Here is a 144,179-nt window from a genome sequence, read left to right as displayed (position 1 = left end):
CAGACGCACGCTTGTCGCTGCTGCTTTAAGGATGCAGGTGCGGCTACAGCCCACACAATTCACATAGACAGAAAAAAAAAGAACAATATTTTAATTGTTTCTGTAGCACACTTTGAGGGTGTCACCACCCTTTAACAGACAGACGCACGCTTGTCGCTGCTGCTTTGAGGATGCAAGTGTGGCTACATCGCACACAAGTCACAAACACATAAAAAAAATAGTTTTTTATTTTTTGGAACACTTTGAGAGTTACACCACCCTTTAACAGACAGACGCACGCTTGTCGCTGCTGCTTTAAGGATGCAGGTGCGGCTACAGCCCACACATTTCACAAAGACCGAAAAAAAAAGAACAATATTTTAATTGTTTGTGTAGAACACTTTGAGGGTGTCACCACCCTTTAACAGACAGACGCACGCTTGTCGCTGCTGCTTTAAGGATGCAGGTGCGGCTACAGCCCACACATTTCACAAAGACCAAAAAAAAAAGAACAATATTTTAATTGTTTGTGTAGCACACTTTGAGGGTGTCACCACCCTTTAACAGACAGACGCACGCTTGTCGCTGCTGCTTTGAGGATGCAGGTGGAATCTAGACGGGATTTGGAACCGAGGACACACTACCTCCATCAATTGTCTAAATCCCACTGCACTAATGTCGGATACCGGACGCACGTCTAACACCAACATAGCAGTCAAGGCCTCAGTTATACGTTTTGCTTCAGGATGACTGCTGTCGTACTTCATCCTCATCGCTAGGGACTGTTGGAGGGTCAATTGTTTAGTAAAAGTAGTGATGTTCCTACTTCCTCTCTGGGATGATGAACAACTCCCAGCAGCAGCAACAGCACTAGGAGGAAGAGGTTCTTGATCTTTCCCTATTTTATTTTTATCGGAGAAAGTTTGGTCCTCCATTTATGTTATATTGATATATATACGTGCGGCTAAAGCGCACACAAACACAGAAAATATTATTTTATTTTTGCTGGAGAGTAGTGCACTTTGTGGGTTACACCACCCTTTAAGAAATGAGCCAGCCGGCTCTTTACTTATGGGACACAGGCGCACGCTTGGCGCTGCTCCTTTGTTGATGCACGTGCAGCCACAGTGCACACAATTCACAAACACAGAAAATAATTTTTTTTTTGGTTTGGACTGGAGTGTACTTTCGGGGGTTACAGCACCCTTAACGGTCAAGCCAGCCGGCCCTTTACTTATGACACAGGCGCACGCTTGGCACTACTTTGTTGATGCACGTGCGGCTACTGCGCACACAATTCACAAACACAGAAAATAATTTTTTTTTAGGTTTGGACTGGAGTGTACTTTCGGGGGTTACAGCACCCTTAACGGTCAAGCCAGCCGGCCCTTTACTTATGACACAGGCGCACGCTTGGCACTACTTTGTTGATGCACGTGCGGCTACTGCGCACACAATTCACAAACACAGAAAATAATTTTTTTTTTGGTTTGGACTGGAGTGTACTTTCGGGGGTTACAGCACCCTTAACGGTCAAGCCAGCCGGCCCTTTACTTATGACACAGGCGCACGCTTGGCACTACTTTGTTGATGCACGTGCGGCTACTGCGCACACAATTCACAAACACAGAAAATAATTTTTTTTTTGGTTTGGACTGGAGTGTACTTTCGGGGGTTACAGCACCCTTAACGGTCAAGCCAGCCGGCCCTTTACTTATGACACAGGCGCACGCTTGGCACTACTTTGTTGATGCACGTGCGGCTACTGCGCACACAATTCACAAACACAGAAAATAATTTTTTTTTTGGTTTGGACTGGAGTGTACTTTCGGGGGTTACAGCACCCTTAACGGTCAAGCCAGCCGGCCCTTTACTTATGACACAGGCGCACGCTTGGCACTACTTTGTTGATGCACGTGCGGCTACTGCGCACACAATTCACAAACACAGAAAATAATTTTTTTTTTGGTTTGGACTGGAGTGTACTTTCGGGGGTTACAGCACCCTTAACGGTCAAGCCAGCCGGCCCTTTACTTATGACACAGGCGCACGCTTGGCACTACTTTGTTGATGCACGTGCGGCTACTGCGCACACAATTCACAAACACAGAAAATATATTATTTTTTTAGCACTTGGGGGGAGCACCCCTGATGGACAGAGCACCCCCTGGACAACACTACAGCACCCCTTTAGGACTGGGACACTGCACAGGACTTTGGAGTGGACACAGCCCCTATGGAGAACTGACTGCACAACACAGTCCAGCCAGCCCCTATGGACTTTGAAGTAGTGGACACAGCCCCTATTAACAACAGCAGCACAGCACAACACAGCCAGCCCCTATGGACTTTGAAGTAGTGGACAACAGCAGCACTACACTACACAACACTACACAGCACTAACTCCCACCCTCCCTCTTCACTGTCCACAGCCGAGTGAGAAAATGGCGCCGACGCGGGTACCTTATATAGGATCCAAAACCCGCGAGACTCGGAAGGCGGGATGATGACGTTTTGCCTCGATGTCAGATCCGAGTCAGGCGGGAAAAGTCGAGCCTGACTCGGATCGGACTCGGATCGGGGGGGCTCGGGGGGGTTCGGATTTCAGAAATCCGAACCCGCTCACCCCTATTTCAGATCCGAGTCAGGTGGGAAAAGTCGAGCCTGACTCGGATCGGACTCGGATCGGGGGGGCTCGGGGGGGTTCGGATTTCAGAAATCCGAACCCGCTCACCCCTAATTATTATTATTATTATTATTATTATTATTATTATTATTATTATTACCAGTTATTTATGTTCCACATACATATTCTGCAGCGCTTTACAGAGAATGTTTGCCCAATCACATCAGTCCCTGCCCCAGTGAAGCTTACAATCTACAGGACATTCCCTACGACATGAACACACACCATCACACATTGGTTAATTTTTGTCAGGAGCCAATTAAGCTATCAGTATATATTTGGACTGTGGGAGGAAACCGGAGTACCCGGAGGAAACCCACGCAAGCAGGGGGAGAATATACAAACTACACACATTTACCTACTCTGCCTAGTGCATTCTGCTGCTGTTCCAGACTTCAGTTACCTGATCTGCCTAATGCAGTGGTTCTCAAACTTGGTCCTCAGGACCCCACACAGCTCACATTTTCCAGGTCACCTAGCAGATGCACAGGTATACTCATTATTCACTGACACATTTTAAGAGATCCACAAGTGGGGCTAATTATTTAACTTGTAATTTTGTGAGGAGACATGGAAACCATGCACTGTTTGGGGTCCTGAGGACCGAATTTGAGAACCTGTGACCTAATGCATTCTGCTGCTGTTCCAGACTCCAGTTACCTGATCTACCTAGTGCATTCTGATGCTGTTCCAGACTCCAGTTACCTGATCTGCCTAGTGCATTCTGCTGCTGTTCCAGACTCCGGTTACCTGCTCTGCCTAGTGCATTCTGCTGTTGTTCCAGACTCCAGTTACCTGATCTGCCTAGTGCATTCTGCTGCTGATCCAGGCTCCAGTTTCTTACTCTGCCTAGTGCATTTTTCTGCTGTTCCAGATTTCAGTTACCTGCATTGCCTTGTGAATTCAGATTCTGCTCCAGACTCCAATTACCTGCTCTGCCTAGTGTATTCTGCTGCTTTTCAGACTCCAGTTACCTGCTTTACATAGTACATTCTGCTGCTGTTCCAGACTCCAGTTACCTATTTATGCATACACTCCCGAAAGTTGCGGGAGGCTCCTGTTTTTTTGGGTAACCTCCGTACTCCCGGTAGTGTAGACACTTCTCCCGCATCCCGGCCACTTCCTAGTGAAGTGGGCAGAATGAGGAGAAACTTGCCTGAAATCCACAGCCCGCCACTAGGGGGCGGGACTTAATGATGCATTTCTAGTATAATTGTCCAATTTGGCCCCGCCCTCTATTAAAATATGTGCAATTCACTGGAGTTTCACTGCAAGGGGGTGAGGCCTAATGACGCAAATGGTCTGGTCCCGCCCCCATCACTGTCTGCCTGCTGCCTCTCCCCAGGCTCCTCCCAGGGATGGCAGATGAAAAGTCGGCATGTATGCAGTTACCTGATCTGCCTAGTGCATTCTACTACTGTTCCAGACTCCAGTTACCAGACTCCTCCAGTTACCTGCTCTGTCTAGTGCATTCTGCTGCTGTTCCAGACTCCTCCAGTTACCTGTTTTGTGTAGTGCATTCTGCTGCTGTTCCAGACTCCAGTTACCAGACTCCTCCAGTTACCTGCTCTGTCTAGTGCATTCTGCTGCTGTTCCAGACTCCAGTTACCTGATCTACCTAGTGCATTCTGCTGCTGTTCCAGACTCCAGTTACCTGATCTGCCTAGTGCATTCTGCTGCTGTTCCAGACTCTGGTTACCTGCTCTGCCTAGTGCATTCTCCTGTTGTTCCAGACTCCAGTTACCTGATCTGCCTAGTGCATTCTGCTGCTGTTCCAGACTCCAGGTATCTTCACTACCTAGTGAACTATGCTTCTGCTCCAGACTCCAGTTACCTGCTCTGCCTAGTGCATTCTGCTGCTATTCCAGGCTCCAGTTACATGCTTTACATTCTGCTGCTGCTTCAAACTCCAGCTATCTGCAATTGCCAAGTGCATTCTGGTGATGTTCCAGGCTCGAGTTACCTGCTCTGCCTAGCGCATTCTGCTGCTGTTCCAGACTCCAGTTATCTGCACTACCTAGTGAATTATGCTTCTGCTCCAAACTCCAGTTACCTGCTCTGTCTAGTGCATTCTGCTTCTGCTCCAAACTGCAGTTACCTGCTCTGTCTAGTGCATTCTGCTGCTGTTCCAGATTCCAGTTACCTGATCTGCCTAGTGAATTCTGCTTCTGCTCCAAACTGCAGTTACCTGCTCTGTCTAGTGCATTCTGCTGCTGTTCCAGACTCCAGTTACCTGATCTGCCTAGTGCATTCTGCTGATGTTCCAAACTCCAGTTATCTGCTTTACCTAGTGCATTCTGCTGCTGTTCCAGACTCCAGGTATCTTCACTACCTAGTGAACTATGCTTCTGCTCCAGACTCCAGTTACCTGCTCTGCCTAGTGCATTCTGCTGCTATTCCAGGCTCCAGTTACATGCTTTACATTCTGCTGCTGCTTCAAACTCCAGCTATCTGCATTTGCAAAGTGCAGTCTGGTGCTGTTCCAGGCTCGAGTTACCTGCTCTGCCTAGTGCATTCTGCTGCTGTTCCAGACTCCAGTTATCTGCACTACCTAGTGAATTATGCTTCTGCTCCAGACTCCACTTACCTGCTCTGTCTAGTGCATTCTGCTGCTGTTCCAGACTCCAGTTACCTGCTCTGCCTAGTGAATTCTGCTTCTGCTCCAGACTCCAGTTACCTGCTTTACATTCTGCTGCTGCTTCAAACTCCAGCTATCTGCATTTGCCAAGTGCATTCTGTTGTTGTTCCAGTCTCTTATTCTCTGCATTTACCTAGTGTCTTCTGCAGCGATCTCAGTGCCTGGTTCAGAGATGGACGCAATGCAGATGTTTATGTAGTTGAGTGATTATCAGTGTACTGCTAATGCATATGAGTTGCACTGCACATGCATCAAGTTTCATTCCCGATCTCACTCGCAGTGAACACAAAGTGATTGACAGGCAGGGACCTTGGTCACCAAATGTGGGCGGCAACGGAGGGTGGCAATAAAAATGCAGATGTGTCACGACCATTTTCAGGGCAGGTCTCAGCCTGCGACTTAGATCCCGTGTATGGTTCCGGTGATTCTGCATGACCATAGGATTACTAAGAAGTCTGATAATTGACTTATCTGCAACCGATGTTGCATCTTTGTATGCAGTCGGGTGGATTAGCCAAATTGCTGGTGTGCATCTCAATGCAAATCCAAGTGGCTGCAACATTTACGTATTTTCGCAAAGCCGCTGTGTACAATTTTGCAGCTGCAGTGGTATTAGTGTACATCTCTAAATAAGACCCTCAGTCACCAGTCACCTGTGTCCCATACACATTTTGCACCTGACACAGTCTGCATCCATTCCAGCCATTCACTACCAGGTGTTAGGATCTGTGGGCCTAATTGAGACCCGCTCGCGAGCGCAGGACGCTCGCAAGCGGGTCGATGGTGCCCTAATGCGCATGCACACGACGGAGGGAGCTCCGTCGTGCGCATGCTCGAGACCCACATAGCGACAGCCAAGCTGTCGCTATGGGTCTCCCACCAAAGGGGGCGTGCTGACGATGGTGACTGACAGCACGCCCCCTCTGGTGGGCGTGCCAGAGGCGTGGCTGCCATGGGAATGCCTTCCATCTGGAGCCGGCCCCACTGACATCACTAGTGATGTCAGTGGGAGTGCTTTTGGCTCTGATAGAGCCAAAAGCACTCCTGGGCTTGCAGTCACCGAGACCCTACCGCAGGGTCTCGTCGCAAGCCCGATGGTCGCGATGGTCTTGACCATCGCGACCATCATCATGGACGCTCGTTATAGTTGTGGGTGGTAACCCACAGCTATGTGAGCGTCCAAGAGGCCGCTCCATTTTTAGGTAGGAGGGCCCTGATTCAGAGCGAGCGCTCTGGTCAGAGCGTCCGGCTCTGAATCAGGCCCTGTGTTTGTTGTGGACCCAGGGTGGAAACAGGAGCAAACACCGGAACAGATTTAAACTGAGAAGTGGGTTTTTTAATGGATAAACTTGAAGACATGTAGACTGATAATATAAAGTCCAGGTTATAGATGGGGAGGTGATGACTTGAAACTGAAGTGAAGCAAGAGTGGGTAATGTCCAGGTAGTGACAGAAATAATGAAAGGTATTTGTAATCCAAATGGTTACTGAGAGGCTGCAGACAGGATATCAGGTTACAAATTGATACTGGTGAGATGAAATCCAGACAGGTTATGGAGTAGTTGAATAACTGATGAGTAGCACTGAGATGGCTCAATGTAGAAACTGGATAGCTGCAGAAAGCTAGGTAACTGGAGACAGTGTAGGAACAGGGTTAACTGCACACTCAGGTCTTTAGGCAGGGAGAGGGTTAATGGAAGGTGCAGGGTGGTTCCAACAGGAGTCTGGGAGCAGGCAAAGCAATGCAGGCTGCTTGGAAGCTGGGATCCAGCAGGAGCACAGGTAAACAGACAGGTTTACTGGAGCACAGGAAAACAGACAGGTTACAGGAGCACAGAAACTCTCTCTCACAGCATGCGCTGTGAAACACGCTGCACTGGCAACTATGGGAAGCTCTGGACTCCCTTAAGTACCCAGTGCAGAATCGTGATAGGTCAGAGAGAGCATGTGACACGCCAGGACTGGAGAAGCTAAGTCACATGACTAGAGGCAAGATGGCAGCGCCCATACCAGAGTGGAATGGAAACACCACCAGGCCTACCCCGGCCAGAATGAAGCAGCACCCGCGGAATACCTCGCACAGCCAATGCCCGCTGCCAGACACCAGCCCCTCCACCAGAAGGACCACGCCACAGCACCGTCACAGGTAATACCCGTCGTCCCCTATGCCAGGAAACCCTGGTCGTGACACCAGGGATGTTCTGCACTTCACATCTATACCAGTTCTTAGCATTCTGCAAGCTGCCAAAAGTACTAGAGGCACACCATTGTGCTCCTGGCACTTCCTACAGTATAACTATGACTTGCTTCCAGTGGTGCATAGCACTTTGGCATCTACACCTATTGCCGGCTGCAACAAATACTACAAGCACTGAATTGTGCTCCCGGCATTTCATCCATATTGCTACTGTGACACCAGTCTCTATGAGAAGTAGCTTAATCAAGGTGCCAAGTTTCATCCACTCTTCTGCTGCTGACCAAGCTAACCCTACGGGTCCCCGTCCAAATCTACAAAGTCCCAGTGACCTGACATAAATCAGGTTTATTCACCAGTGATTGAATGTGAATGAGTTCTTTTGGGTTTTCTACTTGGCCGTTCTTTGCTTTGCCACTATACCATTATTCTGTTATCGTGTCAATAAAATATCACAATTTTCATGGCCCCCCTTGTCTGTGGCTATTAATGCTATATAGTGCTTAAAATTTATAAAAGAAAGGGTTGATTGATAGGGTCATGATGAGTCATTGGCCTTTAGGGTATTTATTTTTGTTCTTGCACGCAACCTATCCACCTCTCCCAACATAAAACCTGCTACTGTACTTCTAATTCTGTTTTATTGTGCATGCACAGTAAAAGGAGACAAAATCTGAAGCCCACAGTTGTTCTTACATCTGTTTCTAACTCACAGCAAAGACACAACCATGCTGGGGTCCTGCACCTCAATGTTACTGTGTGCTGCCATGTATTATAATGGGCCTAAGTCACATTCAATCCACACGTACTGCTGATGCTCACGTAGTTGAGCGATTTTTGCAACTGCGCATGCAAGAAAACTGCAGAAAACCCCTATGATGCATGCATTACACAGACAGTACACACACAAGTGCTGATGTGATCGGGCTGACAGTAACAGAAAGGTGGCAGAAAAATGTTGGGTGTTCCTGGATAGTGACTGGGTGGTGGCTAGTAATCCCTGCAAAAATAGGCCATTCAGTGGGCGTATTATGGGAGTGTTGTGGGCCGTGACAAATCAAGTGGTTGCGTTACCAGGCACGTGATCGCTCACATAGCAGGCCATACTTAGAAGGTGCAAGTTTTGATGGTGAGACCGATAGTGGCATATAAGGACGCATCAATCTGTATTACAGCATTCATGGGTGCTAAAAGAGGGTGTCTTAGATATTGCACATTCGGCCACACGGATGTACACAATGGAAGGAGTTCATGGGCCATTTGCATAAACTTACTGAAGCAATATCGCTGCTGTGTGCGATATTGCGTATGACTCAGAAACGGGTCCTTTGGACCTGATTCAGAGGTGCATACTAACTGCATGTAATGCTGATGTTCACATAGTTGAGTGACTATTTGCTACTGCGAATGCGCAAAATAACCTGGACACTCCTATAACACAAGCTTTACCCTGTGTGTACGCACAAATGCTCTGTTCTGTACGGGACTGCTGGTATCAAGCACTGGCAAAGGGAAAACCATGGTCATTTTTGGGTGGTGACTGGGAGGTGGCCTGAAGAGAAAGCAAAAAAATCCATCCCATAATCAGGGCCACCATCAGGGGGGAACGGTCGGGACTAGAGTCAAGGTCCGAACAGAAAGGGGGCCCGGCCAGCAGCGCAGTGGATAAGCGTCGGGGACATTTTAAAGCGGCACCTGCCGTGAACCAATCGTAGCTTGTGGACTGGTAGCCAATCAGGAGTGGCCAAAGTGGCGGCTCCTGTTTGGCTGCCTTTCCGCAAGCTCAGAATAACTCGCAGCCGACACCAAATTCAAATAAAATGCAGCTGCCTGCTCTCCCACCCTCACCCAGCTCTCCCACTCTCCCACCTTCACCCTGCTTTCCCACTTTTACCTTGCTCTCACATCCACACCTTGCTCTAACATCCACAGCCTCTCCCCGCTCTCCCACCCTCACCTCTATATTATAGATTAACATGTTAACACCCTCCCCCACAGCCCAAACATTGATATATTTTTTAATTGGTTTAAGCACCAATTGATGCCCTACCTCTGCTATAGCACCACCCACATCCACAGCAATGCCCACTACCACACCCATTTAAGAAACGCTGGTCTATAGTGAATGCAGGGCTGGAGAGATTATCTTCCATTTCCTCCTTTATAGGTAGGTTGTACCTTCCTTCCCTCCTTTGGCTAAAGCAGAGGTTCCCAAATGCGGTCCTCAAGGTTCCCCAACAGTTCAGGTTTCAGAGATATCCATGGTTGAGCACATGTGACTTAATTAGTAGCTCAGTCAATTTGATTTAACCACCTGTGCTCAACCATGGATATGTCTAAAACTTGAATTGTTGGGGAGCCTTGAGGACCGATGGCCAGACATAAGCAGTAGGTAAATCCAAGAAGTATAGTAATATACTATATTGACATTTTTCTGCAGGACAGCAACTTATTGGATACACATTTCTGGCATGAGCTTCTTGATATATTTCTACAAAGTACATTTTTATATCGTTGCAACCAATGTCGGTAGTAGATGTCATTTAATGGGACAAAAATCACGAAAAAATAATAAATATGCACCAACATGTCTTTCCAAACCAACTCTTGTGGGAATGAGTTTCATAATTTTACTACTCTCACTACAGTATAAAGATCATTTTTACAGCTGGACATCAAATTCATTTTCTTCCAGCTTTCCCTCTGCACTTGCTGATCAGATTTGCTGCAGTAGTTTTTCCATGAGCTATGAATGTATTTATATACACTGATCATGTCTGTTACATATCAATGATATTAAATCAAGCTTTGACATATTTCCCTCATAACAGAGATCTTCCATACATCTTCTTAATTTAGTTGCCTTTATGTACTTGATTCAATTTGTGATATACTGTTTGCAAATGTAATTAAGAACCTAATTAACCTTCTTTAGCTCTCACATAGAAATTGATGATAGTTTTTTTTAACCCTTTCAGTGGCACTACTGAAGGTATAACATGTATTTTACATGTTATATGTTGGTAATTCAGATTGTTGGACAGCTGAACGCAGGTTAGCTGTAATTACATCCAAATGTAAATGAGCCCCAAAGCAGTTCGTAAGATCTACTTGTCGATGAAAACTGATACTTTTCAGAAAATTCATGTAGCCATAGGGATCATTGTGCCTTATAGCAATGCTGGGAAATTATACTAATGATCCCAATTGAATGTATATATCTCAGTTTTTTTTGTAGAACAGCTTTAGAATGCTACAGGTGTGGTTCATATGTTAGTAAGGGAAAGATCATCAGGGTCATATACAACAATGCTGGACTGCTCTAGTTGCCTCAAATTACTATATGACTAGCATGGCTGAATTTGACTACTGAACCTGCTAATATTTCACCTGCAACAGTGACTTCAGCATAGAACGCTGAGGGAAAACATCAGCAGATGAGGCGTTTTATGAGAGGAGGGGCCTGTGTGCAATCTCTATGCACTCCCCTTGTGCAGGCGCATGTGCAGTGTAGACAGAGGCTCCTGCATCTCCTCCTGTGTGCATATCTATGGGAAAATGACCATTTTAGCAGTGATTTCTTTGCTGTGCTTATGAATATATCTGCTAAAATTTAGCTTTTACCATTTCCTTGGAAATTATCCACAACTATAAGTATATTCAAAGGATGCACGGTGTGCTGTGTGGGCACCCCACGACTCAGGCTTCCATGTGCACTGAACACCCTGCACCTATTATAGATACGCCAGTGATCATAAGTAAAGCACCACAATGGGCATAAGTGTAAGCCCTATGATCGTGATATCTGTGCAATAACTAGAGGGGCACGGTAAACAGGTAAGCAACTGCAGATCAGTTGACTGCAAACCACAGATTGTGGTGCATGACCGCTGTTTTATAAAAAATAGACTGACCAGTACATCACAGATCAAGATATGATAGGTGGCAGTGCATATTAAGAGGTCAGTGGTGAAAAGAGCATGTTCAATAGCAAAGAGCATGGTGATGCAAACAGCATGGTCAGTAGCCTTCTGAGTAGTGGAGGATGGTGATATGATCAGATGAATCTAAATTCACCATGTTCTACACAAACACAGATGCGGTGCCAACATAAAGAACTCTACAGACTGGGTACAGTCTTCCATCTGTGGCTCCTTATGGTACTGAGTGATCACTTTTAACAAGTAACATTTTTCTCTATTTCTTTCCTAGTGGTATGTCTTGCAAGAGGCCAATACCACCTTCCACAGTAAAAGCAACCACATAGTTTCAACCAAACCAAATCAAGCATTTACAGGATATTGGGAAGTTGAATGATTATCTCGTGGAAGAATAGTAGTGTGAATGACAAGGCCTATAGAGACCTACCATAAGTGGACAAATGAGATGGTCCAAAACACTATTACATTGTGAATTTATATTGGTGTTTCCTGTAGGAGTCATGAAAAAGGGCTGTTTTATCCAAATAACCATTCAATTACTTGTTGAGAGGAGAGTGCACTCTGCGCTGTCTCTACCTGTACCCTGTTCCCTAGATGAATGTGCCACAGCATGGACTCTGACCTGTGCATGCACAGCCTGCATTCCATCTCTATCATCCATTGAGACTGAAAGTGCCCTGAGCGTCTCTATAACTCAGACTGCCTATACGTGGCACTATACCACCACTGCTGGGTAGTATATCCATATACTGTAACTTCAACTGTCACAACTGATTAGACTGAGTATCTGTTAACCCTGCATGTACCCTATGTGCTCTTGGCTACATCTGTATATGCCTGCTGTATACATCTGTTATATACCTGCATCAATCATGTGTTATTCTACAAACCCTTCTGGGAGTTAATAAATCCATAAACCTGGTTAAGTTATTTTCAGTGTGGACTGATCTCCATTGCACACCACTAATACCTATCAACACCATGGTTCTGGCAATAGGGTATGGGCCCAGGCACCAATGTGTGAAGAATAACGACAGCAGAAGAAAGCAACTGCAGCAACATGGAAAAAAAAAGGAGCTGTATGATAAAATGTACAGTGCAGGGGCTAGCAAGAGCTTCACCAAGTTTACAGTCTCAGAGAAGCATGCTACATGGAAATTTGCAATGGATATGCAGTAAATCAGGAAAAACTGTGGAAGATTACTAGTGGTCCTAGGGAGCACCCCAACCCAGATGATGTAGATAAAGCTATGAGGACCACAGGCTTAGCTGTAGAGCAGCATGTGTATTCCATCATTCACGGGAGGTGACAGCACATGAAATGTGGATGGCTTTGCGGACATCTCATGAAAACAAGAGCTTAATGTGAAGAATCAAACCACATTCCACAGCTAGTGATTTTGTGACTTAGAGGCATCCTTGCTGCCTGATCCCCCCAAATCTGATCATAGCAGCATAAAATGTTACATATGAGAACATACAGTAGGTCTCATAATGTGACAAGTGAATGTTGTAGCCACCTGGCGACCGTCATCAACTACTGATTCCTCTACAAGCTCCTCTGCCACTTCTTGGCCTACTTCCCACTCTCTGTCTTCACAATCTCACTACCATAACCCTGTCTTCTTTTTCTTTCCATAGCCACCACCCAATATATAAAAAAATTCCCCCAAACTATTTGCAGTACTAATCACACTCAACTCACAAACAAGTAGCACAGACAGGACTTAAAGCACAAAACAACTTTCAGAAATTGCTGAGTAACAAGTACCTTCAGATCTCCAATACAGTTATCTCCTCTCCTTTGACTTTTCTTCTCTGGCACTTGTCTTAATATAATGCGAAAGTGGAGAAGTTTATATAAACAATTTAAGGTCATAATCCCACAGGTTTAAGGCATTTTTAAAGACATACAAATTTTGGACTGAAAATTATCCATGTGGTTTGAGGTAATCTGCCACACATTGAATGCAGTTTCCGTTTTCAGCCTCCAAACTGCTGTTTGCAAATCTATTGGTTTGACTCTGAAATCCGCATGTGATATGTAGCTGTTTGCAAAGTTAAAAATTATGGTTGTGAAGGTGTAGATTCTGCAGAGTTACATAGACACACACCAGCGGATGGCTCGCACTATGAACAGCCCAGTTACTTAACTAGTGGTGTTGGTTTATTGATGTATAGTAGGTACAACCATACTCACTGTTATGCCATGTATCCACTAGGTGATTACAATGAGTGATTGAATGATAACGACATCGTTATCGTTCAATCGCTCATTTATCGTTCACAAATCGGGCATGAAAATGTTGAAAACATCCAGCAATGCATGCTCCCGCTGGTCGTTTTCTACATCAATCATCGCCTGAACATGCTAGTCAATCTACCGATAACGACAGATTGGGCAAGTTCGGGGATGAGGGAGGGTGCCTGCATTGAACAACATATCATTCAGTGTAGGCACTACAGGGGATGAGGAACGACTGTAGGATTACAATGTTGTAATTGTACTGTTGTTCCACTATCTGCTAGTGGATGTGCACCTTTACATTTACACTGGTACTAGAGAAAAGCTTGAACGGAGCGGGATTCTATACATCTCACCAGCCGGTGAGTGTACAGTATGCTGCAAATGGGTAGCGGTGCAGGGATGCTGGACCAACTTTATAAAGCATGTATTAACCAGGTTCTCTATAAAAGCTAACTAGGAGACGTCTGTCTCCCACCATGTCACTCTTACACAGTAAAGATAAGATGATCAGTAGTGAGCTTGGCAGCTGACTTAGCACAGGACATAAAGCCTCCCTGGAGGGACAGGAATACTGAAGTCTGCACAGTAGCTCACTCCTCTTTCAACAAATACTAAACCACTGCTTAGGAAACGTCCTTCTACAGTACATCTCAAACTTTGTGGATAATATTTTTCTACTTATGGTTCAATGTAAACTTTGCACCTAAATACATGTATAATGTTAGTAAATGATCCCATGTAGCACATGTTTAGTCTTTGTCTATGGAACTTAATAGAACACAGGTTAACCTGGCTAATTTTGTCCAAAATGTAGCTTTTCATCAAGGATGTCACTGTAACACTTCCAGTTAGTTCTGATTTGAAATTCTCTGGAAATGTGTTCAGATTTATCAAACTTGCTGACAAGAGCAAGGATTGTGATATGAAAAATGTAAGTGGAGCTTTTTTATGCTCCATGGTGGATGCAGTTCACAATCACAACCTCTGTGAAATTTTACTGTACTTGTATCTAACTCATCTTGTGATGTCACATGCAGTTCTGATTTGTTGTCTGGCAAACAGAATTAATCATAGAGGAGAAGATTGTGATTTGTTGCCGTTTTCTGCAGCCTCAGTGTTTGTAACCAGCAATAGTAGGGTTTCTTGTCAATTATGTTGTACTCAGCTGAGTTATGAGATTCTTGATTGTGTTCCTTGTATTTCAGTAAAGGGTAAATCTGGGTGCACACTTTATGATTATCAACTGATAATTGTATGATTGGCCAGGTGAATGTTTAGTGGGCATGCATGAGAGTGGCAGGAGTGTTAGTCTGTCGAAGCCGGATGGTTGGCTGAGACCTAAATTGTAAAAATAATATTTGCACGACGCCATCTGGCGTAGTCAGTATAATATTATAGTGCACGGCGCTATTTTAGCGTTGTGTACATCTGCCGTGTTACTGCACACTGTTAAAGTCTTTACATAATCATGATATTTAAAGACTTTATATATACAGTGCTGACAGACAAGTCTTGTGGACATGTCTGGGACTAGTAATTGGAATACACAAAGATACTGTGAGTGTTTACTTCACATACAGATACAGTATGTCTGTGGCAATTGAAGTATAACACAGACACTGATATGCTCATAGGGAGTGTTTTGAATGTGGATTTAGAAACAATTGTCAGACGTGTACCTATCGTTAGCAATTGTAGGCCTTGTGTCCCATGCTGATGTGGTTAAGAAGAACTGACAATTGTATTCTGAATAAACATAGGAAAGCCTTTTGTTAAAGTTATCAGACTTCTTGCCAAAGCTTGCTCCACCTGTGAACAGGACAAACTCCATTGTCTGTCATTTTTTTAGTTCAGACAGAAGTAATATTACTGTTTGAAGCTATGAATATGTATATATATATATATATATATATATATATATTAATATATATACAGTCAGGTGCATAAATATTGGGACATTGACCGAATTTTCATATTTTGGCCTCTATTCACCACCACAATGGCTTTGGAATGAAACAAACAAGATGTGCTTTAACTGCAGACTTTCAGACTTAATTTGAGGGTAATTACATCCAAATCAGGTGAACGGTGTAGGAATTACAACGGTTTCTATATGTGCCTCCCACTTTTTAAGGGGCCAAATGTAATGGGACAAACTAAACAATCCTAAATCTAACTTTCACTTTTTAATACTTTGTTGCAAATCCTTTGCAGGCAATTACAGCCTGAAGTCTGGAATGCATAGACATCACCAGACGCTGGGTTTAATCCCTGGTGATGCTCTGCCAGGCCACTACTGCAAATGTCTTCAGTTCCTGCTTGTTCTTGGGACATTTTCCCTTCAGTTTTGTCTTCATCAAGTGAAATGCATGCTCAATCGGATTCAGGTCAGGGGATTGACTTGGCCATTGCATAACATTCCACTTTTTAGCCTTAAAAAACTCTTTGGTTGCTTTTGCAGTATGCTTTGGGTCATTGTCCATCTGCACTGTGAAGCGCCGTCCAATGAGTTCTGAAGCATTTGACTGAATATGAGCATATAATATTGGCCAAAACACTTCAGAATTCATTCTGCTGCTTTTGTCAGCAGTCACATCATCAATAAATACAAGGGAACCAGTTTCATTGGCAGCCATACATTCCCACACCATGACACTACCACCACCATGCTTCGCTGATGAGGTGGTATGTTTTGGATCATTAGCAGTTCCTTTCCTTCTCCATTCTCTTCTCTTCCCATCACTCTGGTACAAGTTGATCTTTGTCTCATCTGTCCATAGGATGTTGTTCCAGTACTGTAATGGCTTTTTTAGATGTTGTTTGGCAAGCTCTAATCTGGTCTTCCTGTTTTTGTGGCTCATCAATTGTTTACATCTTGTGGTGAACCCTCTATATTCACTCTTGTGAAGTCTTCTCTTGATTGTTGACTTTGACACATATACACCTACCTCCTGGAGAGTGTTCTTGATTTGGCAACTGTTGTGAAGGGGTTTTTCTTCACAGGGGAAATAATTCTTCTGTCATCTACCACAGTTGTTTTCCGTGGTCTTCCGGGTCTTTTGGTGTTGCTGAGCTCTCCGGGGCATTCTTTCTTTTTAAGAATGTTCCAAACAGTTGATTTGGCCACACCTAATGTTTTTGCTATCTCTCTGATGGGTTTGTTTTGATTTTTCAGCCTAATGATGGCTTGCTTCATTGATAGTGACAGCTCTTTGGATCTCATATTGAGAGTCGACAGCAACTGATTCCAAATGCAAATGTCACACCTAGAATCAACTCCAGACCTTTTACCTGCTTAATTGATAATGAAATAACGAGGGAATAGCCCACACCTGTCCTTGAAATAGCTTTTGAGTTGATAGTCCCATTACTTTTGGCCCCTTAAAAAGTGGGAGGCACATATAGAGGTGTAATTCCTACACCGTTCACCTGATTTGGATGTAATTACCCTCAAATTAAATCTGAAAGTCTGCAGTTAAAGAACATCTTGTAGGACTTCCGGTTCCGGCTGCATGGAGAGGTGAAATGCTCTGTGCTGCTCCCTCCCACCGCCGGCTATATACAGCAGTAAAAACCGTTTATTTGGTCTCCAATACAGGACACATTCTCATCCATATATTATTGGGAAGTCCCTCCTCAGTATGGATCGCTTTGTAACCAAACATCCACAGAATAAAGCCCCGCAGCAACATCAGCAGAAACGCCGCACGGAAAACAGCATGGCGCATGATGCAGAGTCACAAGGAGCTACACCGGCTAGTAAAAAGCGGCAGCAGATCATGCCAACGCTGACTTACCACAACCATGCCGCGATCCACACGCTCCTGTCTCCTATGGTGAGGTGGTGGAGGCAATCCAATCTACTATGGCACCATTACTAAAACGTGCAGTGTCAGACATCACCACTCAACTACAACACCTGACACACAGAGTCGCTGACACTGAAAACCGTATAGGATCAATCTGCCATGATCTAGCTGATGCCCAATACGTTATCCAGAAATTGAAGAAAGATAATTTCCAGCTATGGTACAAGGTTGATGACCTTGAGAATAGGTCTCGCAGAAACAATACAAGGTTAGTGGGCCTTCCTGAAAACATCAAGGGTCCCTCCCTATATCTATTTTTGCGCACCACATTGCCATCATTATTGGGAATAGAGGAGGAATGTCGTGACCTAATAATAGAACGTGCCCATAGAGTCGGTCCAACCCCAAAACCTAATGATAGCCATCCACGTGTGACGCTTTTTCGTTGTATGAATTATCAACATAAGCTGGCATTCTAGACTGCATCCCGTAAAATTAAATCCATCATTTGGGAAGGAAAAAGACTCTATCTATTCCAAGATTTCTCTGTGGAGTTAACAAGAGCTAGAAAAGCCTTTTCTCCAATCTGCTCTTTCCTTGTTAAGAAACAAAGAAAATTCGCATTAATATATCCTGCCAGGCCCCGCATATTCCGCGGAGATACACATGTGGATTTCACCAATCCGGAGGACGCGCAAACTTATCTAAGAGAAGAAGAACAGTTTGGCACGGCAGATATCACTGACCCCGCTCCTTCACCTTCACATTGAGTTGAGTTTGGACTCACATTTAATATGGCTAACCTATATCGTGACAGCTGGAACGAGTGATGTGACGACAACCTGTTAACTAGTGGAAGTTCCTGTCGGGATTACGTGGGCTCTGTATATACCGTATATACTTAAAGTATATTCAAGATTTACATACTAACTGTTGTCCTAATGACACACTTCTCTAATGCTTACATATTAATATAACATGTTTCTTGTTGGAGTTTAGACCCCTTATATGTAAATTCATAGCTTTTTATAGCTATTATTGTATTACCTGTCCATTTATTATGCCGGAATGGGTTGGGAGCAATATCCGGATGAGATTTAATATGTGTAATTTAATAAGTATGATTACATTATTACACCAGAAGTTAGATTTCGTTAAAAAGTTTTGGCTCTCGCCATTATCGAGAGCTTTATATGTTTTAGGATGTCTACCCCACCCTCTATTCTTTTATTTGTTCAGTGTATGTCGTAACCTTCCTCCCCCATTGTTCCTTTATCTTCACCCCATCACCTATCACATGATGTTTGCAAAGGGTTATTTCATTGCTGATATTCTCCATACTATCTATAATTAATGTCTCAATTAACAGTCGGTACTTTGAATATAGGAGGTATAAATTCTCCTTGTAAATCCTCGGAAACCAACAAACTTCAAATGTTAGGCTGGTCTATATTAGCAGCTGCTCCTTTCAATTCAAAGGCAAGAGGTGTAATCATATTAGCTAAAAGGTCTCTCCAGATAACAGTATCTTTTATAGACGCAGATCCAGAAGGCAGATACGTTATAGTTAAGGTATCCTATCAAAATACTTCATATATCCTGTGTAATGTATACGCCCCAAACATCTACTCCAAGTTGTTTATGCAAACGCTCATATGCAAATTGATCTTGTTTGTAGCTCTCCCCTTAATTGCTTGTGGAGACTTTAAATTAGTATCGTCTCACGTTTTAGATAGATCTCAGAACACTTCTCGAAATAACAGTTCACTCAAACTTGGTATACCCTGGTTCTCTTCTAGGTTAAATTTGATTGATATTTGGAGAGCATTGCATCCCATTGATAAAGAATTCACATGTCACTCATTAGTTTACAACTCCTTTTCTAGGATCGATTATATATTTATATCAAATTTGCTTTTTCCTAGAATTTCTGGTTCTGTAATAGAACCAATTGCTTTGTCAGACCATGCTATGGTATGGACTACTATTCATATAGATATTTAGAAGGGTTCCTATCCCACCTGGAGATTTCTCTCGCACCTAGCCCATTCTACTAAGTTTAAAACACGATTAGAATTAATATGGGATGAGTTTAAAAATAATAACAATTCCCATGCCATCACTGATCCCCCTCTCTTTTGGCAAACCGCCAAAACGGTGATACGTGGAGCTATAATCTCCTATGTAGCATCGATTCACAAGAAATATACTTCCTCCTACATTATCAGACAAAATGCCCTCTCGGAAGCGTTTCAAACTTTTAAATCTCACCCATCATCTGCAAATAAAAGTAATTATCTGTTGGAAAAAACATCCTTTGATGAATTTTTACAGAGTATGGGAGATCGTTACCTCTTTTTTGTTAATCATAAATTCCATAAATTTGGGAACAAATCGGGTCGCCTCTTGACGAACCTTCTGAAAGGGACGCGAGCTCCAATGTTAGTTAAACCTCTTAAAAAAATAGATGGCACATTCACTACTTCAAATGCCCAAATTACTTCTATGATGCGTGACTACTATGAAAATTTATATTCATGTAAGCCCAACTCCCCTAGTGTAGACAATATTTCTATGACACAGACTCATGAAAGACAATTTTAGCAAAATATTTCATATCCGCAGCTCTCCCCTGAGGCTGCCAATACACTCATAACCCCAGTTTCTTCAGCTGAAGTTATCAAAACGATAAAAAATCTAAAAATTGCCAAGGCCCCAGGCCCTGACGGATTAGGAGGAGAGTTTTATAAAATTCTCTTAGTTAAAATAAGTGACACCCTGGTCTCAGTGTATAACCATATCATTATGTCTAAATCTCTTCCAATGTACTACAATATGGCAACCATAAAAGTCTTACCCAAACCGGGACGTGATTTGGCCTTACCAGGGTCGTATAGACCCATTTCACTCTTGAATTTAGATTATAAAATTTTAACAAAAATTCTTTCAGAAAGGCTTAAAATCCTGTTACCCTCCATAATTCATGTAGATCAATCAGGCTTTATAAGCGGTCGCCACTCAGTAACAAATGTTAGAAAGGTTTTGGGAATAATGCAATACATTCAACAATCTAAAAATTCCGATACTAACCTCATTTTATCACTAGACGCCGAAAAGGCATTTGATTTAGTTCTATGGCCACATTTACATCATACTTTAAATAATTTCGGTTTTCCACAACACTTTATAGACATAATCCAAACATTATATCATGGAGCTCAATCACATATAGTTTGTAACGGGTACAAATCCACCCCTTTTTCTATCCAAAAAGGCACCAGGCAAGGATGCCCATTATCACCCCTATTATTCGCTATAGCAATAGAACCCCTTGCAATCGCTATTCGATCCGACCCTTTAATAGCAGGAATAGAGGTGGGGAATTCCATGCAGAAGGTCGCTCTCTTTGCAGACGACATGCTGCTGTTCGTGTCAAAACCATTAACAACTATACCTGCAATTATGCACCTACTGAACTCATTTGGTATTATTTCTGGATTCAAAATAAATATAGATAAATCAGAGATATTACCTCTTACAGGTTCAATTGAAACTTTGAAACAATTACCAATACTACATCAATTTAAATTCAGTACTTCAAAAATTAAATACTTGGGAATCCAGATCCCCTCAGGATTATCTCAACTATATAAACTAAATTATACAGAAGTAATTTCCAAGGTATCACTTTTACTAGATAGCTGGAAACTCCTCCCTTTATCTTTACTAGGCAGAGCTGCGATAATTAAAAATATAATTTTTCCTTAAACATTCTACCTAATGCAGATGCTCCCTATCGCCCTTTCCAAATCAGATATATCTCATATACAAAGAATGATTTCTAAATTCTTATGGCAGGGTAAATGACCCAGAATTGCGATATCTAAATTAAAGCTATCTAGACAATATGGTGGAATGGGAATCCCTGATTTCTCAGCATACTCATTATCAATTTTTTCCCGATATATAAGTGATTGGCTATTAGAATGTAACACATTTATCGATTTATCACTAGATCTTGCTCTATTTAACCCATATTCTCCAGGTGCACTTCTTCATAATCGACCTGGTAATATTCCGACTCTGATCCTAAACAATATAATATTTAGAGACACATACTATGCATGGATATCAATAAATAAGAAACTAGGCAGAAATAATTTAAATACCCCTCTAATTCCCCTCTGGGGAAATCCTGCCTTCCCCCCCTCTATGTCTGACAACAAGTTTAAAATTTGGTCCAAAAAAGGTCTCAGCAATATCTCCAAAGTTTTTGACCCGGGTGGAATGGTGATGCCCTTTTCCAGTTTATAAACCACATACGATATTCCCAATCGGGATTTTTTTATTTATTTACAATTAAGACATTATATTCAAACTCTCCCTCAAGCTCTTCCTTCTCAAGTACTAACTGACCATTTATTATTGATACTGAAACGTATATCTGGATCTTCGTATAAGATAAAAATGCTATATCCCACTCTGACAAACCTCTCTTCAGCACCCCTAGGAAACAAAACAAGCGCCCTTTGGTGTAGGGAAACCACATTTGCTCCTACTTCAGAGGATCTTTTTCTTTATTATGACAGATCTTTACGTATTCTCCAATCCTCTTATTTACAAGAGGTTCATATTAAAGTAATACATAGAGCTTATGTGGCTCCTGCACAGAGAAAACATATGATCATTACTGACTCGGGCCAATGTACGAAATGTCATATGTGCAATGCTGGTTTCTTACATTGTTTCTGGGCCTGTTATAAGATTAGAAAATTTTGGATAAAGGTGACATCTTATATCAATTCATGTTTCAAATTAAACTTAAAGCTAGGCCAATTAGCCTGTCTATGTCTAAACTTTAGAAATTGGGAGCTGGGGGTGGGGGGGAGGAGATTGATTCCACTTCTCAAAATTTTCCTCACCATAGCTAAAAAAGTAATTCTGAAACACTGGATATCGCCTTCTTCCCCTTCGCTTGCCGAGGTCCAACAAAAAATTATTCAAATCTTATATTTCGATAGACGATCAGCTATCCCGGATATTGGAGTAAAAAAGTTCTACAACAAATGGAGCTTATATATAGACTCATTACCTCAAAAGACGCAAGATCATATATTTAATATATTTCACTCAACTGATTGGTTCATACATAGGAAAATTCTACTAGAAACGTAGTCATATACTATGTAAAAAAAAAAAAACACTTTCAAATATCATTATTCCTTTAATAACTAACTGCTATTTTAATGCTCATTTGTTATGTCTAGGGTAGTTTTATAAAAGCTCTATTTGCAAGCAAATCCAAAGCAATAATATTGTTAATTTTCTCTCCTATGTCCCTCTTCCCGTCATGTTTCTTGTCGTATACTGTAGTGTTTCCCTCTTTTATTTTTATTTTTACATATAATAAGATTTATATAGATCTGTATTGATTGCTCAAGATATTTTGATATGATATCTTCTTGTAAAGATCTAATTTTCGTATTTTCTGTATTGAAAGTTAACATTATAAGTTTTATTGAAATTGAGAAATTGTAAAAGAAAGTTGTTATTATTAATATCTGTAACAATGTATATCTCGATATGTACAATACAATACGTAACTTTTTATTGTAATGCTTTCAACAATATTAATGCAATAAAAAGTATTTCCCCCCCCAAAAAAAGAACATCTTGTTTGTTTCCCAATATTTATGCACCTGACTGTATATATATATATATATATATATATATATATATGTATATGTATATGTATATTTGTGTATATATACACTTAAACGATCACATGGGTATCCACAATGCGTGCACACACACATATATATATATATACAGTTGCAATTGTAAATAGAAATGCATACAGTGCACCTTTTACACTGCATGAAGACACACAATGCATACTTACATATAATCATAAATATACACGCACTCATAAAAGGTTCCTGACATTATGGTTTATATTAAAGTTATTAATTAACAGGGCCGGATTATAGGCAGGGCGACAGGGGCGGTCGTCCTGGGGCCCCCACACACTGTCCCCTACCTCCGGCCACTACTTCTATTGAAAACCGGATTACAGCATTTAGCTGTCTCCGGTGCGGTACTCCTCGGCAGCTCAGCTGTTTCCTTTCAGCAGCCGCCGAGGAGCTTCATTACAGTCACAGTCTCGTGAGATTAGGATGCAAAATCTCGCGAGACTGTGCCTGATCGGACCAGAGCCCAAGCAAGCAAGGAAGCAGCTACCCAGGGGCCAGCAGTGTGTGACAGCGTGAGGCAGAGCTGCTGAGTGGGACTCCAAGGTGTCATGTTACACTGCCTCTGCCGTGGAGCAGAAGAGGAGAGAGCCTGTGTACAAGTAGGTAAGTGTGTGTGTGTGTGTATACTGTATACTGTATGCATGTAGGTAATTGTGTGTGTGTGTGTATACTGTATGCATGTAGGTAATTGTGTGTGTGTGTACTGTATGCATGTAGGTAATTGTGTGTGTATACTGTATGCATGTAGGTAATTGTGTGTGTGTATACTGTATGCATGTAGGTAATTGTGTGTGTGTATACTGTATGCATGTAAGTAATTGTGTGTGTATACTGTTTACTGTATGCATGTAGGCAATTGTGTGTGTGTGTGTGTGTGTGTATACTGTCTGCATGTAGGTAATTGTGTGTGTATGCTTTATGCATGTAGGTAATTGTGTGTGTGTATACTGTATGCATGTAGGTAATTGTGTGTGTGTGTATACTGTATGCATGTAGGTAATTGTGTGTGTGTGTGTGTGTATACTGTATGCATGTAGGTAATTGTGTGCGTGTGTGTATACTGTATACATGTAGGTAATTGTGTGTGTGTGTGTGTACTGTATGCATGTAGGTAATTGTGTGTATACTGTATGCAGATAGGTAATTGTGTATGTGTGTATACTGTATGCATGTACTGTGTATATATATATATGTATATATTAATAATATATATATATAAATAAAATATATGACTTATAGCAAACTATTGCTGTGCTTTCATTTGTTGGTTGTGGAGTGTTGCTGAGTGCCGTCCTTTGCCCTGGTCTTGTGTGTGCGTGTGTGTGTGTGTGTGTATATATATATATATATATATATATATATATTGTGATAGGATCACTGGTAAAGTGGTCTGTGACAGGGACATTTATCCCAGATTCCTGTCTTATGTGTTTTAAATCCCCAGGAGAAAGTCTGCAGTGTAGCAGGCTTGAGTCTCGGCTTTTTGAAAAGCCGGTTTGGGACCTGGGGGTTGTGGGTGAGAGGAGAGGGAGGGCTCCACCCACGGCCACTCCAGGTTTTGATTCTCGCAACCTGGTAACAGGCTTGTTAGGATTTCCACCTGAGAGTGGCCAATATAAACCTAGTGTGTTTAGGGCTGAGTGTCTCACCTGGGAGAGCAGACAGGGAGTTTGCTCAGAGACACTGGAAAACCCTATTTGTAAGTACTGTGCTGTGCTTTGTTGCTGGTGAGGGCATTAGGCCCTGCCAGGTTCTGGTAGTGAGGGAACTACCTGTGAAGTTAGTGCCCCGACAGGGCTATGATTTATGTTTATGTTTTCTTTATATTTCTGACATTGTACAATAAAGACTGGCACCGACCAGCTTGTACTTGCATCCAGACTGGTGTGCTGCTTCCCTGCTGCTGTGTGTGTGTGTAAGGAAGGAGTCCCCTACCCAGGAGAGGGACCTCCTATTCTGACTGTGTCACAATATGGTGGAGAACGCGGGCACCCACACACTGAAGTTGCAGCGAGAGGAAAACTTTCCATTTAAAAATTAAAGGGACAGATGCCCAATTTGTGTCCTTGGAGTCCCATAGAGGAGGCGTCAGCCAATGCTCAGACAGGCAAGGTTCAGCTTCCAACCTACACCCCAGAACAAAATGGAGGAAATTATTAAGGCCTTGCTCCAAGCTACAGGAGCTCAGCAGGAGATGAACAAACTTCAGCAGAAGACGAACCAACTTCAGCTGGAATCTACCAGGGCTCAGCAGGAATCTACCTTGGCTCAGCAGGAATCTACCAGGGCTCAGCAGGAATCCACCAGGGTGCAACTGTTGGCCTTGGAGACAGCCCAGAGGCAACAACAGGTCACCATCAAGGAAACCCGCCAGGCCTTAGCGGAAAACAGCCAGGCCATAAGAGAGGTGGTACAGCACCTGGTCGTCCGGCCCAGAGATGTTACTACTGGTCCTCCCACCACCACTCACTCCGTACGAGCCAGTCACTTCCTCCAAAAGATGACTTCGGGCGATGATGTGGAGGCCTATCTCGCCGCATTTGAAAGAACGGCCGAAAGGGAGAGTTGGCCCCAGGAGCAGTGGGCAAGTCTGGTGGCACCTTTTTTGTCTGGGGAGCCACAAAAGGCCTATTTTGACTTATGCCTGGCTGATGCCAAGGACTATAAAAAACTAAAACAGGAGATCCTAACTCGCTTGGGAGTCACCACCCTTGTTCGTGCCCAACGGGTCCACTGCTGGGAGTTCCATATGGACAAGCCTCCACATTCACAGATGCATGACCTCGTCAATCTGTCCTCAAAATGGCTACAGCCCGAGACGCTGATGGGAACACTGATCGTGGAAAGGGTCGTGATGGACCGGTACCTGCGATCGTTACCCGCGACTCTGCGCAAGTGGGTGAGCCATGCAGACCCTAAGTCCACGGACCAGTTGGTCGAGCTGGTGGAGAGGTACGTGGCGGCTGAGGAGCTGAGGAGTATGCCCCAGCAAGCCCCGATGGCGCACCGGCGAACTCCCACAGACACCGGTAAGACTGTTCCAGGGGAGAAGGGTGCTGGGCGGTGGGATGTACCTAAGACTGAGGGTGTAGAACCTGGAGACAGGCCTGCCAGGCCAGGAAGGTTCTTGCCCCGTAAACAACTAGACATTAATATGATTCAGTGTTCCGGTGTGGTGACTTCGGGCATATTTCCGCTAATTGTTCACTTACAACTGAACCTATGCAATGTGATACTGCTCATGTCTACCGCAGGGGGTCTTTCTTTGCACAGACAGCCTGTACGGCTGACCGGCAGGCTGAGACTGATAAGCACATGTGTGTACTCACTGTAGGTGGCAACCGAGTAAAGGCACTGTTAGACTCTGGTAGCTTGGTGACACTTATAAAAGCTGAGCTGGTGAACCCCTTGAGGCATACAGGGAAAACTGTTGGTGTGACCTGCATACATGGGGATACTCGATATTATGTTACTGCTGAGGTGAACATCGAGACACCATGTGGTTCTGCTATAGTTTCTGTGGGTTTGGTGTATGGTCTGATGTACGATGCAATATTGGGGAGAGACTTTGCTCACTTCTGGAAGTTGTGGGAAAGCCGCTTTGTTCCAGAAGTGAACAACCCCGATCCATTTGAGAAGGTTGTCAATGTAGTGGAGGAGGGAGTTTCTTCTGAGTCAGAGTTATTCCCTTTTTCTACTATGACTGGCGAACTAGAGAATGTGGAGCGTGACGATGGCCCGCCAACTGATGTGCCTCCCATTGAGGTGGGAAGTGTTGTTGGGTCAGTTGATCGTCTGCCTGATTTAGAGGTCAGAAGAGAGGTCTTTGCCGTGGAGCAGTTGAAAGACCCTACTTTGGTTAAAGCCAGGGAGAATGTAAAAGTAGTTGATGGTAAACCCGTAGACCCTGATAGTCCTTTGTCCTATCCCCACATGGCAATGTGTCAGGGTTTGTTATATCAGGTGACTAAGAAGGGGGAAGATATTGGGGAACAACTAATAGTTCCCAAAGCCTACAGAAGAACAGTGTTGGATCTGGCCCATGGTCATATAACGGCAGGCCATCTAGGGATAGAGAAAATCACTGAGCGAATAATGCAGAGGTTTTTCTGGCCCGGGCTTCATAAAGAGGTATCTGACTTTTGCACATCCTGCCCTGAGTGTCTGTATCATGCTCCCAGACCACGTTTTAAGGGTCCACTAGTTCCATTGCCTATTATAGAGGTGCCGATAGTGAGAGAGCACCTGAAACAGGCTCAACAGGCACAGCAGAGGGTATACAACCACAATGCTCGGTTATGCAGCTTTGCTCCTGGGGACAGAGTGTTAGTGTTGGTTCCCACTGTGGAAAATAAACTTTTGGCTAAATGGCAAGGCCCCTTTGAAATCTTAGAAAGAGTGGGACAGGTCAATTACAAAGTTTACCAGCCGGGGAAAAGAAAGCCGGAACAGATATACCATAAAAATCTGTTAAAGCCCTGGAAAGATAGAACGGTACTGTCGGCCGACCGAGCCCCTCCAGTAAATCTAAAGCCCTATAGGTTACCAGTAGCACAAAGAGAATCGGTGTCGAAAGAAATTAAAAATATGCTAGGGTTAGGGGTTATTGAAGAATCACATAGTGAATGGTCAAGTCCCATTGGGTTGATTCCAAAGCCCGACGGGAGTGTGCGTTTCTGCAATGACTTCCGAAAGGTGAACAGTGTTTCAAAATTCGATGCCTACCCGATACCACAGTGGAGAAGGAGGCGTTGGCCATAAAGTGGGCGTTAGAGGCTCTCAGGTACTACTTGGTTGGAAGAAAGTTCAAATTGACCACTGACCATGCCCCTTTGAAGTGGATGTCCGAAAATAAGGACAGTAATGCGAGAATTACGAGATGGTTCTTGGCGTTACAAACTTTTAAATTTTCAGTGGAACACAGGCCAGGGGGCCTGTTGTCTAAAGCAGACGCGTTGTCACGTGTTCATTGTTTGGGGGCTTCAGTTGTTCCGCCCCATAGGTCGAAACAAAGGGGGGGGATATGTGATAGGATCACTGGTAAAGTGGTCTGTGACAGGGACATTTATCCCAGATTCCTGTCTTATGTGTTTTAAATCCCCAGGAGAAAGACTGCAGTGTAGCAGGCTTGAGTCTCGGCTTTTTGAAAAGCCGGTTTGGGACCTGGGGGTTGTGGGTGAGAGGAGAGGGAGGGCTCCACCCACGGCCACTCCAGGTTTTGGTTCTCACAGCCTGGTAACAGGCTTGTTAGGGTTTCCACCTGAGAGTGGCCAATATAAGCCTAGTGTGTTTAGGGCTGAGTGTCTCACCTGGGAGAGCAGACAGGGAGTTTGCTCAGAGACACTGGAAAACCCTATTTGTAAGTACTGTGCTGTGCTTTGTTGCTGGTGAGGGCATTAGGCCCTGCCAGGTTCTGGTAGTGAGGGAACTACCTGTGAAGTTAGTGCCCCGACAGGGCTAGGATTTATGTTTATGTTTTCTTTATATTTCTGACATTGTACAATAAAGACTGGCGCCGACCAGCTTGTACTTGCATCCAGACTGGTGTGCTGCTTCCCTGCTGCTGTGTGTGTGTGTGTAAGGAAGGAGTCCCCTACCCAGGAGAGGGACCTCCTAATCTGACTGTGTCACAATATATATATACATACACATACACAGTACATTATGCTTTTTGTTAACATCCGCAAAATATCACTTCGATAATTTTATTGATAGGGGCCCCACCAAGTTTGTTGCCCAGGGGCCCCCACAGACCTTGATCCGGCCCTGTTAATTATTATGTAAAATGTATGTATTTGATATCTAAGGTTTAGTACATGATAAGCAGACCATGTTTGGTACCATTCTAAACCACTGTCTATTCGCAGGTTCCATCGCCAAGGAGATCGCAACATGCATCTGCAAGTTATGGATTATAGAGAATTAGGTGTTAGAATGTACTTTGTATGTAGTGTCTATTGATTAGTTAAAACACACACAAAGAGCCATTGGAGGGCTGAACTACCATTGTACAAACTGACCTATGACAGAAGAACCAAGAAGAAGAACCAATAGGATTTTGCCACCTTGTTTCTATTGTATTGCCCACTCTCTGTACTGTATATATTCAGGCGCTCTATTTCCAGTAGTTAGTCATCATATTCTTTCTTTTGACGGAGGCTTCACCTTTGATGCCAGAAATCTGGATCCAGAGCGCCTGCGTATGTATCGACTGTACCTTGTTTATGTATAATCTTTTGCGCTAATTGTATTTAGATCACAGCATGTAACTAAATGCTTTTTATGTGAATAATAACTTTTTGTGCTTTGGAACCACACTCAAAGTCTGGAAAGCAATTATTTCTTGTGCTACTTACAACACTAAATAGCAATTATTTCTTGTGCTACTTACAACGCTAAATAGCAACATAAGCCAATAAACGACTTCAAACACTCCTGCAAACAGTCATATTGGAAGGTCGCATCTTATGAGCTGCACACCCGATGGGACCAATCCTGTCCAAGAGATCAAAGGAAAGTAGACACTGAGCAAGAAATAGCTTAATGTGAACAGGTGCGCACCAATTTGATAAACGCTTCATTAAATTAGAGCGCTTATCGGAAAAGCAGCACATAGTGTGTACGTAGCTTAACTTCCAGCAAGTATCTCAGTAACGGAAATCTCTTGCTACGCTACAAGCTCACTTCTTTAAGGTCTATTGAGAAGGAAACCCAAATGGCCAAATATGGCTGAAATACAGTATGAAAGAGGAGATGTAGGGCTTGATTCACAGTTGTACACTATGCTGATGTTTTTGCAAATGGAGCAATTCCCTACATCATCTTTCATGGACAAACATCATCTTCATGGACTTTTGTCATTTTGCCTCTTTCTGAGATCCAAAATTTGGTGGGAAAGATTAGAATTTTTTGGGAAATTCTGAACCGATACAATCTCTCACATCTCTACTCAGGAGTCCGATATCGAAGGATCTCTGGCCAAGCTGACTATTTGTATGAGAAGAAACAGCACCGGCGTCATTTTAAATATGACGTTGGTCGCGAGCCAATCACAGCTCGCAGACTGCCTGATTGGCTCCAGATTGGCTGCCGGTCCATGAGCTGTGATTGGCTTGCAGCTGGCAACTTATGGAATGCTGCCTGCGCGCTGTTTCTTCTCCCTGGCTGCCAGTAAATTAATGATTGATCCCCACCGCTGACATCCGGGCCCTCCCCTCTCTCCGGGCCCGGGACTAGAGGCCTGGCAGTCCCCCCCTGATGGCGGTCCTGAGCAAGTCACACATGCCGAGTGGAACTACCCAGAACCATCCCCACTCACTTTGTCCTTCCTTTCCCAACAGCTGCTTTGAAAAACAGGAGAACAAACCATGCACTCAGTCTCCCTCATGGCATCTATGGAAAACCCTACTCGCGTGTTCTATCTGACGTGAGCTAAAGAATGACGTGGACTTAGGGCCTGATTCAGACTTGGGAATAGAGAGAGATATCTCTCTCAACTGTGAACCTGAACACACCATATTGCAATGCAAGGGGTGTAAATACATGCTGCTTTCGCATGTAGCCCACAAATACTGCACAGCTTTATTATTACTCTACAATTTAGATGTCAGTTTGGAAACACTCCTCCCAAATCTCTCTGCACATTTTATATCTGCCCCACCTGCAGTGCAGCATGGTTTCACCAAGATGATCAGTTGAGAGAGATATCTCACTCTATTCCCAACTCTGAATCAGGCCCTTAAACATTACTTTTTTTGCCTCTATATGGGGCAGTCACATTGGCAGCACTCCTAGTCATCCACAGGGTCGGCCCTAGCCAATTTGATGCCCTAGGCAATATTTTGGCTGGTGCCCCCTAGCCAGGGCCGCCAAGAGCCAAGGCGGGCCCCAGTAATAGGGGGCATGGCCTAATCTCTGGAGGCGTGGCCACGCCCATTTGGCGTAAAAAAATGTATAAAAAAGATTTGCAGCGCCGTGAAGCCCCCTCAGCCAGGGGGGGCGCGATCAGTGTGATCGCTCCCCCGCACAGGCATAGGAGACTGCTGTGGCTGCTGCTCAGCAGCCACGAGCAGTCTCCAACAGCAGCTCAGCACACGCTGTGTGCTGGGCTGCTGTGAGGGAGGGGGGGCGGCGTCGGACCCGGGCCCCCTGCGGGCCACTCAGGAAGCCCGGGCCCGGGTAATCTGTACCCGCTCCCCCCCCCTCTCGGTGCCCCTGCCCCTAGCAGATAATCCCCCTATCAGATAATCCCCCTACCAGATAATCCCACCATTAATCTTAGTGTTTTTACTCAGACGCCAAAAATAACACATTGTTTATAAATAATTTTTTATTGTTAAAGGAACATGTGCTAAATGCGCAAAATATAGTATAAATATAAAGGAACCAAACATCAATATAAATACTACAGAACTAAACAATATAAATAAAACAGGAGCGCAACAGTGTCAGCACAACAAAACTAAACTGAAAGATAGCAGGAATACCCCTATATATTGGGGATTGAGGGGCATGAATTAAACTGAATGTGAGGACTGAAATTTACCCTGAAGAGGAGGACATATTATCTCATAACTAAAGAACTTTCATATGTGCGGAATAACAACGCAGGGCCTGATTCAGAGCCAGACGCTCTGACAGAGCGCTCGCTCTGAATCAGGGCCAGCCTTCTTGTTTTTTATAGCGGCCTCCTGGCCACTCGCATAGCTGTGGGTGACCACCCCCAGCTATAGCGAGTGGCCAGGAAGATGGTTGCGATGGTCAAGACCATCGCGACCATCGGGCTTGCGACGAGACCCTTGTGGTAGGGTCTCGTTGCCGCAAGCCCCAGAGAGCTTTCGGCTCTAACAGAGCCGAAAGCTCTCCCACTGACACTTGTGATGTCCCACTGACTTGTGATGTCAATGGGGCCGGCCCCAGACGGTAGGCGTTCCCATGGGAACGCCTCCGTCTGGGCAGCCACACCCCCGGCCCGCCCACCAAAGGGGGCGTGCTGTCACTCAACATCAACAGCACGCCCCCTTTGGTACGAGACCCGGAGCGGTGGGCCACCATCGACCCGTTTGCGAGCGCATAGCGCTCGCGAGCGGGTCTGAATCAGGTCCAGAATTGTTATTTATTGCAGGAACTGCAGTTCTTTGTATTTTATACATTGTTGTTATTTGATATTCTGATTAAAACAGGTAACAGCTGAACATTTATGGTTGTCACATTTTTCTAGTGGTCCCAGGCGCAGACACATATATATTTTCTATATCGTCTGTACACACTGGCTGATGAACGATGAACACACGATATACCAGCCGTTCAATTGAACGTCCGATATATCTGCCAGTGTGTTCCCAGCATTGCACAACATTTTATTACACTCTTCTCTCTCCTTAATCTCTCCCACATAACACCATAAGATTATCTACACCCCACTAAGTTCTACCTTACAGACAAAGCACATCATTCACCAGGGGCATTTTAAGAGGGGGCCCGTGTGCAGTCTCCTTTTAGGCCCCCTCCTCTCTGTCAACGCAGTAGATTCTGGCTTAATGCTAACATCTACTGCGCATGCGTGGGTATCCGGGAAAATGGTGCCTGCGCCTTTTTCCCGGGGACATCTTTTCTGCACATGCGCGAGTCACTGGGAAAATGGGCGCCGACATTTTCCCTGTGATTTTTTTTTCTGCTCTGCAGTGCCAAACCGCTGCAGAGCAGCACACCAGAGTTTATGGAAAGTTAAGTAGAACTAAATATGGGTGCAGGGTGTGTGGTGCGAGCCCCCCTGCACTCATTATAAATACGCGCCTGTCATTCACTGGAAAGGGTAATGTAATGCCAACTGTCGGGATGCCTCCTGTCACAATACCGACAGTGGCATCCCGATGGGGATCGGGTAAGTAAACTTACCCTCCCCCTATTACCACCTACCCTCCCTTCTTGTAGCCTAACCCTAACCCTCCCCGCCCCGTACCCTAACCCTTCCTATTAGTGCCTAAACCTAAGTTTCCCCCCTTCATACCTGACCATAACCCTCCCCACTAGGGATGCCTAGCACTAACCACCCCCCCAAAAAAAAAACTCTCCCCACTACACTGCCTATACCTAACTCTCCCCCCCCTCCCGTGGCTGACACAAAGGGCGCCCCGGCTTACCTTTGTTCGGACTGTCGTCCTCCTAAATTCCAGCATCAGGATTAAGATATGCGTCGGTATTTTGACGCCTATCTTAAGTCCCTTGTCGGGCTTCCAGCATCCCCATTCACTATACCTCCACATACATGTCACTATACCTCCACATACAATAAACAGGCAGTCTTAAAGCCAGCCAAATTTTAACAATCCCTTAAACTATCTGCTAAAGCAGAGGACAGGAACACTCCCCATTGCCCAAATTTCATGGGGAGAAAAAACTGCGAGTGAAAACCAATTAAAATAAAAAAAACTTACTTGTACCAACTCATTTCCATTTCAGTAGGCTCCTCCTCAGGCAGCTGAGCAACTCTGCTTAAAATTTATGTGGGTAGGGGCGGGGCTTAGAGCACCAGATGTGATGGGCATGGCTTCAAGTAAGGGGGGTGAATAGGCAGAGCTTCAGGAGGACAGAGGAGTCGGGCTGTGCTTAGCTAGACTGGAGATGGTGCTTCTGAGTTGCAGGTGAGTCGGCGGGCTATGGTTGACTGGGGGCGGGGCTTAAGGCAGCCGTGTGTGTGGGCGGAGCTTTGGGAATATGGCAGAGCAGGTCAGTGATTCATTCTCTGCAATTGAATTGACTGGGCTTTCGAGAGTGAATGTGGCAGAGGCTGCAGTGTGGGGTGGGAGAGCGAGATAACTGCAGAAACTAATGCCCCTAGGCATTCCAGTCGCTATCCACTTGATCAGACACTGCTGTGAGCCTAAACAGACGTGAGTACTGTAAAGCAACTTGTTCATGGGCCTCGTGAGGGAAGGGGGTTTGTCCCTTACCCCCCACCACCATCTTAATCCAACTCTGTGAACGATATATGTGCCCATTTGTTGTGAGTGCATTGAGCTCTATACAATATAATTTCAACAACTGTAGGGTTGCAATGTAAAAAGAATCTCATGTCATAGCACTGCCTAATTGTCATTAGTCTCACCCACTTTCACTAGTTTGTGCAGATATCTTAAATTGTTATATTTTTGTAGTATTAAAAAAACTACAGGAAGTTCAAAATAGTACTCATATATAAAGGCGCACATCCACTAGCAGATATTAATGGACGACTGAATGATAACAACATCGTTATTGTACAGTTATCAATTAATCGTGCATGAACCGGGTACTAAAATGTTGAAAACAACCAGCGATGCGCGCTCCCGCTGGTTGTTTTCGACATCAGTCATCGCCCGAACATGCCAGTCAATCTGCCGATAACGACAGATTGACCATGTTCGGGGATGATGGAGGGTGCCTACACTGAACGACTAATCTTTCAGCGTAGGCACTGCAGGGGATTTGGAACAATGGTACGACTACGATGACGTAATCGTACTGTGGGCCTGATTCAGACCCGCTCGCGAGCGCTGAGCGCTCGCAAGCGGGTCGATGTCGGCCAAGTGCGAATGCGCACGAGGGAGCCGGCTCCGTCGTGCGCATGCGCGAGACCCGCATAGCGATGGGCAAACCATCGCTATGGGTCTCGCTACAAAGGGGGCATGCTGTCGATGTTGAGTGACAGCACGCCCCCTTTGAAGGGCGTGCCAGGGGCGTTGCTGTCGAGACAGAGGCGTTCCCATGGGAACGCCTACCGTCTGGGGCCGGTCCCACTGACATCTCGTCGCAAGCCCGATGGTCGCGATGGTCTTGACCATCGCGACCATCTTTTTGGCCGCTCGCTATAGCTGTGGGTGGTCACCCACGGTTATGCGAGTGGCCAGGAGGCCGCTCTAAAAAAATAGAGGGAGGGCACTGATTCAGAGCGAGCGCTCTGGCCCTGATTCAGAGCCGGACGCTCTGACAGAGCGCTCGCTCTGAATCAGGGCCGTCCCTCCTCCTTTTTGGAGCGGCCTCCTTGCCACTCACATAGCTGTGGGTGACCACCCACAGCTATAGCGAGCGGCCAAAATGATGATCGCGATGGTCAAGATCATCGCGACCATCGGGCTTGCGACGAGACCCTTGCAGAGCCAAAAGCAAGCCCTGGAGTGCTTTTGGCTCTATCAGAGCCAAAAGCACTCCCACTGACATCACTAGTGATGTCAGTGGGGCCGGCCCCAGATGGTAGGCGTTCCCATGGGAATGCCTCCGTCTGGCCAGCCAAGTCCCCGGCACGCCCACCAAAGGGGGCGTGCTGTCAATCACCATCGACAGCATACCCCCTTTGGTGCGAGACCCATTACGACGGCTTGGCCGTCGTTATTCGGGCCTTGCACATGCGCATGCTCTGAATCAGGCCGTCTTCCCTGGGTTGCGTAGAGGATACGCACCTTAAGTCTGAGTGTCCATGAGAGGATCTAAGTGACTAGTGATATAATTCCAGAAATTCATAAAATGATCAGTTACTTTATACCTTGTGCAGTGGATACTAAGGCCCTGATTCAGATTTGGGAATGGAGTAAGAAATAGCATATAACTGTGAACCTGGACAAACCATGCTGCAATGCAAGGAGTGCAAATACATACATTTATATTTTTTGCATGCATGCTAAATACTGACTGCTTTTGCATGTAGCCCCCAAATGCTGGACAGCTTTATTTTTACACTGCAATTTAGATTTCAGTTTGGACACACCCCTCCCAAATCTAATCTCTCTGCACATGTTACATCTGCCCCACCTGCAGTGCAGCATGGTTTTACCAAGATGCACAATTACTTGCTCTTTCTTACGCTATACCCAACTCTGAATCAGGCCCTAAGTAAGCAGGGATTATGAGAAGCTGAAGGTGCATCTGAAGACCTGTCCAGAGTATGGAGGCTACTATAATTCACTTCAGGTGAGTACCAGAGCCGTAACTAGACTTTTTGGTGCCCTGTGCCTGAAAGAGCATTGGCGCTCCCCTCTTTTTTCTAAGGTACATAATACACCCAAAAAAGGGCCATGGCTTCATGGGGAAGGGCCAGGGAAGAGATAGGAGATGCCAGAAGATGCTGTGGATGAAATAAAAGGAAGCTGCAAGCAAGAATGATAATAAACAGAAATTTGACAGGCCCAAACAGCGCCCCCTGACCTGTGGTGCCCTGTGCTATGGCACCGGCCGCACTACCATTGCTACGGCCCTGGTGAATAAGGGTATATTTTTTCCATGAAAAAAGCATTGGTGGTGATCACTTGACGCTCAATAAAGTGGACTTGTCACCTACACAGTTGAGGCTGCTAATTGTGGGTTAAGTTAGCTTCATAAAATCTCACTACGAACCTGTCACACAGGGCCGTCTCTTCCATTGGGCTTTTTGGGCAGCTGCCCAAGGGCCTGATAGCTCCAAGGGGCCCGCCAGCCCCAGAGAAATAAAATTGTGAGAGATAAAGTACTAACCAATCAGCTTCCAATTTACATTTTGCAGGCTGTGTTTATAAAATGATAATTGGGAGCTGATTGGTTGGTAATTTATTTTTTACAATTTTGTCTCTCTCCCAGCTTTGATACATAGGCCCCAAAAGCTGCCCAGTTTTTGTGCAAGATCACCTTGTATTTTCCCTGCATAGTATAAGTTACAGTAGGTGTGGGAAGATGAGCTGCTCAGCAATATTTGTGCAGTTCTAAAAAAAAATCCTTACTTTAAGGCCTGAGTTGTGTTGCAAAAAAGTACATGGGGAAGCTGTAGTAGAATATTGGCAGGAGACACATAGATTGTCTAAGCCAATATTAGATCATATCTTTGTCAAAAAGGACCTTTTTCTAATGACAAAGTGTTGTGGATTTTCCCTCCATTATGTTACTGCCAATACGATCATCTCTTTTCTCTTGTGCCTCAATAATATTCATAGCATGTAATCCTAAAAGTCAAGGTCATTCCAAGAAGTCATTCTGTCATTGTATCCTTAATCCTAAATCATTGCTTATAAAAAGAATACAGAGAAAAACCAACAGCAAAGCTTTCGCCGATTACCAAAATCCTCCTCTTCTCATCTGGTGTCTGTAGGAGCTATTACAGACAGATTTTTAGAATTACATTAAGATAATGACATCAGAACATCTATTTGATGTGTATTGGGAATTGAGTATAAAAGAAAGAGTAACATGCATGACTGTGTCTTATTGAATATGTATCCTGCTAATTGATCTATTATCTGTGCAGACAAGACCAATTCATATTAAAGAATACATTACTAGCTTGTCAGAGCAAACAATTACATGTGTCACAAGTTAATTAGAAAATAATTTTACTCTCGAAGATTTGTCTATGGCAAAAGAAAAAGAGGTACATAATTTAGCACAAAATATATTGTAGAATGACATAAATACAAACTACATTTTGAAGTAATAACACCTTGAGTCTTTTAAGTCTTCAAACACAGAGCATCCGACTGAGTCTTGTTTTCTTTCCTCGCTGTGTATCCTAGCGGGATATAGTCAGCATCACGGCGTGCCGGGTGCCGACGGTCAAAATACCGGCGCCAAAATACTGAGCACTGGCATCCCGAAGGTAAGTATCAGGGGTTAGGGGGAGGGTTAGGTTTAGGCACCAGGAAGGTGGAGGTTAGGGTTAGGCACCAGGGAGGGGGAGGTTAGGCACTAAGGGGGGGGGGTTTGGGTCAGGCCTCAGGTGACGACTCCAGGAAGTTGATGGTGAGAGATAAAAATAATGAGTGAATGAAAGAACAATAGAGAGGAAGAATGAGAAAAAGACAGAGAGAGAATGAAAGAAAAAAAATGAGAAATGACGAAAGAATGAGAAAAAATAATAAGGAACGAGAGAAAGAAAGAATGTGAAAGAGAAAGAGGACGGAATGTACGAAGGGCACAAATGTTATCTGACATTCGGCGAGAGAGAGAGAGAGAGAGAGAGAGAGAGAGAGAGAGAGAGAGAGAGAGAGAATGATAGAAGTAAGAATGAGAGAAAGAAAGAATGTGAAAGAAAGAAAGAACATAAAGGTTAAATGTAATAGCATGATATAGAATACAAAATGTTGACATTTCATTGACTTATATGTTTAATAAAATGAGTGAAATAAATAATAAACATAAAATAACTGACTGACAAGGAAATGTTCAAAATAAATTTTGCTGTTTCACAAATGTTTAAAGGAGATGCATTCACCATGAACCCATATGCAAATCACTCTATTAAAAGGCCCTGAATAGGGAGGAAGGCACTTAATGACACTGAGGATGTCACCGCCTCCACAGCACTTAATGCTCTTTCCTTCTTCTCCCAGCCAAACTCTGTCAAAGTGACTGATCGACATTTAACCCAAAGGGTACACCTCCTTAAGTAGATAAAAACATGATTATTGCTCTAGCGGTTACATTACATGTTTCTCTTCATAGAAAGATGTTAGAAAAGTTAAACAATCAAGAAGAAAGCGTTAAAAACATCAGAACTTTTAATGTGTTTACACTTCATTATATAAACATTAACATGGCTAAGCAGTTTACAAATACATCGTACACACCTAAAAATATAAAACACATCTGTTATTGATATAGCAGTCAGACTCCCACAGTAACAGCTTCAGCCGCCTGTAAATTCACAGAGCAAGCGATCCGTGGAGGAGGAAGCATTTGATTCAATAGTCCGTCTGCCGCCTCCTTCATTTAACAAACAACAGAAAAAAGAACAACTTAATTATAGCGATATAGACAATTACAGCCTATTACGTCTGCTTTCAAGAGGATTCTTGAGTGTCTGTGAACATTTGTTGCTAATCAATCAGAAAAATAACATAAAAAGTTAGTCTTAAAGAAGTAGTTAAAAACCACTGTTTGTTTTAATTGCTTAAACTTGCTTTTCAGTTTGTCATTGTATATGATTATGCATATGATTCCCAACCGCTCATATTCATATTGCAATATATAAGTCATACGCTATGAGTAAAATTACTGTACGCAGTGGTGTATCTATAATGGGTGCAGTGTGTGCGGGGCCCCGCACCGCACACACTGCACCCATATTATTTTAAACTTACCTGTCCGTGGCCCCGCGTCAGCGCTGCTCGGAACACCAGAAAATGGCCGCTGTGGCCATTTTTCCGGTGTTCTGTGCATGTGCAGTAGACTCCGGGCACACTCTAGTGCCAGGAGTCTACTAAGGCTCCGGTGGCTGGCTAGCCGCATCAGCCGGCTGCCGGCCACCGGGGAGAGAGGAGGGGGCCCCGCACGGGAAATGCACACGGGCCCCTTCCTCTCTTAAGACGCCCCTGACTGTACGTCTCAATTTCAGCAAGTGCCAAGGATTTCTGCTAAGGTATGAGTCTGAGTAGTATGATGGCAGCGTTTGTAAAGTAGCATAAGGTAAGGGGTAAATTTACTAAAGTGTGAGTTTTTATAAGTGAGTTTTAAAAGAGATGTTGAATAGCAACCAATCAGATTCTACTAAACATTTAACTAGCACCTTCTAGAAGATAATAGCTAGAATCTGATTAGTTGCTATGGGCAACATCTCCACTTCTAAAAACTCTCACTTTAGTAAATTTACCAGTAAAGTTCTGATTCGGAGACACACACACAATGCTGATGTTTTTGCAAATGGATGATGTTTTAATTAAGGGAATGTGTCAGAGTCGTAGAGCGCATGCGTCACGATGGATTACCACTGTCGCTTGCAATCAGGATTTATTTGAAATGTAATTAACAGGCAGGGACCCTTTGTGGTTGGCAATGGGAGGTGGCGACTCAAACGCAGGCGTGTCATGACCATTTTTGGGACGTGTCTCAGCTTGCGACGGCGATCCAGTACTTTATTGCAAAGGCTCGAGGGACTCAGTTACAACTGTCTTTTTGTGCGACCATAGAGTGACTCAGAATTTTGATAATCAACTGATCTGCATCCGATGCTGCGTCAGTTTGTACACAATCGGTTGGATTTGCGAAGCCATCCATGGGTAAATTAATACAAATCCCGGCGGCTGTCACATTTGAATATTTTCACACAGTCGTTGCATACGAAGACTAAGTTGCAACAGGATTTACCTCCATCTCTAAATCAGGCCCTAAGATTGCACAGTATGGGCCCGGGTAATCAGTACCCGCTCCCCCCCCTCTCTCGGCGCCCCTTTACCTTGAAATTAATCAGAATAATTGTATTTCTTATACATTTTAGATGTTACAAATTAAGGATCTTGTGAGGATACCGGGTGACCTGGGTATCCTGGGGTTCAGGGATCACACAGTGGAGCGGGAATGATGAACTTTATTCATGGAGACACAGAAATCCAGCAAACAGTAAGCAGGGTTATATCATTACAGTCCACTCATCAGCAAAGTCCTTTCCAGCTGCTCTATATCTCCTCCCTACCTGGACAGCAATGGCAGCTGTAGCAGAGCACACAGAGCTGCTATATATCTGAAGACACTGAGAGGGAACAACACCCCAAACTCCAGAGTCACACTGTACTCACACACTATCCCACAATTCCCCTTGCTGCACCACCCTACTTCCCTCTCTCTCTCTCATTGGTGGGCCCAGCTGTCAGTCTTTCCAGAGAGGAAGGCTTTGTAACAGAAACACTCCCTTGCTGATGGCTGCTGACAAACTTCCTGTATGAGACACGCAGACTGAGGGCTTCAATTTAAGAACACAGAAATGGGTCATGGGGTTAACTCTTTTCAACATGCAGGCAAGTCCTAGAAGTCCTTTTCCCTTGCCTCCTCACAGATCTGATATAGATTAGGATGTAAAAGCTTACTATTAAGCGCAAAATGTACTTTGCATCACTGCTCATGCACACTAGCTAATCCCTATGAAGAGTTTGAGGGGCGCAGCTAGCGGAGGAGCGGGCAGCCCCAGTTGAATGAGGAGGGCACCAGCAGGGGAGCTGTGACCACAGTGTGAAGAGAGAGATGAGTAGCAGAGGATGAAATGAAAGGTCATTCTTCAGATCAGCGGCACTGACAGCAGCTGTTTCTAGATAATTGAGCTGACTCAGTGTGACACAGTGTGGCACACAGTTACAGAATGCAGAGAGAAAGGAGGAGGGGCCGTGCACAGTGAGTCATCCAGCTGAGGAGTCTGCTTGATTGGACCATTGTGAGAGACCCTCAGCCTGCTCCCACTGTAAGTGACATGTATTTTATAAACTGGTGATGGGCAGGGATTGTACAAAAGGGGAATGTGCATGATTCTTGTGGCTGCACTGAGTCTTTGCTCCAGGTGACAGAAAGTCTAGCTTCACCCCTAGTCAGTGGTATCTTATGGTCAGGGCCGGCCCGACCTATACGCCGGGTATGCGGCCGTGTAGAGCACCAGACTGAGGAGGGCGCCGCAGCAGTCACCCGGCCGGAGGCTCGAGACCCTGCTGGATGGGAAGGAGGGACCGCTCTCCACCCCTCTCATCTATAGAGCGATGAAGAGATCGGATTGCCAAAGTGATGATCCGCGGCCAATCACTTTGGTAATCCAATCCGAGCAGTGCTGGCTGCACTGAGACCTACGCGGGAAGGGGCAGGGCCGGGTGATGGGTCATGTGCCTCCAGGCAGACTGTGTCACTGTGACACAGCTGCCTGCGCAGGTGCACTGCAGTGCTCAGGAGGGCGCCCATCGACGTCACTGCCAGCCAGACCTGTTCCCCTGCCTTCAGTCCTCTGCTGCCGCTGTTGGAGCCATCAGGTAAGTCTGAGTAAGGTGCTGTGATGGAGGGGTGCTGTGATGGAGGGGGACTGTAATGGAGGGGCTGTGATGGAGGTGACTGTGATGAGGGAGAAAGAGAGGGGCTATGTTGAGGGACTGTCGGCCCAACAGGCAAATGTATCGACTGAGTGTACATATTAAAGCGATGTAATGAACAACAGAACAATTCCTCGTTCCGTCCTTCATTATCTGCAACGGCGCTGCATGCGATATTTTCAGGTTGGCCAAGCAGTACGGCCCACAAGACAATATGGCATGCAACTGTGGGAGGGTGTGGATTGAGCGTACACACTGTGCGATTTGGCCGGAAACGACATATCGTGCCGACGTCGTCCCAATGTGTACCCAGCTTTAGGCTTGCAACTCTTTTTAATGGAAAAGGTAGGCACAGGGAGGGAAGGGCATTTTTCTCGCATTACATACTATGTGCAAAATCCATGCTAATGATAGCTGATCATCTGCACGGACTTTGTTAGCTTGAAAAAACAATAATTATTTTTAAATAAAATATATGTATTCCTGACCCCCAAAAACAGTTTCCAGCGCTGATGTTTAGGCTGGTATTGGCAAAATCGGGGCGGAGGGAAGTAAAAAGCCTGGGGTCCCACTATAGCATGGAAACCAGCAGCACTAGATACAGAACTACTCTGGTATTTTTTTTAATGCCAGTGACAATACTAGGGGGGTGCAGTCAACACCAGGTGACACCATCCGAGGGGGTGACACCCAAATTGCAGAGCTGCTATGCTATTTGGGTGTCAGCCCGCGGATAGTGTCACAGAGCGGTCAGTAGCGGTGATCCATTACGCACACCCTTGTGTCCAGAGAGGCTGAAGGGTTCCCATCAGCTCCCAGAGTGCTGGGCAAGTGTGATGTCAACGGGAGCGTGACACGTTTTTATGCCCCCAAAATGGGACAACTCAGGCGGCATGGCCTTGCATGTGTGCCAAAGGCACACACAGGGGGTCAAGGGGTTGCCACACCAGGTGTCACCACCCGGTGTGAGGCCTCTTTTTAATGCATACAGTAGTACAAAAGTGGATTTGCTTAATAAACTATTCAATTACTTATAATCTGGAACATGTCCGTATATTATAAAAGTTTAGCTTTCTTCACGGGGACAGTTTTTACTGCCAGATATCATTCAGCAAATTTGATTGACAACATAAGAACTCTGCCTTTTAATCCTTTGCATTTACTGATTGCACAGTATTTTCGTCTCACAGGTGCCAGCAAGCAGATACCTGTGCCTGTAACAATGATTTGCATTGTGATGTGAACAAAGAGTATAGAACAGACATTGCTGATTCCACAAAATCATTGCTGCAATTTTGCCGGCCCCCCTTCAGCATCAGCACAATAGAGCCTGCCTCCCAACTGTCCTGATACCTAGGGCTGTGAAGGTTTGGCCATTACACAGAAGTGAATATTTGGGTATATCGGAGAGGGGTTTATGCAAATCGGAGAGGGGTTATTATGTTTTGATTTTGAATTAAAAAATGTTGGGAGTTATGGCCTTCTGTAAAATTAAAGCTATCAGTGAGGCCCTTAATTAGTTGAATCTTGGGCATTTTTAGTAATTGTTAATTAGCTCATGCACATAACCTGCGTTCATAACCTGCATTCAGCACCCCTCCTCCACTTATTTAACTTAACAAAAAAACATTAGGATCCGGAGCGGCTCTTGCTGGATGTGCGACCTACAACCCGACCTTCTGCGCACGTGCGGCTGCCAACTGTGCTCTTTCTCCTCATCCACCCTACATAGTGGTATTGCTCATAAGTATCTCCGACATAACAGGGGTGCATCCTGCCACCCTTCGCATGCATGCTGGCGTTAGTTACGCCTGTATGCATGAAAAATTTCACAAAGGACAGCTCTCTCGGTAAGAGCTGTCCTATATGAATGAGAGGCTTCCGGGTCTATGACCCAGAAGCCCCTCTGGCATCCTTCTGCGCATGTGCAGAAGGACGCACGCACCGCGGGGGTCCTGGGGCGGATCCAACCTCTCACAGCATTCTCCCGATTGAAGCCCATAGACTTCTATAGGGTAACGTCATCAGGAGATGCCGCAACCAAGCCCCGGAGTGCATTCCAGAGCTTGGTGCAAATGAGAAATTCTCCCTTTGCTGCATCTTGCCTCCTATATACTGTATACTGCACGCTATATTAACCATTCCACTGCCACCACTGATCTCCATACAGTGCAACACGTGGTACACCACACCACTCTACAAAATCCTTCAATCCATCCTGGCTGCAACTGGAGATTCCAAATAACCTGTACCTACTATTAACCTGGTGAAGACCTGTTCCTGTTTCTACCTGATTAATAAACCTTCCTCTAGTTAAGCTGAACTGATGTGTGCACTAACATCTATTTTCACACCCCTGCCACCTACCACTGTAGTGTCCGTCAATACTGTGGCTCCGGGAAATGAAAGTACAGTGATATCTAATGCGATCACTGTACTTTTACACATTGCAGGGACGGCTCCTATTGGAGCCTCTGGTCCTGCATGTGAACAATACAAAACAGTACAAAACAGTACAAAACCCAGCAGTACTTCATTTCTTATTGCTGTGAATAGCAATAATAAGAAATTATGTTTTCCTTGTCAAAAATCTGATTATTAATAAATGGGTCCCTAAATGCTTTAATGTGCACCTAAATTACTGCTGTAACTACCAAGGAAGCACATGGAAGCATGGTTGCTAACATATGAGAGGAGTGCCGGCCATGGGGATGGTCAGGGGTTGTGCTTTATAGCTATAGGCTGCACGGCCCCTGCACCGCATGAAGGAGGAGGTGTAATGTGCGTTTTTTAAGGCCGGGTGTGTGCACCCAGCCAACACATGATGAGATGAACGACATATCATGTGATCGTTTGACATCGGCCGATTTAGTGAACAATATGTCGTTTACCAGCCGAATCCACATGCATGGGGTTACAAGCAGCATCTGGTTGCTGCATATTGAATTTAGAAATAAACATATGATTTTTATTCCAAGCATTTCACTATTATTTCCTATAATATTTACCCTCACACTCACACACACGGAGGTACGAGTCGGCAACCCAGGGAGGACCAGCAGAAGCTGCATTTGATGAGTACATTCCAATCAACCAATCATCTGCATTATAGTGTCCAACTACCCTGACATTGCATTCATTAATTTGAGGTTCCTATGGTGATGCGAAGAACGGAGGATGTACATAAAGACTTTCTAACAGCCTACCTGATATAAAAGATCCAAGAACTTTACTGTTTCTGTATCTAAGCATCAGAACATCCTGCCTACAGATATTGCCGAACAGAATTTAAGGGAACTTTTAAAAACACATACATCTAAAGCTAGTATATAGGCCACAATACAACATATAGCAGATGAAGCAGCTGACATATACACCCACATACCATAGAACACTTAGTCTCTTCTTTTTTCCATTGTTTGATGACCTAGGGAGTTTTGGAACACTCCGTAGAGCGAGCAGCTAATGGTATAATTAGAAGGTTATCCTGAGAGCGCTAACCGCCCATTCCTATTAACATGCATGGGGTCGTTCATCAAATTGACAGATTGAGCAGCATGTAGACTTGATTTATCGATGTGATGAACGACCCCACAGGAGTGCTCATGGTCGCTCGTAGTGGGTACACACTGGCAGATGTGGACAAAATGTTGGCCCAATCTGCCGGAACGGGCAACTTATCGTCCAGTGTGTACCCAGCTATAGAGACGAGTGAAGCTCCAGAGGTTGTTACATCAAGAAAGGGACTGTTGGTTACACTGACACCTGCAGTCCCAGCTTCGGTAAAATTAAGGGCCACTGGCAGGGAGGCTATACAAAGATTAATAGCACTCTTCGGTATCTCAAAGGTTAATGTGCTGCTTCTCTATCTCCCGCTCACTCACTCTTGCTTTCCATGTGTGGAAGGAAATCAGTATCTCTGTAGATTTAAGGAGAGCAGATGGGTCTAATTATACAGTGCCTGTAATTGGATTGATCAGCAGTTAATAGGAAAAGAGAGAAGCAGATTTAGTTTGAATAAAATCCACTCCTCATCTCCCCTTCCCCCCACTGTGCTTTGAGCCTAATCTCAACCATCCTCTCTTCCTAATCTTCACCCTTTTACAAAAACAATGTTTTGCTGGCCAGAACTGTGCTATTTTAATCCATCACTGCGGAGCCTTGATTAGTATAAGTATCTGATGGCAACAAAGGGTTATGGGTAAATAGGTCACACAGAAATATCACAAATGTGCCATACTTGTACTCTATATATTGTAATATATACTTTTTTTTTTTTAGAAAACAGTTAAACATGAATACTATAGTAGTCATTTTTCTTTGCCTAGGGGCACCACCTGCTGGCTCAATAGGCCACTCCCCTGTGTCAGAGCCGCTGATCCCTTTTTCATGCAGCACCAGAGGGAGGAGGCAGGAGCGTAATGTTTTTTGTCTATGGAATTTACATATGGTTACATTTGTTTGATGCACAATCTAATGGAGTGCCACCACTGAACAGTACCAATAACTTTTCCACATTTGTTCACAAAAATAACCATGCACTAGACCTGCCCTAGATAGAAAAGTCTGTCAACTTTATTCAGAATTTTTTTTTTTTTTTTATTTATTAAAGAGTTTAAGAGTTTTCTATCTTTTTCACTCTGGGCGAGCTGATATCTTCTGCCTAAAAAAGCTCAATTTGGGATGCAAGACCTCAAACATGCTATTTATTTACTCTCCTTAATTATTTTGGCACACACTGAGCAATTTTCCATGGATTAATGTGTAAATATTGCTCTATCTTGGTGTTCACAGTTTACAGACACATCCAAAAAGTCGACTAGCTGTCATAAGGTGTCCAACCGCCGTAAGAATACACAAAGAAAGCTGAATACTTATTAAGTTTTATATATATATATATATATATTTAATTATTTTTTATAAATTTACGTTTATACTGTATGGTTTACTATTATCTAGTTTTTTTGTTTTTTTTTAGGTGGGCAGATGGGAGACAGAAGTTGTGAAAATTAAATATGTTATTCAAAAATAAATATGTATATTCTAAAATATAAAATCTTGCTGTGAGATTCTTAAGTGCGAGGAAAAGGATGGGACTGAGGACCTCATTCAGAGTCGGTCGTTGCGGCCGCACGGTCGTAAGGTAAAAGGGGTCGGATATGCAAATGAAGCGCTCGCAAGTTGCGTCGTTAAGATGGGATTGTTAGCTGGACGAGCGAGGGGAGGATGCGGCCGTAAGACTAAAAATACGCCCCCTTCTCGTTCCCATTACACGTCATCTCCGGGCATATAAGGATTAATCGAGACCATCGGGAACCATCGGAGCTGGTCGTAGACCTTAAGGTTGACCATACCCTCTCTTAAGCACTACGATCAAGTCAGTGTAAAAACCTCCCATGTCACATGTGCCATGACACTACTTAGTTAATTATGCACTCCCATAAAACGCCGTTTGCATAGTCAGGCACGCCTGCGTTCGGATCTCCACTCCCCCGTTCACAAGCACCTTCCCCTGTTACCACCCACAAACGCCTCATCCTGTCACTCAAACTAACAACCTGGCCAAGTTGAAGGAGAGAGCAATTTCTGATCGTAATAGCTAGTTTGCGCACGCGCATTGTGAATTTTACGCATGCGCAGTTTAGCAAACATTGGTGGCGTACGACCGTGCGGCCGCAACGACCGACTCTGAATGAGGTCCTGAATGCTTTTTGGAGGCAAAATATTTCATAGATAATAATAAAAGTTTTATTAGATTAGATAGATTTGCGGCGTTGCTATTAAACTGGCAGCAGTCTGTATTTATAACAATGCCATAACAATACCAGTACATTGCTATAGTATACAGAATTAGTATAATGAATGTAGCAGATAGTGTTTGTGTCTGGTAAAACTGGGGCCATTAGTGTTGAATATGTGGTAATAGTATACACCAGTGAATTCCTCAAAGTCACCAAACAGCACAGCGCTTAGCCAATGTAATTGTACAGCTGTACTCACAGTTATGCACACAGAGACTCTTGCATGGAGCAGAGCTTATGCGGAGCATACAGATCAACAGCCAATCATTGTATGTGGGCAGCGATGCTTGTATAAGCCAGCGGTTGTGCTTTTCAGTAGGTTTTGGAGGCATATATATTGCAGGGTCTCACTACTGTGTCCCACTGTGGTGCTCTTTCACAGTGACAAGATGGCACCGCACATGCATAGGAGACCAAACGGCGGCCATCTTGGTAAGGGACTTGATGCCTTCTTGAAGGAGCATCATGGAGACTGTGCAGTAGAGCCCTTCACATTTCAACAATTAGCATTTCTTACATGGACGCAGCTGCAACATGATCCACTTCTGGTGGATGCCTGCCACATCCACTCACAGCTAGCTGCAGGAATCACACAGGCAGCTGAGTCAAAATCAGATTGAATGCATAATGCATCCAATCACATGGATATGTGACAAGGGAATGCTTGGAGATGTTGGCATTTACAAGAATTTTTTTTTTCTCTATTCTCCGGTTATCTCATCCTCCACCAGTATGTAGACTAGAGTCTCTCTTCACCATTGTAACATCCTTCTCAGGGGCAAACACAAGATTAGTAGGGGAAGGCTTTTGTATATTTGCAGGGCAGTTAAGAGCAAGCCTGGGCTCCATTACTGATGAGGGGGCGTGACCTAATCGTGGCCACACCCTCTTAGAATTTTTTTTTAAACCCTATTTGCGGCACTGCATGCTAGGAAGCAAATCCAGGGGGAAGGGGGCGATCAAGGTGATCACTCCCCCCACAGGCAGAGGAGACTGCTGCTGCTCAGTGGCAGCAGCAATCTCCTTGGTCTTCCACTCCAGCCCAGCATACAGCAGCCTGTGCTGGGCTGCTGACAGGTAAGTGGGAGAGGGGTGCCGTTGGACCTGGACCCCTGCAGGGCCCCTCCAACAGGCCCGTGCCTGGGTAATTAGTACCCACTCACCCTGCCTCTTAGCACCCCTGTATGTGTGAGATTTATATATATATGGCAGTTTGATAAGGAGATAAAGCTGTCTTTGTCTCAGAAAAAAAATTCTGGCAGGCAGGCAGGTTTCTGGATACTTATAAACCCTTCTGCATGCGCCACTGCTCCTCTTCTGCTTTACCTCCTGCCTCCATGGTCCTTAATGCGGGAGATCACGGTATGAGATCTGCAGAGGGCAAGGTAGTAAACTGTGAGCTGATGTTATAAAACTTATGTTCTTAATCACTGTAACCTGGCTTTTAGAAGGCATACTTGCTAACAATTTAAAATAATCTCCAGAGTAACTTTGCAGTTTAGCACTTGCAGCTAAGCGGGTCTGATACGGGATCCCTACGGTCAGAATACCGTCAGAGGTATGCCGACAGATTTAGGTAAGCCTTATAACCCTCCCCTCCCGCAGCCTAACCCTAATCCTCCCATCCAGCAGCCTAACCCTAATGCTCCCCCTAGTACCTAACCCTCCCCCTAGTGCCTAACCCTAAAACTAACCCCTATCCCTATCCGTAAGGCTGATACTTACCATTGGGATTCTGACTGTCGGGGTTCCAGAGCTGTTGTTCTGATGACAGTTGGGATTCCATTGCCAGTATTCTGACATCCCCAGCTAAGCATGTGAAATGTGGTTCTATTCAGGAGACTCTTGGTGCACTATAATCACCATCATCGCTATATTGTAGCTGGTCATTCCTGAAAACTCAGGAAACTTCCAAGGACTGACCTTGTGACAGGATGTTATGGAATATTTATTTTATGGGTTTTCTACAGTGACAAGTAAACAATTACCACCCTAGGTATACAGTAATTCAAGAACATCATATAAGCTGTTTTAGGTCTACTGTTACACCCTAATCTGCAGGAGAAGAGCCATTTTGCCAGTAAAACTTTCTCTATGGGTTTAACTTTTCATAGTTAACACCTTATTACTGGATAATGAAAAGATAATTGTTATTCTCTGCCTGCCATACTTATCCATGTTACCTGGGACACAGTTCTCTGCTACTGCTTTTTGCCACATATTTTCCAACTGAATTATCATTCACTGAAATAAATAATTCAATAAGTCACTTAATACAGTACTTAATTCTTAATTCAGTGGGTATCTAATAGTTGTTACTTCATTCTTATTAGACGCCACTAACGTAAATATTTATGTATAAACATCTTCTTTTCTTTTTTTGTTCTCACATTTTCTGTCCCCAAACTGCCTGCCTCATTGTTCTGTAATACCAGCACATCCTAAGCTTCCACAAATCATTGGCAAAACACATGGTTATTAGATTATATTGACTGCAAATTATGATTAATTTATTGATAATACTAAATTCATTGTAGGAAACCATTTATTGAAAATGTATTGCCTTAAATAGAAGTACACAGTGCATATGACTAATTGAGGGTAATTTTATAATTATGAAGGGAATGATGACAATCGAGTTGGCTGAAAACTGAGACTAGGACATGACATGTAGCTAAAATATTGTATTTTAATGGAACGTGTTTTCTCAAGAGGGCTTTTGTATGTTTTGATTCATGATGTGTTTGAGCTTACCAAAAGACATGAGCGCTAGGACAGCATTGATTCTCTATATTAAAATGTTTGACATGATTGCTTAGAGATGTAGTAGGAAGCATTAAAGGGCTTCCTGATGCGTCACACAGACATTCATGTAATCTGGCAGATTTCCATTATTTTCAATAATGGATAAAAACACCAGGCTACAGAGGCTGCATCAGTTGCACGGTTATAGGAATCACACAGGACGTGATTCAGAGGTGCCCGCTATCTGCATGCAACGCCTATGTTCAAGCAGTTTAGCGATTATTTGCTACCACGTATGCACTAGGGATGTGCGCCGGACCATTTTTGCCGGATTTGGATTTGGATTTGGTTCTAATTCGTCGTCCGGCTTTGGATTTGGATTTGGATTTGCCAAACTGCGGTGACTGGCTTTGGATTTGGATTTGGATTTGGATTTGGATTTTTTTACAAAAATTGACAAAAAAAGCTAAAATCACATAAATTGGTCTTTTTTTTCTTCCTAGAGTATTATTAACCTCAATAACATTAATTTCCAGTCAATTTAGACCATATCACAGCTTATAATATTGTTTTCAACATTATTGGCCAAAGGTTGCAGTGAGCTGACTGGTTACTAAGCGACAAAGCAGCGGCACAACGACACAGACACCACAGTATAAAGCACATCTATGACACATTGCCACACAGCAGTGGCAGAAATGAAAAGTAGTGCACCCACCCAGTGGGGTACGGCCAGCAGAGTCACAGTACTTGTTTACAAAGTGGGCTACGGCCCTAGGAGTCACAGTGCACAATCTTATTAGCATTACACCGCACATAGGGCCTGATTCACATTACACCATAAAGTAGTGTCTCTTATTTATGTTACGACACACAGTAGTGCCCCTTTTACACAATGCCCACAGTAGTGACCCTTTTACACAATGCCCACAGTAGCGGTGTCCCTTACACAATGTCCCCCAGCAGTGGTGCCCCCTATGCAGTCCCCTTAGTAGTACCGTCCACTATGCAGTGCCCCCAGTTGAATGCTCCCCAGTAGTATGCCCCCCATTAGCAGGCCCCCCCAGTAGTATGTCCCCCATTAGCAGGCCCCCCCAGTAGTATGCCCCCCATTAGCATGCCACCCAGTAGTATGCCCCCCCAGTAGTATGGCTCCCCCAGTAGTAGGCTGCCCCAGTAGCAGGCCCCCCCAGTAGTAGGCTGCTCCAGTAGTAGCCCCCCCTGTAGTATGGGCCCCCCCCTGTAGTATGGCCCCCCCTGTAGTAGGCCCCCCCAGTAGTATGGCCCCCCCCAGTAGCAGGCCCCTCAGTAGTATGGCCCCCCCAGTAGCAGACCCCCCCCAGTAGTATAGCCCCCCCCAGTAGCAGGCCCCTCTGTAGTATGGCCCCCCCAGTAGTATAGCCCTGCCCAGTAGCAGACCCCCCCCAGTAGTGCAGACCCCCCCAGTAGTATAGCCCCCCCCAGTAGCAGGCCCCTCTGTAGTATGGCCCCCCAATAGTGCAGATCCCCCCCAGTAGTATGGCCCCCCCAGTAGCAGACCCCCCCCCAGTAGTATAGCCCCCCCAGTAGCAGGCCCCTCTGTAGTATGGCCCCCCCAGTAGTATTGCCTCCCCCAGTAGCAGACCCCCCCCAGTAGTGCAGACCCCCCCCCAGTAGTATAGCCCCCCCAGTAGCAGGCCCCTCTGTAGTATGGCCCCCCCAGTAGTATAGCCCCCCCCCAGTAGCAGACCCCCCCAGTAGTGCAGACCCCCCCCCCCAGTAGCGCCCCCGGACCTTTGACAAGTAAAATAATAAAAAAAATAAAACTTACCTGTATCCACCGCTCCCGCGCCGTCCGCTCTGTCACACGCTGAGGAGGGAGCCGGAAGACGGAGCTCATGTGTGAGCTCCAGCCGGCTCCCTCCGTGCAGCAGCCAATGAGAGTCTGTGTGACTCTCATTGGCTGCTGTAACAAACACACAGCTGCCGCTGGCGGCTGTGTGTCTGTGTAGGGCAGAGCGCTATCACTGCACTCTGCCCTACACGCGAGGAGACCTGATGTCGGATTCTCTAGTGAGAATCCGACATCAGGCGGCCGCCGTTCGGCCCCGAACGGGGATCCGAGTCAGGCGGTGAACACCCGAACAGGGTTCGGGTGGACTCGGATCCCCAATGTTCGGAGCGGTTCGGATTCCACAGAATCCGAACCGCTCATCTCTAGTATGCACGCGAAGTTCCGAAAACCCCTATGATGCATGTGTTACCCTGAGTGTATGCACAAAGCACTGTTGCTTATGGTACCGCTGGTTATGAGAGTGTCCCGAGCATGTCAGTGAAAGTGGCTGCATACTCAGACGCAGAGCTGCAGCCACAGAGGCCATGTCTAAAAGGAGTTCAGAAGGAGACAAGTGTCAGTTGAGCACGCGATGGTGCGCCAGTGGTGGTGTGTCTTGAATCACCAGCAGTGTTATACCGTGCAGCACCGCTGAAACTGGGCATTTCAAGTGCACACTAGTACACAAAGGGAAAGCTGAAACTGACATTTGCATATTGTCACCACCGCAACGCACAGACATAGACACCAGCGGCTGCAATAGTGTCCACCTGTGAGTCAGAATCACAGTGTGCAGTTTCCCTGCCATTGTGTGACCAGTACAAGCTGGTGTGTCTATAGTGGAGGACTGCAGAGATATTAGGGGACTCCCCGTCCCTAAGAGTAATAGAAGTTATCAGGACCACGGCATGGCAAATTGTCACTTTACCACTAGAGGGCCCAGTGTAATGGTTATAGGGTAAATAAGGCTCCTCAATATATGGTATACAATCGGGAAACCAGGTGCCTTAATACCGGCAGCCGGCTTCCTGACTGTCATATCCCGGCGAGGGTGAAATGCCGGGAGTCTAGCTGTAGACGCCTGACATTTCCCCGACGCCAGGAGACCGGCGCCCGGCATCCAGATCGAAGGGATGCCGGGCGCTGCGAGCGGACAGCCACGGGGGGAGGGTTAGGTTTTGGGCACCCGCGGGGGATTTAGGGTTAGGCACCCCCCTGGGAGGGTTAGGCTAGGGGGAGGGAGGGTTAGGGTTAGGCACCCCCGGGGGGGACAGGGTTAGGCACCCCCCCTGGGGGACAGGTTTAGGCAGCGGGGAAGGGGGGGTTAGGGTTAGCCACTTAGAGGGGGGATTAGGGTTAGGCACTTGGGGAGGGAGGTTAGGGTTAGGCACCACTAAGGAGGGTTAGGGGGTTAGGTTAGTCAATACTTACCTATCGACGATCTGGATTTCCAGCGCTGTTGGGCTTCCGTTGCCGGGAACTCTGCTTTGGTCTGCCAGGCGCTGCCGGGAATCGAACCATGCGGCCAGCGGTATTTCATACCGATTCCCAATATATACTATTATATTATGAATTTTTTTCTATCTCCTTGTATCCTTGTAGTCCAGTAGGTGATAATCAATTTACAGTATAAATAAACAAAATAAAAACCCTGTAAGGTATGATGAAAATGACTCTGCTGAGAGCACCACCGCACAATGACTATGAACTGAATTGGCTTCAAAAAATTTTTCGACATGGTTACTGTCGATCTTCTGACAGGATACCATTGACCTGGTTCTACTCTGTATTTGGTACTGCCAGATTCCTCCGAATCGCTCATCACTATTGCAAACAGATTTGATTTAATACAGGCAATGCTGGAGCAATTGCTACCAACTTGCATTCAGCTCTGCATTAGCCCCTTAATCTTTAATGTGCTGCTTTTGTATCATGTTTCTTTATTCTGCAAATTTGACTGGAAGAAAAGAGCTATATAAATAGAACTATTATTATTATTGTTATTATTATTATGTTGTCATTTATAGTACATACATACATACATACACACACGTAGATATACACACACATACATATGTCACACATACATTACACACACACTTACCTTGCAGCAGCTGCGGGTTGTAGACCTGTGATGAGGATGGGATCTGGCAGGCAGGCACCATGTCTTTAGGCCCCTCCCCCTAGGGACAAAATGCCGTGACTTCTGGGTCAATCAGGGGGGGCGGAGCCAAATGATGCAATTCTAAAGGAATCACATCATATTGGCTCCGCCTACGCCCGAATGACCCGCAAATCGCTGCAATTTGCCAAGAGGGGGCAGGGCTTAAGGAGATGGTGCCTGCTTTCCAGTCTGTCAGGGGGGGTTTCTGGGTTCTCAGAACCCCCCTGCGTGTGCTAGTGCCTACAGTACTACAGGCATTAGCTATGTGGCGCTGCAGTAATTATGCATCATATTAAGACAAAAATGAAGCCATGTCTCACAACTCCATTGACTTGTGCTTAAAACTACAATAAACTTCACTAGTTTATTAATCTGAAGTTTTTTTCTACCAGCCACACAGTTTTGTCTCTCCCAGTTGCCAGCAAACAGTTACTATATTGCTTGCATTCATTTGTCGTCTAGGATCTAATTAAATTGATATCGCTATCTTGTTACCGGCTTGCAAAATGGCTAAACAGTGTTCCAATAGGAACTGCATTAATAAGAGTCAAATTACAGTACCAGTGCCTAAATAATGAGGAGTTAATTATATGGTAAATCAATGTGAGCTTAATGCAACCAGCCACCCTCCAAATACCCTTAGAAAATCAATATGTACAAATTAACACATCAAAACTGTGTCTTGGGATTTTGGTGGGTGGCTATAAACCTTCATGTATAAAGAGACAAGCAATGTACAATATACATTGCCCTGTTATTAGTTTTTGTACCATTAATAATACACAGTACATTTAATAATTCTGTGTTTTGTGATAATCCATTTTATTTAATGTAAAAAGTTGGTAACATTTATACAAATAAATATATAATATACTGTTGTTAAAAAAATAATTAACATATAAGTCCAGGGGGTAAATTTACTAAGATTCGAGATGGTCCCGATTTGCAAAGAGATTAATCTCGCTGGAACTCGTCAAAACTCGGGTGATTTAATAAATTGTTATCTCTCAATTTTACCAACAGGCGATTTGAGGCAAATCGAGTTGGCCGATGGTGAAGCAGAACGAGATTTCTCTCCCGGGTATCTCGTTTTGCAGGAGATTACTCACCCAAGATTGCAGTGTTTTCTCTCTGCAAATCTCTCCGGAGCTACCAGCCTGCACATATCAGTGAGATATGTGTAGGCTGCTTGTGTGTTAGACCTGTAAAAACGGGATAAATTCTTTAAAAAAAAATCACGTGGGGTCCCCCCCCAAAAGCCTAACCAGCCCTGGACTTGTCAGTCTGTCCTGCAATGGCCGCTGCATGCCGCCCAGGACTGTGACTATTCCGTGATCTATACCGGTAATCTTATTGAGAATTGTTATTTGTTAAATCATTTTTTATTTGAAATCAACTGTCCATTGATAATTACAGTATACTCGCTCTATTATTGATTAGCGCTGGTATTTCTTTTTTATCTTGTTAAACAAACAGAACATGGCTGAAAACTAATGGTGCCCTAGGCAAAACATTTTTCCTATACTAACTCTAAAAACTCTAGTTTTATAGGGGGCGATTCAATTCTTCAGCCGGCGGCTACTTTTTTAAGGCGCCCGATGAAGCAATTTAATTGTTGCTCCGTCTGAGCGCGATAGCCGCTGGCATTTCTGCATGCACCCTCAGGACGGTGTGAGCAAAAATGTGCAAGAAACCTGTAGTTAGGGCGCCGTAACTGCAGTTAGAGCACCCTAACCAGAACTTTAGATAAGGCGTGAAGAGGGAGATAATTAACGAGCGCCCAGAACAATTGAATTGTAAAACTGGGCACCCACGTGACAATTGAATCACCCCCTCAGAGTCAGAATGTCCCATCTGATGTTTTTGTCAAGCCGCAATATGTAAAACTCCACAATTCTACACATGATTAGACTTTGGCTGCCCCCAAGCTTAACTCAGTTGCAGTGGCCTATTAACTATGGGTGAAGTCCAGTGGGTACCCGTGTCGCACAACCTGCACCCATCACCTCTATAAGGAGAAAGAGTTCATTAAAACTCCCATCCATCAGCGAGGCTTTTGGGCTAGCTTCCCATGCAGTAACAACTGTTTCCCCAGTTATCTCCTTCTTATTCTACAGACAGAAGGTAGGTGACTTACACATACTGTATTTATATATTGATATTTATCACGTTAACATGCTGCTTTTTTAACATGGAGGAAAGGAAAGAAGAAACACTTACTTCTATATCAGAGTTTGGATAAACACCCCCCCCCCCCCCCTTCCCAGCTACCTTTTTTTTTATTAAACCAACTATATCAGCAGCTGAACAGTTATGACATCTGCATGTATAATAAACACATTTATTCCTAGAAGGGCCGTAACTAGGGTGGTGCGGCCGGTGCGCCCGCACATAGTGCACATACCCAGTGCCCCCTATTATTATACATTACATATATGTAAAAAATGGTCAACCATAAAGTAAGGAGTAGTCTAATAACTCACTCAAGAAGAGAGAAAGATTATACATTACATACCCGCTGTAAAGTATAATAATAGCGGTGTGCCCGGCTCCTTGTGTGCTGGGCGCACCACTACTAATACACATTACAGCGGGCAGCAACTACAGCTTCCCCCAGGTCCCACAGTGACAACCTGACAGGTAAGTGCGCATTTAGAAGAGACAATCGGGGGCATATTGTGTAAGTTAATGTGGGCTTTGTACTTTTGTACTGTGTGGCATAATGTGTAAGGGGGGCCTGGCTTTGTACTGTGTGGCATAATGTCTAAGGGGGGCTGGCATTGTACTGTGTGGCATAATGTGTAAGGGGGAGGCTGGCTTTGTACTGTGTGGCATAATGTGTAAGGGAGAGGCTGGCTTTGTACTGTGTGGCATAATGTGTAAGTGGGAGGCTGGCTGTGTACTGTGTGGCATAATGTGTAAGGGGGAGGCTGGCTTTGTACTGTGTGGCATAATGTCTAAGGGGGGGCTGGCTTTGTACTCTGTGACATAATGTATAAGGGAGAGGCTGGCTTTGTACTGTGTGGCATAATGTGTAAGGGGGGCTGGCTTTGTACTGTGTGGCATAATGTGTAAGGAGGAGGCTGGGCTTTGTACTGTGTGGCATAATGTGTAATGGGGGCTGGCTTTGTACTGTGTGGCATAATGTGTAAGGGAAGGCTCTGTACTGTGTGGCATAATGTGTAAGGGGTGGCTGGCTCTGTACTGTGTGGCATAATGTGTAAGGGAAGGCTCTGTACTGTGTGGCATAACATGTAAGGGAAGGCTTTGTACTGTGTGGCATAATGTGTAAGGGAAGGCTTTGTACTGTGTGGCATAATGTGAAAGGGAATGCTTTGTACTGTGTGGCATAATGTGTAAGGGGGGCTGGCTTTGTACTGTGTGGCATAATGTGTAAGGGGGAGGCTGGCTTTGTACTGTGTGGCATAATGTGTAATGGGGGCTGGCTTTGTACTGTGTGGCATAATGTGTAAGGAGGAGGCTGGGCTTTGTACTGTGTGGCATAATGTGTAAGGGGGAGGCTGGCTTTGTACTGTGTGGCGTAATGTGTAAGGGGGGCTGGCTTTGTACTGTGTGGAATAATGTGTAAGGGAAGGCTCTGTACTGTGTGGCATAATGTGTATGGGGGGACTGGCTTTGTACTGTGTGGCATAATGTGTAATGGGGGCTGGCTTTGTACTGTGTGGCGTAATGTTTAAGGGGGAGGCTGGCTTTGTACTGTGTGGCATAATGTGTAAGGGTGGCTGGCTTTGTACTGTGTGGCATAATGTGTGAGGGGGGCTGGCTTTGTACTGTGTGGCATAATGTGTAAGGGGGAGGCTGGCTTTGTACTGTGTGGCATAATGTGTAAGGGGGAGGCTGGCTTTGTACTGTGTGGCATAATGTCTAAGGGGGGGCTGGCTTTGTACTCTGTGACATAATGTGTAAGGGAGAGGCTGGCTTTGTACTGTGTGGCATAATGTGTAAGGGGGGCTGGCTTTGAACTGTGTGGCATAATGTGTAAGGAGGAGGCTGGGCTTTGTACTGTGTGGCATAATGTGTAACGGGGGCTGGGTTTGTACTGTTTGGCATAATGTGTAAGGGAAGGCTCTGCACTGTGTGGCATAATGTGTAAGGGGGGGCTGGCTTTGTACTGTGTGGCATAATGTGTAAGGGCGGCTGGCTTTGTAATGTGTGGCATAATGTGTAAGGGGGAGGCTGGCTTTGTACTGTGTGACATAATGTGTAAGGGGGGCTGGCTTTGTACTGTGTGGTATAATGTGTGAGGGGGGCTGGCTTTGTACTGTGTGGCATAATGTGTAAGGGGGGGCTGGCATTGTACTGTGTGGCATAATGTGTAAGGGGGAGGCTGGCTTTGTACTGTGTGGCATAATGTGTAAGGGGGGCTGGCTTTGTCCTGTGTGGCATAATGTGTAAGGGAAGGCTCTGTACTGTGTGGCATAATGTGTAAGGGGGTGTGGCTTTGAACTGTGTGGGATAATGTGTAAGGGGGAGGCTGGCTTTGTTCTGTGTGGCATAATGTGTAAGGGAAGGCTCTATACTGTGTGGCATAATGTGTAAGGGAAGGCTCTGTACTGTGTGGCATAATGTGTAAGGGAAGGCTCTGTACTGTGTGGCATAACGTGTAAGGGAAGGCTTTGTACTGTGTGGCATAATGTGTAAGGGAAGGCTTTGTACTGTGTGGCATAATGTGAAAGGGAATGCTTTGTACTGTGTGGCATAATGTGTAAGGGGGGCTGGCTTTGTACTGTGTGGCATAATGTGTAAGGGGGAGGCTGGCTTTGTACTGTGTGGCATAATGTGTAAGGGGGAGCCTGGCTTTGTACTGTGTTGCGTAATGTGTAAGGGGGGCTGGCTTTGTCCTGTGTGGCATAATGTGTAAGGGAAGGCTCTGTACTGTGTGGCATAATGTGTAAGGGGGGGCTGGCTTTGTACTGTGTGGCATAATGTGTAAGGGGGAGGCTGGCTTTGTACTGTGTGGCATAATGTGTAAGGGGGGCTGGCTTTGTACTGTGTGGCATAATGTGTAAGGAGGAGGCTGGGCTTTGTACTGTGTGGCATAATGTGTAAGGGGGGCTGGCTTTGTACTGTGTGGCATAATGTGTAAGGGAAGGCTCTGTACTGTGTGGCATAATGTGTAAGGGGGGGTTGGCTTTGTACTGTGTGGCATAATGTGTAAGGGGGGCTGGCTTTGTAATGTGTGGCATAATTTGTAAGGGGGAGGCTGGCTTTGTACTGTGTGGCATAATGTGTAAGGGGGGCTGGCTTTGTACTGTGTGGTATAATGTGTGAGGGGGGCTGGCTTTGTACTGTGTGGCATAATGTGTAAGGGGGGGGCTGGCTTTGTACTGTGTGGCATAATGTGTAAGGGGGAGGCTGGCTTTGTACTGTGTGGCATAATGTGTAAGGGAAGGCTCTGTACTGTGTGGCATAATGTGTAAGGGGGTGTGGCTTTGAACTGTGTTGGATAATGTGTAAGGGGGAGGCTGGCTTTGTACTGTGTGGAATAATGTGTAAGGGAAGGCTCTATACTGTTTGGCATAATGTGTAAGGGTAGGCTCTATACTGTGTGGCATAATGTGTAAGGGAAGGCTCTGTACTGTGTGGCATAATGTGTAAGGGAAGGCTCTGTACTGTGTGGCATAACGTGTAAGGGAAGGCTTTGTACTGTGTGGCATAATGTGTAAGGGAAGGCTTTGCACTGTGTGTCATAATGTGAAAGGGAATGCTTTGTACTGTGTGGCATAATGTGTAAGGGGGGCTGGCTTTGTACTGTGTGGCATAATGTGTAAGGGGGAGGTTGGCTCTGTACTGTGTGACATAATGTGTAAGGGGGTGGCTTTGGACTGTGTGGGATAATGTGTAAGTGGGAGGCTGGTATTACACTATGTGGCATAATGTGTAGGGGGGCTGGCTTTGTACTGTTTGGCATAATGTGTAAGGGGGAGGCTGGCTTTGGACTGTGTGGCATAATGTGTAAGTGGGGCTGGCTTTGTACTGTGTGGCATAATGTGTAAGGGGGGCTTTGTACTGTGTGGCATAATGTGTAAGGGGGGGCTGGCTTTGTACTGTGTGGCATAATGTGTAAGGGGGAGGCTGGCTTTGTACTGTGTGGCAAAATGTGTAAGGGGGTTGGCTTTGTACTGTGTGGCATAATGTGTAAGGGGGGGCTGGCTTTGTACTGTGTGACATAATGTGTAAGAGGGAGGCTGGCTTTGTTCTGTGTGGCATAATGTGTAAGGGGGAGGCTGGCTTTGTACTGTGTGGCATAATGTGTAAGGGGGAGGCTGGCTTTGTACTGTGTTGCATAATTTGTAAGGGGGCTGGCTTTGTACTGTGTGGCATAATGTGTAAGGGAAGGCTCTGTACTGTGTGACATAATGTGTAAGGGGGTGGCTTTGGACTGTGTGGGATAATGTGTAAGTGGGAGGCTGGCATTACACTATGTGGCATAATGTGTAGGGGGGCTGGCTTTGTACTGTTTGGCATAATGTGTAAGGCGGAGGCTGGCTTTGGACTGTGTGGCATAATGTGTAAGTGGGGCTGGCTTTGTACTGTGTGGCATAATGTGTAAGGGGGGCTTTGTACTGTGTGGCATAATGTATAAGGGAAGGCTCTGTACTGTGTGGCATAATGTGTAAGGGAAGGCTCTGTACTGTGTGGCATAATTTGTAAGGGAAGGCTCTATACTGTGTGGCATAATGTGTAAGGGAAGGCTTTGGACTGTGTGGCATAATGTGTAAGGGAAGGCTTTGTACTGTGTGGCATAATGTGTAAGGGAATGCTTTGTACTGTGTGGCATAATGTGTAAGGGAAGGCTTTGTACTGTGAGGCATAATGTGTAAGGGAAGTCTTTGTACTGTGTGGCATAATGTGTAAGGGAAGGCTTTGTACTGTGTGGCATAATGTGTAAGGGAAGGCTTTGTACTGTGTGGCATAATGTGTAAGGGAATGCTTTGTACTGTGTGGCATAATGTGTAAGGTAAGGCTTTGTACTTTGTGTCATAATGTGTATTGGGGGGGATTTGTACTTTGTGGCATAATGTGTAAGGGGGGGAATTTGTACTGTGTGGCATAATGTGTAAGGGACATTACTACTGTGTGGTATAATGTGTAAGGGGCACTACTGTGTAGCATAACATGTATAAGGGACACTACTACTGTGTAGCGTAATGTGTATAATGGATAATACTATGCAGTGTAATGTGAATAAGGGGCACTACTGTGTGGCGTAATGTAAATTTGGGTACTGTAGTGTAGCCACACCCTAACCTTATGAAACCACACCCTTTGTTTGGCCTGCTGCGGCGCGTACTTTCTTTGTTTATGATATGGGAGGGTGGGGAGCACCTATGCTCTGTCTGGCACAGGGCACCAAAATGTCTAGTTACGTCTCTAATTCCTAGGTAGTATGTCTTTAGTATTAAAGTGTCAGTCTAGAACTTCAATTACTTTTGTGATCTCTTCTTCGTCTTCATGGGCAACAATTAAATCAACCACAAATAAGAAAAGATACATCCATTTCCTTTTTTGAAACTTTGAGTATAGACATGGATCAGCTTTACTTCTTGTGAATTCTTGTTCCAATAAAACTTGATTAATTTTACAATTCATTGCTCTAGCCCAGTGGTTCCCAAACTGTGCACCCTGGAACCCTGGGGTGTATTGGGACACTTGCAGGGGTGCCTCAGATTGGTGGTCTATCACCATATCAAATTATTTAGGGTAAATGTATTGTAAATATATGAACAAACAGAAGTGCAAACCTGTCCATTACCACATAACTGAACCCAAGGATGACATGTAAGCACAATTTGTATCACTTTACTATTTTACTTAATTTTTTTAGAATTTCTCAATAACAAACTTAAACTTAGGGGTGCCGTGAAAACAATGCTGATACTCTAGGGCGCAGTGATTCAAAAAAGTTTGGGAACCACTGCTCTAGCCGATTGCTTAAGACCATAGACTGATTTTGTGATTTGCAAACAGGAAGTTCTTGGCCCTTTTCGACATAACTCCAGGCTGCGTCATGTACAATTAATCTTCTATGTCACAATTAAGAAAAGCAGTGTTTATGTAATAATGTCTCCCTTGCATATTTCTTAAGGTAGCTATGGTGATCAAGGTTCTGAAAATCTCTCTGTTTAGAAATTGGTGCAAACGTGGCATCATAATCTTCATATGTTTGAGAAATGATTTTGAAGATACAGTAGCTAGCTGTCCTGATTGCTTCTCCCCAGTAAGTTGCTGGTATAGCTGTATCATAGAGCATGCCCCGCTCACTTTCACACAGTATCCGATACATCCTATCAGCGACACCGTTTTGCTCTGGATTGTACAGTACTGTTGTCTGGAATATAATTCATTATTTTTCAGAATGTCTTGTGTCTTGCCACTTGTATATTTTTTTCCATTATCTGCATGTAATGTTTTTTTTAAACATCTGTACTTGTTCTTTACTTGAGCAAGATAGTCTTACATTTTTTCTGAGACTTCATTTTTACTGTGCAGCAGGTAAAGTGTTGTGAACTTTGAGTAATCATCATTGAATGTGAGAAAATATTTATTGTGTCCTGAGTCACATTTTTCATTGGTCTGCATACATTTGTGTGAATTAGATCCAGACACGTTATCTCAGCTGTTACTCATTTTGGTAAAATCTTTTCATGCCATTTTCCCTTTTAAACAGCATACACATTTCATCACTTGGGTACAGGATTCAATCTTTATACTATTTGAATAATGTTCATGGGCTAATATTCTTATAGTTTCTTTATTTCTGTGCCCTAGACCACAGGTTTTCAAACTTGGTCCTCAGGACCCTAAACAGTGCATGTTTACCAGGTCTCCCCACAGAAATACTAGTGAAATAATTAGCTCCACCTGTGGATCTTTTAAAATGTATCAGTGAGTAATGAATACACCTGTGCACCTGATAGGTGACCTGGAAAACATGAACTGTACTCTAGACAATGATGTCATACATGAATACAGTTAACATGTACCTGCTTAACAGTATTAACAGCTTCATTATAATTTAACTGGTGCAGTTGATTTTCCTTCTGTAACTGAGTGTCTACAGTTTGTAATAATACATTTATCAACTTCCTTTAAATGTCACTACATGTCATAGCATGGTAAGCTTTTTCACAGACAACAGTTTGTTGTCAAGATTAAGCACATATAAGACATTCTTCATAAGTAACTTTCTGGTAAATACTGGAAAGACTACAGAGTAAATATAACCTTCTCATATTCCTTCTCAGGCCATATAATTACCATTAGCTGTCGATATTCTTTCTAAATTACTTTGGCACCTGAGGCAGTAACCAAGCATTTATCACTAGGCCTCTGTTTCTATTGAACGCAAATTCAGCATTATACTGTAAGTATTTTCCAGCTCCTTTATAGCACTCTGCTTTTTTGCTTTGCACTTGATTATTTAGCTGATTCATTCTGGCTTTCCAGACTCTGCAGTCTGCTTTAAAGTAACCAGATTTCTTGCACACAAAACATTCACGTTTCTGCTCTGACTCTTGCTTTTAATAATACAGTCCTTAACTCTCAGTGCTGTATCATGCTTATTTGCACTTTCTATATTACCATTGAACTCATTCACAAGTTTCTCTTTTACATACTGTTATATTAGTTCATCATCTGGTCTGGCATTAAGTGTTGTTATAAGTGTCTAATAGCTGTCTAATAGCTGTCTGGGCAACTACTGAGTAGCAGAGCTGCTTTATGAAAGTAGCTTATTTCTTTTTCTTTGCAAAGCAAATGCTGAACCTTCTCTAATGTACATTTTATGTAATCCTGCATGTGTTGGCCTTTTAGTAGTTTAATCTGATCCAACTTTCTTATTAAATACAGCTTATTGCTTAAATTAGCTCTCTCATGCACTTTCTGCAGCACATCCCACATTTTTCTGGCAGTGTCACAGTTACATATATGTATTGTTATAGCCTATTGGGGTGGTCACAATAGGTGTCAGTTGGAATGTGAAAGGGACTGTTAGGCCACACAGAAAGCTCTTAACCAGGATGCTGGGTTTATTGACATCAACAGGTTAACGTGTAACAGCGGTAACACAGCGGTATCTGCGTTAAGCAGAATATGGTATTGCAGTGGTTATTTGGATATCTCACCTCAGGAGATAAGTACTATGCATCTGCACAGTACTGTGACACTCTACACAGTAAATATGAAATAGCTGTACTGGAGCAGTAGCCCAGTGATGGTGTCATCAGGTCAGAGGTCATGACTCTGGGACCTACTCTAGTACCCAGCATGTATAGTAAAGAGAGAAAACAGTGCTGGAGTACACAATCTTATCATCATCTACAATGAGAGATCTTGTACTCTGGGCTTTCTGGTCTTTCTCAGTCCATTCATCTGTGACTAGGTCAGGCTTAGCTTCTTGTATACATTTCCACATAATGTCTCTTATGAACAGCATCTACACTGTACTTTGAATTTCCATGTCCATACAGTACCTCCCAACTTTGGCCATCATGGAGGTGGGACATTGCACACACCGAAGGCTCGTACATGTCTGAAAAGGGGATGTGGCCTTGGGAAAAGGAGAGGGGCCTCATGGCACTCCCTGTTCACATCACTGTGGGGGCATACCCAGTACTCTCGAAGATGCTGGGTTGCCCTGAGGCTCCCCCTACACTGTGAATAGATGCCGTGCTGCTTACTTGCTGCTCTGATATGCAGAGCAGCAATGTGTGCTTCCCCCAACTCCCCCCCAGTGCAGGACACTGCAGCCCACAGGTGGGACAGTCCCAGAAAAATGGGACTGTCCCGCTGAGTGCAGGACAGTTGGGAGGTAATCATGTCTGATAGTTCTGGTTAGTCAAACTCATTACTGTGAATTTGGTTGAAGCACTGATAGCAACAGCCATTTCCTCTGGACTTATTTTTTTTTCACCGAGGTTCTGACTTTTTTTTCATTTCTGCAGTCCTGGGCCCATAACCTGTTAGCAGATATGCTACTGTATATAGGAGCAGCAGAAAGTCAAACAGGAACTCTTTATGTACAAACAGGAGCAAACGTGCTGCTTTTATAACATGTAGGAAAGGAAAGCAGGAAGAACCTTCTATATCAGAGTCTGGATAAACACGCCCCCTGGCTATCTTCTATTTGAAACTAACTTTATAAGCAGCTGAACACATGACATATGCATGTATAATAAACACAGTTCATTTCTTTGCCACTTATTTAATACAATATGATATAATAATGAAATGTCTACTACACACCATCACCACTGCTCAGGGAAACCTACAGTATATATGTCAAAAAATAAATTTCAACAGCCATAATAGCACTACAAAACACATCTCTTTAAAGCAAGAAAGTGATTGCAATAGAAGTGAACCTTTTTTAACATGAATATTCTTTTCACAGACTATCAGTCGGTGGCCATAGTCTTCATACAGTATGTAGTACAAATTAAATGTCACAATCCATTTCTTGCCCAAGCGTTGAACCCATTAGCATAAACCATATAGGAATTCAGCATGGCTCACAATAAAATAGCACCAAGCCACACTCACATAGTAGACTATGAACTACGGTAAAGAGAGTGAACACAAAGTGGTTGTGTTCATTCTCCTTACCTTTGTTCATTGGCTTCATGTCAAACATTTGCAAAATGAAGAGCTTCAGGTTTAGTGACGTATTTATCAAACTGATTTTTCATAACATGATGCAGAAAGTTTCTGCATGATTTTATGTTTGCAGTCTACAGTACATAACAATAGCCACATGTTACAGAAATCTCCTGCAATAGACTAATTAGCGCTTCAGACTGCAGTCCCCATTATACTCATTGGGGACTGCAGTCTGACCCCTATCTACCAGACTCCAAAAAAGCATAGCCTTTCGGAGCTTAATCCTGACGGCTACAGCTATTCTCAGGAGGCAGTAGCCACCTTATTCCTGATGAGGTATTTTCAGAGGAGAAGGATCTTATGCTGGCCATACACTAGCACGATTTCCGATTACATGATTTTAGACGCATTGTATGATGCATTGTGTGGAAATCGTGTAGTATTTATGTAGGAATACGATCCGATGCGTGCTCCCACCGCTGTTCTATCGTATCTTATGATAAGACGTACAGCCCATATTATCCGTCGTAATCGTATGCAGATCGTGCCATGTATTTGCGCATGCAATGCATCGTGCGTCCCACCATCGAAGCGGCGTAATTTAAATCTATTATGATCACATGTTTTTGGTGAGGCACGCGATCGATCGTATCACGACCAGTCGTATAGGGGCGGGTGATTGTACGTCAGATCGTATGTTCATCGTGTGTCAAAAAAGCATAAAATCATACGTCCGGGGCTGCCAGGGAGCTGCCGGGGAGTTCAAGGGAAAGCGTATGATGAATCGCATCTTATGCTGGTCATACATACGAGTCTATGGCCAGCATTACAATCCCTCTCCCAAAGCCTCCAAGCTCTGGTGAAGACTCTCAGAAACTGACACTGCATGCATGCGTAGTGGTAGAAACTGTGGAGGAGTCTTTTGAAAATGTGAAAAACCCCTCCTATTTGCCAGGATGTAGTTTCAAATAAAGAATTACACAGAGAGGAACCGAGGGAAATAAACATCCAAATCAGTATCTGCAAATTGATTATAAAGCACAGGCTGTGTAGACTTAATTTTAAATAGGAAAGTGCTGAAACTCATGACGCAGCTGTCAGGCCAATTGGGTTACTGGGGGTAGGTTCTTAAGATGGGCCTATATAAAGGTTTGGAACAGTCAGTATCCCGATGGCCGTGATTCCGGCACTGATATTACCGGCGCCGGAATCCCGACACCTATCACAATCCTGGTGCCGACATCCCGACTGCCGGGATACCGAAGGTACGTAGCGGGGTGAGGTTTAGGGTGCAGGGTTAGGCACTATGGGGAGGGTTAGACACTAAGGGGGGAGGGTTAGGTTTAGGGTGCAGGGAGGGGAAGGTTAGGTTCAGGTACTTGGAGGGAGGTTAGGGTTAGGCACCAAAGAGGGAGGGTTAGGGTAGGGAAAGGGAGTGGTTTGTACCGAACAACAAGTGTCAGTATGCTAGCCCTGTCGGAATGCTGGTGTCGGGATTCTGACAGCCGATTCTATTATTTCTTTATATAACTACATTCACTAAAGAATGTCACCTCGCCAGGGGTGTTTCTAGAGAGGAGGGGGCCTGTGTGCAGTCTCCGACACGAGCCCCCTCCTCTCCGGCCGACAGCGCACTGAGTTGTGCGCAGCCAGCGCCGGAGTTATAGACTCTGGGCACTAGAGTGTGACCAGAGTCTATAGTGTATGTACAGGTCACCGTGAAAATGGCTGCAGCTGCCATTTTCCCTGTACTGCACATGCGCAAATTACGGGAAAATGGCCGCCGCGGCCATTTTCCAGTCGTTTCACAGCTCACGGAGCCCCACGCAGACATGGGACTCCGGAGAAGTGAGTAATATTATGGGTGCAGGGTGTGCGGTGCGGGGCCACCCTGGATCCAGGGGCCCATGTTCCCCGCACACCCTGCACCCATTATAGATACACCCCTGCTCCTCGCCAAAGACTCCTTAAGCTCCAAAAGTTTTCCGTCCATGGTCCTAAATAATTGGTAACATTCACTAAGTGTGTTGTTTTTGAACAACCAAACCACGGCTCTTAATCAGATACATTTTAACGGTCTGGTTTCCTATTTATATATTGACCAATGTGTACCATTTCACCATTAGTAAGTCAATTTCTGTGGCTCAACTAATGGAATATATATATATATATATATATATATATATATATATATATATATACACACACACACACACACATGGCTGGAGGACAAAGGCGCTTCACATTGGCCCTGCACAGCAAAAGAGTAAATAGTATAATATAATGGATTACACAAGAGGTCTGGTCACCTAAGGTTACAGTGCTATGCCTAGTTACCTCCAATAATAAGAGATAGGAGAAGTATTTCAGCTCCTGCTTGTTCTGTATAAGAAGTTTCAGTCTCAGCAGCACAGTGGTAAATGGCTGCTTTCAAATGAGATTTTGAAACAACATCAGCTTTAATTGCTTTTATTTTAATTGAATTGCCCATTGGTTATCATAGCAGTCTCGCCTATATGAAGATTATAATGTGAAACACTTTGCGGTGTCATTATTTGTAACTGGCAACACTCCCTTAGCAAGATAAGCACTCCACATGCCGAGAGGAAGAGAACTCATTCTACCGAGGTCTCCATAGTCAGGCAAACCGAAGATGTATTTTATATTCTTCCAGCAGATTAGAATTATTAAATATATAAAATACATAAAATATATTCATATATTATTATTATTACAAATGTATTATATTATTCTAAATAGATTATATATTAAAGAGCAAATACAATCACTATCTGACATTAAAATGTTGTATAGACTATGTAATATAAAGCAGTACAATATACATGAAATAGCTGGAGTGTTAATGCTTAATGAAATAACTACACAATGCTCTTTTGCACTCTGAATCAGGTTAGCAGTAGGGGTGTGCACCGGCCACTTTTCGTGTTTTGTGTTTTGGTTTTGGATCTGGATCTTTCTTCGTGTTTTGGATCTGGATTGGTTTTGCCAAAACCACCCTTCCGTGTTTTGGGTTCTGGGTTTTGTGTTTTGGATCTGTATTTTTTTGAAAAAAAGCATAAAAACAGCTAAAATCACAGAATTTGTAGGTTTTTCTGCTCCTATGCTATTATTAACCTCAATAACCTTAATTTCCACTCATTTCCAGTCTATTCTGAATACCTCACACCTCACAATAGTGTTTTTATGTCCAAAAGGTTGCACCGAGGTAGCTGGATGACTATGCTAAGCGACACGAGTGGGCGGCACAAACACGTGACCCATCTAGGCGTGAAACTGCAGTGGCAGACAGGATGGCATTGAAAAACTAGGCCCCAAACTGTACATAATGCAAAGAAAAAAAAGAGGTGCAAGATGGAATTGTCCTTGGGCCCTCCCACCCACCCTTATGTTGTATAAACAGGACATGCACACTTTAACAAACCAAACATTTCAGCGCCAGGGTCTGCCACACAACTGTGGCTGAAATGATTGGTTCGTTTGGGCCCCCACAAAACAAGCTGGCACTTTATCTGTCCCTGCACAAACTGGCTCTACGGAGGCAAGATGTCATCCTCATCCTCCTCATCCACCGATTCCTCACCCTCTTCAGTGTGTACATCCTCATCCTCACAGAGTATTAATTCGTCCCTGCTGGAACCACAGGTCCCTCTGTACGTTCTGGAGGCTGGTCTCCCTGGAAGAGTTGATAATTCATTTTATGAACATTATCTTCTCCACATTTTGTGGAAGCAACCTCCTACGCCTTTCGCAACAAGGTTCCCGGCTGCACTAAACACTCTTTCGGAGTACACACTGGAGGGGGGGCAACTCAGGTAAAATAGAGCCAGTTTGTACAGGGACCTCCAAATTGCTTCTTTTTCCTGCCAGTACAGGTACGGACTGTCTGACATGCCTACTTGGATGCTGTCACCGATGTAATCCTTTAACAGACAGACGCACGCTTGTCGCTGCTGCTTTGAGGATTCAAGTGCGGCTACAGCCCACACAATTCACAAAGACAGAAAAAAAAAAAGAATATTTTTATTGTTTGTGGAGCACACTTTGAGGGTTACACCACCCTTTAACAGACAGACGCACGCTTGTCGCTGCTGCTTTGAGGATGCAAGTGCGGCTACAGCCCACACAATTCACAAAGACAGAAAAAAGAAGAAGAATATTTTTATTGTTTGTGTAGCACACTTTGAGGGTGTCACCACCCTTTAACAGACAGACGCACGCTTGTCGCTGCTGCTTTAAGGATGCAGGTGCGGCTACAGCCCACACATTTCACAAAGACCGAAAAAAAAGAACAATATTTTAATTGTTTGTGTAGCACACTTTGAGGGTGTCACCACCCTTTAACAGACAGACGCACGCTTGTCGCTGCTGCTTTAAGGATGCAGGTGCGGCTACAGCCCACACAATTCACAAAGACAGAAAAAAGAAGAAGAATATTTTTATTGTTTGTGTAGCACACTTTGAGGGTGTCACCACCCTTTAACAGACAGACGCACGCTTGTCGCTGCTGCTTTAAGGATGCAGGTGCGGCTACAGCCCACACATTTCACAAAGACCGAAAAAAAAAGAACAATATTTTAATTGTTTGTGTAGCACACTGTGAGGGTGTCACCACCCTTTAACAGACAGACGCACGCTTGTTGCTGCTGCTTTAAGGATGCAGGTGCGGCTACAGCCCACACAATTCACAAAGACAGAAAAAAAAAGAACAATATTTTAATTGTTTGTGTAGCACACTTTGAGGGTGTCACCACCCTTTAACAGACAGACGCACGCTTGTCGCTGCTGCTTTGAGGATGCAGGTGGAATCTAGACGGGATTTGGAACCGAGGACACACTACCTCCATCAATTGTCTAAATCCCACTGCACTAATGTCGGATACCGGACGCACGTCTAACACCAACATAGCAGTCAAGGCCTCAGTTATACGTTTTGCTTCAGGATGACTGCTGTCGTACTTCATCCTCATCGCTAGGGACTGTTGGAGGGTCAATTGTTTAGTAAAAGTAGTGATGTTCCTACTTCCTCTCTGGGATGATGAACAACTCCCAGCAGCAGCAACAGCACTAGGAGGAAGTGGTTCTTGATCTTTCCCTATTTTATTTTTATCGGAGAAAGTTTGGTCCTCCATTTATGTTATATTGATATATATACGTGTGGCTAAAGCGCACACAAACACAGAAAATATTTTTTTATTTTTGCTGGAGAGTAGTGCACTTTGTGGGTTACACCACCCTTTAAGAAATGAGCCAGCCGGCTCTTTACTTATGGGACACGGGCGCACGCTTGGCGCTGCTCCTTTGTTGATGCACGTGCGGCTACTGCGCACACAATTCACAAACACAGAAAATAATTTTTTTTTTGGTTTGGACTGGAGTGTACTTTCGGGGGTTACAGCACCCTTAACGGTCAAGCCAGCCGGCCCTTTACTTATGACACAGGCGCACGCTTGGCACTACTTTGTTGATGCACGTGCGGCTACTGCGCACACAATTCACAAACACAGAAAATTATTTTTTTTTGGGTTTGGACTGGAGTGTACTTTGGGGGTTACAGCACCCTTTAACGGTCAAGCCAGCCGGCCCTTTACTTATGACACAGGCGCACGCTTGGCACTACTTTGTTGATGCACGTGCGGCTACTGCGCACACAATTCACAAACACAGAAAATAATTTTTTTTTTGGTTTGGACTGGAGTGTACTTTCGGGGGTTACAGCACCCTTAACGGTCAAGCCAGCCGGCCCTTTACTTATGACACAGGCGCACGCTTGGCACTACTTTGTTGATGCACGTGCGGCTACTGCGCACACAATTCACAAACACAGAAAATAATTTTTTTTTGGTTTGGACTGGAGTGTACTTTCGGGGGTTACAGCACCCTTTAACGGTCAAGCCAGCCGGCCCTTTACTTATGACACAGGCGCACGCTTGGCACTACTTTGTTGATGCACGTGCGGCTCCTGCGCACACAATTCACAAACACAGAAAATATATTATTTTTTTAGCACTTGGGGGGAGCACCCCTGATGGACAGAGCACTCCCTGGACAACACTACAGCACTCCTTTAGGACTGGGACACTGCACAGGACTTTGGAGTGGACACAGCCCCTATGGAGAACTGACTGCACAACACAGTCCAGACAGCCCCTATGGACTTTGAAGTAGTGGACACAGCCCCTATTAACAACAGCAGCACAGCACAATACAGCCAGCCCCTATGGACTTTGAAGTAGTGGACAACAGCAGCACTACACTACACTACACTACACAGCCCTAACTCCCACCCTCCCTCTTCACTGTCCACAGCCGAGTGAGAAAATGGCGCCGACGCGGGTACCTTATATAGGATCCAAAACCTGCGAGACTCGGAAGGCGGGATGATGACGTTTTGCCTCAATTTCAGATCCGAGTCAGGCGGGAAAAGTCGAGCCTGACTCGGATCAGACTCGGATCGGGGGGGCTCGGGGGGGTTCGGATTTCAGAAATCCGAACCCGCTCACCCCTAGTTAGCAGGGAGATGCCAACAAAGAGGGACTAACAACTTGGCAGGCTTGCCATTGCTTCCCAACAATCCTTGGCTGTCTCTCCTGGCTTCGAAGGCACCCTCTGTGCAGTTTGGTGAACAGTGCAGTGTGATCATCTTGGGAGGTTTGGCTTTGTTCAGCCTTCAGATTGGCTCCTTTATCTTTACAGTGCATAAGGACAAACCAGACTTTTATGCCAATTATAGCTGCAGCCATGCTCTTTGGATGCTAACCTGGCTTCTTATTTTGTCTGAATTATTGACCTTTCACATTTGACAGTGATCCAGTATGTTTGCTGCCAGCTATTTGGGGCACTAGCCTTGGAGAGATTTATTAGGTCCCAGAACCACTTCCAAGGTTTTCAACTATAGCAAGCAATCTATCTATTAGAGCTCAATACATTCACCAGTGCTTGGATACTCCCAGGCCTCCAAGCTTCAGACATAGAAGTAGGCATTTATAATCTCAGGGAATTGTGGTATTAGATTGATGGAACACTAAATCTGGTTACACACTAAACGATGTGTGTACCCTGCAATGGAACCGGCGACCCCCCTGCCGACAGGCCCGATATATCGGGTGGCCGGTACACACTGGACAATCAGGTGCCCAACCGTCCGATATGTCAGCCCCTGCCGCATCCCACTGCATGGGGTCATCAGTCACATCATCATGAGCTGCATGTAGGGCCGACCTGACGATGCGGCTGACCACCCCACGGGAGCGCGCACCGCACAACATAGTGGATACACACTTAAAGATTTTAATGATTTGTACTGATCTGTTGGAATCGGGCAAATCATTAAAAAAATCGCTAAGTGTGTTCCCAGCTTAAAGGAGACACACAGACCAGAGTATGTTGTAGCAGCAGCATGTTACAGGACTTTACATCTTAGACAGTGGCGTAACTACCGTGGGTGCAGGGGGTGCAGCTGCTATGGGACCCGAGTTGCTTCCAGGGCCCGCCGCTCCCCCTGCACCCAGTAGTCACGCACGGATTGGTCACCACTCACCTATGAGTCACAAGGCACCTAGTCAGCCGGCCAGGGAATGAATAAGAGTAGCACTGGCACATGGGATTTGTAGTTTATCTTCTATAGCTCAGACTCTGAGCAGTGAAAAATTAACTACAAATCCCCTGAGGCTATGTGTAAGGGTCGGGCTAGGCAGCATCGGACCGCGGCTGCCGCACCATCATGCCAAACAGCATCTGTCATATGCTGTGCTCCATGAAGGCAGTCGGGAGGGAGTGATCGTGGTGACTGCTGCCGCTGATTATCGGGGCTGGCTGCTTCTGCTGATTCAAGGTATCCTGGTCCCTGGAACCTGAGCCTCCGTTCAGTGCCTCTGACTAAAGGTATGCCCCGCTCCCTCTATGAGTGCGCTGCCACACACACACACACACACACACACATATATATATATATATATTTGTGAGAAAAGAGTGCACTCACCAGGGACAATAGTAAATATTGTATAATTCAAAATTCACAGCACAGTAGTTTGGGGGGGAGGGGGGGCCCTTTCAAGATTTTGCTATGGGGCCCACAACTTTCTAGTTACGCCCCTGATATGAGAGTTTTAAAGGACCCACAATTAGACCCTGCATTCGCTTTCACAATGCAGTATATCCTGCATCTCATCGGTTACATATTGCGGTTGATTACTGCAGTATGTACTAGAGATGAGCGGTTCGGATTCTGTGGAATCCGAACCGCTCCGAACATTGGGGATCCGAGTCCACCCGAACCCTGTTCGGGTGTTCACCGCCTGACTCGGATCCCCGTTCGGGGCCGAACGGCGGCCGCCTGATGTCGGATTCTCACTAGAGAATCCGACATCAGGTCTCCTCGCGTGTAGGGCAGAGCGCAGTGATAGCGCTCTGCCCTACACAGACACAGACACACAGCCGCCAGCGGCAGCTGTGTGTTTGTTACAGCAGCCAATGAGAGTCACACAGACTCTCATTGGCTGCTGCACGGAGGGAGCCGGCTGGAGCTCACACATGAGCTCCGTCTTCCGGCTCCCTCCTCAGTGTGTGACAGAGCGGACGGCGCGGGAGCGGGGATACAGGTAAGTTTTATTTTTTTTATTTTTTTACTTGTCAAAGGTCCGGGGGCGCTACTGGGGGGGGGGGGTCTGCACTACTGGGGGGGTCTGCTACTGGGGGGGGCTATACTACTGGGGGGGCCATACTACAGAGGGGCCTGCTACTGGGGGGGCTATACTACTGGGGGGGGGGTCTGCACTACTGGGGGGGGTCTGCTACTGGGGGAGGCAATACTACTGGGGGGGCCATACTACAGAGAGGCCTGCTACTGGGGGGGGCTATACTACTGGGGGGGGTCTGCTACTGGGGGGGCCATACTACTGGGGGGGATCTGCACTATTGGGGGGCCATACTACAGAGGGGCCTGCTACTGGGGGGGGCTATACTACTGGGGGGGTCTGCACTACTGGGGGGGTCTGCTACTGGGCAGGGCTATACTACTGGGGGGGCCATACTACAGAGGGGCCTGCTACTGGGGGGGGCTATACTACTGGGGGGGGTCTGCTACTGGGGGGGCCATACTACTGAGGGGCCTGCTACTGGGGGGGGGCATACTACTGGGGGGGCCTACTACAGGGGGGGCCATACTACAGGGGGGGCTACTACTGGAGCAGCCTACTACTGGGGGGGCCTGCTACTGGGGCAGCCTACTACTGGGGGAGCCATACTACTGGGGGGGCATACTACTGGGTGGCATGCTAATGGGGGGCATACTACTGGGGGGGCCTGCTAATGGGGGACATACTACTGGGGGGGCCTGCTAATGGGGGGCATACTACTGGGGAGCATTCAACTGGGGGCACTGCATAGTGGACCGTACTACTAAGGGGACTGCATAGGGGGCACCACTGCTGGGGGACAATGTGTAAGGGACACCGCTACTGTGGGCATTGTGTAAAAGGGTCACTACTGTGGGCATTGTGTAAAAGGGGCACTACTGTGTGTCGTAACATAAATAAGAGACACTACTTTATGGTGTAATGTGAATCAGGCCCTATGTGCGGTGTAATGCTAATAAGATTGTGCACTGTGACTCCTAGGGCCGTAGCCCACTTTGTAAACAAGTACTGTGACTCTGCTGGCCGTACCCCACTGGGTGGGTGCACTACTTTTCATTTCTGCCACTGCTGTGTGGCAATGTGTCATAGATGTGCTTTATACTGTGGTGTCTGTGTCGTTGTGCCGCTGCTTTGTCGCTTAGTAACCAGTCAGCTCACTGCAACCTTTGGCCAATAATGTTGAAAACAATATTATAAGCTGTGATATGGTCTAAATTGACTGGAAATTAATGTTATTGAGGTTAATAATACTCTAGGAAGAAAAAAAAGACCAATTTATGTGATTTTAGCTTTTTTTGTCAATTTTTGTAAAAAAATCCAAATCCAAATCCAAAGCCAGTCACCGCAGTTTGGCAAATCCAAATCCAAATCCAAAGCCGGACGACGAATTAGAACCAAATCCAAATCCAAATCCGGCAAAAATGGTCCGGCGCACATCCCTAGTATGTACTTGGAATCAGTGTCAGACTGGGGTAACTCGCCCCAGACTCATAGATTTTTGACACCTAAGTTCTGGCTACAAGAGGACTCTTCATGAAAGAGCTAACACTGTCCCCTTTGTAGTTCAGTTTAAACTCGGTCCTAAATAGAAGTTTTAAATAGACTACCTCCTGACAGGGGCATATTTATAATGGGTGCAGGGTGTGCAGTGCAAATGGGCCCCTGGGTCCAGGGGGAACCAACACCGCACACCCTGCACCCAATTTTTAATACTTACCCCTCCGAAGTCCCACATCAGCTGTAGCGCTGCACAAAACACCTGGAAAATGTCTGCAGCAGACATTTTCCCAGTGTTTTTTGCATGCATATTAGGGAAATTGCCAAGAAAATGGCTGCCGTGCCATTTCCCCGGTGACCTGCGCAAATGCAGTGGACTCTGGGCACAGACTTTACTGCTGCGTTCTGTGCATGGCCAGCCGCCGGAGAGAGAGGAGGGCGCCCCGGATGGGGAATGCACATGGACCCACTCCTCTCTTCATATGCCTCTGCCTCGGGGATCCCAGATGAGGTGGGGACCCCCCAATAAAGGGGTCCCCCTCTCTGAGCACTCCAGGCCTGGGCTGAAGCCCGGGGCTTTTCCCTGCACCCCTGGCTGGTGGGTGCAGGGATAATAATGTTAATAATAATAGTTTCTACTTCAGGGTCCATAGGGTATCCACAGGATACCTTGGGTATAGGTGTGACGTCAGTCGCAGGGCACCAAAGAGTTAAGCTTTCAGCCTCCCAGGATGCACTAGGTCCCCCTCCTATACCCCGCCCCCGGACCAAGGCACCCCAGTTTAGTTTGGTGCCCGGCCGGCGTCGGGTGCACCTGTCGGAGTGGGGGCTAGAAGAGCCCCTGAAGCTTTCTTCAGTGCAGCTGTGGCTGCACATCTGGATGTACAGCATGGACAGTCAGTCCTGACGTCCATGCTGTCTTCCCTACACCCCCGCCGGTACCAGAACGCCGGTACCGATCCGGGGATGCTGGTGAGCATCTGGGGTCACAGCTAGCGGTGACCCCAGATGTTCCGGACCATGGCCGGATCCAAGGGGGACAAAGGTAAGCAGCGGGGTCCCGCGGTGGGTCCCCGCTGGTCACATGGTCCTAAGTCCCCAGGCAGGGGGCTCCCTGGGGACTGGCTGCAGCGTGGAGCCAGGTACTGAACCTGCGCTTTCCACTACCCCCTGGGACAGCGGACCACAGCAGAGCGGTAGCGCTGCGGCGTCCCAGGGGTTAAATGCATGCCAGGGGAGCGCGCCTTCCCTGTCTCACAGCCGGCGCCTCCCCCGCTGCACACAGCCCTCTCTGCACTGTGCTGACTGGTCCTGTGTCAGCGCTCCTCCCCCAGGCCAGCTTCTGTCTGCAATGCATGGTGAACGCTGCTGGAAGCCTGGAAGGAAGCATCGTGGTCTGGGTCCCCCCGCATACCTCTCCTCCGCTGTGGCTCAGGTCTGTGTATGCAGCGCTGTGTCCTACCAGGCCCTGTGTCTGTGTAGTTGAGTGATCAGCGCTGTTAGTGCAGGAATTGTTATTTCTCTGCATTGTATGTGACTGTGCTAGCGCTGCCTGTAACTTTTCTTCTCTAAACTGTCAGCTTTATTACTGTCCCTGTTCTTTCTGCTAAAGCCCTTGCAGTGCGGTGCTGCAGGGTGGTCTCTCGCCTATTTAATACTTAATTGGTGAGAGAGGTCACATACGGGGTGCCATCATGTCTGAAAGTGATTTTCCCCTCAGGCTACAGTGTACCAGGTGCAAAGTACCGTTAGCGGAGGGGGAGGGTAGCGCGGAGGGCCTTTGCCGGCAGTGTTTGTCCATGGCGCGGCCTATTACGGTTACAGCACCGGTACAGGAGCCGCCCTGGGCTTGTTTCGCTCAGGCGTTAACAGCTTTAGTGGGCCAGTTAGCTCCGCAGCCCGCGTTTACTCCGATGGGTTTGTCCCAGCAGTCTGTGGTGTCGTCACCCATGCAGGGGTTCCCACGACAATTGGTGGTACCCCACAGTCTCCCTATTTCCCCGCTCCCGGGTTCTCAGGAGCCAGCGTGGGTTAACTCCCTGACGAGTTCTGTACAGCACTTGTCAGATGTGTTGCAAGGGGAGTCTGTGATGCGGCCTCATAAAAGGCCGGTGGCGTCTCTGTCCGCTCCTTATGAGGATGACGAAGGGACGTCTGATGATGGGGAGATTCTGGATCCTTACGATCAGGAACCTCTCCATACTAAGGACGCTGATGCTAAGTCCAAAGTATATATTCCTGGACTTATTCGGGCGGTCCGCACAGCCTTGGTGATTGAGGACGAAGTTCCCCCAGCGGCTAAATCTAAGTATGCCTTTTTCAAAGATGTGAAGGGCGATGCCACAGTCTTTTCTCTTTCGGGTCAGTTGGTGGACCATTTAGAGGAGGCGTGGAAACAACCTGGCAAAAGATACCAGCCGCAGAGACGCCTGGCGGTGGCTTATCCGTTCGCGGATAATTATTTTGCTAAGTGGGAATCCCCTCCACAGGTGGATTCTCACGTGACCCGTCTTGTCCGTAGTGCCACATTGCCGATGCCATCCATGTCCTCCCTTAAGGATGCTACGGATCGCAAGGTAGAAATCTGCCTGAAGTCCGCTTATTCCCTTGCAGGGGGGGCAGCACGGCCGTCTATGGCCATTTGCTGGGTTGCCAGAGCGATGGAGCGCTGGGCGGATTCATTAGAGGCTTCTTTTGAATCCGACTGTCCGGCCGAACAGGCGGAGTTGATTGGCAATCTCCGTGATTCGGCCAATCTCCGTGATTCGGCCACCTACAACGAGGCGGCTCTAGACATTAGTACTCTGGTGTCTAGAATTTCTTCAGCAGCGGTAGCTGCTCGTCGCACCTTGTGGCTGTGATCCTGGAAGGCGGACGCAGATTCCAAGAAAGGTCTGGAAGCGTTGCCGTTTACCGGAGAAGTTCTCTTCGGTCCGGATCTGGATAAGATTGTGGCCACGCTGGTGGCAGCCAAATCTGCTTGTCTCCCGTCGGCCGCTGCTCCTTCTGGTTCTGGACCATCGTCCTTTCGGTCATCTAGGGCCCAGGGCAGGCCCAAACCACAGTCGTTTCCTCGACAGGCTGGCCCTAAGAAATCGGTCAAGCCCCAGAAACAGGCATGGAGTACCAGACGTCCGGCCCCCAAGCCAGATGACAAGCCTGCAGCCTGACGGTCCGGGCCTCCCTTTGGGGGATCCCAGGGTGGGAGGCCACCTGCTGCAGTTCTCCCAGTGTTGGTCGTTCACTATGACAGACACTTGGGTTCTGGAGGTGGTCTCCCACGGGTACGCCCTCTCCTTCCGGCACAGACCCCCGGCTCGATTCTTCACCACGGGTCTACCATCAGACCGGAACAAGGCTACGGAGCTGCGGAAGGTATTGCACACTATGCTCCAGGCTGGAGTTATAGTGCCCGTTCCATTCTCCCAGAGGGGCCAGGGTTTCTATTCAAATCTATTTTTGGTACAGAAACCCAATGGGTCATATCGTCCGATTCTCAACCTCAAAGCACTCAACAAGTCTTTGCGGGTCCCGAAGTTTCGGATGGAGACCCTACGGTCCATCATTCTGGCGCTGGAACCTGGGGACTACATGGTGTCATTGGACATACAGGAAGCTTACCTGCATGTCCCTATTCTTTTGCGCCATCAAGAGTTCCTTCGGTTTGCAATCCGCAGCGACCACTTCCAGTTTCGGGCGTTACCTTTTGGCCTGGCGACAGCACCACGTGTTTTCACCAAGGTGATGGCGGTCATGGCGGCTTCTCTGCGGCTGCAAGGAGTCCGCATGTTGCCGTACTTGGATGACCTGTTATTGGTGGCAGGATCTCCAGAGCTCCTGTTACACCACTTGGACCTGACCATTGCACTGCTGCAACGGCACGGCTGGCTAATCAACTGACAGAAGTCCACTCTAATCCCGTCTCGGAGGATTCTGCATCTTGGAGCCTTATTGGACTCGGGACAGCAAAGGATCTTCGTGACGGAGGACAAGATCTCTGCTTTACAGTCAAGGGTGCGCAGTTGTCTGCACAGCCGCCGGGTGTCCTTACACTCGGCGATGAGGTTACTGGGCACCATGTCGGTGTTCGACATGGTGGAATACGCCCAGTTTCACTCCAGACCTCTGCAGCACCTGATCCTGTCCAAGTGGAACGGGCTGCCTCAGTCTCTGAAGTTCCAGACGATTGTGCTCACCCCGGAGGTTCGCCTGTCCCTTGCGTGGTGGTTAAAGATGACCCACCTCAACAAGGGACGTCCGTTCTGGGTTCCAAATTGGGTCCTGTTGACAACGGACGCCAGTCTTCGGGGCTGGGGAGCAGTTTCGGGTCCACACTTGTTCCAGGGCAGGTGGACGCCGACAGAAGCGGAGCTTCCAATAAATATCTTGGAACTCCGTGCGGTCTTCAATGCTCTCCTGCAGGCACAGTGGTTTCTCCAGGGTCACCCGGTGCAGGTCCAGTCGGACAACGCTACCACCGTGGCCTACATAAACAGGCAAGGAGGAACTCGCAGTCGGCCGGCTCTCGTAGAGGTCTCTCGGATCCTGGTTTGGGCGGAGCGCAATCTTCCGGCCATATCAGCGGTCTACATCCCGGGAGTGCTAAATTGGGAGGCGGACTTTCTAAGTCGCCAGGACGTTCATCCAGGGGAATGGTCCCTGCACCCGGACGTTTTTCAACTACTGGTGGACAGGTGGGGTCTTCCAGAAATCGACCTCATGGCGTCCCGGCACAACAACAAGTTGCCGGTGTACGGGTCTCGCACAAGAGACGAAGGGGCGTCTCTGGTGGATGCTCTGTCCGTCCGGTGGACGTTCCGGTTCGCATACCTGTTCCCTCCGGTCTCCCTTCTTCCACGGGTAATCCGGAAATTCAAACAGGAAGGAGGGACGCTCCTGTTGATAGCTCCCGCGTGGCCCAGACGGCACTGGTTCTCAGACCTTCAGGGTCTGTCCGTGGACAGTCCTCTGCGGTTGCCGCTACGACCGGACCTTCTGTCTCAGGGTCCTTGCCTTCACCCGGACCTGACTCGGCTGTCTTTGACGGCGTGGCTGTTGAGACGGCCATGCTGAGGTCCCGGGGGTTTTCCAGCTCTGTGGTGCGTACCATGTTACGAGCTCGGAAACTGTCTTCCGCGAGGATATACCATCGCGTGTGGCATACGTTCTTCCAGTGGTGTCAACCGAGAGGTTATGCACCGCGGGAGTTTCGTCTGTCTCGGATTCTCGCCTTCCTGCAAGCGGGACTAGATCATGGGCTTCGCCTTGCTTCTTTGAAGGTACAGGTTTCGGCCCTATCTGTCTGGTTTCACCGTAGGATTGCTACAATCCCAGATGTGCGCACCTTTATGCAAGGTGTTCTCCGTATTCAGCCGCCCTTTGTTCCACCTGTGGCGCCTTGGGATTTGGCTGTGGTCCTGAGGGCTCTCCAAGGACCGCCGTTTGAACCACTGGGCTCAGTGGATATTAAATGGCTAACAGCTAAGACTGTTTTCCTTCTGGCCATTGCTTCGGCCAGACGTGTTTCTGAGTTAGGGGCTCTTTCTTGTAGACCCCCTTTCTTGGTTTTTCATGGGAACAGGGCAGTGCTCCGCACTCGGCCCGAGTTTCTTCCCAAAGTTGTTTCCCAGTTTCATGTTAACGAGGAAATAGTTGTTCCGGCCTTTAACTCACCGGGTCTTTCCGTGGGTGAGGCCTCTTTGGATGTTGTGCGGGCCTTAAGGACTTATGTTGACCGCACTTCTTCGTTTAGGAAGTCGGACGCTTTGTTTGTCCTCTATGGCTTCCGTAAAAAGGGTTGGCCTGCTTCAAAGCAAACTTTGGCAGCCTGGATCCGTATGGCTATTTCTGAAGCTTATCTTCATGAAGGCCTACCGGTCCCTCCTTCTCTGAAGGCTCATTCCACTAGGTCTGTGGGTCCTTCGTGGGCAGCTCGACGTGGTGCCTCGGCAGTTCAGATCTGCATGGCTGCTACGTGGTCTTCTGTCCATACCTTCGTGAGGTATTACAGGTTTGACACCTTCGCCTCTCAGGATGCTTCCTTCGGGCGGCGGATTCTCCTTTCTGCACAGGAGCGTCCCCACCCTTAAAGGATACTGCTTTGGGACATCCCCAAGGTATCCTGTGGATACCCTATGGACCCTGAAGTAGAAAATATGAGATATGGTAAGAACTTACCCTTGTTATCTCTATTTCTACGAAGTCCATAGGGTTCCACAGGACTCCCGCCCTGTCGCACCTGTGCTGCAGATGGGCTTTGCTCTGGTCACCGGTTTTCCGTCTCCTTCTGGTGAGAATGTGATTCTTGTATGTGTCCAGATCTTTGTTCTCTCTCTTACTTCTCCTCCTCCGGCCTATGGCTTGGTAACTAACTGAGGTGCCTTGGCCCGGGGGCGGGGTATAGGAGGGGGACCTAGTGCATCCTGGGAGGCTGAAAGCTTAACTCTTTGGTGCCCTGCGACTGACGTCACACCTATACCCAAGGTATCCTGTGGAACCCTATGGACTTCGTAGAAATAGAGATAACAAGGATAAGTTCTTACCATATCTCATATTTTTTTTCCAGTGGGACTACAGGTACCATGGTGCCTGCCCTTTGGCATTTGTGGAACTACAAGTGCCAGCAAGCGGCCAGCACCAGTACCCCCACTGTAAATTTTTTCTTAAAGAATGACAGTACACACACCGTAGAAAGTATAAGTTTATTACAAACAAAACACACACATACTCCCCTGCTCCCCTGTGATTGGTCCCCTTGTCCAGTAGGAATCCACGGTTATCCCTGAAAAAGAAAAGAGCAGTGCTCACCTACCTCTTGGCACAGGTCAGTTCTCTTCTCCAGTAGAGTCCTGGCCTGACAAAACAAAAAAAATGAGTAACGCTACTCACGGACATTGAAGAGATGTATGTGTCTTCACAGGTATACGTTCAGGAAGCAGCGCACACAATGCCGGCGAAGGTTATATATAAATATAGACGCCTGTCATTTTACCGACGCTGGGAGACCGGCACCCGGCATCCCGATTAAAGGGATGCCGGGCGCGAACAGCCGCAGGGAGGGGAGGGTTAGGTTTAGGGCTCCCGGGGGGGACTTAGGGACTTAGGGAGGCACCCCCCCGGGAGGTTAGGGTCATGCTAGGGGAAGGGGGTTTAGGGTTAGGAACACCAGGGGGGAGGTTAGGGTTAGGCACCCCCCGGGGGACTTAGGTTTAGGCGGCGGGGAAGGGAGGGTTAAGTTTTGGCACTTAGAGGGGGGATTAGGGTTAGGGATAGGGGGGAGGTTAGGGTTAGGCACCCCAAAGGAGGGTTAGGGTGTAAAATGAGTTTAGTTTATACTTACCTTTAGGACAATCGGGATTTCCTCCCCTGTCGGGCTGCCGTTGCCGTGCGGCCGGCGGTAAATCGTACCGAATGCATTTCCACATACAGTACATCTCTTAGCCTGTAAATGGCTTTCCCCCAGCAAAACTACAGAGATCTCGTGGGTTATGTCAGTTGCTGGGCCTCCAGCCAATCAGAGGCCACTCTAGAGTAAGCAGCTGCTGACTGACAGCTGCGTGGCTGTTGATTGACAGCATTACCCTCTGGCTAGTTTGAATCCGGTGCTGGTTTTAAAAATACAGGGAACCCTGTGCAATTTATTCCCCGAGCTCAGTGCTGGTTTATAAAATACGGGGACCCCTATACATTTTGTCCCCCATATTTTTTAACACCAGGGCTGGCTTACAGAGCCCAGGGCTGGTTATGCTTTTGGGGGCAAACCCCTCGGTTTTTTTACATATTTTGTAACACAATACACCATGCAGCCTGCACGTATATCACTGATATGTGCAGGCTGCATGTTCGGGTGTGTTTGGCTGCAGTCAAACACAGGGAACTTGGAGAGAAACATGAACACATACACCATCAAAAAACACAATTCAGCAAAACAAAATTTTTTTTTGTGTTTCAGCTGTCAAGTCTCCCATGTTTCAGCAATGCTGTGTTTCAACTCAAACCAGACACGATACTTAGTAAATTTACCCCTTATAGTGAAAATGAAAACACCATCACCATATGGAATCCCCCTTCAGGAAATGCACTTACAAATCCAAGAAGAATTCAGGCATATAATCATGGGTCTTTTCAAACAATATTCCCCTTTGTCAGGTTTTCATCATCAAGGACAGAATTAAGAGAAATTAAACCTGTGCAATCACTGAGGTGATGTTGCTTGAGACGCTGAACTTAAGTATGACAGGAAAGCACAATTTTCTTAATTTATACCTAATAATGTTTGCTGATTATCTCAGTTGGAAACTTTGTTCTTGGGACATTAAATAAATGCTAAGGGGTATATTTACTTCCTGGCTCCCTCACTTTCTCTCCTCTGACCTTCCCTCCATTATCCTAGGTGATTTTAATATTCCAATTGATATTCCCACAGACTCCTCTGCCTCTAAACTCCTTACTCTCACATCTTCATTTGGTCTTTCCCAATGGACCTCCTCACCCTCCCATATGAGTGGGCCCTCACTTGACCTGGTCTTCACTCACCGTTGTGATGTTTCTGGTTACTCCAATTACCCATTCCCCCTATCTGACCATCACCTTCTCTATTTTAACTTATCCCTCTCTCCCTGCCGTCCTCTACTCTCTAAGGCTACCATCACTAGGCATAACATTGAGGCTATCAACACTGTTTCTTTTTTCTCTCTGCTGGACTGTCCCCTATCCTTTCTTTCTCCTGCCCTGAACAGGCCACTTCCCTATACAATGCCTCCCTTACTTCTGCTCTTGACTCTGTTGCTCTGGCGATCACGACTCACCCCCGCAGATCCATACCTCAACCCTGGCATTCCAAATGCACCAGAAACCTGCAAAAGTGTTCACCAACTGCTGAGCGACAGTGGAGAAAATCACGCTCTACGGCAGATTTCCTCCATCACAAATTTATCTTCTCATCCTACAGTGCTGCCCTGTCCCTCTCCAAACAAACATATTTCAAAATCTGCATCTCCTCCCAGTCCTCAAATCCCCAGTGTCTCTTCGCCACTTCCAAATCCCTCCTCTGCCCACCCCCTCCTTGCTCTCTGCCATTGACTTTGCCACCTACTTTACGTCTATAATTAAGTCCATACTTCAGGACATTATATCCCACCAGACCTCAGCACTCCTCCCCCTACTTACCCTGACAACCCCTCCCCATCCATCTTACTAACTCTGACCTCCTTCTCTCCTGTATTTTCAGAGGAAGTCGTGGCCCTCATCCGATCCACCCCCTCTCCTTCCACCTCCCCCCTATCCCTTCCCACCTCCTCCAATACATTTCTACTGCTGCCTGTTCCCATCTTGCCCACCTCCTCAAACTCTATCTTTCATCTGGCACTGTCCCTTCTGCATTCAAACAAGCCCTTGTCTCCACCATTCTTAACAACCTACCCTTGAGCCTAACACTCTTTCCAACTACCGACCCATCTCTCTCCTCCCTTTTGTCTCCAAACTCCTTGAGTGTGTTGTTTACAACTGCCTTACCTCCTTTCTTTCCTCCCACTCCCTCCTTTACCCTTTTCAGTCTGGCTTCCATTCTCTCCACTCTACTAAAACTGTGCTCATGAAAGTCAGCAATGACCTTCTTGCTGCCAAATCTAAGGGCCACTACTCCCTACTCTTTCACCTTGACCTATCTGCTGCTTTTGACACTGTGGACCACCTTCTAGTGCTGCAAATCCTTCACTCCCTTGGTCTATGTGACACTGCCCTCTGCTGGCTGTCCTCCTACATCTCTGATTGTTCCTTCTCTGCCTCCTCTCATGACTCCTCTACCACCCACTTCCACTTACAGTAGGTGTTCCCCAAGATTCTGTTCTCGGACCTCTATTATTCTCCCTCTAGATTTCCTCTCTATGTGAACTTATCAGCACCTTTGACCTCTAATATAATTTCTATGCTGATGATACTCAGATCTACCTTTCCACCCCTAGACCTTTCCTCCCCTCTCCTCACTTGTATCTCCAACTGTCTCTCTGCTATCTCTTCCTGGATGTCCCAACACTTTCTTAAACTAAATATATCTAAGACTGAGCTGCTCATCTTCCCACCCTCCCGCATAACCTTACCTCCCATAATTTCATTATGAATTAATGGCACAATTATCTTCTCTAGCTCCAAAGTGCTCTGTCTTGGAGTTAGCCTGGACTTTTCACTCTCCTTCAAATGACACATTCACCACCTTTCACAGTCCTGCCATTTCCATCTCAAAAATATATCCAAGATCAGACCCTTTCTCACCCAGGATGCTATTTAAACCCTTATCCACTCACTGGTCATCTCTAGATTGCACTACTGTAACCTCCTCCTATCTGGTCCACCTTTTTCCCACCTCTTTCCAATCCAATCTGTCCTCAATGCAACTGCTCGGCTCATCTTCCTCTCCAAACATTCTACATCTGCCTCCCCTCTCCTATTAGCCCTCCACTGGCTCCCTTTCCCCTTCAGAGCCCAATTCAAGGTTCTTACACTCACTTACAGCCCTCATCCATTCCTCTCCCATTTACATCTCTTACCTCATCTTCATTCACTCTCCCATCCACCTACTTCGCTGAACAAATACATGTCGCCTATCCTGCCAACTGATTATTTCCTCACACCCACCTCCAAGATTTTGCCCGTGCTGATCCCTACCTCTGGAACTCTCTCCCTCTCCTTATAAGACTCTCCACCTCTGTACAAATCTTCTAGAAGGGCTCTCAAGATCCATTACTTCATCAAGGCCTTCCAGCTCTCATCCTAACCCGCTGCTACATGCACCCTCCTCCCTGTCTACCCATCTGAGTCACACCTGTTTGTTTGCCCTGTCCCTTTAGAATGTAAGCTCTCACGACCAGGGCCCTCTACCCTCTTGTACTACTCCTTACTTATACTGTCCTGTTGCTTATTTGGGTGTTATGATCACTAATGCAGTAATGTATATAAACCTTGTTCTTGTCCTGCATTGTATTGTACTTTAAGTCACTTGTTGCTTGTTCATTTATTTGTCTATATACTTTGTAAAGTGCTGCGGAACACTTGTGGTGCCATATAAATAAAAGATAATAATAATAATAATAATAATAATAATAATAATAATAATAATAATAATTTACTAAAGTGAGGGTTTTTAGAAGTGGAGATGTTTCCCATAGCAAACAATCAGATTCTACCTATTATCTCGAAGGTGCTAGTTAAATGTTACGTAGAATCTGATTGGTTGCTATGGGCAACAGCCCCACTTCTACAAACTCACTTTAGTAAATATACCCCTAAGACTTTAGGGTGCTGTGAATCGAGAATGTTTGGAAATCACTGGATAGGATTATTTGCAGATTGATGCTTGACGTTTTGTACTCCCTCCCTTAATATTTTCAATAAGTAGTCATTTCTAGGGCCATAACTAGGGGTGTGTGTCTGGTGCCGCCGAATAGAGTGCAGAGCTCTGTGGGCGGCACCATTACCCCATGGCACTTGCTTCTGGCTAGCAGGGTACTTTGAGCGGCACCCTGAAGCCAGGATCACTGCTGCAGTTCCGCTGTAGCGCGCTTTAGACGCATCTGGCAGGCACCCTGCTGTCTGTGCTGCTGATTAGAGCATCCTCAGGGCGCTATTTAGCCCTGTCATGGTGCTGATATTTTCGCATAGCAGCTGCGTATGGGATCGCAGTGGGGTCACAATAGCCTACAACTCTGGATCAAGCCCTAGGCACACAAACGTCTTAAACTGCAGGAATCAACACAGATTAAAGACTATTAACATAGGGCTTGATATAGAGATGGGTGCAATGCTGATTTTTACACAGCTGAGCGATTATCGGTGGTCTGAGTCGCACTGTGTATGTGTCAAGCTTCATCACTGATGTAGCTTGCAGTAAAGATTTATTCAGAGCAGGGGCAGTTTGTGGGAGGCAAGGTGGAGTTCCTGCGACCATTCTGCATGACCATAGGGCTACTGAGAATGCCGATTATAGACTGATCTGTGACCAATGCTGCATCTTTGTATTAGGGCGCTTGGATTGCAAAGCTGCTGATGGCCGTCCCAATACAAAACCCGACGGCTACGACATTTGAATATTTTCACATAGCCGCTGTGTACAAATTTGCAGCTGCGGCGACGGCATTAACGTACATCTCTGAATCAGGCCTGTAATCTTTACCAATGTTACTTCATTAATGTGCTTCTACATAGGGAAAAAAACAAATTCAGCTAAGACAGTTACAGGACAAAGAAAGCATGTGCACAAGCTTATAGGGGTCATGGCTGACTCATGAGTTGTACTCTAGTGAATGCAAATGAGAGTGGGATGTGAAAGCCAAGACTAGGGGGCCTATTTCTTATTTAGCGGGGTATTCAATGATAAATAATTATTATTATTGCATTACTTAGCTCTGATTTATTAACAAACTTTACTTGTTGCAAGGAAAAGAGGCTCTTACGGTGAACCACTTTCCTAATGTAAGGTTTTTCACCACTACCTTAATGCAGTATGAAAAGACTTCACTTCCTGTTATAAACTACTAGGAATGCTCAGTAATGATTACATTACCAGTGGGAAATGGCAGATAATACCATCTGGCCTGCTCTGAAGAGGTAAGCTTTAGGTGTTTGATAAGTGGGTTTCCTCCGGGTGCTCCGGTTTCCTCCCACACCCCAAAAATATACTGGTAAGTTAATGGACTCCCAACACAAATTAACCCTAGTGTGTATGTGTGCGCATGTGATAGGGAATATAGAGTGTAAGCTTCACTGGGGCAGGGACAGATGTGAATGGCCAAATATTCTTTGTAAAGCGCTGCGGAATATGTGTGCGCTATATAAGTACCTGGTAATAAATAAGGTGGATAATATCGCTGCCCAATAATGATCTAAGGGGATGATGTTGGCATAATAGAAATCAGTGATTTCTCCGGCATTAGGCGTTTAATAAATAAACCCTATCTTAAATGCCCATTTTTTGTCAAAAACTTAAATTTTCAAAAGTGTTTCAAAAAGGCTTGAAATATTCTTATCTTTGTCAGTGATGTTAAAATACGAGCTTTCAGTTTTTTATAATAACTAAGATGAGTTGTTCGGTTTTGCTGAAAATAGAACACACCCGAACTTTGGGGTTCTATGTCAAACCGAGTCCCAGCTTGATCACTTTGGGGTTCCGAGTAGTACTGAGTCCCAACTCGGGTCTTCTCACCAAGTTCATAACTCGGATATAAAAACCGGATCTTGCGTGTATTGGTTTGCATTTAAGTCCCTGTGATTTCAGGTGCTGTGAGATGGTCAAAATTGTTTGGAAATTACTGGAAATGAATGTTATTGATGTTAATAATACTATAGGCACTAGAGATGAGTGGGACCAGTTCCCTGAGAACCGGACCCACACGAATTTCGGGGATCCGAGGCGATCCGAGCGCAGCTTGGATCTCCCTGCCTGCCCCGGAATCCCCACCCCAGGCAAAACCTTGCGACCCCTCTGTCAAGTCGCAAGATTTTGTTTTCACCGGGCTTAACGCTGATTGGCTGAGAGAGCTGTCTGTCATGGCTCTCAGCAAATTAGCGTTAAGCCCATTGAAAACACTAGAAAGGAGTAAAAAAAGATGGTTCCCGCCATCCCCCGCCGCCTGACACCGCCAGCACCCCCTGCTGTCGACACCGCCGGCACCTCCACTGGCAGCATCCCCTGCTGCCGACAACACCGCTGCCGACACTACTGCACTGCTGCCCAACATACTGAGGACACCGTCAGTGACCCCCACACTGCCGACACTCCCACAGTGAGGACACCACCAGCACCCCTGCACTGCCGACACAGTCAGCAAACCTGCACTGAGGACACCGCTGGCACCCCCGCACTGCCGACACCTTGCATTGAGAACACCCTTGCACTGCCGACACAGTCAGCAAACCTGCAATGAGGACACCGCTGGCACCCCCGCTCTGCCGACACCACCGGTACCCTTCACTGAGAACACTGCCATTCCATGTACTGAGGACACCGCCAGCAACCCCCGCACTGCCGACACAGTCAGCAATCCTGCAATGAGGACACCACTGGCACCCCCGCACTGTCGACACAGCCAGCAAACCTGCACTAAAGACACTGCTGGCACCCCCACACTGCTGACACAGCCGGAAAACCTGCACTAAAGACAATGCTGGCACCCCCGCACTGCCAACGCAGCCAGAAAACCTGCACTAAGACACCGCTGGCACCCCCACACTGTCGACACAGCCAGGAAACCTGCACAGAAGACACCGCTGGCACCCCCACACTGCCTACACAACCAGAAAACCTGCACTAAAGATACCGCTGGCACCCCCACACTGCCGACACAGCCAGAAAACCTGCACTAAAGACACCGCTGGCACCCCTGCACTGCCGACACAGCCAGCAAACCTGCACTTAGACACCGCTGGCACCCCTGCACTGCTGACACAGCCAGCAAACGTGCACTAAAGACACTGCTGGCACCCCCGCACTGCCTACATCACTGGTACCCTTCACTGAGGACACTGCCAGCACCGCAGCACTGCCATTACATGTACTGAGGACACCGTCAGCAACCCCGCTCTGCCGACACTGCTGTCACAGTAAGTGCACCATTGGTGTATCCAACCCACACTGTATAACACACTGTATCTGTGTTGGAAATTAGAAACTGAACTGCCACATGTTAGTGCCGCCCACTGTGTCACTTAGCTTAGTCAGCCAGCTAGCTGGATGCAACCTTTTGGCCTTAACTAGATGAAGCAAATAATATTGTGAGGTGGTCAAAATTGATTGGAAATTACTGGAAATAAATGTTATTGAGGTTAATTATACTGTAGGAACAAAAACAGGCCCATTTTATGTGATTTTAGCTGTTTTTATGATTTTTTAAGAAAAAATCCAGATCCAAAACCAAAACACAAAAATAAAACACGGAGGTGAGGTTTTGGCAAAACCAATCCAGATCCAAAACCAGGGTAGATCCAGATCCAAAACCAAAACACGAGGGTTGGCGCACATCTCTAATAGGAACAAAACAAGTCCAAAATACATGATTTTAGCCGTTTTCATCAATTTCTTTTTTTTTTAAAACAAATTTTTTATTGAAGCGTCAAGTGTCACATTTATAGATATCTCAATGAACAATGATACAAAAGCAATGAACACAATAGTTGTACAGTAGTGTAAGTGGTGTATACTACTGTCTGAACAGCAAAGAGAATAATCCATATATTCACTTTACATATGGGAAAATTGCTATACATAAAAAAAAAATAATTCGAATAGTACAACAAATCATTGTAATGACATAATAGAAATAGAAATGTAAATAAACTGCATAGCTCGCCACCTCCCCCACCACCCCGTACGTCACCAAAGGTACATAAAAAAAGTTATTGAAAAGAAAAAATCAATACTGCAATCTTATCGGAGGGTCATTAGCTGCAAGTTGTAACAGGTACCAGGACGAGTTCTGTAAACTATTATGGATTTGGGAGCGCATAGAGGAGGAAAGTGTGTCTATATAACTTTCCCACATAAGGAAGAATCTCTCAGTTTTAAGGTCCTTATCTAAGATGACTTCAACCCAATTCATTCTAAGCAAGTAATGTAACTTGGCTTTAAAAAGAGAAAGTGAGGGCGGGAGGGGGTTTATCCAGGTTTGTAGAACAGCCTTACATGCCGCTGCACTTAATGCCAATAAGAGGCATCTGCTACCTTGAGTAATACGAATATTGGGGGGAATTATACCAAACAATGCCCATTCCGGCATAAAAGGGACATAGTTAACCAAATCAGCAGTGGAGTAGGCATGCACTTGAAGCCAAAAACCACGAATTATGGAGCTTGCCCAAAGGCAATGATACAAATCTGCTGACTGAGCTCCACACTTACAACAATTTGAGTTTGGTGAGGATCCTATCAAGAAACTCCTATGGGGAGATAAATAGGCTCTATGTAGTTTTCATCAATTTCTAAAGAAATCCAAAAACAAAACAGAACCAAAACACTTGAGAGCGGTTTTCCCAAAACCAAAACACAACGATGATTTAGAAACAAAACCAAAACATGGTGCACATCTCTTGTAATAACATTTAATCAATCATGGAAAAGTTTCTGCAGTACTAGTTCCAGATTAGTGTAAATTAATTATTTTAGTGTAAAGTGTTCAAGCTGACTTGGCTATCAATTTAAAGTCAGTTTATTTTTATGCCTGTGTATAAGTGTACAAGCATTGCACATTTGCTGAACATGGCAGCGTAAAGCAGCTAATTGCCATATCACTCTAGTGGTAAGATGAAGGGGCGATTTGACGGTTGCTGCTCCTGAATCTTCTACACACCTTATCTATGGTTCTTGAGAAATGAATCACGTGAATTTCATCTCCTTGTAATAGCTTTATTTTAGATATTTATTTATTTTGGCGAACACATTGTTTTAATGCGAGTGTAAGTGCGGGGGGGGCGACATTTACGCAGCCACGGGTGGTAATACAAATTTAACTTCCTGCCACTTAAATCTCCATCCATGAAAGGCCCATTAGTATAATCGCATTTTCTGCTTGCTCTACATCAGCTGAAAGAGCAATTCTGCCGTTCTCGGTGACAGGGGAACGGCAGCGGGAAAAGAAAAACGACCAGCTTCATTTGTCCAGGGTTAACTCCTTCACCACTGGACTGGTCAAGCGAAAAAGCATTTTGCATGTAAATTTGCAGCTTGTAATGCCCCCTCCTTTTATCAGGCTTGGGCGACCTCTTCATATCTCCGTATGCCCTACCCTCCTATCTGTGTTCTACACCTTTCTGACAGGTGATAAAATATATATTTCAAATTAATATACTCTGTGGGAGGAGACTTTTCTGTGTGTGTCGCACATCTTCAGAATGAGGTTGATTCTGCTGATATTGCTGTAGAACATTACTGATATTAGTGTGGAACTTGTTCAGGATTGACTAGGAGGTTTCTATACTGATTTGGGTTAATTAGTGTTAAGCAAAACAATATTGCTTTCTAGTATCAGGTTCCAAATCAAATGAAATTCTGAGGTGTATTTTTTATGGATTTTGCAAACTATTACATGAGGTTGGGTACAGGATGCGGACGCTCGGGATCCGGCAGTCAGATTTCCGATACTGGCATCCCGACAGGGCTAAACCTAACCCTCCCTCCCCAGTACCTAAACCAACCCCCCACCACCCCGCAACCTAAACCTAACCTCCTCCCTAGTGCCTAACCCTAACCCTCCCCCTAACCTCACTACAACCGTCAGAATGCTGGTGGTCGGGATGCTGGCACTGGGATTCTGACTGGTGTCGGGATTCCAGCACTGGCAATCTGATTGCTGGCATCCCAACGGCTGGGATTTAAGCTGCATTCCATTAAATGTATTGTTTGAAAATCATGTATTAATATATTATCTTTTTGCGATTATCACATGAAAGGCTAAATGTAATTTGGTGCGATTTGTAAAAATATGTGAGTTTCGCACATGGAATAAAGTGCGCGAACATGCAAAGTCTCATGTTTCTCGCATTCCCGCAACGGCCAAACTGACATCCAGATGTTTTCCCATGGAAAACATATAACTCTCCCAATGTAATAGAGTGCGAGTTTTTAACTCCCACATAACTGCTTTAATAAAGCTCACAAAATAAGTGATGTGCTTCAGGCTAGCGAGTTTAGCCTGAGCAGGTGCGTGTTTTACAGAAGCCTTCACAGATCATTGAGATCCGTGAAGGCTTCTGTGTGTAAAAATTTAATAAAGGGATAAATGTAGGGTGTACAGTAAGTTAAATTGCGAAAACAAACTTGCACCTACTCTTACAGCTTGTAGGTGCGAGTTTGTCCCGCAACTCACAAATGTAATAGGGTGCAAGTTTGACTGGCATGTGAGTTCATGCAGGTTAAATTGAGGGCAAACTCGCACCTTGTAATGTAAGTTTCATTACAAGGTGTGAGTTTGACAGAAGCAGAACCGTGCTTGCTTCTGTGTGTAAAATGTAAAAAAAGTTAAAAGTTAGAAGTAAATCGGCATGGGGTTCCCCCCAAAACTATTTGAGCCGGTCCTGGTTCAAAAGATACAGGGGAAAAATGTGTAGGGCTCCCCTGTATTTAATGAACCACCACCGGGTTCTTGGACCAGTCATGGTTCTAAAAATATGGAGAACAAAATGAGTAGAGTTCCCCCATATTTTTGGAACCAGCACGGAGCACCGCTAGCTGGGGGGTACAGCCAGGGGACACACTTGATTGGTTACCCTCAGATGTAAAATTCATCCCCCCCTAACTAGTCAGCCTAGGTTGGGAATACCCAGGTACTGGGTACCCCGAATAAAGGTGTCCCCACAGGGTACCCAAGGCCTGGGCAGAAGCCCTGGGCTATCCCCAGAAACCCTGGGCAGTTGGTGCCAAGTTGATAGTGTAAAAAATAGTTAAAATAATATTGGCCTTTACAGGAGAAATACAGGTCCCAGAAAGCCTCCTCCCACATGCTGGTACTTGAAGAACCACTAGTACCAACATGTAGGATATTAAGGGTCTGCTGGTACCTCATATTCACCTGTAAACTAAATATTAAAAAAAGATAAGACTCACTCACCGAAGGTTGCAATATTTTATTACACATCACGCACTCACTCACTCACTCAAACTCACACCTGCATTTACACTACATATTTACATTGTCCCCAGCGCTGGTGTATTTCCTTCTCCAGTCGAATCCAGATCGGTACCTGTAAAAAAAACAAAAAATCATACTCACCTACCCCTTGGTTCTGGTCCTGTTTGTTCCCTGTTGGTATCCACATGAATGAACGTTCCTTGGCCGAGAGAGACAAACCTTCACCTTTGCCAATGAGCGGTTACCCCTCATTGACTTCAGGTTACTAGAGTGGATTTCCACCATTGAAGTCAATGGGGGAACCACTTATTGGCTGACATGTGGAGGCTCACCTCTATCAGCCTATGAGCGTTCAGCCAATGCATTTCTATGTGAAATGCAGTGGCTGGAGCATCATTCGGGAAGTACCATCCTTAGAGGTGCCACTTGGATGAGAAGATGGACCCAGCCAAGACTACTGCCATAGCAATCAATTCAATTACCATGCCTTACTACTTTTGGATGCCATGGCTACAAATTTATTCTGTGGACATGAAAATGTCCAGTAACAGTATATTGAATAAATTCAAAAGTTCAAACTGCAGTCCATGATTCACTTTTATCCCCTCAGTGATCTGCAAAAAGTAAAGATACTGATTAGACAAATAAAGGACCCTGCTCTCTGAGAAGTCAACTCATGGCCCTAGTGCGCAAAGAATTGCAAGAGACATATCTGAGAAGTTGTCCACTATCAGGATGCGGCCTGGTATCGGCTGCTACTCAACTCCGCGCTGGCGTCCTTGGGCTTAGGTGTTCAGTTGCTGGGAGTGGAGGTGACTGGTGGCTGAGTTTTCTCCCCAGGGTCTGCTAGGGCTTGTGTGTGTCTTGGTTCCCGTGGTGGCGGGCATGGGCGCAGCCATGTTGGTCGATATCACCTGACTAGTCTCTCCCAATGGTAGTCCTGCGGTCACTCAGCTGATCTCCTGATCCAATGACCAACAGCCTAGGGGTATTTAGGTCTGACTCCATTAACAGGAAGTCTGACCACTTAATTTCTTCATTTACTTCATGTCTTCAGTGTTCCAGTGACTGAGTACTATTGATTCACTCCAGGCTCCCTGTTATTTTCAACTTCCAGTGATTCTCTCTCCAGTGTGCAGTTCAGCTCTCATGCTGATTCCCTGTTTTATATTTCTCAGCTCTCATGCAGATTTCCAGTGTGCAGTTCAGCTCCCATGCGGATTCCCTGCGTTATAAGTGTCAGCTCTCATGCTGATTTCTGGTGTGCTGTTCAGCTCTCATGCTGATTGTCTGTGATTCATGTTTCAGCTGTTAAGCTGATTACCAGTGTTCCTAGTTTCACCTCTCATGCTGATTTCCCTGAGTTATACGTTCAGCTCTCACATTGTTCTCTAGTCTTTCTTGGACCAAGTCTACATCTGGATCTCTGATGCTTTTTAAAGCACTTCCACGTCTGCAACTCCAGTGTTACTCTGAATGAGGCTGCGCCTGGATCTCCAGTTTTTATTACAGCATTCAATGTTTGGACTTGCTATACATTCATCATTACAGCAAATCAGTCTCATGATCTCGCATGTTTCCCAGAGCAAGCCTATGTCTGGTTCATTTCCAGTATTTCCAGTGCCACTCCATTTTCAATGTTTCCCAGTGCCATCCCATTTCTAGTTATTCCCAATACTGTCTCATTGGTAGTAATCTCCAGTGATACAACAGTTTTAGTAATTTCCAGTGTTATTATGTTTCTAATTATTCTCAATGCTATTTCATTTCTAGTATTATATCTCTGTCTTCTGCCACTCCCAGGTACCTGTCCAGAGGGCCATGACCTGCTCACTTGGTGTGGCGAAAGCCAAATCCCAATAGGAGGGGTCACTGGAGAAGACCACCAAGTGGGTTAGAGTCCGCACCTCTGGGCAGGTCTAGCCAATCCTGGGTTTGGCCACAATAGGAAGACATTATCACTGTCAGCCCTGTCAGTTGCTGCTCTACCACCCTATTCCCCTGGTTCTTTACCTCTACAGAGATATCCCTAGTTCCCAGTTGTGACATCCACCATATTTGACTCACGAACTGTATTTGAGCCTAAAATGCATTTGTATGTCAGAAAGCAGCAACCACATGAATCATTGAGTTTATTCTCAGCTTGCAGTAGTCACTGCAGGCAATGCTAATGTAGAATCCTAACAAAATCCAAGAAGAATATGAGATATTGGTCAATCAATTCATTGAGAGAGGTTTCTGGAAGGCTGTAATTACATACTTGTGGATGATTAGACTTCATAATCATTTCTAGAATTTAAAGATACTGTTATTAGAATTCTGGGGCTAGACCAAAGTTTTTAAGTTCCTCCCTCCCTACTGGCCGAACATCAACATTCCAAAAGTACTTATGAAGTTAGTTTAAGAAAAGGAGTAGATTGTCTTTCAGTGTAGAAAAATCAGATTGCAGAATTAACCCAAGGTCTCATGGAAATATGCAGAGTGTTGAATGATCTAAGAAAAGAGCAAACACTGCCTCAGAGAAAGTCATGACGTTCTGAACAAAGATCACAATTCAATCCTAGATGGAATACCTCTAGGAGTTCGGAAAGACAACTCTCAGGGTAGGCCCATATGCCAACGCTGTATCCGCAGTGGATGTGTTGAGTGGAATTGTCAGCAACCAGAGAATTTAAACACCAAGATCCCTAGGGCTGAGAACTACCCTCAGGGGGGAGCCACAGCATAGGTTCACTTCTAGGAGAATGGTGGCATTAGTACATGAGAAAATGCCTTTCACTGGGGTCCTATTTAGCCGATTTGCTAGACACTGGCTTCCAAGTACAACAATACAGCTAACCAAATTTCTGAAACATTGGGAAGATAGCGACATACAGTAGTTCCTCCTCCCCCTGCTTGGTTGAACTTACTTGCCAGTAATGGTCTACAGATCAACTGTCAGGGCTACTGGGAAGCTGATTTGAAAGTAGGAAAGGCTGTGCTTTGAGCGTAGGGGTAATTCATCACCACCGACAAAATGACTACCTTCTCCTGGTGTTATTCGTAATAACTATTTTGCATAATTGCCACAAAGAATTAATAGGTGCCTTAAATAATGAACTCCAAAAGCAGCATGTTTAAAGTTATAATGTCTTCACAGTTAAAATGATGTAAATAGCATTTAAACCACGTCAGCTTTCTGGTGTCCGCAGAGTCACTGTCAACATAGTGACTGTAGACATCCAGACGGAATCCCCAAATTTAAATATCATTCTCTGAGTCACTAACCAGTGATATAAAAGGATTTTCTATTTTTAGATAAATATATCCCTGCAGTAAATGCTCTGTTATGATCTGGTGAATTAGGATAAATTGAGATATCTCGTGCTGTCAGTTGCATTTACATAAATAGTGAGGTCTTGCTATCAGCCGAAGGCTCCAGAGGGAGGAACATTGCTGTATGGGGAGCAGGTCATAAAGAGGGAGGTTGTTCAAAAGTTGACAATTGCCTTACATTTCTATACTCTATGTTACCCACTTATCACTTTATTATAATCTATTTCTATAAAAGAAGAAGTTTGTTTCTTTGTTGGTTTGTTGGTGAATATCTTTCACAGCTCTCAAGGTAATGCTGCCAAATCTTACATAGTTATTTAGTATCAAAAAAGTAATCTATTAGACCATATAGAGACAATGCAACAAAGCGTCAGAGCGACAAATATTTGTTTGTTTGTCCGGATTTACATTCAGGCACCCCTGCACCAATTGGGATGAAACCAACGCGAGGTAGTACAGTTGGATCCTGGCCAGGTTTTAGTGGGGATAGGGTCCCGGTCGGACTTCCCGTTGATGTACGCTGGGGAGAACTTTGACCCGGGGAGCCTGTTCTGGGCCTTCCACTGGATGGATTTGGATGAAAACTTCACAGAGGAGTGGCAATTGGTCTGGGTTGCCTAATTAAGTAGTTGGGGTCCTGGTCAGACCTCATGGCGGAGTGCGCCGGGCAGAACTTTAACCGAGGGAGCCTGTTCTGGGCCTTCCACTGGATGGATTTGGACGACATCACATAATACAACTTAATAACTTCAAGATGTACTTGCCTACTTTTCATTTTTCCTCTCTGGGTGGCGATGGAGGCAGGGTTTGACAATTTGCATAATTAAGCCCCGTCCCCTCGCAGTAAATTGCGGCAAATAGTGCATATTTAAATAGTGGGCGCGGCCAAATGACGCAATTCTTATAGAATATTAAGCCCCGTCCCCTACTCAGGGACCTCTGATCTTTGTGAAAATTCTCCCCATTCTGCCCACTTCACTAGGAAGTGGGCAGGAATGCGGGAGAAGTGCTTACTATACCGGGGGTTCGGGGGGTTACTCGAAAAATTTAGAGCCTCCCGCGACTTCCAGGAGAGTAAGCATGTATGCTTGAAGATTTGAACCCGGGCAATGCTGGGTACTTCAGCTAGTGAATATACAGTATAAATCTTACAATGTGAAACCATGAACAAAATACAGAGGCTTAGATTGGCATAAAATGCAGAAACCATGAATATAATACAAAGGTGAAGCAGCCATTTTGGGTCATCAGTTCTGATCCTACCCAGGAAGAATCCTTGTAAGGTAGCCTTTTTTATATGCACTAAATAGGATTACATTGGGCAGAATAGGCAATACCTGGAAGAGATGACACATAATAGCAGAGATAATAATACTAGGCAAGATCCTTGCAAAATCATCAGTGCCATGAATTCTTCATCAGTAGCACACGCATGGGGAATTTCTGAGTACCTAGATACCTACCAGGCCAATCCATCCCACAGTGCACAATTATTCCTTTCTTTTTTTAAAGTGAGACAGTGAGCTTTGTCTTTCTGTGAGCTCTGAATGGGCAGCTTCCAGAGATGTGTATGGTCAGTGTATGGTGCAAGGTCCGTCCAATGAGGGCTATATCAGCCTGGAAGAATTTGACAATATGCGTAAAGTTTTGAATGAAGGTAATGCGTATTTTGCTGGGAAGGTTGATGACTTAATGGAGCAATTAACTGATGAAAGAAATGTTCATGAACAAACTGAAAAGAAATTACAGAGTGAATTGTCCTCTTTGAAAATGGCATTTGAGCAGCAAGAAATAAAAGACAACCTAGCCCTCTCTTTGGGCACTATCTCACTTCTTGAACCCTCTCTATCAATGGTGCATCTAGTCTGCCAATAACAGTCCTGGTGGCCTTCCCTGTATCATACAGATATAGGCCCTGGCTTCCTCAGCCTGCAGCTTTACTGCTCCAACGTCACACAGTCCGAGAGTTTGTTGTCCCCCCTTGTCTCCTGCAAGGTCCAGACACAGGCCTCCTGGCCCCCAATGGCTCACTTAGCTTCACTGGGCTCTCTGGCTGCCACAATCCCACATAGATTGTTTCCCACAGCAGCCTGACTGGTCTGCCTTCTCATCAGCCCACACCTGAGCTCTAGCCACAAGGCAGCAATTAGGCATCTTCCCACAATGCTTTTCTAGTCTGTGTGGGCAGATCTCCCCTGCCCCACACAGAATCTGCTGCTCACCAGTGCCACCTCTGGTGATACTGCACAAATATATATATAAGTCCAAATGGTCCAGCACTCCTTCCATAGATACAATGCTGCCCCCATGTCTTCTGCAACAATAAGTAAATAGAAAAAACAGGCAGCGGCACTGGGGGTCTTATGAAAACTATTCGCTATTTATTTCAGGGCTATTGTGACTTTCTGTCAAGGTAACAAGAAATACAAAAAACATAATCTTACCTTCATACAGCATCACTCCTAAGTGTTCAACAGAGCCTCGGGAGCCACCAGTGGCTGCACATTACATGGCGCTACCCCCTGTGATGACGTGTTGGCACCCCGCATTCTCCTGTTTCCATGGTGACAGGATGCAGCCTGGCCGCACCTTGCCCCTGAGGCAAAGCATATATTTAATCATAAGTGCTCAAACCATCACCACATTAGCAACATTAACAAAAAGCACACAAGAAAAGCAATTATCTATCATAGTGGGAAGTACAAAGAGAACTGGTAAAAAAAAACTTGCTAATAGACGCATTAAGGTCCCAGATATTGTATCTAAATGATAGATCCATGTTATTAATCAATAGGAATTCATATAGTAATACAGAAACACATTTTTGGGGAACCTACTAGATACAGTATATACATTCAGTCATTGGAACCTGTCTCAATGCATTCCAGCAAATTTTATCATTTAATCCATTAGGAGTAATGGTGTTCAATATTAGGATCCACATAGCCTCTAGACAAAGCTACTGACCTGCTCTATCCCCTCCTCTTAGTGATTTGGGGATATGGTCGCGGATTTATTGCTGACATGCCACCAAACTGCGGCCATTTTCTGCGCAATGTCTTGCGACCGGCTGGTCTGTTGTTTTGCCTGCCAATGCTTACCTTATGGCAGAACAGTGTAGTGCCATCCTCTCCTGCATTGTCCTGGTGGTTTTGCCCATGTAGTAAAAACCACAGGGGGCATATGATGATATAGATGATGAATGAGGATGTACAAGACATCGGTCTCTGGCTCTTGAAATATAACCCACAATCTCTAAACTACTTGGACTTAAGGATAACCATAGTTAATGGAAATATTGTCACCAGTGTCTACTCGAAGCCAACGGATACAAATAACCTGCTACTTGCTACAAGCCATCATTCCACGTTGTTGAAACGAGGTCTCCCCAGATCACAAATGATTAGGGTTTCTAGAATTACAAGTGATCCTCTGGCAGTAGAAGAAGCAATCGATCTTATAATTGCGGAGTTTGGCGACAGAGGGTACAATCTTAAATTATTAAAGCAACAGAAGGAGGAGGTCCTGAAACTAATGATAGAATCTTTGTTACAATCTACATCCAAGAAAAAGGATCCAGTTGTCACCTGGAAAAACTGATATTCAACATCAAGCCCAGTCATACAGCACACAAGTAAAGCCTTATGGCCAATAATTGAATCTGATAGAGAACTACCCCGTTTCAAGGGCCAGAGACCGATGGCATGCCATTTGAGAGGCAAAAACATTAAGGATAAATAGTGAATCATTTTCATAAGACCTCCAGTGCCACTTACAAATCCTGCGTTTGCCCCTGTTCATTCTACACAAGAGAGTACAAGGCAAGGCAGCCATCTTGGCTTCACTGCATAGGCTACAATGTGCAAACTAAGCAATACATATAAATAAGACACAAGGATAAAAAGAAAAGCGACTTCAATGGGTTGTTCATTCTGCCTTTGAAAGTACCAGGCACGACAGCCACATTAGGGCACACTACATAGGTTACAGTGGGCAGGATGAGCAGTTCAGGAAAGAAACAAAAAGTACAGTAGGCCGAAGTGGGCAGAGATTCTAGGTAAGTGGGACTGGGGAATTCAATATTACATGAAATCAGGTCTGTCCATATACTATACTCAACTGTACATGATCTACAATGTGCACAAAATCACACTACAGTATATGCAATGTATTGTATATTTGCTATGAATACAAACATTTCTATTACAGCAGAAATGTATTTGCAGTAGATCAATGTTGCTTCATTACACATTCAATAACTATTTGCATAATCTGCTGCTGTAAGCCTTTCTGCAATGACCACACATTAACATCTTTAGATCAGAAAGGCAATCATGTAATATAACATAAAGATATATTTCTTGATTTAATCCTGGACTGATTTTTTTCAAGTTAGGGTTAGGAACCATTGGAATCACTGAGTGCCACATATAATAATGTATATGTATGGTGCTGTGTATACCTGGCACCAGCATTACCTAAACTAGTCTCTTGTGTACTGGAAGATAGGGAAGTCATTAGCTAAGTGTTTACCTACCTGTTTTTCTTTTATGACAAACTGTGTCACTGCTAATGACCAGCATGGCGCTACTGCTATCCCTTAACAATGCCTCAGAGCTGTTCAAGTGGACACAGAGACAGACAGGTGACAGCTGCTGCCTTCGGCTGTTTGTATTTACCTGCAGGGAGTTTTTACATTTCAAGCTCCTAAAAAGCAATGAGGAGAGATAGGCAGACAAGGTCCTGGTAGAAAATACCATAAATACCTCTACATTGTTTTCATATAATGTCCATTTAGTCACCATACTGTACCATGCGCTAAGCCTGAGGAGAGCATTAAACTTCCATAATCTGGCTATCCGGTGACATTTTAGTGCAGAAAATTAATGTTAATACTTTAGAATTGAAAAGTACTGTATGTAACAGCATCCATAGATTTAGACAAAAGTTCTAATCGTATGAACTTAGGTAATCTCCCTTTCCAATAGACATAGCTCATTGTTAATATCATGTTTTCTAAATATTTACATTATACATATGCCCAGCTGTATCTCACTTAACTAATATGCAAGTGGAAAACGAGCTTACCAATGCAGGACAGTAAGCTTGCCTTCAGAAATCTTGTTGTCCCCCCATTACCTTGCAGTTTACAGTATACAACATTACCACACAACTTGCTGGTACCTATCAAACAAAGTAAATAACGTCCATAACTTTATTGCAATTAATAAACAATATTATTGAAAGTATGCCCCTTAGGTTTTACTGAATTTTGGAGGCAAAGAAGGATGCTACAAAGACTCAGCTCCAGCCACATGATTATTAACCAATATTAAGGAGCGACTGATACGCCCCCCCCGTGGGCAATGTAAGTTGAGCTGTGAAGACTCGCAACCCCTAAAATACAGCATAGTACGAGCGCGTCCGCAGAGACAGATGTCCAAAGTCCTCCCATAGAGGTAGGCCATACTAGCGACCCGTCAAAGGGTATGTGCTCCACAACGGTTCCTTACAGCTTACGTGGCCGCTGGTTTGTAGCACCTTCTTCCCACCTCCAGGTTCCAAGAACCACAGCCTGCCACCCAAATCAAAACACTAAACCAAATCCACAAAAGAAAACACCTCACCCAAAAACACATCTAACCCTAACTCCGACAAATGCATCCTATTAGGATGAAAAAAATGTGCATTTTCCAAGCGTAAACGGGAGTGCCACACCACCAAACCACCAGACCCGGAAACAAAACGTGAAACTGCCTTATTGATCTTCCTGTGAGCTTTATCCAAAGCAAAAAGGTCCCTTGAACCCCTCCACACATGTCGAGGGACAATTTCAGACCACACTAAGTGCACCGCAAGCCACTGAGAGAAAAGGGTAACCAAGTCAGCCTTTATCCACTATATTAAATCAATGCCCCTGAACTGCCCAACATCGTTGCCTCCAAGATGAATCACCAATCAGGACGGGCACCCCCAGCACCACTCATACTGAAACAGAAGGTCCAACAGAGCCGACTATCGCAGACCTTGGAACCCCAACCACCGAACCTAGTGACCACCTAACAACAAGGATGCCTTTCTAGCCAGCCCATGCCTCTCAGCCCAATAAATAAATGAGTGGCCAACAAGCCACACTTGCTCAGAAGACATGGACAAAGCTGTAAAAGTAAACAAACAACTAAAAACGTCAGTATCAGTAAAATATGATAACAGACAAAGTGGTAACCAAGAAGGAGATGTTAGTAGAAATAGCCAAGTGAAAAGGAAAATAAAAAAAACCTCCTGTGAGCTGTAAGGACTATAAGCAAATTGAATTGAGGCCCCCTCAGATGAAAAATTTTAAATCCCTTCACATCTCCACTTTCTGAATGCTAGCCATTCAAAAACTGGCGGTTAAACAACATTTCTGGGCAGAAAAAAACACAACTTAAAGCGTATCACATCTAACATACAGTACGATTTAGAAGCGGATGATTTCCACCGACCAATAGCTTGGATGGCAGATGGAGGTAACCCGCTAGCCACCACGCAGGTAGCAGCCCAAACACTGAAGGAGTGCCGTATTGCGTAATGTTAAAACCCATCTGCCCCAAACCGTGCCTTTTTGCACAGCAGCAAACTGAAACTTAGTCAAGGGGGAGGAGTCACCATGCAACAACCATCGGGAGCTGCCCAGTGGTCGCAGCCCTGAATACAAACCAGCCAAGTGCAAAGGGAAAATCTCAGCATTAGAATCAGGTTTGATGGTCACCCAGCGCCCCGACCTAACTGATCCATCTTAGAATGGGGGATTTTACAAAGGACAGCCCCGGCCTGAAGCACCATGTACTGATACAACAAACCAGAGTCAGCAGACCCCTTTCTTGATGCTACTAGTTCGCTAACCCAGCACACGCCAAAGAAAGCTAACATAAATGATAACTGAAACAAAACAGCTTCAAAGTCGCCTCTTTAGCCCAACCCTTAAGCGCCTTAATCAGCACAAAAGACTTGTGTGGTTGTGACCACGATGAAAGCAGGAGAAAAAAGAAATCAATGCTAGAGCAGAAGACATGGCTGCTTTAGACTGACCCCACTGATAATGGCCCAGAACAAACCCAACCAAGTACTGATTTAGAGACTTACCTGCAGAATGGTGCCTAACCTGATAAGCTTCCCAGTCGCGCCATGCAGCCTCATAAACCCGCAAAGTAGACGGAGCCAGGGACCTCAGTGCCAGCCCCACTATTTCGACTCGACAATCTGCCAGACAGAAGATGGACAAGTCCCCCCAATCGGATTAGCCTCAGGGGCCATATGCCAAAATCTATCAAATTGAAAATGGGACAGAGCATCCGCTATCCCATTCTCAATCCCCAGAACATGTCGTGCCAGAAAAACAATATTGTCCCTCAAACACTTCAAAACCAGAAACCTCAACAGTCAGAAGGGGAATGCTGATTATTAATTATGTGCACCACTCCCAGATTGTCACATGATTAGACAACCTATCAGCACACAATTCCACTGCCACTATTATCAGAAAGAGTTCCAATAACAGCAGATTGGATTGAAAACCACATGATAGCATGACGCAGGCCATGGAGCAGTACGCCATTCCCCATGAAAGAACACAAAGCCAGTTGAACCAGCAACATCGGTAAACAACTGTAACTCAACATTGTCAACTGGCTCCAAGGGCCAAAGCAGCTACAAATTAAAATCAACCAAAAACAAAGCCCACACACGCAGGTCATTCCGGATTTCATGCAAAAGCCAGACACTGAAATGCGTGTTGGAGACCCCGCAATGGCACACTAAAGCTTACAGCAAAACACCTGCCACATCGGTATGATCCAACATGCAAAATGAAAAGAGCCAAGGACCGTCTGTACCTGCTGCAATCTGACCCACCGGGTCAGATTGCTCTATATCCTAAATAAGTTACGGATCTGAGATCTGTTTCTACATTTCATGCTTGCTCAAGCTGTCCAGATTGCCGGCCCTCTCTCCTCTGTGATCATCTTCTGTTGTTTCCCATTTCCTGACAGATTGATTACATTCACTTCTCACCTCTTTAATTCCTTCCACTCTCTACCCTGTGATTGGCTCTTTGCCCCTGTTCACTCCTTTCTTAATGGCTTCTGTCACCACTCCTCTCTGATTGACCCTTTGCCCTTCCCCTCTACTTTCTTATTGGCTTCTGTCACTACCTCTCTCCTCTTCTCCTCTTCTCTTTGATCCCCTCCCTCCTTCTCTACTCATTTATTCATGTGCTTCAATGGACTTAATAATGACACATCTGAGGTAAAGTACTAAACTTCAATTATAAGTATGAGATTAAAAAAAGTAACTGCTTTGCTATGAGGTGTTCCCAGGCATGACAACAAAGTGTTATTTGAAAAGTCTTTTAATAAATATTAGGAGACCTGATATAACCAGGAGGGTGGGTTAGGGTTAGGCACCAAGGGGAGGGTTAGGTTGAAGATTATGGTTAGTAAAAAAAAATAACACGTCGAACATTTTCATGTTGAACTATTGACCCTGTCAACCATTTGTACCTGCTGACCTCTTTCCATGTCGACCTTTTGTGTGTTGATCTTTTGTCCCTCTCGACCTATTGTCTATCTGGGGCAGGATGTAATAGAGTTCGAGTTTTTAGTCATTTCTAAACTCGCACATTCTTGCACATTTGTTTTGATCGTGTTTCCCATACAACTCGCGCGATGTAAAGGGGTGTGATTTTTTTGTCGCCAAATTGCAATTTCGCATGTGTGTTCTCGCGAGAATACAGATCCGGAAGTATGCGTTTTTTTGTACCAACCGGAATGCGAGTTTCATTTAGTTTTCTGTCGAGTTTAAACAAAGTCACTCATTGGCGCTCCAAAGTCTCCTGATGCCTATCTCACACACCCTATATAAACTCCTATCCTCCATTGTGTCCTTTGAAAGGTATTGAGGAGTTTTGTGAAGGAGTGGTGAGAGAGAGTATAAAAAAAGCCTACAATTGTATTGTTATTGTGCTGCAGCATGGCATCCAGAAAAGCAAGGAGGGTAGCCAGGATGGTGGAGGAAGAGGAGGAGGAGGTTGTACTGCAACCTGATATTGGTGAGGAGGTGAGCAGTGAGGAGGTGAGCAGTGAAGAGGTGGAGGAGCAGGAGAGTGTGGAGCAGGAAGCGCAGGAGCTGGAATCTGAAGCACCCCCAGCCCCTGGGAAAACATGTAGTGGGCATAATATATACGCTTCAGTTATGATGAAAATTGCGCCCTGGTCCGTGCAATAGTACCTGTTTTTCCAAACCTACTTGGGGCACAGTCACAGTGCGGTGAAAGGAGATGTGGCATAACATCACTGATGTAGTGAATGCAGTGAGTGAATACCGGCGTGACCTTAAAAATATCAAAAAGCACTATATTGATATTAAAAGGAACACAAAAGAGAAAATGGCTGAGGAGTATAGGCAGCGACGCATGACAGGAGGAGGACGAGCAGTGAGAGTTCACTTCACTCCATATAAACAGGAGCTGAGGCCGGTTTTTGCTCCTGAGGTTTTTCCAGGTCCACATATTGTAGACACTGACCGGCCAGCAACCCCTAGGCGTCGTGGTGAGACAAATGTTACTACTTTTCACTGTCTTTTTTTAAAAGTATTGTAGATCCCATTTTTTTTTTTCATTTTAAATGGTGTAGTGGGTATGCACCTGTAGGCACTCCCATGATTAGGACATATTCAATTTGGGCCCGTATTCAATTTGATTCGCACCCATGATACTATTCCGCCTCATGGACTTTTTGCCTATTTCGCCTGTATAGCAGGCGGAAAAGTATCGCAGGGACGCGCAATACTTTTCCGCCTCCCAGACTTTCCGCCTACTTCGCCTGTTTTGCAGGCGGAAAAGTATCGCGGGTGCGAATCAAATTGAATACGGCTCATAGTGATCCCCCATGTCAGTGTATCTTTTGGGGGGGTGTCAGGCTGTTTTACACCAATCTGACAGGATTTTTCGCCTGTTTCAGTTTTGGCGGGTGTCCTTTTTGCGTCCTTTCAAATTCAGTACGGGCCATTGTTTCAAATTTATTTGTTTTTGTCTAATCTCATTTTTTTATATTTTATTAAAACACAGCTGCTGCACCAAGGAGGTCAAGAACTCCTAAAAGACCTCGCATGGAAAGGTCAATGGAGCAGGCTGGTGAGTTAAGCCAACGTTTCAAAAACCCACTTACACAGTTTTTTTCTTTTTTTAAGTTTTGAATTTATAAACAATGTCACATTACTTAATTAACCTTAGTATTGTGACATTAAAGTCTACAACAATAGAAATCTCAAAATTATGTTCTACATATATTATTTATTTTAAAGTATTAATTAAAAGGTAATGATAGAGATTTGTACACATACATAGCCTCCTTGCATGTTAAACAGGCCTTATAATTTTTATGGTTATTTTTATATTATAGACATTTTAATTGTAACAATGTGTTTTATTTGCACATCAATGGAAAAAGAATACACAAGCATCTTCTGCTGATTCCAATGATATGCAGCATTCCTATATTTTTTTGACAGACAGCGGGTGTATCTGCATGCCAAATGCCATGTTACAGTATTATAAGCGATGTCACTGTAACGTAGCATTTATCATGCAGATACACCTGTTGTGTCACTTTATTGCAGTCACTACTCAATGTACCTGTTTTGTTTTTTATATATGTGAAACTCAAACTCAAAAATTAATCCTAACACACTTCTAAACATTTTAGTTCTACTAGATTTTATTTAAATTTTTCAGGACCATCAGGAGTTCTGTACCTCCACCGCGGACCACACCACCAGCGTCTAGGGTCCCAGGAAGTCATTTTGGCTTGGTGGCCTACACGTCTGAGAAGGAGGAGGAGGCTGAGGCAACAATTCCTCTTAGTCCTGTGGAGGCAACAAGTCAAAATCCACAGCACAGCACCAACAGCCACCAACACAGCAAACAGCACAGCCAGCCACCCACCCCCACTGCAGATGAGCTGGCTCAGTCCCTGCACACCTTCCGTCAACATCAGATGCAGTACATGGAGATGCAAAAAATTCAAATGGACAGCATCACACACCAGCTCAGGAAGCTAAATAGGACCTCCGCAGTAGCCCAGGGGACCCACACCCGTATGGCTAGTGACTTCAGTAGGCATCTGGTGGAGCTAACACAGGCCGCCAGAGACCAAAATGCTGCCATACGGAAACAAACACAGGCCGCCAGAGACCAAAATCCTGCCATATGAGAGCAAACACAGGTCTTTGTGGCATTACAAAGGGAGCTGGTGGCACAAAGGGCCCTTAGGGAAGTGCCATCAGCATCTACACCAAGCTCACAAGCCACCAGTCCCCAAACGGCCTCACCAATGAGTCCCCCGAGGCGAAGGGGTAGAGGCTCATCTGCTATGAGAAAGGAAGGATCAGTCTGGCGCTGTCACTGAGCAGCTGGTTCAATGGAGGGTGTCAACCTCCCAATACAAATAAAAAAGTGATATAAGGGAATGAACAGCGCTGGTAGGCCTAATGACTATAAAACATGAAATAGAAAAGGTAGTGATAATAATGAATCTAAACTGATTAAACCATATTACAATAAATGCAGAGTAAATATGACAATCTAGCATACAGTATACATATGTAAGTATTATATTACTCTATACGGCTTGTTTGAGAAAGTAATAGCTATTTAATGCTGCAAATTCACATTAAGGGTTAAAAGCATATAAATCAGCTGGAAACTTAAACAATATGAATCCAGACAATAAAAACAATAATAATAAAACATGAATGAATATTGAACTAATGAAAAATAAAAATGATGTAATAAGTATGTTTCACTGAGCTGGACTAAGGTACATTCCCCTTCACTACCTATGTCATGGCTTGTTGTGTAGGTTTGGATGGCTTGTTTATGTTCCTCCATTCGCTGAAGCATATAAAGGTAGAATTCCACCTTGTTACTACCTCTTGCTTTAGTTTGTGGCATGGCAAATTGAACATTTCTTGCAGCCGCTGAAATCTTCTACATGCAGTTGCTGAAAGGTGAAAATATCCGAAAATTGTTTGGGCCACAGACCGCATTTCCTGCATGCACCTGTCATTTTAAAATAAAAATTGCACAACCACATGGAAACATGTGAGAAGAACATGAGACATGTAAGAATTCACCCAGCTGTAATGCTCTCACAATATTTGTGTCAATATCAGAAAATGACAAATCCTGATGACAGTCTAAGCAGTGTAAGCCATTTTGCTATGGCATCCCTTCATTCTTACAGGTTGACACCGGTATGCCTCTTAGTGAAGCCGGTGATACAGAGAGTAATCTGCCTAGAAATGAGCTGGCATTTTGTGTTACATACTGCTGCTGAAGGTGATACACCCACCTAGTGGGCTTTCACAGTTATGTAATAATTTGCTTGCCCAGTACAGAGGGTACAATTACATTTTCTAGGCCAAGAGTGTCCTGGTACAGGCAAGGAATTTCTTTTCTAGTAAAATGAAACAGAGATGGAATTTGGTAGTGGGTACACAGGACCTCAATTAACTGTCTAAAAACAGATGCATTAATGGCAGATATTGGACACAGATCTAATGCTAGTATAGTCGTCATGACTTCAGTGATCCACTGTGTAACTGGGTGACAGCTGCAAAGGATTGTTTCACAGTCAATTGTTTTTGAAACAACCACTAGAAGTCTTCTTGGTCTCCTTCTGGGATGAAGATCCATCCCTAGCAGCAGCAGGCTTAGCCCTCAAGGATTCTTCTGAGGAATCTGGATAGGGGTGGACTCAGTTAGCCTTAGCAAATTGGACTACCCCTGATCATTAATAAGCAGATTGATAAGGAAGATGTTGGCAATGGGACCAACCTGAGAGAAGAGAGCTAGCTGATGCTGAACTGTTTGTTGTTATTACTTTAGCAGTATTTTCAGATTTTGCCAAAAACTTTTCATGATATGCTGTAAATGATGTAACAGGGAGTAGGTTTATAGATGGCTAACATCTCTGCCTCTACTTACTTTGGCTTTACAAATGCTACAGAAAGTTTGACAACTGTTGTCAGGATAAGAGGTGGGGATTTTTTCATCTTATGCCAGCATGACAAAGGCCTTCTTCTTCTTATCACAGGAAAGAATTGCCTCCACTGGCACCTCACTTACACAAACAACATCCTCATCATCACCATCGTCATTAACGGCATCAGCTACACAAATATCCCCCTTATCCTGTTGCACTTCCTCAGTAGCATCCTCGACTTCTGTGTCAGCAAAGCTCCTCAGAGATTTGTGACATTTCAGCATTGATTTTCCTGGTTTAATTTTTTTGACACCTCTTCTAGACTCTGAGGGCCTGGCTCTGTAAGGATCATATTTGCAACGCTGCACGCAGGCAGCTTTCCGATTGCGATCCCTGCAGATATGGTAATTACTTAACCGAGCTGCATTGTTCAACGCTGCATCAGTTAACCTGCATACCATCGGCTGGCTGTGGTGAACCATAGGGTTCCGCAGCCGGCCACCGCAGTTTACAGGATGAGGCCAGGAAATCTCTGTCAACCGACGGAGATCCTGGCCTCTTCCCTCCCCCCAATGGTGGTGACATGCCTCCGTTTCAGGTAATGGAGGCTGTCGCTGCCCCCATCCCCATCTCCAAATGGCAGCAGACTGTCAATCACTGACAGTCTGCTGCCAGTTTGCAAGCATACTCGCAGACCCGTTCTGCACATGCGCAGAACAGGTCTGGTGCCTGCGCAGATTCCCAAACATCGAGGATCTGCATTCAGCAGTGCACTTGCGTTCAGCAGTGCACTGCTGAATCAGGCCCTGAATAAGGAGGTCTTGCATCGTCATGTGAGGCATAAGAAGGTGATAGCAGCTACAGAAACACAACTCATAATTAAAGGCCAAGACCATTCCTCGCCACTGCGTGTGGTATATGGCATGCTGGCAATTTTATATTTTCCTGCAGGAAACTTTCCCTATAATAGAGGTGTAATGTAAAATATTGTTTTGATTTCAGATGCCCTGACTTAAACCCTCCATGCCTTTGATTGATTGTCGTGATCCATATTGACTCACAGTGCTGATATTATTAACACGGTGACCTATTGACCGCTAGTGTTCTTAAACACTGTATAACCCTCCCCCTCTCCCTACCCTAACACTCCCTCTTTATTGCCTAACCCTAACTCCTCCCTAGTGCCTGAACCTAACCTCCCCCTCCCCACACCCTAAACCTAACCCAACCCCCTTAGTGCCTAACCCTCCTCCTAGTGCCTAACCCTAACCCAAACCCTCCCCCCAACCCCGTTACTTACCTTCGGCATCCCGGCGGTCGGGATGCCGGTGCTGATAATGTAAGCGTCGGCATCCCGACCACATCCCGTGGAAATCACTGCAAGGGGGTTTCATTTTATAACCATACTGGAAAGGGTGAAGGTACCCATTTGTTGATCAAATTGTGCAGGGGCAAGTGCTAGAATCCCCCTTTTTCTATTAATGCTAGTCAATTGAATTACATTTTGAGTAGGGATGTGCGCCGGACCATTTTTGCCGGATTTGGATTTGGTTCTAATTCGTCGTCCGGCTTTGGATTTGGATTTGGATTTGCCAAACTGCGGTGACTGGCTTTGGATTTGGATTTTTCTTCCTAGAGTATTATTAACCTCAATAACATTAATTTCCAGTCAATTTAGACCATATCACAGCTTATAATATTGTTTTCAACATTATTGGCCAAAGGTTGCAGTGAGCTGACTGGTTACTAAGCGACAAAGCAGCGGCACAACGACACAGACACCACAGTATAAAGCACATCTATGACACATTGCCACACAGCAGTGGCAGAAATGAAAAGTAGTGCACCCACCCAGTGGGGTACGGCCAGCAGAGTCACAGTACTTGTTTACATAGTGGGCTACGGCCCTAGGAGTCACAGTGCACAATCTTATTAGCATTACACCGCACATAGGGCCTGATTCACATTACACCATAAAGTAGTGTCTCTTATTTATGTTACGACACACAGTAGTGCCCCTTTTACACAATGCCCACAGTAGTGACCCTTTTACACAATGCCCACAGTAGCGGTGTCCCTTACACAATGTCCCCCAGCAGTGGTGCCCCCTATGCAGTCCCCTTAGTAGTAGGGTCCACTATGCAGTGCCCCCAGTAGAATGCCCCCCAGTAGTATGCCCCCCATTAGCAGGCCCCCCCCAGTAGTATGCCCCCCATTAGCAGGCCCCCCCAGTAGTATGCCCCCCATTAGCATGCCACCCAGTAGTATGCCCCCCCCAGTAGTATGGCTCCCCAGTAGTAGGCTGCCCCAGTAGCAGGCCCCCCCAGTAGTAGGCTGCCCCAGTAGTAGCCCCCCTGTAGTATGGGCCCCCCCTGTAGTATGGCCCCCCCTGTAGTAGGCTGCCCCAGTAGCAGCCCCCCCCCAGTAGTAGTAAGCCCCCCCAGTAGTATGGCCCCCCCAGTAGCAGGCCCCTCAGTAGTATGGCCCCCCCAGTAGCAAACCCCCCCCAGTAGTATAGCCCCCCCCAGTAGCAGGCCCCTCTGTAGTATGGCCCCCCCAGTAGTATAGCCCCGCCCAGTAGCAGACCCCCCCCCAGTAGTGCAGACCCCCCCAGTAGTATAGCCCCCCCCCAGTAGCAGGCCCCTCTGTAGTATGGCCCCCCAATAGTGCAGATCCCCCCCAGTAGTATGGCCCCCCCAGTAGCAGACCCCCCCCAGTAGTATAGCCCCCCCCAGTAGCAGGCCCCTCTGTAGTATGGCCCCCCCAGTAGTATTGCCCCCCCCAGTAGCAGACCCCCCCCAGTAGTGCAGACCCCCCCCCCAGTAGTATAGCCCCCCCAGTAGCAGGCCCCTCTGTAGTATGGCCCCCCCAGTAGTATAGCCCCCCCAGTAGCAGACCCCCCCAGTAGTGCAGACCCCCCCCAGTAGCGCCCCCGGACCTTTGACAAGTAAAAAAAAAATAAAAATAAAACTTACCTGATTCCCCGCTCCCGCGCCGTCCGCTCTGTCACACGCTGAGGAGGGAGCCGGAAGACGGAGCTCATGTGTGAGCTCCAGCCGGCTCCCTCCGTGCAGCAGCCAATGAGAGTCTGTGTGACTCTCATTGGCTGCTGTAACAAACACACAGCTGCCGCTGGCGGCTGTGTGTCTGTGTAGGGCAGAGCGCTATCACTGCGCTCTGCCCTACACGCGAGGAGACCTGATGTCGGATTCTCTAGTGAGAATCCGACATCAGGCGGCCGCCGTTCGGCCCCGAACGGGGATCCGAGTCAGGCGGTGAACACCCGAACAGGGTTCGGGTGGACTCGGATCCCCAATGTTCGGAGCGGTTCGGATTCCACAGAATCCGAACCGCTCATCTCTAATTTTGAGTCTCTGTTCGTGCTGTAGATTGCCACCAGAATTCAGGTACTATGGGGTCTATGTACTAAGCAGTGATAAGAGACAGAGTGAAAAGAGATAAGTAAGTGATAAGGTGCCAGCCAATCAGCTCCCAACTGCCATCTCACAGGCTGTGTTTGAAAAATTACAGTTGGGAGCTGATTGGCTGGCACCTTATCACTTTTCACTCTGTCTCTTATCACTGCTTAGTAACTAGACCCCTGAGTTTCAGTTCAAATTACATTTATCAAAATGTATTTCTAAACCTGAGAGAGGAGAGAAATACAGAGATAGATAGACAGACAGACAGACAGACAGTGTTACAGAGCCGTAGCTAGACTTTTTGGTGCCCTATGCCAGAAAGAGCATTGGCGCCCCCCTCATTTTTCAAAGGGACATAATGCACCCAAAAAAGGGGAATGGCCTCATGTGGAAGGGCCAGGGAAGAGATAGGGAGGCCAGGAGATGCTAGGGATGAAATAAAACGAAGCTACAAGTGAGAATGATAATAAACAGAAATTTGACAGACCCAAACAGCGCCCCCTGACCTCTGGTGCCCTGTGCGATGGCACCGGCCGCACTACCCTAGCTACGGCCCTGTGTATATATATGACTCATTTCTACTGTAAAATTATTATCCCCAGTCCTCTAACATGTAATTCTTCTCTGTTCCTCTCAGAATCATCTCTTATTCTGATTCTCCAACTGCAGCATGATCAGCAATGCTTTAAAATGCAATAACAAAAAGGCTTATCAAGAGTTTCTAATCTAAAAAGACGGCATTACAATGTCCTTCCTAAATGTGCGGGTTTCATCTGCAGTACACTTTAAATGATTGCACTGTATAGAGAATGCATATTGGAGAATGAAAAGACTTTTAATTCTCTCCTACTTTCTAGTGATTATTTACTGCTTCCAATGCCATTCGCAACTGTATTCTCCAGTGGGAAATTTTAACTCAATAAGATCTGATCTTTCTCTAATGGCACCCATGAATAAGCCATCGACTCATACATAAAACAGGATGTAGAGGGCCTGTGGTCATTTCTTCAGGCTGATTTTGACACTCTGGGCCTCTTTTGGAGACAGGCAAATCCATGTAAATGCCTGTAGTGCAGATTTGCATAAAGACAAACCATGGGGTCTTAATCTGCCGCTGCAATTAGGCTCCCACTATTTTCTGTCACTATCCTCAAAACAAGTTTCTGTATCATTCCCATCAAAACAGTGTTTTTTTTATTGTTAATAGATTGTTGCGCCTATTGATATGACAATTAAACAACACTACTGAGGAGACATAAATAACTACATGATCAGGTCTGTACAGAGCCTATAAACAATATCATAAAGTACAAAGCCAGCTCTTTGTTTGCACTATTCAGCAATGTCAGGAGACTGCCTGCAGATGACTGCTAGTCACATTGTAATTGTCAAAAAGGTAAAAGATACTCTCCAGCGCACCTAATGGGAAATGATAATAAATCGTTCTTAATGGACCAAAATGTATAAAGATATAAAGTCAATTTGTGGTCACATGATACCACTAAATTAGTATGGTCTGATGTTTTAAAATCACTGTTAGTCAATCTTTAAAAAAAGGAACAAGAATAATTTTCAATCGTTCACCGTAGCTCCCACAATTTATCAATGTTAATCAGAATAGTTCTCAAAAGTTCACCGTAGCTCCAACAATATCAGGTCATCACTCCACAATCTGGTGTGAATCCTTCTTCAGCGGTTAACCTCCTCTGTGTTAGTTTTCCAGATGTGCATATATGCGAGACAAAAGAGGGTTGCCGCAATAGTGTAAAATCTCAACAGTTTATTTTAAAATTTAAAACATACAAAATTAATGCGTACCCCAAAGGACCTTTCAAGCAAGGCAAACTGCATATAGGGGTATTATTCTGCTCCCCCTACAGAGTGTTACCTTCTCAGTCTGGGTACTTCAGGTATAGTCACCACACAACTAACGCATTTCTACTTCTCTTGAGGTCTTTATCAAGGTATATGGTGACAGAGTGATGTAACCTAATATATATAGCAGTATGGGTGTAGCTAGCCCCTTAATTGAGTGTAAACGAGATGAACTAACTTTAAATCACTCGACGCTGTCTCTGCCTTCCCTGGTCCTGAAGCGTACACTGTGCCATGTGACCGCTATTACAGACCCGGAAGTGCCGCGTTCCAAATGACTGCACGTGATGCGATCCACCACACGGTGCGCTCCTTTCCCTTTATTTATTGCGCTGCCTTCCACCGCTTGGAATGCAGCGTCCCTGTGCTTCCTACTTCAGAGGACATAGGACTGTTTGTAGCTGCAACTACGTGGTATATACCACGTGACCAGCTGTTTTACCGATGGAATATGTAAACCCCAATCTTTGTATAGATTAATAACATACCCTAGGATCTCCTGACTCTTATCATGGATATTGGATGTACATTATTATGTGTATCATCCTGCATAAATATAAAGTGCGCTGTGACTCACATATACAATGGGTACATTGTTATATAGGTTCATACAACATAAATTATAGCAGCAGGTACATAAATATGTATATTAAAATTCATCCATAAAAACTTTAAGAACATCAATGATAAAAGCACAATGATATATGTAAATAAATTCTAAAGGACCTTCAACCAGAATATATCTAAAATAATAAGATATATATGACAATAAAATCACAATATAAGAAAAATAAAAGAATTATAAAAACCATTTCAATTCAAAGTCAGCGTTCAGTCCATGGGGTTCCAGCGTTTTTACCTCATATATATATTTCATTTCTGTTTTAGCTAGAAACGAATCAATACCTTTAGTACGCCAATTCCCTTCTACTTTCTTTATACCTATAATATATTTAATGTCATTAACTGAACTTTGATGTTTCTCCTGAAAGTGTTTTGACAGTGCATGATTTGTCACACCCCTTTTTAATAATATGTAGGTGTTCTGCCCATCTGATTTTGAGTTTTCTTGAGGTTTTACCGATGTATTGTGTCCCACAGGTGCATTCAATAATATATATACAATTATTGCTGTTGCACGTCATATATTCCTTTATTTTAAACTCTTTGAGGTTAGATCTAGAATCAAACATTTCTATTTTTGAAGTTTGATTAGTATGTGTAGTACACACTATGCATGAGCCACAGTGATGGAAACCTTTCGTCTTTATTCTCCCGGTTCTTTTCTCTGGTACTGCACTTTTCACAAGTCTATTATTAATATTGGGGGCTCTTCTATATATAAACATAGGTTTATGCGGGATAATTTCTCTCAATAAGGGATCTTGTTGCAGGAGGAACCAGTTATTTTTAATGATTTTTTCTACTTTTTTGTATTTGTTATGAAATGTGGTGATAAATGCCACTTTAGGTTTAGTTTCTTGTTTATTTTTATCTTTATAAACTAGAAGATCATTTTGTGGAATATTACCCATTTCTTCAATTGTTTTCTGCATATCTTCATTATCATATACCTTGGCTAAGAATTTTTGACGTAGCGTTTCCACCTGTTCTGTAAAGTTTTCATCTCTGGTGCAATTTCTACGTATTTTTTGGATTTGACCTCTAGGAATATTTTTCAACCATCTCAGATGGTGATGACTTTTTATGTTCACATACGAGTTGCCATCTATGGGTTTATTGAAATTCTTAGTAGCTATATCATCATCTGTTAAATAAATAAATCCAAAAAACTAATCTCTCTAGGATTAATATTATACGTGAGGTGGATATTATATTCATTGTTGTTTAGATTCTCACAATTTTTTTTTAAGATATCTTCCTCACCCCTCCAGATAAAAAATACGTCGTCTATAAACCTAATCCAGACAACAATGTTGTCCAAAAATGGGTTATTCTCCCAGATGGTTAGATCCTTACACGATGCCATAAATAAATTTGCATAAGCCGATGCGACCCGACTTCCCATAGCGGTCCCTTTTCTGTGTGTGTAATATTGTCCGTTAAACCAAAAATAATTATTGTTCAAAATGAAACATAGGGACTCTTTAATAAAATTGTTTTTTTTCTCCACTTACAGTATGTAGGAAGCTCTGCGCTGTCAACTCCATGTAAAAGCTGCTTGGTGCTGCCCGGGAGTAGCACCATTCAGACAGAAGCAGGATAATTGAAGGGGCGGCTACCCGGGAATTTGTCTGAGGCAGGCCAAATTCCTGAGAAACTCGAGATGTCTGAAAGGGGTATAATGCTGAGCTGCAGAACAAGGATGTGTGCAAAAAGTTGACAAAAAGATAATAGAGATCTATTTTCAAGAAAGTTAATTGAGTTTGTTGCTCATTTTAAAGGTTTAGCTTACCCTTTGAAAACCCAGTGCTACTCAAAAGTGTTGGATTAATAACTAATGCTGTCAACAAAACAACAAAACCATATAAAACTGGTTATATTGCAGTTTTGATTATTTTTCACCTTTAATTTGATAAAAAAAAATATACCTACATTATTGAACATTATTATGTCAATACTATTCCTGAAAACAACATTTGTGAAATAGATTAGCATAACATTCTATACTGACCGGCCAGTAAAGGGTTCAGAATTACTAGAAGGCTCACAGATAATACAGTATTTGTATTCAGTTGAGAGCCAAAGCATGTTCATTCTTGTGACATGTTTCCAGTTACCATTCTTTCTCAATCCGATATACTCCACATTCCCCCTGGCAAAAACTATAATATACAATATTTGTATATTTATTACTGTTTGCTGATTGAGAGAGTATGGGGGAATAGAAAGCAGCTTGTAGACTCATTCTTTCTTTACAATAGTTTGGCAAGTGCACAGCTTCAATAGTGTCCTGGTAGATAGCTCATACCTTTCCTCAATTAGCCATCCAGCTCAGTTTTACATTGCCTCTTGTACATAACCAGTTTCTAAATATATACATCCACCCCATGTTTGCGTGAGTTTTCTCTGGATGCTCCAATTTCCTCCCACACTTGTCAGACATGCACTTAGAGTATTCAGCTTCTGGTTTGTGTGTGTGCATGTGATAGATAGATAGATAGATAGATAGATAGATAGATAGATAGATAGATAGATAGATAGGATAGATAGAACCGAACTGGAGTTTTGGATTGCATGCTAAAAGATCAAAACGACGTAATTTTAGCTGTTCTTTCTATTTTTTTTAATTAAAATACAGATCCAAAACTAAAACCAAAACACATGAGAGTGGTGTTTCAAAACCAAGACCAAAACACGAAGGTGAATCCAGATCCAAAACCAAAACACAGGGGTTGGTGCACATCCTCAGCATTCACAGCATAAATAAACAAATGAAGTTCTTTATTCAATGCAAAGTGGCATATGTCTGGTATATTACGCCTGACTGCCGTTTCCACGTGTAGGGTACAGGATGCCGGCATTCGGAATCCCGGAGGTCAGAATCCCGACACCGGGATCCCCACAGGGATAGAATACAGATACTTTGTCGGCTGGTATGCTAACCCTCTCCCTACCCTAACCCTCCCTCCTCAGTGCCTAACTCTAACCTCCCCTCCTAGTGCCTAAACCTAACCTCCCATTCCCGCACCATAACCCTCCCCCATTAGTGCCTAAACATTACCCTCCCCCTTGTGCCTAACCCCTAATGCTAACCCTCCCCCTAACCCCGGTACTTACCTTCGGGATTCCGGTAGTTGGGATGCTGCCGCCAGAAATTCTGACAGGTGTTGGAATTCCGGGGCCGGCATTCTGACCACCAGATTTCCCTCCATCAATATTTTAACCGCATCCCGTTTCAACCACCGCTTTGTGCTTTTCCTCTGGAGGAAACTTCATGTAACAGCCACTGCGTTACCTTAGCATTTGACTGTGATGAAAAATAATACTGTTCTTTTTAAATATTATCAATATTTATCAAGATGTTTATAAACCACAAAAGCATATCTGTCATCTTATATATGAAATTATGCTGCTCCCATAGACAAGTTTAATCAACTTAAAGTTACTAAACTATTTTATTTTATTTGATCTTATCTGTCCACCACCTTCGTCTAGTACCTCTATTTTTAGCTTGTTGTAATTTTTATTTAAGCATTTTTATTTATGTGCCCTGACTGAGAGGTGGCTACTCAGATACTCAGACACACGTAAATGGTCTGTCTTATGGGCGTATTATGGGAGTTGTCCTTGAGCTGGTTGTAAAGCTGAATCACTCACATTGGAGACCATACTCTGAGGGAAAATCTGCACCTGCCATAGGACTTGTGCAAGTTTAGATCATACGACTGATGGTGGAGCACCAGGCGGTATTACAACATCTAAAAAATACTTAAGAACACCCAAAATAAATACTTTAAAAAAGGGGGCGAAAAAGTACAAAGTTGGGGGACAAACTTAAAAACTAGCGAAATAGACTCCAGGGGGGTCCCTGATTATGCCCCTGGTGTTTTTAAGTTTGCAGGTGCTTGCGGCAGGTGGATTTTTTACGTTTTTTAAAACTTCACTTTAGCAACTTTAAAATATGCTACCACCCATTTTCATGTACCCCAAACTTGCTGGGACTACTTTTTTACCCCCAAAAAAACTGCAAATTGCTATTCTTCACCACTTCTGCAAAGACGCTAATTAGCAGCTATTGAGAGCATTTAAGTACCCCAAATACCTACAGCAGGCCTATTCGGGGGTATCTATAGTGATCCCCAATGTCAGTGCATCTTTTGGGGGGTGTCAGGCGGATTTCCCCAAATCTGACAACACTTTTTTCGCCAGGTCCGAATTCGCCGGGTCCTGTTTTTGCAGATTTCTAATTGAATACGGGATAAGCAGGGATGAGCGCGATACTTTTTCCCATGGAAAACCAGCGATATCGGTGAAAAGTCTGGCATCCGAAAAGTACGGGACTTTTTGCACCTAATTGAATATGCCCCTAAATTGCAGGTCTGATGTTTTAAAATCACTGTTAGTCAATCTTTAAAAAAAGGGACAAGGATAATTTTCAATCGTTCACCGTAGCTCCCACAACATATCAATGTTAATCAGAATAGTTCTCAAAAGTTCACCGTAGATCCAACAATATCAGGTCATCATTCCACAATCTGGTGTGAATCCTTCTTCAGCGGTTAACCTCCTCTGTGTTAGTTTTCCAGATGTGCATATATGCAAGACAAAAGAGGGTTGCCGCAATAGTGTAAAATCTCAACAGTTTATTGTAAAATTTAAAACATACAAAATTAATGCGTACCCCAAAGGACCTTTCAAGCAAGGCAAACTGCATATAGGGGTATTATTCTGCTCCCCCTACAGAGTACCTTCTCAGTCTGGGTACTTCAGGTATAGTCACCACACAACTAACGCATTTCTACCTCTCTTGAGGTCTTTATCAAGGTATTTGGTGACAGAGTGATGTAACCTAATATATATAGCAGTATGGGTGGAGCTAGCCCTTTAATTGAGTGTAAACAAGATGAACTTACTTTAAAATACCCGGCGCTGTCTCTGCCTTCCCTGGTCCTGAAGCGTACACTGTGCCATGTGACCGCTATTACAGACCCGGAAGTGCCGCATTCCAAATGACCACAGGTGTAAATGCCGTCAGTTTGATCTTTCAGTTCAAAACCAATGGCAACTAGAACCTGAAACACGTAGGCAAATCAGTCCAAAAAAGAACACAGATCACTATAATCTGTGTTGGCTTCCTAGGGTCAACCAGCCCTGGACCATTAAGCCTGTTCTAGTAATGGAAAATTGGAGGCTATGTTTAGTGAGGGCACGTTGATGTTGCATAGATGGAATTGATGACCATGCCAAGTTATGCATATGCAGAGATCTGTCTGATTTCAGATTGATCATCTGCACCAAGGATAAGGCAGACTGGTGCAAGTGCTCACTGATAGCAATGATGGCTATGAATCCAAGCATACGGATCAAGGCAGAGCAGTCACATAGATGAGTACAACCTGGTATACAAGCGAATGTCCACATTTAGTTTTGTGCATGCAATGTGTTATTGTGGCTGACTTGTTTGCAACTTTAAACCAGCACCTCATGGAACTTTGCACCTGCAATTTAGGGGCATATTCAATTAGGTGCAAAAAATCCCGTACTTTTCGGATGCCAGACTTTTCACCGATATCGCTGGTTTTCCATGGGAAAAAGTATCGCGCTCATCCCCGCTTATCCCGTATTCAATTAGAAATCTGCATAAACAGGACCCGGCGAATTCGGACCTGGCGGACCTGGATTTGGGGAAATCCGCCTGACACCCCCCAAAAGATGCACTGACATTGGGGATCACTATAGATACCCCCGAATAGGCCTGCTGTAGGTATTTGGGGTACTTAAATGCTCTCAATAGCTGCTAATTAGCGTCTTTGCAGAAGTGGTGAAGAATAGCAATTTGCAGTTTTTTGGGGGGTAAAGAAGTAGTCCCAGCAAGTTTGGGGTACATGAAAATGGGTGCTAGCATATTTTAAAGTTGCTAAAGTGAAGTTTTAAAAAACGTAAAAAAATCCACCTGCCGCAAGCACCTGCAAACTTAAAAACACCAGGGGCATAATCAGGGACCCCCCTGGAGTCTATTTCACTAGTTTTTAAGTTTGCCCCCCAACTTTGTACTTTTTCGCCCCCTTTTTTAAAGTATTTTTTTTGGGTGTTCTTAAGTATTTTTTAGATGTTGTAATACCGCCTGGTGCTCCACCATCATTCGCATGATCTAAACTTGCACAAGTCCTATGGCAGGTGCAGATTTTCCCTCAGAGTATGGTCTCCAATTTGAGTGATTCAGCTTTACAACCAGCTCAAGGACAACTCCCATAATACGCCCATAAGACAGACCATTTACGTGTGTGTCTGAGTATCTGAGTAGCCACCTCTCAGTCAGCGCACATAAATAAAAATGCTTAAATAAAAATTACAACGAGCTAAAAATAGAGGTACTAGACGAAGGTGGTGGACAGATAAGATCAAATAAAATAAAATAGTTTAGTAACTTTAAGTTGATTAAACTTGTCTATGGGAGCAGCATAATTTCATATATAAGATGACAGATATGCTTTTGTGGTTTATAAACATCTTGATAAATATTGATAATAAGAACAGTATTATTTTTCATCACAGTCAAATGCTAAGGTAACGCAGTGGCTGTTACATGAAGTTTCCTCCAGAGGAAAAGCAGAAAGCGGTGGTTGAAACGGGATGCGGTTAAAATATTAATGGAGGGAAATCTGGTGGTCAGAATGCCGGCACCGGAATTCCGATACCTGTCAGAATTTCTGGCGCCAGCATCCCAACTACCGGAATCCCGAAGGTATGTACCGGGGTTAGGGGGAGGGTTAGCATTAGGGTTAGGGGTTAGGCACAAGGGGGAGGGTAATGTTATTCACTAAGGGGGAAGGATTAGGGTGCGGGAATGGGAGGTTAGGTTTAGGCACTAGGAGGGGAGGTTAGAGTTAGGCACCGAGGAGGGTGGGTTAGGGTAGGGAGAGGGTTAGCATACCGGCCGACAAAGTATCGGTATTCTATCCCTGTGGGGATCCCGGTGTCGGGATTCTGACATCATGTACCCTACACGTGGAAACGGCAGTCAGGCGTACTATACCAGACATATGCCACTTTGCATTGAATAAAGAACTTCATTTGTTTATTTATGCTGTGAATGCTGAGGATGTGCACCAACCCCTGTGTTTTGGTTTTGGATCTGGATTCACCTTCGTGTTTTGATCTTGGTTTTGAAAAACCACTCTCATGTGTTTTGGTTTTAGTTTTGGATCTGTAGTTTAATAAAAAAAAATAGAAAGAACAGCTAAAATTATGTCGTTTTGATCTTTTAGCATGCAATCCAAAACTCCAGTTCGGTTCTATCTATCTATCTATCTATCTATCTATCTATCTATCTATCTATCTATCTATCTATCACATGCACACACACAAACCAGAAGCTGAATAATCTAAGTGCATGTCTGACAAGTGTGGGAGGAAATTGGAGCATCCAGAGCAAACATGGGGTGGATGTATATATTTAGAAACTGGTTATGTACAAGAGGCAATGTAAAACTGAGCTGGATGGCTAATTGAGGAAAGGTATGGGCTATCTACCAGGACACTATTGAAGGACACTGTGCACTTGCCAAACTATTGTAAAGAAAGAATGAGTCTACAAGCTGCTTTCTATTCCCCCATACTCTCTCAATCAGCAAACAGTAATAAATATACAAATATTGTATATTATAGTTTTTGCCAGGGGGAATGTGGAGTATATCGGATTGAGAAAGAATGGTAACTGGAAACATGTCACAAGAATGAACATGCTTTGGCTCTCAACTGAATACAAATACTGTATTATCTGTGAGCCTTCTAGTAATTCTGAACCCTTTACTTGCCGGTCAGTATAGAATGTTATGCTAATCTATTTCACAAATGTTGTTTTCAGGAATAGTATTGACATAATAATGTTCAATAATGTAGGTATATTTTTTTTTATCAAATTAAAGGTGAAAAATAATCAAAACTGCAATATAACCAGTTTTATATGGTTTTGTTGTTTTGTTGACAGCATTAGTTATTAATCCAACACTTTTGAGTAGCACTGGGTTTTCAAAGGGTAAGCTAAACCTTTAAAATGAGCAACAAACTCAATTAACTTTCTTGAAAATAGATCTCTATTATCTTTTTGTCAACTTTCTGCACACATCCTTGTTCTGCAGCTCAGCATTATAACCCTTTCAGACATCTCGAGATTCCCAGGAATTTGGCCTGCCCCAGCCAAATTCCCGGGTAGCCGCCCCTTCAATCGACCAGGATTTTTCCCGGGACTTTAGTCCCAGAAAATTACCCTGCTTCTGTCTGAATGGTGCTACCCGGGAATTTACTACTCCCGGGCAGCACTAAGCAGCTTTTACATGGAGTTGACAGCGCAGAGCTTCCTATAGGACGCTCAGCGCTGCTACTCACCACCCCCAGTGTCTGTGTACAGAGAACCCCAGTGACACAGGATCCCAGCCGGACGCCGGGGACACCCACGCTGGAGACCGCCGACTGGTCCCAGCCATAGCGGGCCACCTGCACTCCCGCTGGACCACCAGGGAATTAAAAGAAATTAAAAAAAATAATAATAATAATAATGAAAAAAAAAAATCTGCATTATGATTGGCCGGTTTCCGGCAGCTGAATGATGACATCATCATCAGCCAGAGAGGGGATAGGCTAGGAGAAGCAGACGGCAGAGAAGAGGCAGGTAAGCAGAAAAACCCTGCTCTTGAAAGGGATCTACCTGGGAATTTCCCGGGTAGACACTGTAGTGTGAAAGAGGGGTCTCGACCAAATACCCGAGAATTTGCACAGGAGAAATTCCCGGGTCTGAGCAGGAAATTTCCCGGGTTGTATATCTGAAAGGGGTATTAGTGACAGTTTAAAGATACAAAGCATAATTGTAAATATCAGTTCTGCCTATTGTAGCAACATTTTTTAAATTAATTTGACGCAGTTTTCCTATGTCAATTCTAGTTCTTTGCTTATTTTCTTTTATATTCAGATGAAGTAGATTCATTAATAATAGCCTCCAGAAAATGACTTAGAGCTGAGTACAAACATATGGGCCGAACACAAGCATAACAATATTAACGTCTGTTGTCATCATCGATACAGAAACTTGCACCTAAGGGACGAGCAAAGCACATGTAAGCACCTCTGATACACCTCTCCAAGTGCAGGAAACCACAAATCTAAGATACACAACTCTAAAAATTATAGATGTGCACCGACCCCCATGTTTTGGTTTTGGATCTGTATCTCTTTCATGTTTTGGATCTGGATTTGGTTTTGCCTTGCAGGTTTTGGTTTCGGATCTGTATTATTTTCTAAAAAATAAAAAAAACATCTGAAATCACATAATTTGGGCCTGTTTTTGTTTCTACAGAATTATTAACCTCAATAATATTTATTTCCAGTCATCTTCAGTCAATTTTGACCACCTCACAGCTCACAATATTGATTTCATCCAGTTTGGGCCAGAAGGTTGCATCGAGCTAGCTGGCTGACTAAACTAAGTGACAGCAGTGGGCAGCACAAACATGTGGCAGTTCAGCTTCCAACATGGCACAGAGTGGCACTGCAGTGGAAGACAGGATGGCAGTTTAATAAACTATATGACCCCCATAGGAAGTTTAAAAACCAAGAATATTTTTATTATTCAAGAACTAGGTCAGAGGCCCAAGGGAGTTGTAGTATCTTTATGGACTGAAGACAGGGAAAATATGGAAGGATTGATTAGTTTGTAAATTTATTTATTTTAATGTTTTGATTCTGAAGAAAATGTATGAGGGAGGATCAATGTAGGAACAAGTTCTTTAGTTCCTGAAAGACATCTTTGATCTGGAGGAGATATTTTTATACATCTAATAGAAATGTGGTGGCCTTGCTTGTGAAGGTGCAGCTAAATAGTACACACTGTAAACAGACATTACTTTGTGCTCAGGGAGGTTGTTAGGGATAATGGGACCAAGACTTGTTGTTTACATCAGCGGAAAGCAGCCTGTAGCTCTCTGGCTGAACTACAACTCCCAGCATCCATGCTGTTTGCCGGGCCTGCTGGAAGTTGTTTGTTAACGAGTGGCATGCCTCAGGTTACCTCAGCCTGCTTTATGCACGTTATGTTCCATATAAATATGTATGTATGTCACCAATATACACAACTAATTTTTGTATTAAACATATTTGCACTTTATTGCACACATCCTGGCAGGAAGATGCTCTGTGTTGCTGCTCATATTTCTGGTCTCCTGCATGACACCCACTATCTACATTATCCAGTTATTCCACTTAGCGTCACCTACATACAAAGGAGGCAGGAGTTTATTGAGCTGAACCGTTATTTATAACGGTCTATCAATTCACCAGGGTCATGGAGCAACCGGTTGGGGTTGGGGGGAGCAATTAAAAAACCTGGGTACATTTCAAAATCTACCATGTTTTGCCCACTCAATCAACTTGGTGGTTCAGAATTTGTTTTAAAAAATCAAAAGGGCATACAGGGAATGCTATCTGTGGCCATAAAAATTTTTGGCCATTTTTGGCATTCAGCCATTGCATGTCGAAGACTTCAGTGGCTGTGGCAGTACAACTTCCAACATGGCACATCAGGAAACAAATGTTTTTATAAATCAAATGTTGTTATAAATCAAGACTGAGGCCTGAGTGAGTTGGAGTATGTATGTAGGTGAAGGCAGGGAATGGAAGGGTTGATTCGTAGTATATTTACTTTAAGTTTTGGATTCCAAATCAAATTTATGCGGGAGGAGGGAAGGCATTTACAAAACATATTTTAATCATTCACATCAGTCCTTGCCCCAGTTGAGCTCTGTGGTGGCTCCACATTTTTATTAAAAAACAAAAGGAGTATGCAGGAGATGCTTTCTGTGGCCATTGGCATTCAACAACTGCATGTCGAAGACTTTAGTGGTTGTGGCAGTTCAATTACCAACATGGCACATCTAGGGAAGAGATGGCAGTTTAATAAGATATAACAATAATGTTTGTCATCTACACAAAAAGACAATCCGCAATGCCCCAAACAGCGCATAATGCAAACAAAAGAGGTACAAGATAGAATTGTCTTTAAACCCTCCCACCGACGGGAGTAATGCCGGTGTCACACCTGCCCATTTCAATTCTTGAATGGGTGGATGAACTATTAATGAGGCAGCGATGTGTTTATTACTGTGTAGTGCGGACCACTCTAATTGCGGTCTGTACTACATGTGGGGCCTGGGGGACACTGGTGGCTATGGGCCCCTGCACCACAGCGGGCCCCAGTGAAAGCCACAAGATGCACAGCCACTAGTTCCACCACTGAAAGTCACAGTACTTACATGGAATCTGGATACACTGGGGTACGGCCAGCAAAGTCATAGTACTTACATGGAATTTGGATACACTTGAGTACGGCCAGCAGTCACAGTACTTACAGTTTATGGAATCTGGATACACTGGGGTACGGCCAGCAAAGTCACAGTACTTACATGGAATTTGGATACACTTGAGTACGGCCAGCAGTCACAGTACTTACAGTTTATGGAATCTGGATACACTGGGGTATGGCCAGCAGTGTCACAGTACTTATATGGATATACTGGGGTACAGCACAAAAAAAATCCACTTTTCACTTTTTAAAAGATTTGTATAACTTTTCTTGACTTTATTTTTACAGCCCCTGGATGGACAGCACACCCCTGGATGGATAGCACACTTGATGGACAGCACACCCCTGGATGGACAGCACACTGGATGGACAGCACACCCCTGGATGGACAGCACACTGGATGGACAGCACACCCCTGGATGGACAGCACACTAGATGGACAGCACAGCATACCCCTGGATGGCCAGCACACCCCTGGATGACAACACAACCCCCTGAATGAAGCACGACACACCCCAATACACACCTGTATAAGTGTATAGACAACACAGCCCCCTGGACAGAGCACAGCACACCCCTGCATACACCTGGATGGAAAATACAGCCCCCTGGATGGAGCACAGCACACCCCATGGACAGCACAGCCCGGGAGTCAGCAAGGAAATGGTGCCGATCACCACGGGGAAGGACTTATATACAATCCAAAGCACGCCAGAATCCGAAGCTTGATTAATGACATTTTGCCTTGTTTTCAGATCTAGATCAGATGGGAAACCCCGAACCAAACTCGGATCCAACGTGGAATATCGATGTTCTCTGAGAACTGGACCATTCATCTCTACTAAAAATGTAGCCTTTTGGCATGCATAGTACTCAAACAGGGGGCCTGGATTCAGAAAGCTAAGTGCGCATTTGCTTCATGCATTTTATTCATCTGACACACATCATACCATTATATCTGGTGGCCAAAAAGTTGTATTGGAGGGAACTTCAATATTATGCTTTGGGATATAAACATTACACAATGTGATGAAGACAAACAAAATCACCAAGTGTAAAAATACAATTGATGCTTGCTACACTGCTCAGTAAAGACTTTTTAAAGGATCATTTATGGCTTAATTTAATCATGAGCATGAGAGGACTTTGGGACAGGCTTCATTACATGCGTACCTCCTGTGTTTTACAACGTACATATAGACATGCACTACTCGGCCAGAGTACAGTATGGAGATGCAGAGTGGTGTTAAAATAAAAACATTTTATAGCACTGATTTGGCACTACCGTATACAGTAGGCCTATAATATCTATTATAAGGACATAAATATGGAAAGGAACTTACCTTTTCATGACGTGATGTTTTCAATTCAATTGTTGTTACAAGTCGCAGTCACGACTTGTCTCTCTCTAGCAGTTTACCTTCTCATGACAATGTTGTTCCGGTTGCCTCAGTTGCTAGGCGATCTGCACACCTCAGGAGGTCACATGTTATCCATAGCACAGTGTAATTGGTTTGTCTTCCTATTTGTACATGCTGGCCTTTAGCTGCCTCGCCGACTGTAGAGTTCCCGTAGGTCCTCTCGGCTCAGCCACACCGTCAGCATTCTGTATCACCTCTTGGAAGGGTACTCCAGTGGTACTATCTTGCTCCTGGCTCTTTTCTAGCCTTTCCAACATCTCCCTAGCCACATTAGCAGCTTATGTGCTGCCACTGGCTCTCCTGCCTCTCCAATGGCTCCCTGGCCGCATCAGCAGCTTCCGTGCTGCCACCAGCTCTCCTGCCTTTCCAATGGCTCCCTAGTGTCAGGATTCTGGGCTGAATTACCTGATAGATCCTTATCCAGTGGTAGCTGTGTCAGTTTTCAGCTGACTTGCTCAACCAATGGACAGCTACCTGGGGGTATAAACAGGACTCCAGGTGAACAGCTAATTGCCTGATCAACTTCATTATTCCCAGATGGTTGCTGTTTGCTGTGTCCAGGCTTCACATGCAATCTTCCAGAGACTCTTCACAGTGGTATTTCCAGTATATGCTCTGTACATCTGCTATGTACTGAGTCCTATGTATTATTTACAAAGTGCCTTTGCCTGTATATTATTTACAAAGTGCCATATCCTTGTGCAGCAGTGTGACAGAGCATCCTTGCCTGTTTGCTATTTACAAAGTGCTATCCTTGTTCAGCAGTGTGATAATACATCCTTGCCTGTTTGCTATTTACAAAGTGCTACAGTATATCCTTGTGCAGCAGTGTGATAGAACACTTTTCTCCTGTTTGCTATTTATAAAAGCCTTTGTACAGAAGTGCTACAGCACACTTTGCCTATGTGTGCTAATTCATATGCCTTTGCCTGTGTGAGCTATTTACCAGTGTCATATCCTCATGCATCAGTGTTCAGACATCACATCATCCAAACTGGTGCAATCGCCACTCTTCTTCAGTGACTGCAGCATATCCTGACTTCCCTCCAGTACTAGCTGCATAACCTACTCCTCAGTGGATTCTCTCCCTCTGGTCTGCCACAGCACCTCTTCAGGAAACATCTCTATTGTACTTCTCTGTACTTGTGTTACAGAGATTATATTTCCAGTGGGCCAAAGCGGTGTCTCTTTCTCAATTCCCACTCGCATTGGATCCCTGACCTGGTGACCACTACCTGCTTGCCGGGTGCGGCTGAAACCCATATCCCGCTTGGAGGGGTCATTAGTGAACACCTCCCAGCAGGATAGACTCCGCACCCTAGGTCAGGTCTCGCCAACATCCGATTCTTGTGGACAAGGAGACTGAATATCCAGGCCCCTCACTCCTGACTCCTCCATTGACCTGGGACCACAACTTCCAGGCCCTCAGTAGGGGACTCCAGGATGCTAATCATGAAACCTAGCTGCATCAGCAGCTTCCGTGCTGCCACTGGCTCTCTTGCATCTCCAATGTTTCCCTAGCTGCATCAGCAGCTTCCGTGCTGTCACCGGCTCTCCAGCCTCTCCAATGGCTCCCTCGCTGCATCAGCAACTTCCGTGCTGCCGCCGGCTCTCATAGAACACAAACTTGTGTATCACTATCAAAGCCGCAGTACACTAATTAGTACACAAACTTGTACACAAACTTGTGTACCAACTCTTATGGACACAGTACACTAATTAGTACATGAACTAGTAGACAAACTTGTGTACTGGCTCTCAAAGCCGCATCAATTGTTAACTCTCTTCTGCTACTGGCTCCAAGCCGCACCATAGGCTCTCAAAGCCGTATCAATTGTTACTCTCTTCTGCAACTGGCTCCAAGCTGCACCATCATCTCTCAAGGCCACATCAATTGTGTACTTTCTTCTGCTACCGGCTCCAAGCAGCACCATTGGCTTCAAAGCCACACCATCAGTTCACTAAGTCGTACCTTCGGCTTCCAGGTCTACCTGAAGCTGTTTTTGTTCCTGTCATTCCTCTCACCATTGAATCCCATTGTACCTTTGTGTGAATCACTAATACCCAAGCTATGAGCCCAGGCGGCCACCTAAGTACCGGTGAACGTTACCTAGTTCTTATGGAACAACGGGCGGTTGTTATTGGTGAAAGACCTCGCTAGCCTGGGTTCTAGGGGGTACACATGTAGCAGGCTTTGGGATTTATAACATTTGGGGCCTGATTCAGAGCCACTCGCAAGCGCTGTGCGCTCGTAAGTGGCTCGATGTTAATGCCCTGTGCATGTGCTGCGTCCGGCGTGTGCATGCACAAGCCCCGCTGAGTGACTGAAGTTCAGCCGCTATGGGGCTTGCAACAAGATGGGGTGGCTGTAGTTGTTGATTGACAGCTCGCCCCATTTTGTGGGCGGGTAGGGGGGGTGGCCGGACAAACGCAGGCATTCCCTTAGGAATGCCTGGCGTTTGTTGGGAGGGGTTACTGACATCACTAGTGATGTCAGTAGTGGACTTCCTGCTCTAGCAGAGCAGGAAGTCCACTCTGGTTCCTTTTTATGTAGATGAGTAGATCTGGTGTATGCTGTTTTGCATGGGTTGCCGGTGATTGAGTGTAATGGAACTGAAAGCCAAAGGATGCTTCACTGTAAATCTATCAGCCCTGACCCATGCTCCGAGCAATGGTTTCCATAGTGGACTGGCTATCATTACTGGGGATTCTCTCACTATCAAGCCTTAATAGCAGCCTCATAGAATTCAGTGACACAGTGGCACCTGCAGGTTCTTTGGCATTACTAACACAATCTCCACACAAGAGAGACACTAAGGGGCATGTTCTTCCACAATGGAGGATGAAACTGGAAGACACGAGTATCTCGCATCTCAGTTTGCTGGTTCGCAGGTCATTCTGTGACGCAACTCCAATAGTTAGGGATACCAGCGGCTTAGAGGAGACAGCACAGAGCGCTCTCCTCTAACAGCCCCCTAGCTCAAGCATATCTCTGGTTACATAAAAATACAAAACATGCCAAATTTTGGATGTCGCATCTGTAAAACAGGATTATATACAAAGCACAGCTTAACACATAAACATTTTAAATGCATTCCAGTCCACACTTTGGCAGAAAGGCAGTTAGCACATGTAATGTCAGGCATTTTATCAACATATCAGCGAGATTCTCCTCACTAGCTACATATTTCACGTTGACTAAAGTGCTATCTTCCAGCTCTCTTACATAAAAAGTGTTTTATGGCAATATGCTTAGACCGACCATGATGTTTGGTGCTGGAAGACAAGACAATTGCACCTTTGTTGACAGATCCAATGCTGATGTTGTCATTTGGACGATCTCGATCACAATGCCAATGCGCGTTCCCGCTGGTCGCACATCGCATCTGCAGATCTGCCATACTGTAGGGCAGATTTGCCAATCTGGAACACAATGCACTGGATGCACGATAGATCTTAAGTCAGATTGCAAATTTTTTACTCCAAATCATGTGTAGGACTGCTGGGGAGCTCCCGGGGAGAGTTCAGGTGAAATCATACACATCATGGGATCATGTGTAGATCACTATGTGTGTAGGCACCTTAAGAATGCCTCTCATCCTCATCTGATCCACAACCAGCATCACAGAAGGCTTGTAACTCCAAACTTCCAGTTTTTGAAAACTTTGGTTTTAAGGATCTTGTATCACTAAGGATACATTTTACAGGAGTCCAATGCACCCATCCAGGGTCAATTGCAAATTGGTTAACATGACTGACTGTATGTGTGATGTATGGACATGTGCCAAAATTTGCATACATCAAAAAGGCACTTTAATAAGGAACTCTACTCATTTCCTCCACCTCTACCTCTGTCGTTGGACACATACTGTAGCTTTCGTCATTTTTGTACTCTTGTCAATTGGTGTGTTGACTGGTTTGGTGCCCGCCATTTCAAATTTGATTAGCATTGCCTCAATGTATACTTGTTGGTAACAGTACCAGCATTCAAATTTTACACAGTACTCAAACCCAGCATTTGATGCACCAGTCCAAGGTCTTTTAGACTGAACCTGTCACTCAGCAACAATTTAACTTTGGCTTCCTGGCTTTCAATAGATTATCTACATACACCACTATGATGAACAAGCTTTTTAAGAACTGTCCCTCGCGATGTAAGGCACAAAATGCCCAAGGAAGGGGACTTCCTTTTCTCAAGCATAGACCCCAAACCTAACAAGAAAAGCTACTTTCCAAATAATGTATCAATATCGTCAGGTTGGACAGGAAGTTCAGACGATGAAAGAAAACTACAAACGGCAAATAGGAGCGCGCATTTGTATTTTTCGATCATCGTTTTGGGTTAAATACAACGTCGTTAACGACAAATCGTTCAAAAAATTGTCCAGTTTGTACGCACCTTAAGACATTTATTAAGAACTGACCAATGTCAAATGCTATCTGGGCTAGCCAATCACTGATGATACCTCATCCTACAGCTCTCAGTAAATCGCATTAGAGTGAATTGAAGACACTGCATATACAGGGCCTGATTCAGAGCCGGACGCTCTGAACGAGTGCCCGCTCTGAATCAGGATGTTTTTTAGGTTTTTTTTGGTGCGTCCTCCTGGATGCTCGCATAGCTGTGGGTTACCACCCACAGCTTATGCGAGCATCCATGATGATGGTCACGATGGTCAAGCCATCGTGACCATCGGGCTTGCGACGAGACCCTGCAGTAGGGTCTCGCTGTCGCAAGCCCTGGAGTGATTTTGGCTCTATCAGACTAGTGATGTCAGTGGGGCCGGACCCAGACGGTAGGCGTTCCCATGGGAACACCTCCGTCTGGGCAGCCACGCCCCAGCACGCCCACCAAAGGGGGCGTGCTGTCACTCACCATCGACAGCACGCCCCCTTTGGTGCGAGATCCCGAGCGACGGCTTCCCGTCACTCGCCGGGTCTCGCGCATGCGCACGACGGAGCAGCCTCCATCGTGCGCATGCGCATTTGGGTACCATCGACCCGCTTGTGAGCGTCCTGCGCTCGCGAGCGGGTCTGAATGAGACCCACAGTTTGTAGCTATATGTAAATGTAATCCCTTGCAATATTAAAATAAGCAGCTTTAAGCATGTAAATAGTATGTATAAAGTTATTATATATATTTATAAATATGTATAGTGTGCCACTGTAGTGTAATGTAATATATATGCAGGGGTTTAATCATTACAGTGGTGACAGTGGTATCATTTATTGGGAGGACGATGAACTATTGCAGTATCCCTGGCACTGAAGGGGTGCGATGGGCAGTTTGTGAAGTGACAGTTGGAGCTGGCAGAAAAAACAGTTATTCGAGGGGGCTCTTGAACGGCTGCGTACCTGAATAGAGAATGGCGTGCCATGGTGTTTGAGAGCTGGAAACCAGGGTTTGATAGGAGGGACGCTGAGGTGAACACTGCTAGATATTAGGGGGAGGATCTGGAGAGTGAGTGCTGCCTATAACTCAGCTTTGTGGAGGAGAAACTTGAAAGTCAGCAAACCAGAGGGTCTCAGGCCCAGCCCCCAGGAGGAGCCTACTCAGCGCTGCTGTGCCTGTGGAAGAGACGGAATGAGACAGAGATAAGTCTAAAATGAGTCCTGCTGACAGGTCTCTTTATTACAGTATACTAACTTTACATACCACATGAGTACCGGATAGCAGTTCAGCAGTCCATAGACTGACATCGCATTGAAGCGGATAGGTGGTGCTGTTTGTTTGTTGTACTGAGTGCATTAGATTAAGGAGGAATTAGCTATACTAACATTCAGCACCTGCTCAGCATTATAATTCTGGCCTTCAGACAGCATAGACTCCTGCCTATTGTATTTATAGTCAGGCACAATTGCTAACATAGCACCAAGAATTATAAGGAATAACTCTACAGGCTGGTGCATATCACTACTAGAGCCCATTGGATGAGAAGAGACTAATTTTAGGAATTCCCTATAAACCCGGATTTTACTACTAAATGCATACTACTCTACTAATATGTGCACCACATTATGTAGCAGGTATTCTCTTTCCATTACTTGCTACTATAAACCTTTCTAATCTTTCTTTCCCTTTAGTGCCTCCACCCAAGTCTTGTATCTCATTATGCTAAACCTGGAGTGGACTTGGGAACACCCCTCGCTGGTAAGTATTGGTTATGTGTCAAGTTATACCTTAATATCAAGTTATTTAACCCACCAGTGACACTTACAAATATGCAGCAGCAATAATTCACTTCAATTTAACATCTATGTTCATACTCAGGATTACACACGAATAGGTAACATAGTTTATTTTACGGCAACTCTCTGTTCTGCTGAAGATGAGTTTGGTTAATGAGCAATGCATTAGTCATAACATTTTCAGAATAGCATTCCCACATGAATGAAATTGTCACAATATCATTCTATACAAATTACTTACAAATAACCAATAACCTGTTTTCTTTAAAGCTTTAAAGAGATTACCCTCTCATATGCGGTTCTTAAATTCCCCTTATTAGTCAATGTGAATGGCCATGCTTGGTCAACATTGCAAGAATTGTGGAAATTGCATATTGAGGAAAACATTACCACAGCATGGAGCCCCATTGGTCAATATTACTAGTCAAGGGCCCTTAGATCAAATCTGCCTATATTTTCTGACTTTTGAAGGGCCATCAGGTAAAGCGTACCACATCTTAGTTATAACAGACCATTTTACTTGTTACGCCCAAGCCTATATCACACCAAATCAGAAATCCACTACTGTAGCGAAGACGTTGTGGGACAAGTTTTTCATTCATTATGGATTACCAGCAAGAATACATACTGATCAAGGCAGAGAATTTGAGAGTCAATTGATCCATGAACTTTGTGCATGTTGTGGGATAACCAAGTCACATACAACTCCTTACCATCCCCAAGGTGACCCACAACCAGAAAGATTTAATAGAACACTATTAGATATGCTGGGTACACTGGATCCTCAAGCCAAACATCAGTGGAGTAAGTACTTGAGCCAGCTAGTGCATGTGTACAACTGCACAAAAACTGAGTCAACCGTGTACTCCCCTTATGTACTCATGTTGGGGCGTGAGGCTCGTCTACCCATTGATGTGAGTTTAGGGATTTCTGCCAACAACACTTCTTTTCAACCCCATACCAAATATGTACAACGATTAAGAAGGGAGTTAAAGGAAGCCTATGAACTTGCCAGTCAAATTTCACAGAAATCTGGAGAACGCAACAAGATTTACTATGATAGAAATGTGAAAGGGCATGCATTGAAAACTGGGGACAGAGTGCTACTGCGACAGCTAGGACTGGCTAAAAGGAAGAAATTATTGAACAGATGGAGGGAGGAACCATATGTAATTGTTGAAAAACTACCAGATCTTCCTGTTTATCGGTTAAGATTGGAGAATGGATCAGGACCTATTGTGACATATCATCGCCAACATCTTTTACCCATCAGCCGTGAAATTCAGTTACCTAAGCCCAGAAAAGAAACTCAGCAGCCACGTGAGAAGGAAGTTAATCATTTAAAGAACAGAGCACATAGACATCAACCTATATCTGTAGACACACTTCCTTATAATGAAAATGGTGATACGGGGGAGGATAGCTATGAGTATAATACTGGAGGGTATTATTACAAAGATAGTTCGCCCCCATTGTTAGATGATAAAGCTCCTTTGACAAAGTATAATCCCCAGACTGGTAGTGATATAGATGATCCTGAAGAAGGCCCATCTGATGGTTTTAAGGAGGGTAGAAATGTTGAGAGACTTTAAAGTTCTGGGGATGTAATAGAAGGATCACTATCGAGTGATTCACCAGTAATCTCGGAAATAGAAATCTCTCTTGAACCAGTGAGGACTCTCAGTGACCGTACTGTACGAGAGCGAAAACCTCCTATGATATTTACTTATGAAAAGCTAGGATTACCTGTAGAAATACCAAGGGTAATACAGCCGTATTATGTAAATTCATGGCCCTATTTTGGGAGTATTTACTAGAATTAGGATAATTGAGAATACTGGTTATGCTACGCAGAAATAGGAAACGTAATACAGGTTATGTAAAGAAAACAATGGTGCTCTGGATCTGAAAATGCATAGTATATCTGTTTCAGTACCTGAGCACCAGGGGGAGAATGTAATCCATTGCAATATTAAAATAAGCAGCTTTAAGCATGTAAATAGTATGTATATAGTTATTATATATATTTATAAATATGTATAGTGTGCCACTGTAGTGTAATGTAATGTATATGCAGGGGTTTAATCATTACAGTGGTGACAGTGGTATCATTTATTGGGAGGACGATGAACTATTGCAGTATCCCTGGCACTGAAGGGATGCGATGGGCAGTTTGTGAAGTGACAGTTGGAGCTGGCAGAAAAAACAGTTATTCGAGGGGGCTCTTGAACAGCTGCGTACCTGAATAGAGGATGGCATGCCATGGAGTTTGAGAGCTGGAAACCAGTGATTGATAGGAGGGACGCTGAGGTGAACACTGCTAGATATTAGGGGGAGGATCTGGAGAGTGAATGCTGCCTATATCTCAGCTTTGTGGAGGAGAAACTTGAAAGTCAGCAAACCAGAGGGTCTCAGGCCCAGCCCCCAGGAGGAGTCTAGTCAGCGCTGCTGTACCTATGGAAGAGACGGAATGAGACAGAGATAAGTCTAAAATTAGTCCTGCTGACAGGTCTCTTTATTACAGTAATACTAACTTTACATACCACATGAGTACCGGACAGCAGTTCAGCAGTCCATAGACTGACATCGCATTGAAGCGGATAGGTGGTACTGTTTGTTGTACTGAGTGCATTAGATTAAGGAGGAATTAGCTATACTAACATTCAGCACCTGCTCAGCATTATAATTCTGGCCTTCAGACAGCATAGACTCCTGCCTATTGTATTTATATTCAGGCACAATTGCTAACATAGCACCAAGGATTATAAGGAATAACTCTACAGGCTGGTGCATATCACTCCTAGAGCCCATTGGATGAGAAGAGACTAATTTTAGGAATTCCCTATAAACCCGGATTTTACTACTTAAATGCATACTACTCTACTAATATGTGCACCAACAAGCATGGCCATTCACATTGACTAATAAGGGAAGAATTTAAGAATGAGAGGGTAATCTCTTTAAAGCTTTAAAGAAAACAGGTTATTGGTTATTTGTAAGTAATTTGTATAGAATAATATTGTGACAATTTCATTCATGTGGGAATGTTATTCTGAAAATGTTATGACTAATGCATTGCTCATTAACCAAACTCATCTTCAGCAGAACAGAGAGTTGTAGTAAAATAAACTATGTTACCTATTCGTGTGTAATCCTAAGTATGAACATAGATGTTAAATTGAAGTGAATTATTGCTGCTGCATATTTGTAAGTGTCACTGGTGGGTTAAATCAATTGATATTAAGGTATAACTTGACACATAACCAATACTTACCAGCGAGGGGTGTTCCCAAGTCCACTCCAGGTTTAGCATAATGAGATACAAGACTTGGGTGGAGGCACTAAAGGGAAAGAAAGATTAGAAAGGTTTATAGTAGCAAGTAATGGAAAGAGAATACCTGCTACATAAATATTATTATCCTTTATTTTTATGATGCCACAGAGGTTCAGCAGCACCTTACAAATGAGCAAAACAAGAAAACAATGACTTACAGTGCAAAGCAATGCAGGACAAGAACACGATATATAAACATTCACTAATATAAGCAGTAGCGCTGCAGCAACCAAGGGTTTAGGTGCCATTGTAGAGAGTATGTGATAGTATAGGTAAGGAGAAGGACATGAGGTAAGGGGCACCTGCTTGTGAGAGCTTACATTCTAAAGGTGAGGGGCAGACAGACAGGGGTGATACAGATGGTGAGCAAGGAGCAATGAGTTAGGATGAGAGTTGGATGGCTTTGAAATGTTTTTTTTTTACACCTGTTTGAAGTTTACTTCTATTCTCCTCCTGAAACTGGTTACTGGGAACAAAAGATCAGGTCACAGCTGACTGCCCTTACTGTATGGGGTAATAATCAGTGGAGACTAGAACAAAAGAGCATAGGTGAAAGTATTTACTATATCTGATAGAGGGCCTGATTCAGCAAGGAATGCATGGATGCGGACGCACGCAATTGGCCGCTGAGAGAATATGCTAATGAATATGCACGGCAATCGCAGCAGAATAAGTAGACGCCCAGCACTACATAATACCACCCACTTCCCTTTACTTGCATCTTCTATACCTGGCAAGGCAGCATAAAATCGGTAACATGGAGAACCATCGGATCCATACCCACAATTGTGGTTGACCTGACCCTCCCGCAGACATAGCGAGATTTCCTGTGTGCAACTAGACCTTAGGCTGCATCCGTCGCCGCAAAGGCTTAATTATGCATGCCCCTGAAATGCCGTGCAAACACACAGGCACACCTGCGTTTGACCACCACCACCTCACCACCCACAAACGGCACTTCCTATCAATCAATGTACTCGAGGTCTGCGTAGCCTCTGCAGTTCCCATCGCAATAGCTAGTTTGCGCACACACACTGCGCTGCATGTTCAATGCAAAATAATCAACCATTTGCGTGCATCTGCATCCGTGCGATCCTTGCTGAATCGGGCCCAGAGTTGGTAGAACAGGTAAAGCACAGATACAGTGTGTTTTTGATGGTTTGTTTAATTCCCTCTGGACTAACACTACGAAGATTCTCCTTGGTTTAAATTGTGTAACTTTCTTATTTTTGATAATGTGGCAAAATAGGAGTTTTTAGAGAAATTTTGTTTAAAAGAAGAATGTTTAACCCCTGTAGGGTGTTTTAGTCATTCATTTATTATACATTAGTAGATGGCAGAGTGGTCTTAGGGCCTGATTCAGCACGGATCGCACTGCTGCGTTACCCGCTAGCTGCGAAAATATGCTAATGAATGCATACGTACTGCCACTGCACCATATTATGAAGACGCCCAGTACTTCATAAAAACGCCCCCTTACCTTCACTCACATCCGTAGTAATGTGCAAGACTGCGAAAACATTGGTACAATCGAGAACCATCGGATCAAGACGCAGAATTGTGGTTGACCTCACCTTCCCGCAGGAATTGCTAAACTTCCTGCACGCAGTGAGTACTCAGGCTACATATGGTTTCTCTGTGGATAATTTATACACACCCCTGCAAAGGTGTTCGAACACACTGACACGCATGCGTTCGCACTACCATTCCCCGTCACCACCCACAAACGGCACTTCCTGTTAATAACTGAGTACTGGGCCTGCGTACTGCCTGCGATCGCATTCCCGATCGCAGCACCTGGATCGCGCATGTGCACTGTGCACTGTATCTTCTAAACATGTACAGAATAAAGACATCGGCTGGCTGCGTTCGAACACAGCCTTGCGATCCAACCTGAATCAGTCCTTTAGTTTCCTCTTTGCCAGCACACTGTGACCACTTAGGCCCGTATTCAATTTGAAGCAGTGTTTTCACCTATGCTGGCGAAATCCTGTTTTCGCCTACATCGCCAGTTTGGAGGTGAAAACTTTTCACGTGCGAGCCTGCTATTTTTTTTATAAAACTTTTAACCTGTTTATTTACAGGTAAACACAACTGTAATTTTTGGGAAATATTCCAGGGAGCCCCCTAAAGATGTGTAGACACATGGTTGATGACAAAGGGTACCCCCATTTTTATCTCCTGAAGGAAGTCAGGGTTTCAAATAGCCGTGGCAGGTGCATAAATACGGCTTTGAATAAGGTGATGCAGAAGAGTATTTAGAAGATTTTTTTAGAGAAAAATAACTATGCCCTGCAAATTTGGGGTACTTGAAAATGGGGTTCAACATATTTTAAAGTTGCTAAAGCGAGTTGAAAAAATCATGAAAAACCCACCTGCCGCAAGCAGCTGCAATGAAAAAAACAACTGGGGCATACTTGGGGATCCCTTCAGAGTCAAGTTCGCTAGTTTTTAACTTTGTCCCCCCCAAATATTTTTTTTTCTCCCCCAAATTCAAAGTGATATTTTGGGGTGTCCTTAAGTGTTTTTTTCATTTGTTTTGACACAGTTTACCTTGGACCCGAAATTTATCTGATCCCGAAATTGCTGATTTTGATGACTGCCACCTTTTTGCTCCAGATACATCTACACTGAATCTGGAACTTACGAATGAATAACTTTTACAATGTGCAGAAATGGTCCCCCAAACAGCCAGTACTGGTACTGCAACCAGAAAGTATTGGTGATTGTGGTTATACTGTTATGGTAACATAAGGCAAAATGGTAACACATGAACAACACAATGCGATAAAATTGTGATGCAACAGGTATCCCATTCAACACAATTATCACATGTGCTGCCTAACTACCCCTTTTACATACAAAAGTATCTGTTAGGTTGTTTTACTTCCCCCTGGCAGACTTCTTGGTCCACTCTATATGGCATTGTTACTGTAACTACTTCTTATAGTGGTTCTCTTCAGTGTGTGACGGATACACACAGCTACTTCAATCTTCTCACTCTCCCCCTCCATCACTGATACATGTCCAGATAGATGTGTCAGCTCACAGTTATGAATAAATGTGTTTCCAATATCTTGTTTCTTTGAAGAAAAAGCATCAAAATGCCGCTGCTTTAAAGCCCATCATTGCTCTGAGAGTCTTATGAATAATTGAATAAGCAACAATCTTACCAAGCAAATCAGCAGATGCAGCGACTTGAGCGAGCGTAGAGTCTTCATGTAGTTCTTGTTTAACCAAGTCTGTAAGTTCCCAATTAACCACGTCTCCCAAGAGGTCCTATTGTGACAGGATTTACAAACTAGCTTGAATAAAAAGCTGGTATCGTTATAGGCCTTTTGTAGTATTCATCAGAGATTTGTAACAGATTGAAAATGACTGCAGTTCTCAATATAAACATCAAAAGTCATTCAACAATTCATAGGGGTCTATTTACTAAGCAGTGTTAGGAGACAGAGTGAAAAGTGATAAGAAAGTGATAAGGTGCCAGCCAATCAGCTCCCAACTGTCATCTCACAGGCTGTGTTTGAAAAATGACAGTTGGGAGCTGATTGGCTGGCACCTTATCACAGACATCACTTTTCACTCTATCTCCTAACACTGCTTAGTAAATAGACCCCTAAAACTCTTTTCATATGGTAAATTCAATTACTCTTATATACTATCTCCTTTAAAGTTGCAGGGAAAATCTTACAAACTGTTATGTAAGAGTCATGTCATTATAAATGAATGTCAATAAATATGAAAATACAGTATTGCAAGTTTTTTTACTATCGGAGATAATGTAAATATACTCTATTTCCACGTTTGCAGACACTGTTGAAATCACACAATGCTATTAGATATTAAAGAGGTTTTACTTTACAAACTCTTTAGGCTGTAAGAAGAAATGTACACCCAATCTAAAGGAAAGGAAGACATCAATTGTTTACAGTAGAGTGAATAATATTCAGATAACCTACAATATGCCTGGTATAAGATTTTACACAGAGACCCCTAGTAAAATTTGGATAGGGGCTGAGCAATGCCATTGTAATCTTCCTGGCCCCCAAGCTCACCTTCAGAAGAGCAGAGTAGGACCTCTAATGATCATGAGAGATCCTCACTCGCAGGTTTGCCAGGGATTTTACACTTATTTTCTACTATTGCTAACTGGCTGCTTTCTACTATTATTTCATTGACAGTCAACTGCGCCTTTCTCTTTTGCTAGTGTTGAAGTATGCATTTGTTTTTTCTATCTGAGGCATTCCCTTATCTATTAAAGTAATGGAAAGATAAAGGTTGATCCTTCATTTCACGAATATGCTTTTTAATTAATATGCACTCTTGTGTTGTCATAAAAGCACACGTGTTATAAACTGCTATTGTATATAATAGAGATGAGCGGGTCAAGTTCTCTGAGAACCGAACCCACCCCAACTTACAGATCCGAGGCGAGAACAGAGTCTGGCTTGGGTTTTAGCTCCTGACTCGGATCTCAAAGCGAGGCAAAACATCATCATCCTGCTGTCGGATTCTCAGGTTTTGGATTGTGTAAAGGTTCCCGTGCTGGCCGCCATTTTCATTCTGGCTATGGAGCATGAAGAGGAAGCAGGGGCTGTGCTGTGCATACGGGCTGGCTGCTGTTTTCAAAGGGGCTGGCTGCTGTTGTTGTCCATAGGGGCTGGCTGCTGTTGTTGTCCATAGGGGCTGG

At 44.7% G+C, this 144,179-nt stretch overlaps 1 long non-coding RNA gene across 1 annotated transcript; it reads left to right on the top strand.

Moving 5' to 3' along the window:
- The first annotated feature begins 34,003 nt into the window (after positions 1–34,003).
- Positions 34,004–110,187, top strand: LOC148534607 (uncharacterized). The gene is made up of 3 exons (XR_015877207.1): positions 34,004–34,140; positions 108,352–108,417; positions 109,018–110,187. It is a non-coding gene; the product is annotated as an uncharacterized LOC148534607 (long non-coding RNA).
- The last annotated feature ends 33,992 nt before the right edge of the window (positions 110,188–144,179 follow it).

The sequence above is a fragment of the Taudactylus pleione genome, unplaced genomic scaffold (assembly GCF_031769625.1).
Source record: "Taudactylus pleione unplaced genomic scaffold, aTauple2 ptg000065l, whole genome shotgun sequence".
NCBI lineage: Eukaryota > Metazoa > Chordata > Amphibia > Anura > Myobatrachidae > Taudactylus > Taudactylus pleione.
The sequence above is the reverse complement of the archived record's forward strand: the minus strand, read 5'-3'. Positions and strand labels throughout refer to the sequence as shown.